Source organism: Elgaria multicarinata, chromosome 3 (genome assembly GCF_023053635.1).
Source record: "Elgaria multicarinata webbii isolate HBS135686 ecotype San Diego chromosome 3, rElgMul1.1.pri, whole genome shotgun sequence".
In the NCBI taxonomy this organism is placed as follows: Eukaryota; Metazoa; Chordata; class Lepidosauria; order Squamata; family Anguidae; genus Elgaria; species Elgaria multicarinata.
Window position 1 is genome coordinate 53,762,294 of NC_086173.1, and position 137,250 is coordinate 53,899,543.

At 42.9% G+C, this 137,250-nt stretch overlaps 2 protein-coding genes across 2 annotated transcripts; both read right to left on the reverse strand.

The window, feature by feature from the left end:
• Positions 1-7,495: 7,495 nt before the first annotated feature.
• FOXJ1 (forkhead box J1) lies at positions 7,496-17,865 on the reverse strand. The gene is made up of 2 exons (XM_063123234.1): positions 17,331-17,865; positions 7,496-8,545 (listed from the first exon to the last, which is right to left on the reverse strand). Exons 1-2 carry the CDS (start codon positions 17,850-17,852, stop codon positions 7,727-7,729), a joined length of 1,341 nt encoding a protein of 446 aa, XP_062979304.1. The 5' UTR covers positions 17,853-17,865; the 3' UTR covers positions 7,496-7,726.
• Positions 17,866-31,829: 13,964 nt separating this feature from the next.
• RNF157 (ring finger protein 157) lies at positions 31,830-117,328 on the reverse strand. Its single transcript, XM_063120332.1, has 19 exons — positions 117,179-117,328; positions 84,799-84,917; positions 65,006-65,094; positions 59,903-60,049; positions 58,235-58,352; positions 56,736-56,802; positions 56,348-56,391; positions 54,023-54,070; positions 53,482-53,553; positions 53,036-53,195; positions 52,551-52,663; positions 49,740-49,978; positions 48,862-48,970; positions 48,164-48,275; positions 47,292-47,476; positions 46,579-46,647; positions 45,386-45,434; positions 42,401-42,511; positions 31,830-32,279 (listed from the first exon to the last, which is right to left on the reverse strand). Exons 1-19 carry the CDS (start codon positions 117,264-117,266, stop codon positions 32,149-32,151), a joined length of 2,070 nt encoding a protein of 689 aa, XP_062976402.1. The 5' UTR covers positions 117,267-117,328; the 3' UTR covers positions 31,830-32,148.
• Positions 117,329-137,250: the final 19,922 nt, after the last annotated feature.

Sequence of the window (137,250 nt, forward strand, 5' to 3'; positions counted from 1 at the left end):
GCCAGTCAAGAGAAGGCCCGAATGGCCAATGGGAGGGGCTGGAGGCTGCGTTCTTGGAAGTGTGGGAACACAGCTCCCAGCTCTTCCCAGCATGGCAGTCCAGGCCTTTTCTTAGTCAGTAAGATTGTGCCAGAAGGAGCTTGGAACGTCGTGACTTTTCTGGATAATCATAAAATAATTACATTTTCCCCAGACTCTGGTTTGCCCCCACCCCCAATTTCCGGATTTGTCCGGGGAAATCCGGTCATTTGGTCACCCTACCATTGATAGCCTTCTCCTCCAGGAATTTATCCAATCCCCTTTTGAAGCCATCCAAATTGGTGGCCATCGCTACATCTTGTGGTAGTGAATTCCATAGTTTAACAATGTGCTGTGTGAAAAAGTACTTCCTTTTATCTGTCCTGAATCTCCTACCAATCAGCTTTATGGGATGACCCCGGATTCTAGTATTCATAGAATCATAGAATAGCAGAGTTGGAAGGGGCCTACAAGGCCATCGAGTCCAACCCCCTTATTATGAGAGAGGGTGTGCTACTGTCATGGTGGAGTATTCCACTGTCATCATTTGTTGATCAGTGCCTTCCATGCATGGTTAATGTGGGAGCAATCTCGTTGTGCAATGCTATGAATGATAGGTGGCAGGAGCATTTCCATGGATGGCTATTGGTGTTAGTAACATAGGAAACTGCCTTCTGCTGAGTCAGACCCTTGGTCCATCTAGTCCAGTATTGTCAACACTTACTGGTAGCAGTTCTCCAGGATTTCAGGCAGAAGTTTTTCCAGCCCTACCTGGAGATGCTGGGGATTAAACTGGGACCTTCTGCATGCAAAGGAGATGCTCTACCACAGAATCAGAGCCCTTCCCATAGATAATTTAGGTGTTGCTAAGCTATCTGTGGACAAACCTGACATAAGAGATTGTAACATTCAAAAAGCAGTGTGGGAACATTTTAACCTCCCAGGGCACTCTGATTTTATCGTGGCTATCCTTGAACAAAGGAACTTCAGATGAAGATTATGACATGAAACAAAGGAACTGCAACTTGTTATGAGGTTCAGTTCTATCATCTCTGGCTTAAACTAGGATAAAGGTGCTACATGGATCAATTAGTTTGACAATGCCAGAATGTCTGTGTCATCACTAACACTGAGAGTGTCATCAGATGAGTGTTTTATAGCACACTTATTACTGGCCACACAGATTTTCGCAGGTCCTTTTCATGACATTGTCTACCTCCCATGCGTCTCCTGCTCCTTCTACTCATTTTTCTGTCACAAAAAAAGACCCAGAAAATCCTATTCTTTTGACTGTAATGAAACTTTTCTTGCTGTGTGCAGGAGAAGCAGCGTGATAAAAACATTCACTGAATGGGCCACAGTGTGAAGAAAGAAGAAGCTATTTGTCCCTGTTGTGTGACAGAAGCAGGAGGCAAAGCAAAAGTATGGAAACACAATTTTGCCTCTGTCTGTTGATGCTCTGAATGACCACTGTTAGTAATATAATTGTTGCTATCTGTACTTTCTGCATTTGATTTCCCTCTCACCAAACCTGGGACCTGTAACTCAGGATAACACTTCATGCATCCAATGAAGTAGACTGCAGTCCATGAAAGCTTATGCTATAATAAATTTGTAAGTTAAGGTGCTGCAAGGTTCTGTTATTGTTTTTGCTGGTATGGCTTTGCATTCTACTTTGGAGCTGGGAGTGCATAGGATCACAGCTACATTATGCTGCTGTTTTACTGGCATTAGTGGCTGCTGGCATAGTGGGACCATAGGAATGCACTGTAACCTCTTGGCAGATCTAATGCCTTTGGGTTGTGTGTTCTTGAGCTGAGCTGCCTCAGGGCAGCTAATTTGACCAGGAATCCTATAACTGTTCTGGAGCTAGGAATAGCATTTGCTGAAGGTTGGATGTTGAACCAAGTTTGAAAAGTGAGCCAAGATCCAGGAAATTCTACCTAAAGCAAATGCTTGAGAGATCATTGGTTCTGGATTTGTGCAGTACATTGAACCAATCATTAATGTAAATTCTGTATATGTGGTAGACTATAACCCAATGCTCCACATGAGAACACTGTACTATACTACCAATTTTATACTTTCTGCTTTTACATATTTTCCCTTCAGAGCTTCCTACAGGGAACAGCAGAGAACAACAAAATGTTCTGAATACATTACAGAAGTGGACAAAGGCAGTCTACTTTTTTAATTGCTTTTTTAAAAATAATAATAGTGAACAGCTTTCCATAGAAATGGTTAAATTGCACACACATCTTTGCAGTTTTTCAGCATCATTAGGAAACAAGCCCTCAACCAAGTCATTCAAATGGATTAGAAATGGAAGTATTAATTTAAGAAGAAAAACAAAACTCTGGTTTGATGACCAGCAACTTCGTGATGGTCTTGAAAGCTGTGCAGGCTATAAGCCCCATCACGTCTAGATCGAAATGCGCAGCTCCCGTCGTTTCTCTGTCGTTGCTCCAACGTTGCTTCCTGAAAACAGGAAGTAATAGGCCCATTCAGTCCAGTAGGAGAGAGCAGCAACTGGACTTTTTCTGGGGGGGTGGGGTGGGTTTGCGGCGCAATGAAGGCCAGAAGGCGTAGAAGACCCACGAGAGGCAGATGACGTCATGTGAGCAATCCGTGAGTGCCCAGTAACAAGTGTGCAGTAAAACGCTAATCGGATGTAGCTTTATATCTCCAAGTCTGGAACTACAGCCAGTTCTTGGGGCACTTTCAGAAGAGAAAATTAATACACCGAAGGCACATCTATTTTGCAAAATTAAATCAATATGAAACCAGACTTGACTGCTGCCCACCTCTGCTACGTTACACCCACTATTGTGGACAGAACATAGCAGGATATCTATGACCAAATAAAAAGAAGCAAAACCTCCACTGCAGTCTGGAAGCTCAGTTGCAATCCTGTGTGTAGTTTACAGTGGGAAAGCCATAAATGGGTAGGGCTAGAAGCACTCCGTTTGGAAGCAACCCATTTTCACTGTAGTGATTTCCATTAAAGTACTTGTGGAACTGTAGTTTTGGGAGTTTGCTGAGAAATCTTTGTGACCGATTTCCTGACATTTCTTTGAACTACAACCCCCAGAGTTACTTTGGTGGGAGTTTAATAGCGTTGACCATTACAGAGGTTTGTAACTAGTTTACATTTTACTGTAGACCTATTCAGAGTGATTTCCCACCTTTGTTTCCTGTAGCAAATAAGCTTTGTAAATAGATTGTTCCATGTTGCTCCACTCATCTTCTCTAGTGTTCCGCATTTCTCGTATATTAACTTTAAAGAAGCATAATATAAATATCTGGTAAGCCAACCAGGATGATACTTGGGATGATTCCATCCTCTCACACCGTTCCCCTTTATATACAGATGAGTATTTGCTCCAACCACCTGGACATATTAGTCTTTCTTATTAGAACATCCATCTGCTGATTGTCCTGCAGATTTGGGGATGTTGTCTAGAACTGGTGTGTTCTGGAATTACACCCTGCTCCCGAAGCTGCTTGTATGGAGATTGGGACCAGAGTTTTAGCAACAGTCAACCCAGAAATTCAAACTAACTTCAGTGGAAGTAAAACTGATCTGCACCCAGTGAGAAGAGCTGCAACAAATTCAGAAATCTAAATTTATAAGACAAACATGAATTCAAAAGTTTAATTAGAAAAACACACACACATTGAAATGAGAATGTGCAGCAGCCTGGGGGCTACTGAACTAAATTGAACTGACAACACTGAATGTGAATGCCACCCACTGAAATCAATGGCAGAATTCCCATTGATTCGACTTGTAAAGATTGCAAGCAGTTTAGTTGTGAATCTGAACATATTTATTTAGAGTTTTCAGATGTATATTTGAGCTTCATATCCCTTGGCATTTCTATTCTTTTTAGACTACTAAATACAGCATTTTGAGATGCCAAAATTCAAAAATATTGGGCAAGGGCAAGCCAAAATCCAATGAGTGGTTTTCCTTTTATTTAGATCCTATCAGTTTCAATGGGAGAGAATTATAGCACATGCTTAACTCTTCCACTAAAATCAGATTTAAAACTGCTGAACTCTGTATGGCTCATGTCTATTAAAGGGTACTTTGAATGCACTGAATTATAATGTTCCCAATGTTAAATGTGGCAAATTATTCCTCAACAATTTGTTTCAAAACTGACACTGAACACCTGGTTCCTTTTGCACATGAATTCCCATTTCACTTTAGTTCTGAACTCTGTGCTCCTCCATCATTTCAAATAAGGGTGTTTCTTTTCCAGCAAGTAACCAAACTATTTTTTTAAAAAAACTTTTCAATAAATGGGCAAAACCAAAAACAACAACCTTGTACACATCTTCTGTCATGATTAAGGCTTCTAATATTGTTTCTAATAACACCAAAGCTTCTCGTTTGCTATTTTTTCATCTAAACACACTCCACCCCACCCCACCCAAAATTCCCATATTCTAACTAACTATAAATTAACTACAATTCTAGAAAGAAAGGAGTTGGTTAGAATCTCAGTTGCTCTAACTTGAAATCCAGGTCAGTTTCCCCCCACTCCTCTATTATAGTTTAGACAATCCAAATGATTCCCAGATACTCTTCCACACACCCACTGGAAATCAGAGTGCTGAACCTTGCTAAACTCCAGGGAGCTCTGTTGATTTTTAATAGCACTATTTATATCAGTTGGCCCCAGATTGTTATGAAACATGAATGCACTTTGCCTCCCATTACTGTACTTTTTCAGGTGCTCAAGTTCTACCCCTGCCTTTCAGTTGTGTGTGTGTGCGTGTGGCCTTGCGGGCCATGTGCTTTAGTGCCCAAATAATCATGGGTGGGCAGGTGGCAGCAAGATGCTGAAGCTTTAATGCTCAAGAGGGCTAAGGCATCATTCCCTTTTAGGAATTTCTTTTAGGTTCAGGTGAGGTTTATTTTATTTCCAGGAAGATTTCTAACCTCTTTGCAGATGCCTGAAGATTGTTGCTGCAGGAAGAATAAATGGTGTGTTCCCTCCCGAAATATGGGGCTAACTTAATGCTTCCCAGAACTACAGGCTAGAAAAGCCCACCAATCAGCCTTCCCCAACCTGGTTCCCTCCAGATGTGCTGGCTGAGGATGATGGGAGTTGTAGTCCAACACATCTAGGGGGTACGAGGTTGGGAAAGGCTGCCAAATGCACATAAAATAATCTCGGAGGTTGGATCCAGTCCACAGGCTGCCTGTTGTTCATGCTTTTCTAGACTGATAAAGCGTGCTCCAGGGAAAGTATTGCATTTCCATCAGACACAGTATATCACATTGGAAAACACGGCCGATTTTCATAGCAGAAGCGCAGCCTCAAGAGAAGATGTGTAGACAAGGTGCAACAAATCAGAATCAAATGCATATCTATTGCGCACACCCTACTCCAATTCATTTGGAAGGACGTTCAGTCCACGGACTGTAAAAATTACCTACTTTAGAGCAATGATGTGAAGATGATTGCAAAGCACAGTGAATACTAAAAGTGCTATGAAATAACAGTAGTTCATTTTCACCTCTTTCCTTGAACACCAATGTAAGTTCAGAGGAGCAGGAGTTGTGGCATAAGGCAAAGAACTACATTTGAATTCTCTGTTCTTGGAGAAGATAAAGAATTTATCCATGATGTGGATTATTTTTGGCATTGTGAACATGCAGAGTTTAGCACTAAAAATAGCTGTCTCTAAGTCAAATGAATGCCCCTGGAAGCCTAGCTCTTTCATTCAAATAATCTGATGGACAATTCAATTCAAATCTGCCTTTTTGACTTGACAAATAAACTTGCCAAGATGTGTTTTTATGTTGCTGTCTACACACATGGTTATAAGGATGCATGTATCACAGGCTGATCATCATATTTACCATAGAGAAAAAATAGTACCTGGGCTTTCTCACACTAGACTGATGAAGTGTATGAGAATATTACCATTTCAAGATGCATAATGTAGCAGGTGCATCTTTAGGGGGATGCAGGAGAGTAAAAAGTTACCTAAGTGTATTTTGTGAAAGTTCTAGTAGTTTCCCCATCTGCTAGATGCAGATAGTACCCTTGAAGTTCAACTGTTGTATAGATCTTTGAAAAGGTAACATATACAAAATATCATGATGTCGTTCCAGGCAAGGCTACCATCTTTCCAGACAGAATTTCCATGACTATTGTGAATTTGCACATTTTACTTTATTTGGATGCATGCAAATTGACTATTGTCTCTGGGCTAAAAAATACCTAGTCGGGTGGCAACCTTAGTTCTAGGAGAAAAAACAGAATAATAAGACAGAATGAAGGTTTAATTTCTTGTTTACCATTTTGACTGCATAAACCATCTTTGGCCTATAGTCCTCCACTTAAGTCTAGAGACACAGAATAGCATGAGCATTAGAAGTTGTTTTGTTTAAATTAAGCCAACACTAAATTGTCAGTGGCTGGGGACTCGCATGTAAGAAGGCATTAACTAAAGCAGAGAAATATTTTGTGGTCCCAACAGTTGTTTGACCAAAGGAGAGGAAAATAGCCCTTCATAATTAATCAGCTGATTTGTCAGCTGATTTGTCAGAGTCTGTCATGTGATCACACAAATTCCTTCATAGCTTCTGGTTAGAAAAGGGTACAGTGTTTTGTTAGTAGTCCATAACTTTAGAAGATCTGCCATGACTTCGTGTCGATGCTGTACAGTCAGTCAAGACTGCACAATTGTAAAGAATCTGAGATACAAAAATAAGTAAAAAGGACCATCAAGAGAACATCTGGTCCCCATTTATGGGTTATTCTTTTTTTTAAAAAAAATCCTCTACTGGCAGGAATTCCCACTTGCATATTTCATTACATTTCCCTCTGTATAACAAACACTTGATATACTTCAATCTTAATTAACATTATTACAAACAATCCTCATTCTCTCCCCCGCCCCGCCCCACAATACTCTACTGATTGTGCCCTGTAGCTAAAAAATATAGGTTTCATTATAGATATATAGATATATAATAGGCTCTATTTTAAAAGCCTGAAAGATCTTGAATTGTTGATTCATTTCTGAGTATACGGATTTCAACATCTAAACTAATCCTAGTGTAGACAGGTGGTTGCAACTCCTAGAATACAAGTGGGAATTGTATTTGCCTACTATTTAATTGTCCCATGTTTTGCCTAGACATTTTCCCTGGGTAGAAACAGTATAAACACACTCACACGAGAGAGAGAGAGAGAGAGAGAGAGAGAGAGAGAGAGAGAGAGAGAGAGAGAGAGAGAATGAACAAATGGACCAAAGAAGAGAAAATTTCAGATGATCTAGCGTGTTCCTAGTCACCAGAAAGGGCTCCCTCTTCCATCCTATTCAAATATCCTCCCCTTCCTTATAAGAAAGATATGCCCTTCTCAATCCCCTCCACCCATGAAGTAGAAAAATCTATATTTCTTTAAAAGAACACAAAAATAAGTACTGTATTATTATTATTTGTTGTCTTTTGGGGGTACAGAGTTCCCCATATGTGTTGTGTTCAGATACATCCAGCCAAACTCTCCAGATCTCCCCTCCCTCGCCACTTCTGTGATTCACTTGGTCCCAATTCTAAAGACGTCTCATTTGTTAGAGGATTCTTCTGTTGTAAAGTCCTGCAGCACTGGGGAATATCTTGTTCATACAGCCAGTCAATCTAGGATGATCTTGAGCCTTCCAGCCAGGGATCTATCTCTCATTAAAGACAGCCAGCATTGCTCCAGTCATTCATTTCTGTCTGCAAAGAAGGGTCGTTAAGTTCAAAGAGTGGATCCATGTTGACAGAACTTGAGAGGTAATCATTTCTCCCTTCATCCCAGGGATGCTGAAGAAAAGAAGTGGCAATAAAGGTTTCATCAAAGTCCAAGCTGTTCTGGTTGGATTCTGTTAGGATATAATCCTGCCCAGCTGGGCACCACTCCTGTGGGCAGTCAATATGTCTTCCATGCACAGTCAAGTCTACATCCCTGGTTATGGGGCTAATAGGAGGAGTGATCTCCAGATCCTCAAAGGTGGAGAAGTCACCATTCAAGGTGGTGTCGAAGATAGCCTCCCAATCAAAATCACCTTTCAGAGACCCAAGCTCTGTCTGTTCTTCCTGAGTGAGCATAGGGGAGCTGGCGAGGCGGGCTGTCTTGTACATCCGCTTTGGCAGCGGCTGCTTGCGCTTATGGCTCATTTTCCCATCCACTGGGTTCCAGTTTTGGTCGCTGGTGACTTCTTCAAATTCTTTGAGCAGCTGCTGAGACTCCATGTTGATTTTCAGGATGCTGTTGTTCTTCCAAGATGCCGCTGCCTGGTGAGCAGAAGAACTAGAACTGGCATCCTGTTGGATTCTTCCGGTGAAGGCTGGATGGATCTGGACTGGGGGCATCCTGCGTTTCTTGAAGGCTCCGTTCATCAGCCTGTCTGCATACTGAGGATCGATCTTCCAGAAGCCACCTTTTCCCGGCTCATCCTTCTCTCGTGGCACCTTGATAAAGCACTTATTCAAGGACAGGTTGTGCCTAATGGAATTCTGAAATCAATTAAAAAACAAAACAGAGCGTAATGTAAGTAAGAAATAACTTCACTGTGTAGTACAGCGGTTCTCAACCTGTGGGTCGGGACCCCTTCGGGGGTCGAATGACCCTTTCACAGGGGTCGCCTAAGACCATCGGAAAACACATATTTCCGATGGTCTTAGGAAACTGTATTGACTGAACTATGTCATGTATCATCTTTTGTATTATTAAAGCTATTGTTATGTATTATTTTCATTAGCAAACCATCCCATGACAATGGATCGTGTAGAGAAGAATGAAAATAATTTTATGGTTGGGGGTCACCACAACATGAGGAACTGTATTAAAGGGTCGCGGCATTAGGAAGGTTGAGAACTACTAGTGTAGTACATATAGCATGAATGCAACTGAACCAACCATATGGAATTATGAAGGTCTTTCTAGAAAGAAAGAAGGCTGAAGGGGTTTGAAACAGTGAAATTAAAATACATAAAATCTGGAATATCTCAGGAGTATGATGGCTACAGTCAAATGGATGGCCATCCTCATTCTGATATGGCAACCTTCCCCAGTCTGGTGTTCTCCAGATGTCTTGGACTACAATTCCCATCACCCTTGGTTGGGGATGATAGGCACCATAGGTCAACATCCCCAGGTTAGAGAAGGCTGCTGCGTACCTAGAAAAACAGGGACTCCCATCTCCCATCATAGCCTTTAAGATCAAAGAAGAGCACTTTTCTGATAATTATCATGAGTGTGTTCAATTTATTCAAGAGTGACATTCTTGCATGGACTTCTTTGAACTAGAGTATTTTCTGGAAGTATTAGCAAGACCTTTCATTTGTGGTGGGTTTTAGATGCTACAATGGCAAGTGGGAAGGTGTGCAGGTGGGGAGGGTATGGTGGTACCCCGTTTTTTATCTGCTTTGTGTGGGATATTATTACATAGAGTTGTTTTCATGGTTTGGTTCTCTTAAAAAGTTAGAATTTGTCCTCAGCTCTCTGAAAGAGAAGGATAGAAATCTTAGGCCATACCTGCCAATACTACAAGTTTATACCAGTTTCAAACCTATTTATGTGTCTTTCCTGATTTTGAGGATGTGGGATGGTTGTGGGCTGTGTAGGGTGACCATATGGAAAGGAGGACAGGGCTCCTGTATCTTTAAGAGTTGTCTGGTAAGGGAATTTCAGAAGATTTGTATGCATGCAGCACCTGGTGAAATTCCCTCTTCATCACAATAATTAAAGCTGCAGGAGCCCTGCCCTCTTTTGTATATGGTCAAGAGGGCAGGGTTTGTACAGCTTTAACTGTTGGGATGAAGAGGAAACTTCACCAGGTTCTGTATGCATACAAATGACACCTGCTGAAATTCCCTTTTATATGCAACTGTTACAGGAGCCTTGTCCTCCTTTCCATATGGTCACCCTACACAGCAACACTCACAATGTGGAATGGAGAAGACAACCATCCCACATCCTCAAAATCAGGAAAGATTTTAAAATCCACCCTCCCAATACCTCAGAGACCAAAAAGGTCAACCAAGCATCATATAACAATCCTGTTTTTTAAGATAAAAGTCTATGCAGGCCTGAGAGCTGACATTGTGACTACAGATCAAGAGCTTTCCCAGAAGCCACAGCTACCATGGTATGCGGTGGTACTAAGTACAACAGAAATACTCTGTGAAATAACCACTTAATCTAAGACAGATGGGGAGGGAACACCACACAAACACCACTCACACGGCACACTTGCCGGTCTGTTTGGTTATATTTGCATGCATACATGCACCTTTGGGTGCCCATGGATCATCCTATGGTTGAATTGGGCTTTGTATGAAATCATCCTCTGAATCGTCATTAAAAAAAGAAAAAGAAAAATCATGGTAGCTCTGAGAACAGCGACAAAGAGCGAGACCAAAAGAAGGGACATTTTCTGTTCCCATAGAGCTATTCTAAAAAAAGAATGCATGTGCGTGTCTAGAGTGATGTGCACAATCAGAAAGCAAACTCCGTTATTGGGTAAATAACACCCTCGTATAGAGCACAAAGCCAGGAGGGTGTTAAGAGATTGGATATGGTGGAGGATTGTGTGTGAGGGTTCCTTTTCTTTCCTTTTTTTAAATGTTGCCTAGATATCTTTATGCTTATTCATCCATAATCCGTATTGCCAAAGAGCAAAAGCAAGGCTTGAATGCCTGGAGGGCTAAATAAAAAACCCATTCCTCTAGGCTGAAACTCCCTGGGCATCTTGGCTCCTTTCCAAAGCACACAGCTCCCACAGGAATCTCTCCCCTTCTCCTCCCTGATTATGGGTGGCATGACATTTTGACTCTGTGTCTGCACTTACAGGAACTGGGGTTGGTGAGGCGGGTGAGAACATGGACATGGCTGGAGAAGAGGGGAAAAGAAAGAAAAAGAGGAATTCCTGCAAATGTGCCGGTCTCTGATGAGTCAGAATTTACTGCTTAATGAAATTTTACAAGGGTCAGAGAATTCTCCCCTCCCCTGTCTTAGAGTCAGTTTAAATCCGCTGGGCTTGTCTACGGTTCATTATTGCCCAGCTAGTTAGCATATTTATCATTTTCCCCCTACAACAATCAATTGAACCACCTGCATCTTTGCAAAGAGAAACTGAATTCTGTTAAAAAAAAGAAAAAGAAAAGAAAGGGAAAAAAAGAAGAGGGAAAGTGTTTTCTAACCTAAGAGTTAAGAGTTTGTATACACACACACACACACACACACACACACACACACACACACACACACACACACAAGCCCATCTTTTTCCTTTCTGCCTACTTCTTTGCTAATTCTAGGAAATATAAGTGCTCGGAACTAGATTTACACTGAATCAACTCTGCTCTCAAAAATGGATTTCTTTACCCTCCTCCCCACAGTAGCCCCTCCCACCTGAAAATGTCACACAATAGACCCTTCTGAATGGGTTGAGCTGTGGTGTGGAGGGATCCCCAAAAATCAGGTGGAGGGGCCATCCTCTCACAGGTTCCTTTCTCTTATGGAAAGCAAATATTGGATCCAACCCATTGCATCTCAGCTCTAGAACAATCTTGTGGGAAACCTAATGAATGTTAAAATTTGATGATGAGCTCAGAAACTTGGTATCAGATAACGTTCACTAATTCCAATTACCTTTACTTCTTATAAGCTGTCTGCAGTTGCCTATGTGTGAAAGTGAAATCTAAAGTCCTGGATGTGGATTCTGAAGCCCTGGTCCTCTAGCCATGAAATAGTGTGCTATCATCAATGCATCTACAGAATATCTCCATCTATAGATTAAGGTTAATAAACATCATGTGGTTGCTTCAAGGATATGCAAGACAATATATGTGAAATACTTTCTCTGTTTGTTTATTTAAGCTGCAGTCCTATTCACTCTTGCCGGGAGTAAGCACCATTGATTTACTTCTGAGTAAAAACATGCAGAGGATTGCTTTAGAGGAGGAATTACAGTATGATCATTATTTTTTAAAATGCCTTGTTGTCTGGCATTCTTAGCCAGAGTGAGATATTGTAGCATCCTGTCATTCTCCAAACCAGTTTGACATTGGTGTGACCTCAGCTGTTCTTCCAGTTGGAACATTCACTATAATTGGCTCAGGAGTAGCTTCTTCCAGTTGAGCCACCCACAGTTACACACACTTGATCTGGAGATACTTCCACTAATGTTCATTGGTATCATCCATCATGGGTCCTTCACATGGCCTACACAGGTTGACTTCCTTCCCCTTTTGATACCATTATTTTGATTTTAAATCCAGTTGATGCCATCATTGAAATGGTTTTGGAATGGCCTGGTTACCCCTTCTCTTTTTGCAGGTGCATTAATGGTGATTCTTGTGCTGAAACTTATCATATTTGATTAGGAGCTCATAACATGACACAGCAAAATGGAGCATCCAAAAGAAGGGCCTTGTTTTAAATTAAACATTTTGGTTTTATTTTGGAGTTTTTGTTACTTATGCTTTTTAAGGGTAGAATTATCTCGTGAGTAGTCTTGCTGGATAAGGGGAAGATGGGCTAATTCCTGTAATTAATAAATTGGAGTGTGGTGGAAAATGCCTTCCTTGGAAGATCATCTCAGCCTCTCTCTCTCTCTCTCTCTCTCTCTCTCTCTCTCTCTCTCTCTTTCTCTCTGTGTGTGTGTGTGTGTGTCCTCTTTCTTTTCTACCCTTCTTTCTCTTTTTGTTAGAAGATTTCAATAGAAGTAATGTTATTTCAAAACAATATCCTAATGTCATTAGCAAAATAGCAATAAAAAAGTAAACAAGTCACAAAAGCTTGGAAGTGTGAACAAGAATACAAATGGGGCAGAAAAATAGAAATGCACTGATTGTATGTTAAATGCAAATGTTACTTAGACAATTGAAAGTTGTAACTTTATAAAATGGCCACAGGGAATATATTCCAGATTTCCAACCATAAATATCAATGATTCCCTGGGATACATTGTGATTGCTTGCTAACAAGCTTTTGAAAAACCAAGTCATGTGACTCCAGTGACCTAATGCAGAGGCTTCCTCAGATGATAATTTTTACCCAGCTGAGGGAGTCTTGAGCATTCAGATGAATGTAGCACTTGCCCAATAGGTTCAACAGGGCTGGGTAACCTGTTGCCCTCCAGATTTTGTTAGACTACAACTCCCATAATCCCTGACCATTGGCCATGCTGAAGGGAGTCACCAATGATATCTGGAGGGCCACAGGTTCCCCAGCCCTGACATAGGACAAAGAAACACACACATACCAAGAGACTCTGGTTCCTTTGGTATGCTGAAGATTGAGCATATACCTACAAAAGTATCCCTTGGTGAGTTGATCTTGGTGGGCATTTGGGGACAAGAATACAACTTGGTGAACATCACTTAGACCTATTTAAGTGAGAAATTACTGTGGCGGGCAGAAGAAGGAGATAGGGGAAAGGTGCTCCTGAATGTATGAGGATGGCGAAGAGCACAGAAGTGAATGAGGAAAAGGAAGAAGGTTCTTTTCTATGTTAACTTTTCTAAAGAAAGAAAGATTCTCCCAGTGGGCCTAGAATAATGGCAGCCAGCCTTCACAGAGCATGAGGTACTGGCTAAGTAGACAGATAAAGGCCAGAACACACACTACAGTCATCGGTATGCCTTCAAAAAACGACCTCGCTGTATCACTGAGGATTACTTACCATCTAGAGCTCTCATTATGTTATGAATGTCCATCCTTCTACCAGTAACCAGCAGGAGTATGAAGTAGAGATTCACAGTGTGGTGGCAGAGTAAAGCAGTTCTCTGTGTTATGACGCTATACACCGAGACCAGTTTCAGCAGCATTCTCATGGCAATTGTAACATGAGCACCAACCTTAAGTGGTCTTATCCCATGTCTCTCTCCTGGGCAGGAGCACCTTGCCTCAGCAAGCATGTCAGAGACCTGGTTGAGGACTAGGTCCATCAGGAGGGTTGGGCTCCAGCTCAAGGGATTGTGCTGGCAGCTGCTTGACGGGCAATGAAATGACAAGTATCCTCTTTGATGCTATTGCCATTACCAGCCATGCAGAACATAACTGACTGAACCACCACTAATCACTTATGAGAGAGGAAAATGTCTTCAAATGCAGCATCTCCATACTCTCTTGAAGATCCTCCCTCAGAGATTCAACACTACAATTCTATTTTCACCTCTGGATAAAATCATGGAAACAGCAAGGATGTCAGTTACAAAGATGTCTGTATGACACCTGGACATAGTTTTCCTTTGACTAAGGTGAATTTCTGGACAAGGCAGTGCTTGTTGCTTGGGAGTAAAGGCCCAATGTATAGGATGGGTTGGACAACTTGTGGTCCTCCAGATGTTTTGGCTTTCCACTCCCATAATCCATTGACTATGCTGGCTAGGGCTGATGGAAGTTGTAGGCCAAAACATCTGGAGGGCTACAAATTGCCTATCTCTGGGCTATAGTGTGCCACCAGCCCAAGTCTATAAACTTTCTGGACTGAGTAATGCAACTGAGTAATGAAGTTTTATTTTGTATTAGCCCAAACTGTATTTTCACATGTGCATTTTAGGCCAAAACATTTGGAGGACCACAAGTTGTCCAGCCCTGTCATAGGATTACAGTGGGTGCTTAGAATATGTTGATTTTCATGTCTACCATATCCATGCTATATGGATATGGAGCACATAATAATGGCAATGGAGATGGGAAAACAGAAATTCACTGGGGCTGTTCACATGACACAACAGCCTACCATGGGTTATTTAACCCATGATGAAGCTGTGGCGCATGCAGGAAACCTGCGGCTGACATTCCAAATATGCAACCCCAACTTGGGGGTTATCATGCTGTTTGAACTCAGTGAGCATGGGTTATATTAGGATTAAATAGCCCTCACATAACCAATGAACCTGGTTGCATAATCAGAACAGCCCACCATGGGTTGTTTAAGCCATGGTGAGCTGCAGCACATGCGTGTGCATACCGGCTGCCATTTTGCATATTCAACCCCCAACCCGGGATTGACACTGCATCCAAACCCAGTCATCATGGGTTATTCAAGAGTTAAACAACCCTCCGATAACCCATGCTCCTCAAGTTCCCACGACAATCCTGAGCCGGGGTTGAATATATTATTTGGTGCCCATGGGCACTGTGGCTTATGCCAACTGAGTCACTGTCTCAGCAGAGCTATTTGAATTACAAATGAAATTAATGAGGCACATGAGGCTGCTACAGTAATAGAGCCAGAGTCCAATGTTCACCTTATAAAAACCTGGTGAACAACTCTGACTTGGATTTCCCCAAAGTCAGGCTTACCTCTTTCTTTCTTTCTTTCCTGATCTAGACTCCTACTTGTTCAGTTTTACAAACTAACTGTGGGTTTCTTCTCATGGCAGTTGAACTTCACTAAAGTCTTATGGGCTGACTAAGCCTCTTCAAGAGGAAAGTTGAAATATTTCTCTGTGTTACCCTTTTAGCTCCTGAGTTCCATCAATTCTACTCTTATTCACACCTCTTTCCTTCCTAGTATTGCTTCTCCACCTTCAATCTTGTCAAGTATCCAGTTGGATGGATAAGGCAATCCACTTCTTTGGCTCCTGTGGCAGGTATTAACTAATCCAGCCAGCACCCTCAATTTCCATTCCCCAATGGATCAAAAGAAGGAGTTTTGGGGAAAGGATTCTTCCCCCTTAGGTATATTACCTTTTTATATCCCTAAAGGTGTTCACTCTCATTTTCTCTCTCTCTCTCTCCCCTCCCCCTGCCCAGTAGTGTGTAAAGCAGATGCTTGTTTTAAGAACTTAAGAACATAAGAATGCTCTCCTGATGTGGATGTGATGCACATTGGCCTAATGCAGCCTTCCCTAAGCAGGTGCCCTTCAGATGTATTGGACTATCATCCCAATGTATCCCCTACTTGTGAGAAACCAAAGTCTGGATAATAGGAATTCATCTGCTAGGGTCCAGGTACTGAACATGAAAGCTAGTTCCATATCCAAGGGACTGGTTTTCAAAGCCCTCCTTACAACTGCTTTTTTCCAGATTTCAGTGGGAACAAAGGTGGCGCACAAGATTCATGGCAAAGCTCGACGGCCTACACTTGGGGTACATTCAAGATTAAATTTCCAAAAATCAAGCATCCCAAGAGCAGTTGTTGTGGTTATGTTTTTCTACCTCATAATAACCAGCGAGATATTAGTGGTACTTCTGAGGAATAAGCACATCTTCTCCAAAATATAGGATGGGAGAGTCAGTTGCCCCCCTAACTCTCTCCATGGCTCCCCACCCCCACCTCGCCTCGCAGCCTTGTACTTCTTTGATTCCAAATCCTCATATGTGACTGACTAGATTAGCAGCCTTAGCCGTCCCGAGAAAGACTGGCCAAGGTTTTAAATATATATTCAGTCTCTGTCTTGGTCATTCTGCTTCATCTTCCCATCTTTATTTCTCCTTATCCCTCCACCTGTTTCCTTTTCTCTTACTCCTCACTTTCCCCCTGCTGTCATTTCCACACTCACTCTGACACGTCCTTTACTCTGGAATATCTTTGTCACACTATAGTTACTGTGGTTGTTGGAGTCACAGAAAAGGTACAATAATTTCCTCAATGATCCACATTCATTTGTCCCGCAACAGAGACTGAACAGATAATTGCTAGCTTTAAAAGGAGAAAATGCCTGTTTACACTGTTCTACCTTCTCATTTACAGCCACCTCTTGTGTACTACTAAGTGCTTTACTCCAGGCAAAACAGTTTGGTAGGAAACGTACCAAGCAATAATAATTGCGCCCAGGGGAAAGGGAAGACAAAAACGAAGCGACAGCATGAATACTAGGAACACTTGGTTGCTTTCTAATGTCATTGGAGAGTTACCAAGAGATCTGCTCCTCTTCTTTTGCCAGAGAGAGTCTTACAACCTGAGGGAGGATGATCCAGGAAGTAGGGTGCTAGCATCTCAGTTAAGAATGTAGGAAAGGGTTTGTTGCTCTTTCACAGCTGTTTAGGGACTTTGGACAAGTAGCCTAGACTTCCTCCTTCAACACCTTAGGTATAACCCTACTTTAGATAGAGCTTCCCTCACAGAAGAACTATGAGGTATAAAAAACATTGTGAACTTGTCATATACAGCCATAATAAGCCGCAACGGCACCTAGGAGGGTAATCTTGAGCCTCAGAGGAGAATCAACAGAACACTGGGACAACAACAAGTGCACTAGAACTTCACCTACATGATTGGGTGGCCCCACTCCAAAGGCAGAGGCACAAATGAGAGGGACCCAGGCCGTTCTAGCCACCTACCTGCCATGTGGGGTCAGCATGCCGAAAATAGCAGAAATTATCCGTAATCCATTTATAGATGTCTGAGAGGGTGATTTTGGTTTTCTTGCTCGCTTCCATGGCCATGCAGATGAGTGTGGCATAGGAATAAGGGGGCTTCACATGGGGATTGGTCTTGTAATCTATGTCTTCCAGGGGTTGGCCTTGCAGATGTGCAGTCCTGGATGTGGAGGAGGAAATTGGCTTGCCAGGAGTGTGGGGCATCCCCATGCAAGCTGGATCACCAGCCAGGGGGGAACACGGCGCAGCGGAGCCAGGGATTTTATGATACCCATGAGGATCTGTGCTGCACGGGGAAGAAGATGACTTGCCCATGTTGGCGTTGATGATGGAGAATTCTTGAAGCCACTGGAGGCTGGTCAAGCTGTCATCGAGGTTTCCCGAGTCCACCATGCTGCTTTCCTGGCTTTTCTCTTCCTCTGACTGCACGTTCAGCCAGTTGTCAGTCATGTCAGTGGAAGCCAAAATAGGCAAGTCCAACATTCAGGAATTGTAGAAGAGCAGGACGTGGGGTGGGGTTGGGGATAGAAGGGCAAGGGCAAAGGGTGACAATCCTGCAACAATAACATGAAAAAGTTCAAGGCCCCTCACAACTGGGCACCTCTCAAACAAACAACTGAGCAGGTTGTTTTCCAGCCCAACACTGAAAGTACAGGAGCCAAATATATCTTGGAGGCAACCCCAGAGAACTGAGTCACACCTGAGGGCAGGAGCCCCTTCTCAAATCTTCCTCCTTGATTACCGGGCTTTAGGTAGACTATAGTAGTAAGATGGGTGGAATCCACCCAATTTCCCCCCCTTTGAGGCAATTTTTTTTGTTCCTATTGAAACACCATTAAAATCCAGAGAGAAACATGCAGCTGAAATGAACAGTGGTACCTTCTTCTGGGAAATAAGTTTCTTCAGTTTATACCACTTACAAAGCTGGCACCTTTCAAACTGTACTAGATCAATCTGAGCGACATGGAGCAGTCTGTATTTTATCTAGTTCTCATTTGATTTCCCATTTAATGTGGAACACTGCCATCTTTTTAAAAATCACAAGAAATATGAATATGGCTAAGTAAGGCTACAATCCTATACACTCTAACCTGGGAGTAAGCCCCATTAAACTCAATGGTACTTACACTTGATAGTATAGAATTGTGCTGTAAAGAAGATTAGACATGTTAAATATTCACCCAATTTTTGCCCTCAGAATTCATAGAGAAGGGATGATTAATGTCCTTCCAGAATGCTAGGAATTTTTAAACCTACCCGCGGGATATACAATCAGTAAAAATGGAAAATCTATCTCCAGCAACACAACCCATAAACTGAAGGACTTTCATTTAAGGCAGTTGGCACCCCAATGCTAAATACATTACCTGATGCATATTCCATAAATTTAAATGGAATTTACCATTATATATTGTGCTTAGGGGTTGAGTGCTGCTTCCATTGACTTGATATGAAGCTAGATTAGTTTAAACTTGAGCTAGGTAAGCTTGTAGATCAGGTTGTAAAATTATATTTAGAAGTCTTATTGAGCTGGTTTGCAATATATATGACAAGAAGTTACTCAGGTTGGGGATTTGGTAAACAATAGCGACCAAGAACTTGTATTGAAGCCTTAAGTACCCCAAAATGGAAAATGAAGATCCATGCCGACCATCCTAAATACAAAACCCCAAATAACATTACACAGAAATAACCGATTACCATGGCTAATTTCCCCCATCCCTCTTAACTGAAAGCTTTATTATTATATACATTGATTGATTCCTGGGACAGTCCTACATTAAGGTCCGGGACCATAGAAGAATCGTGTGTGTTAGAAGGGGAAAAACCAAACTCCCTTCTCTTCGCTGAACTACGAAATCCGTAATTCCGTTCATCTTACCTGATCCTACGAAGAAATCTCACTGCTGCCAAATGTTTACCCCTAAACGGGGACTGTGCTGTGGGGCGAAGAAAAAGAAGGGGGGGAAAGGAGGGGAAGGAAGGGGGGGTCAATTTCTACTGTTCTCCCGTTGGATAAATTATGACGGCCCTCGCTGCCAGAGCCCCTTTATCCCAGAGCCGCTGTGATTTGTAAGCAACAGAATGACTGTCAATAAGTAGCTGCTCCAAAAGGCTTCTGTGGATGCTATGGAGACGCTCCGCCTCCATAAACAGCTTCGGCCTCTCCCATTGGTCCTCGGATCTCCATGGAGAGCGCAATCACTTGACAGTTCCCCTCCCTCCCACTCTTTTTCTTTCTTTCTCTCCCTGCACAGTTCGGCTACTTTGCGCAAACTTTGCTTTATTCCCCCATCAATCTCATGTTCCCCACCACCACCACCTTCTTCTTTTGCCACCAGTTATTTTTTAGTTACGGATCCGAGGTGGGGGCAACCCAGGAAAACGCGCGTTCTCCCAATAGTTAATTTTACACAACTGCTGGTGTGTGTGTGTGTGTGTGTGTGTACGGAGAAGAGCTCCTCCACCTTACACTGCCTTGCTCAGGGAGGCCGATTGGTATGTGGCAGCTGCGCCGAGGGGGGCGCCTGGGCAGTATTGCTGTGAGTTTCATTAAGACAAATTAAAGTCCACTTGAAACAGCTCCCAGATGCCCTTTATTCTTCGGGATGCTAAGGGGGTGGGCGGTGGGGACTCCTCTGCCAGGAACAAACAGCCCAGCAACCAGAAAGATCCATGCCTTGGAAAGAAAGGGTGTGTGTGGAGAAGAACGATTTCAACCGCCGCCTCCTTCCTTTCACGAGGGTAAATCGTTTCACCCGCGCCCTTTTCACTGGCCGTTGCTTGGCCCAAAGCACAGCGACGGTGAGCTAATGCTTCGCTTTCCTTTGCGTGTTTTGTGTGTGTGTGTGTCCACACCAGATATCTACCAGGCATATGACCTCTGCTTTGAAGTTGAATTTGCGAGAAAAAACGGAAGAGCCATCGGAGGAGGAGAAGAGGGCATTCACGTGCAAAGGTCTTGGCTCTTCTTGAACCTTCGCCATAGCTCATTAATTCAAAAGTTAATGAGAATTTGGGGCCAAATGGAGCCCACGCGGAGCTGCGGGGCAGTGAAGTGGCGTTTGCACCCCGGATGGGGTTGGGTGGACACGCAGCATCCCCCCCCTCCTCCTCACCTGCCTCACTTCTGTCTGAAGCTGCCTTCATCTGACCTTTGGGTAACCCGATGTAATTTGATCGAGGGGTGGAAGAAAAAAGAGGTGAGGGGGGAGGGTTGACCCTCAATCAGAAAGATTGCTGGGTCTTCCCCCCTTTTAATTAAGAGGCTACAGTCACAGATCTCCCTTTCTCTCACTCACCCCCCTTCCCCCTGATTGAAAAGGATATTAGGCAATTATCACATCTTTAACCTACCTTTCCTTCAAAGAGCTCAGGCCAGCTTATACAGCCACTTTAGCCCCACAAAAATAGATATATATGGTCAAAAGAGAGATAACTGACCCAAGAGTGTTTTATGGCTGAGCAGTGCTCCCAACATTGCACCCTCTTTCATCCCTTCTCTCTCTCTCTCTCTCTCTCTCTCACACACACACACACACACACACACACACCCCTACCTACCCCTACCTTTCATACCAAGTATACTTCCACATGAGACAATGAAAGTTTGAGCCTACCTCTTCCAGGTTAGCTGATGCTCTGAGGTGCATTTTATTATGGAAAACCCTTGCGCACTGCTTTGCTGTGCAGAGTTGGACTGTGGTGACATCATGACACCTGGCTAGTGGTGTCCAAACATCTCTGTTAATCAGTCACCTCTTCTACAGTCTTTAAAAACCGTCTGGACTGGGAGAGGGGAAAGAATAATGTGAAAGAATAATGGAAATGTGGAACAACTCTCTCTCAAACTCTTATTTTGTTTTTGAACGTCGCCAAAGGCATCTTCATGACTAAAGAAGGAGAGTCAGTGTATGGCAGTGGTTAGAGTGTTGGACTGGGACATGGGAGACCTGGGTTCAAGTCCCCACTCGATCATGAAGCACACTGGGTGATTTTGGGCTTGATATGACACTTTGAAAATGGTTTGAAAACTGTATATGGAGTGGGCTCCATCAGTTGTCACTACTGTTATTATAAGCTGCTTTAAAGCAGTAGTGTAGATCGTGCCATACTCTCAACATAACCTATCTCGCAGGGTTGTTGTCAAAATAAAATGAAGAGGAGGACCATGTGAGCAGCCTTGCATCCTTGGGAAGAAAAGGGTGAGTATTAGAGCGTCATCAGATGAGTGTTTCATCGCACGCTCGCTATTGACCACTCACTTTTTTTGCTGTTCCTTTTGACGACACCGTCTGCCTCCTGTGCATCTTCCAGTCTTCCTGGTCTTCTTTCCACAACAAAATGGTAAATCCAATTAAAATTTTTTGGAAGTGATTTATTTTGCTGTGTTCAGGAAAAGGAGTGTGATGAAAACTCCCACTGAATGGGCCATGTGGCCATTGTTTACTTCCTCTTTCTTCCCCATGTGAAGAAAGAGGAAGTATTGTAGGACAGAAGCAGAGGGGGAAGCAATGGTAGGGAAACGTGATCCCCCCCCCCCTATCTGATGATGCTCTCAATGTGTGTGTTTGTATCTGCTTTGGATTGGGAAGACTCAGTTTCAAATCCCCGCCCATCCATGAAGCTCACTGAGGTGACCTTGAGCAGGCTATGCTACCTCATAGGGCTGTAATGAGGATAATACAAGGGTGGGAAGAATCATGTACACTAACCTGAGGTCCTTGGAGGAAAGGCAGAATATAAATGCAAGAAGTAAACATAAATGTAAGAAATAAATGCAGGGAGAGTTTCTTGCTAGTATTGCTTTGCGCGCATCCATATAAACACCCACATACACGAATAGAGCCAGCCTCCAGCACTCAGATAACTTTTCCCTAGTACATCTGACATTTACATACAATTGGCCTTACAAAAGCATCTGACAATGCCTCTCTAAGGCAGTTTACGTGCTTTGGAGCCAGGCCCAGCATGAACAGTAGAGGTTGCAACACAACCAGCTCCTCACTCACAAAAAAACTACGTGGAACGTGAATTAAAGGGATGATTTCTACAGTTCACAGTTCTGCTCTGCCAATCTCAAAATGGAAATTATGTTGGCACAGTTCTTTCTCTAATAATGTCAAAGCCCATTGTCTCCATCCCAACATGTTATCTACCGTCTCTAGTCCCATAGTTGTAAACTGACTTGTTCCATGGCTGGTGCTACAGATTTTGCTGCCTAAGGAGAAAGGACAAAATGGCGCCTTCCCCACACTCCATGTACAAAAACCAACCAGACTGGCAGCTGAATCTTACTCCAACATCAGTGAGCATCCTTCATTGCACTTGAGAGCAGCAGGCTACCTTAGAGGGGAGCAGAGCCAGCTGCATGGCAGACACAGGTCTGCCCTTACCGCTGCTTCAGGTTCCCTTCACTTGGCCTAATGGTAAGGTCGGCCCTGCCCTGCTCCCTAATAGATGTCAAAATGCTCAGTACTACTGCCACAAACCTTCTTTACTTCTTCACTAGCCCACAGTTAAACTATGGAATTCACTACCCCAAGATGCAGTGATAGCCTCCATGGCTACTAGTCCCAGTGGTGATATATTACCTCCTCCACCGTCAGAGGCAGGCAGCAGGCCTCTGGGTACCAGTTGGAAGAATACAAGCAGGAGGACGCTGTTGCACTCATGTCATAATTGTGGGCTTCCTGCTAGCAGCTGGTTGGCTGCCATATCAAGCTAGATGGGCTTTTGGTCAGATTCTGCAATTTTCTTCCTCGCAAAGAGTTAATCAGGCATAGTTTTCAGGGCCAGCCCTACCATTAGGCAGAGTGAGGCGGCTGCCTCAGATACCACATGCTGGTGAGCAACATGCAATAGCAAGGGGGTTGGAAGGCAGAGCTTTTTGTGTAACATGGCCTTCCCTGTGCCCTCTAAGATAGCCTGCTGCCCTCAGGTGCAGCAGAAGACACTGAGCTTTTCTACACGAGGCAGTTAATAATCTGTTAATCTGCTGTATCTACTTTCGGTTTCATTGCAGAATCAACAGAATTGAGCACTACATGAAGAGTGTTTCCTTTCCTGCTTTTCTGCTACATAACTTCTAGCTGGCACTGTGGTATAGCGGAATAGCGCAAATACGCAAAAGGAAACCACACTTCCTTTCACTTTCACAATCAAATGCTGCATTTCCCCTGCTCTAAAAAAAACATGCTGAAAGTGCTAGGGGGAATCTGCACGTCGCTCCCAGAGCGCTTCTATGCGATCCCAGTGCACCCCGAAAACGATAGTCTGACTTCCCTGTAAAAGAAATGAGGAAGAGCCGTCCATGTCGCCGCCGCCGCTGCCACCAACAAGGAGAGCTCTCCCCCAGTAAGGAGAGCTCGGCAAAAGAAGGAGGGGTGGAGAGCTTCTTCCGCTCTTCACCCCTCCTTCTTTTGCCGAGCTCTCCTCGCCAGCGGAGAGCTCTCCTTGTCGTCGTCGTCGGTGGCGGCATGGACGGCTCTTCCTCGTTTCTTTTACAGGGAAGTCAGACTATCGTTTTCGGAGTGCACTGGGATCGCATAGAAGCGCTCTGGGAGCGACGTGCGGATCCCCCCCCCCCCCCAGTTAGACACAGAGAGGAAACTGGAGGGTCACAAGATTATCTAAAAAAAAAATGTAAACAACTGTAAGTAGTTGATGGGTTCACCAAATGCCTCGTGTAGAAAAGCACAATCTTCTCACCCGTGTTGAAGGAAGATTCAACTGCCAGTCCGATTTGCTGCCACTGCAAATCTGCATGTTTTAAAAGTCAGGGCCTTCCCCTGACGTTTTACACTGGAGTGAGGTCACCATGGATCTTCCACTGTCTGACCTTGCTCCGGGCATCGAGCTGGGGACATTCCCAAGTGCAAGGCAACCTCTGATTGGTTGCTGGAAGCTGGGCAGAGGGCAGGTGCAGGGCAGGGCAGGCCTGGCAAGCCAAATAGCCACTGGAAAGCCTGCAGTGCCTCCTGCCACTGGAAATACCCACGGCCACCCCGCAGCAATAAAAGTGCGGGTTTCTCTCCAAAGTAGCAGCAATGCGGCACCATGAGGGCAGCCCCAGGATGATGCTTCAATTGTATTTGATTATGTGATGACAATAAAAGTTAAGGATTATGAGAGTGTTTTGGGTTTCTTTTTAACAGTACTCCTCAAATTTGAATATTGGAAGTGCTAGTTTTTGAGTTCTTTGAGTGATCCAATAAATACGTGGATAGGGGTGATACGTAGACTTTGTTTATTTGGATTTTCAAAAGGCTTTTGACAAAACCCTTCACCAAAGTCTCTTGAGCAAACATAGCAGTCATGGAATAGAGGTGGCTCTCTTATTGATCAGTAATTGAAACAGAACAGAAAGCAGACAGTAGGAATAAATGGACAGTTCTTGGAGTGGAGAGATGTACAGTGAGGTCCGCCAAGGATCTGTACTAAGAGTGGTGCTTCACAAATAATCTGGACCTAGGGGTACGTGGTAAGATAGCCACACATTTGCTGACAACACCAAATTATTTAGGGTGGTTAAAACAAAATGGAACAGTGAAGAGATCTAAAAAGATCTCTTCAAACTGGAAGGATGGAGTTTAAAATGGCAAATGCGACTGAACGTAACCACGTGTAAAGGAGTGCATATTTGAATCCAACTTTACACACACACTTCTGGGGTCTGAGTTGGCAGTGACTGAACAGGTAAGGGATCTTGAGTTGTAGCACCTAGCTCAATGAAAACAATTCATGTGTGCGGCTGCTGTAAAAAAAAAAGAAGATAAATGCCCTATTGTTGGACATTAGGAAAGGAACTGAAAGTAAAACACAAAAAAGGAAACACTTTACACAGCACACAGTAAACTATGGAATTTGCTGCCAGAAGTTGTAGAGATGGCCACTTTTCTCGGCGGCTTTAAAAGGGGATTAGACAAATTTATGGAAGATGAGCCTGTCAATGGCTACTAGTTAGGATGGCTATGTATTTCCTCCACTATCAGAGGGAGTTTGCCTCTCAATTCCAGTAGCTGGAGCACATGAGCAGGACGGTCCTGTATGCTCATGCCTGCTTGTGGGCTTCCAATAGGCATTTGGTTGCCCACTGTGCCCTTTGGTCTGATCCAGTACAGCTCTTTATGTTCTTATATATATCATAACAAAATCACTTATAGATATTACTATTTTGTAAGATGTTGCTAAGAGCAGTTGGGCAGATGGAATTGGGTGGGGTATTATTTCATATTGTTAAAAGTGCCTGCGCTGAATTCTATTTCTAGGGAGGCCTCAACTAGGAGCAGAGCCTTAAGAACCTAAGAAGAGCCCTGCTGGATCAGACCAAGGGTCCATCTAGTCCAGCACTCTGTTCACACAGTGGCCAACCAGCTGTTGACCAGGAACCCACTGGCAGGACACAAGTGCAACAGCACTCTCCCACCCTTGTCCCCCAGCAACTGGTATACACAGGCTTACTGCCTCTGCTACTGGAGATCGCACATAGACATCAGGACTAGTAGCCATTGATAGCCTCCTCCAGGCCTTTGTTGCAGTCCCAGTGCTATGGAACTCTTTTCCCAAGAAGTTTTTTTTTTAGTACACTCACTGCCTCTTCCATTTCTGTAGAAAGGTGTTTTTCTTCCCCTTTTCAAAAAAGCTCTATTCCAGTGGCCTTTAAAAAGTTTGTAGCTCAAGCCTATATTTTATCGCTCTTTTGTTGTACTGATATTTAGGGGTGAGGTGGGGTTAAGTTTTGAAAGAAGTTTTATTGTCGTATTTTAGATGTGTAAACCTGTGTGATGTATTTTATGAAGAGCCATGTAAAGGTCACTACAATGAGCATTTGACTCAGAAATATTCTTTTAAGCTGACAATTTAAGCCAGGTTTCTTTTGCAGTTATCATTGTATGTCTCAGAGTCAGTAACAACGTTTCTAGTAACAATGAAATGAAAGAAACATGCTTGGAATTCTCAACCGTCAACTCCAGTCTAATCCCAACCTTAACGAAAATGTGCAACGTGTGTGAAGTGCTGTTTCAAGGGGCTGTAGCCTAGATAGGGGCACAGAGGAAGGCGGGGTGGGGTGGGGAGAAAGGGTTGGATGCACTCCTGGCATGGATCCAGTGGCCAAACTTTGCCAACAATGGGATGCCATTAATTTTGGAAGCATTGGAAGAGTGGAGGTATTTTGCATGAACAGGGCTTTTGAATCAAACTGGGAAAGAGCCAATGACCAGTAATTAAATGTGTACAGTTTGAATTGGAAATAAAAGCATTAATGCTTTGCTAATGGGGAGTCGGGAGGAGGCGTGGAGAAGGGACAAAGTAATTCCCTGCTCTTATTTTTACACTATGCTTTATTGCCCTGCAATAATTCTATCCTAAACATCATGGCCCTGAAAGGACATGGCCAGGGCAGCAGTTCCACTTTAAAACTGTAATGAATTAGTGCTGTGAAATTCAATTTGCAGAATCTCAAGGCTGACATTCTGGATTTTACAACTGTTGATGAAAATGAGCTCACGCAAGGTCAAATTCTGGGGGTGAAATTCAAATCCAGGTGGTAAATTTTGGATTTCTGCAGAGATGTTCAACTGCCCCAACTTTGTGACCAGCCTAGAATTTAGCATTGACAGATTCCACCCCTGCACCCACCCACCCACTTGCACCTCTTCTCTTCAAAAGGCTTCTCCTTCATGCAATTGCTACTTGTTGTGGAAACTGCAGATCTCTTTCTCTGGGGTAATAAGACACTGTTTGGCTCTTGCTTGCCATCTTCTGACTTTAAAGCCTCATTACAGCTCCCAAATAATTCACCAGTGCCCACGGCTGTTGTCATAATACAAAGAACAGTTCTGGATTTCCCCACAGTAGTTATTCAATTCCAGAAGACACATTGATCAAAATGTACTTTTGTCATTATTATTTTTAGAAATCACTTTTCTTTTACCTTGCCTGAACTAGCCCCTGCACAAGGGTGTTGTACATACCACTTCTACCACTTCCATGATGGCAACCCTACTTTTAGGAGCTACTGCTGTCACCAAAACCATGCCTGACACACTGGGCAATCCAAAAAGAATTAGGAAGGGCCTACTATGGCATGAAAATCTGTTCTAAATAACAATATAAAAACATGGGTGGAGAGAAATCCAACTTGAGCTCAAGGATTTGGCCATCACATTTATTGGCTGAGTGGAGGCAATCTGTTCTTATGCTCTTTTACACTGTTCTTATCAGTGTGCCTGTTGCCTTTGCCCATAGCTATTGCTGACATGCTTTATTTTCCACTTTTGCAGTTGATACAATTGCATAAAAATAGTCACAAGTTCATCACCACTATGGAGAAGAGAAGGCTGAGGGGAGACATGATAGCACTCTTCAAATACTTGAAAGGTTGTCACACAGAAGAGGGCCAGGATCTCTTCTCGATCATCTCAGAGTGCAGGACATGGAACAATGGGCTCAAGTTACAGGAAGCCAGTTTCTGGCTGGACATCAGGAAAAACTTCCTGACTGTTAGAGTAGTACAACAATGGAACCAATTACCTCGGGAGGTCATGGGCTCTCCACACTAGGGGCCTTCAAGATGCAGCTGCCAAGGATGCTTTAAAGTAGATTCCTGCATTGAGCAGGGGGTTGGACTCGATGGCCTTATAGGCCCCTTCCAATGCTACTATTCTATGATTCTATGGTGCTTCAGTATTTAGGCACTGGTAGTATGCAGTTGCATATTTCTAAGTGGGTTTTATTTATTTTTACTTCTGAAGAATAGCAGACAGATACATGTTGCTACTACCTGTCCATATTATTTCAAGAAGGTCCCCAACCTGTTCAACTGGGGTAAGAATAGTCAGGTACTCCTATAGCATATAAAACATTTTAAAAGATCAACAGGATTAAAAAAACATTTAAATCAGATTTAAAATAGAACTACCACTTTTGTACACTTGGGGGTTTATCAGATGTGTCATATAGACTTTTCTTTGACCTTCACTGCTGCCCTTCTTAGAGTCGTCTTTCCTGGTGTGATCTAGTAGTTAGTAGTTTCTCATGGAGTCCTCCCTACTTAGGACAATTTGAAATGTAGTTGTTATAAAAGGAAAGAGATAAGCAATATACCAGATGTGCCCTAAGGAACATTAGAACACACACACACACCCCAGAATCTAAGATGCTCATCAAAATTCATCTTTAAACCCAGGGGTGGGCAACATGCAATCCCCCAGGGGTGGGTGAGTTGTGGCCCGTGCTAGGTTCCCTATTGCCTTCACCATGGTTGCCACTTCTGTGCCACCAGATTTCCAGGGATTTTGCTGGGGCACAAGGCACACGGGCTGCACAAACCTTACTTCCCAGGAGGATCACTGGAAATCCAGCTACCCAGCCACTGATGATGGCAGGTGAGGGGTGTGGCCCATGTTGGGTTAGGGAGGGATGACAACAATACAACCTGTGGTGGGTTTCAGGTGGCAATGCATTCCCCCACCCCCCAACCCACTGAAGTTGCTCACCCATTTAAACCAACAAGCCTCTTTCCATTAATATAGCAATGAGAGGTTAATAACACCCCCCACCCCAAAAAAGAATTAAATACAGTGTGAAGTGTGAAGGTAACACATCTTTCCAACCAGGCAACCAACCATACACAGAGACAATTCAGCCAGCAACTGTTTGTCCCTTGTAAACAGCTTTATTCACTCTTTTAAAGAGTCATGCAGTCATAAATACATATTGCATCATTGCCATTGAGGTGTAGACAAGTGTGTCTAGAGGGTTCCATACCCTCCCTCCCCTGTTGTGGCATATGCCTGTCAGAACAGAGTCTGACTGCAGTCCTGAGTGGGGCTCAAGCTGCTTTCCTGGTCCAAGGGCCTGCTTGGCGATGATATATTCTAGATGGGCACCATTTTGCATCTGGTAATTTTTGTTTATGTAAAAAAAAAAAAGCGCTCAGAAGCCTGAAAGTTGGCCTTTGCTTCAGAGTGGGGAAAAGGGTAACAGAGGAAATATTTGGAAGTACTTTGTTTGGAAGTACTTCCTAACTCCTCAGGAAGAATCCCTAAAATTCCAGTCTACATTACCAGTTTCACAAACTTTTGCAGAATCCCTGGAACATTAAGAAACATCTCTCTTCAAAGGGGGCATTTATGAGTAAAACACACACAAGCTGCCTAGGCCAGTCCCATTATTCTCCCACTCCCAGGTCTCTTCTCAATGTTCTATGTGGATAAGCTACTGACATGCCACTTACTACAAATGGTGAGGTAAACTTGAGAAAATGCACTTTATCCTAGAATAGGCTTTTTCACAGAGGTGTGCAAGGAGAGCTTGAGTAACTAAAACTCATGGTATAACGTGTGTGTTTTTTAGGGCTCGCCAACCTCACCAAACCTTGTGAAGTGTCCTGAGACCACACAGCCATTTCAAGAGACTCCATACTGAAGTCTCCTCAGTGTGATCATTGGCAAATTGGGGGTTGTATCCAAGATCTCGTTGTTTTTCAGTTTACCACAATGACCAGAGTTAGTTATAATAAGGCCAAAGCCACATGAAAGTTATCTCATAGTAGAAGGTATGTACATTTATTCCTTTGTCTTTTGTAAACAGTTTGTGCAGAAAAACCTGCTGGACCGGCCCAGATGGTGGGACAAAATAAATACACATGGGAAGTGAAGCTTCTATTGAATCGCTTTTCAGTTTTTAAACACTACTGATGTTCTCCAACCCAACTTAAGAGTCCAGCATTCTCATTCATCCTTCCTTCTGTTCCCCTCTTCAAGGAAAGAAAGGGAAATGGTAGTCTGAAGGCTGTGTAGTTATGTGATGAGACAATACACAGAATTGTTCTTGTTTGACCACACAAAGTAAGGTGTGATAGGAAGACCTGAGAGGATTTGAGTCTTTGCCCATGAAGATAGGGGCCAGTTTATGCAGTGCAAGGCAAGTTGTAAGCTACCCTCTTTCTTTGGAGGGTTGAGAGAGATCACGCAGAACAATCTGGGAAGTTAACTTTGTGTTCTTAGTGAAGACTTCTCTTGCAGGGTCTGGTTACTAATATTACAGCCCCTAATCTTATTAAGGATGAAGTAGAAGCAAGGGTTCAAGCTAATATGAAGCTCCCCTCCACCATTATGTGATTTTTGAGTGAATCATTCTCCTGAATTAGCACTTAGTAGCACGGATATATATTATTGCTCAGCTATAGCGCTACATTTGTTTTATAGTAGGATAGGACTAAAGGACTAGAAATGCATGGAACCGATAGGAGAAAATAGTCAGCTCTAGCTTTAAAAAGAAGGCAATCTAACCTTATAGGACCAGCTAGCTCCCACATCTCCAATAGAAGAAATTGCTCAAATGCTATTTATGTCCATGGTTCATATCAAATGTCAGGAATGGCAAAACGTACGCCTACTTTAGTCCAAGAAGACCATGTGTGTAATTCACCAGATTTCCAGTAACCAGCTAGCGATGGGGTTTAACAATGCAGCACAAGAGAAGGTTAGTCAGATGCAACAGGTGGGTTCCAATCAAAGACCAAACAATGATACTGGAACGGCAGGGAACCAGTTTCAGAATGATTTCCATACACTCATTACCAAGGAAACCAACTTAGCATGACAGTTAACCAAATGCATAACTCATGATCCCCTTGAGGGGGTTTTATCCATGAGGTGGAATTTGTACTTTAAGTAATGCCAGGCATGAAGTTCAAGGGACAGTGCCTTACTTAAAAACAAAGACAAAAAACTTTGCAAAGACTGCCCTTAGCAACCAACGCTCCTGCAACTTGCCACTTTGTGCTGATTCTTTTCCCAGCTATCCCCTTATGCATAGTTAACTTCAGGTCTTCTTCCATTGATGGTATCACAAATTCATAGGAACAGAGAGGGGGTATCTGTGAGTGAATTTTCACACAAACCATTCCTTTGTAATTTTTCTGTTGACTGGGTGGCTAGAATCCTACCCCACATTCCAAGATAGAGATGTTAGATGCCCCTTATTTTAAAGGGAATTTTCTTTGAACAATAAACGAGTGTTACACCCTATAATTCAGAACAACCAGGTCTTGAAGAAGTCTATAGAATGGACACTATATCTCCCACAGTGATCCCCTAGTGGCAGTCCAGGCAGGTTTGAAAGACATCTCAAAGACTACAGGGTGGAGATGAAACAATAATCTCATTTCATCTACCAGATTTTCTGCAGACATTAGGTGGTGTCAAATGCATGTTGTGTGGTTGGGAGAGGGACCGGTGTCAATGCATAGGTTTGCATATGTGGACTTCTCTCCTACCTAGATTACAGTTTTACAGGTACACATTCTACATGCGCCTGCTAAGAATTATGACACAGCATTAATTTCATAGCTAATAAAAGGAGACTGGTGTTAGCGCGATCACCAAACAAGTCTTTGGTTACACCATAAAGACAAAAGTCAGTAAAGGAAAGGGAATGCTGAGCAGACAAGATGATAATAAGGAGACAAAGAATGAACATTTATGGAGGCGTCATCAAATCCAACTCAAGTCATTCATCCACTCCTACTGTGAGTTCAGTCTAACACTGAATGCTACATGGGGAATTTGGATCACGCGTTAAGAATGCCAGGGGTGTGTGTTTGTGTGTGTGTGTGCGCGTGCACGCGCGTGTTTTCCAAAATCAATATCACATCATCTGCAGTATTTGACAGGGTTAATGCCTGCAGCTTTCCTATTCTTTGCTTCTTATAGTGTTTTAAGGGAAAACATGTTCAGTGTCGTGATTTTCCCCTCCAAACAATGTGACATCATCGAGGACACAGAGGTCCCAACATGCACTGCAGATCTTCATCATACTCCAGGTCGATGTTGTTGGCAGAGAAGTGGTGCCTCAGTGTCTGGCTGTGATTCAGAGAATTGTCAGCTGATGCCTGGATACCTATGAGAAGAAAAGCAATGGATAATACTGTTGGTGAGAGTTCAGTGGGCTACAGGAACTAGTATACCAGTGCCAAAGGATGGAAAAGCAAGGTTTGTTCTTTAAATCTCTGCAGATAATAGATCTAGTACACGACATAGGCAATAGTACCATAAAACCCATACTTAATAATGACTAACAACTAGGTTTCAGTTTTTAGGGAACTCATTTTATGTCTCCAGTGAACCGTAAGTTAATTCTGTGATGTTGGCATTTATTACAAAGTACACCTGAGGTTCAATAAAACTATTTTTAAAATATACCTTTACATTTCACTACCTATATTAAAATATACTGTACCTATGGAACATGCCAGATGTTTTCTTCTACCACTTATCATTAACATAAAAAAAGAAAAGAAAGCTCATCATGTTTTCAGGTCCTCTAGCTGGTCATGAAACATCAGATAGTCTTGCCAACATAAAATAGCTGTTACTAGCATTTTTGCTGTAGTTTTTGCATAGATTACTTAGTTTATATGAGCTGGTGGTGATTCATATGGTGTGAATGTGGAAGCTGATAATATTATGAACAAAAATTGTCATGTCTGTAAGTGCACAAGATGTTTGTGCACAAGTATTTCCCATACTAGACCCTTCCTGGTTAAATTTGGGGGTTCCAAAGCTGCCATAACCAAGTTTGTTTGGTCAGATCTCCAAATGGTTGCTGGTTTTGCTGTTTTGGCAATAGAAATGCCTTGAGGCTCCTCATTATAGGAACATTTTTGAGCTCCATCACACCTACTTTTTCTCCCTGGTATACATCCATGATTTCCACCTCTGTTTCATTAGAGCATCATGCACTAGTCACCTTCGCATGCGTTGCTGCACTATTTTGCCTTGTTTACCTTTTCACCTGCACTCTTGTGCTTCCAGGTATCCCCGCCCCTTCTCCTTCCCCCTCCAGTTCATTGGTTCTTGTGGTTGATGGACATTCTGATGGAAGCGGGCACCTCCCTCCCCTTGCTCTGGTCTTGTTGTCTAAAGTTTAGCAATTTAGTGTTCATCAGCTGGGCACCTCGTACAGGGTTAAAAAGAGGGAAGTTGAAAAAAGAGCAAAAAAAGAGGGAAGTTGAAACAGGTAGATGATAAAGCAAGCAATGACAGTGGGGTTGGAGCAGCGAAATTCCGTTCGACCGACTCAGCACGCTGGAAGAGAACTGCCCCCATCCCACCCCCTCTTTTGTCAGCAAGACCACCCTTCAATGCACACGCCCCCAAGAAGGGATGTTCTGTGACGTAATGCAAGGATGGCAATACACGGGGACAGAAGGACAGTTTTATCCCACGTGGAGAAAAAATACTGCAGTTTCCCCACCCTAGGAAAACATGGGAAATGCAGGAGAAGAGGTGAGATGACTGCAGGACAGGGACAACATTGTGTGAGGGTCATGGGGCAAAATGGTAAACAAGGCAGGACGGCAATGCGATAAAATGCTGGTGTGATGGAGCTTTTTATTTCCTCCCTGTTGCTGAACAGCTCAGGAGCAAGAGCAGACAAGACTTAGGAAGTTGTTAACAGAACAGGTACACCATTCCCTATAATCCAACTACAACTTGTTTCTTAGGGTCAAGCTACAGAATACATTAAATAAGTAGCATACAGCTGACCCTCTTTCTTTCTTAGTCTAAAGCAAACATATGAGCCTCATGATCTGGATCAGGTCCACCCCATACGGGTAGAGGAGTTTTAAATCTACCCCATACCACTTATTTTCTGAAATTTATCTCTTCTCCATGCAGGAAATAAAAAAATGGGGAAAAGGCTTCCATTAGCACTAAAGGAGACTCTTTTCCTTTTCGTTTTTATATATCCACATTTTTGGAGGGGGGGGAGTGTTGCATTTCAAAAAACAAATGGCTGGTGAGGGAGGTTTAACCCACTCCAACCTGGGGGCAGTGATCCCAGTTGACATTGGAGCCCCAAATGCTTACTTTAGAGTATTAAAGAAGAGAGAGTCAGCTGCATGGTATGCATTTAATCTACTATGTAGCTTGCCTAGAATTTAGTAATACCTGAAGCATGAAGATGGCTCCTCTTAGTACTGTGATAGCTATTTGTGTTCTCATCCTTTTTACTCAATGTAGGTCTCTTATTTGGCTTGAATAGAACCCCCCACCCACCCCGGTCATTAAAATCCACAGAATATAAGTTGGGATTCTCATTTAATACAGGAAGCTACTAAGTATTATCTTCCATGTGTGTTAATTTAGCCCTGAGGCATTATATTATATTTTGGCCCCAGAGGCATTACATTCTTGAGTAGGTAGAAAGCTAAAAATCACTTGCAGGCCCGCAGCATAGTTATATGCTAAATGAGGCAATTAGCTCCTTTAGAAAGAGCTCTTGGACTCATACACTTTGCAGGTATTTCATTAGGAAATCACCGCAGTGTAGAGAGGCTGTGCCCATTCTATATCAAGCAAATACTTAACCACAGATTTGCCCCTCCCGCTCTAGTCTTGATCTTTAAAGTATGTGGACGCCCCTTTCATTTAGAAATGGGTCTTCGCCGAAACACAAAATTGTGATACAATTATCACAACTGGGAAGAGCACGTTCTTGAAAGGCGGTTAAGAAATGCATTAAATAAAACAATAAAATACATACAACAGCACAAGGAGTGAGAGCCGACTGTTTGCAGCAAACATTTTAGTAGTCAGAAAGATTAGATCCAGATACAAAATCTCTTCCACTTTTGCAAAGAAAAAGGTATATGGACATCTAGTGATCAAAATTTTATTTATTTATTTTTTATTTATTTAAGGATTTTTATGCCGCCATTCAGTCAAAAAAGGCTCTCATGGCGGCTTACAAAAGTATTTCTTGACAGTCCCTGCCCACAGGCTTACAATCTAAAATGGCAGAATGCCCAAGTCAAAAACAGCACAAACCATTTCCACCAAATGGTTGGGGGCTGAGAAAGGAGAAAATCAGAAAATATAATGAAATATTAAAATTTTAATTTGCTTGGACCTATCTCCAGAGGAGATTTGAAGGGTATGTGTGGGACTGCAGTGAGGAGGAGAGAATGTGGAAGTAATAATTTGATGGGCACAACAGCAACACCGGATCCAACCCTATATGTTTTGTCTAGTATAAGCAAAATAATACTGTAAACCAGAGCAAGCCCCTTAACATCAAGTTCTCAGAGACCACTATTCTACCATCATTTTGCATGTCACCTCACAAGCAGCTTGGCTCAAAAGGCTACATTTTGCCTGCAAAGATGAGTTAGTAAAGATCTAGCACAACTTGGACAAAGTGTACTTCAAAGTTCCTGCTGAAACACTTGGTCATCTTTAGCGAGCTCTAAGATTTGGAGTGTCCTTTATAAGATCTACTTTAAACTCCACCTAAAGCCTATTTTCCTCTCTTTCGTTAAGCAGGAACAAGATGATAGCTAGGTTTTGTTGTTGTTGTTGTTTGTGAACCTGGAAATTGGAGGTCTGGGACTACTCTACTCTTTTGTGAGTCTTTGTAATCATAGGCTATTTTGCTGCTGCAGAACCTCTGAACTGAGCTGAGTATCGTTGAATATCAGAAAAGGTCCTGTTTGTAAGCCTAGGTTTTTGAAGCTCCTGGCTGACTGCCCATCTTTGGATCTCCGAACCCCTAAATTTCAGGTGATTCTGGTACAGATCTTGCTGGGCTAAACTTAGCCTGACTGATCCACTTTGAGCCCTCTTTTCCTGCACTCTCACTTCCAGGGGACGGACTTCAACTGTAAAGCCTTTGAGCAAACAAGGGAAATTTCTTCTCTTCCTCCTTCTCCTCCTCTTCCTCCTTTGGATTTACCCTGACATTCCCTCGCACCTCCCTGTGTTTCAGACAGAGCATCAGGAAGTAAAGATACAAGCCTCTCACACCACTCTCTCTTTCCCCCAAAGCGTTTGATTTTTATTACAATTTCCCTCCTTTCCTTCTCAACCCAGAACTCAAAACAAACCGTTGTCAGCCAGGAAGGTCGCTTCTCACCCAACTTCCCCTCGTCTCTGGGTCAGCCTTAAATAGTTAACTATTAATTGGCCATGTTGTGATACTTTCTCAATAAAACTCCATTCCTGGAAAAGCTCTTGTCTCATCTCCATTGCTCCCCAAGTGAGCAGTCTGCAACCTTGGCTAAAACAATCCCATGTGACTTACACGGTGCTCCTTCGTCTTTGGGAATCATGCTGTTTTCTGGGCCAGTTGTACTGAACAGACAGTAACCTGTACTTTGGCAGAATACAGCCAGGGTTGCAATGGGAAATTGTTCCCCTGGCACATTTGAGCTAAATCCCAGCTACTCCCATTTCTCAGTAATTTGTACTCTGAAAGGGCTTAATTCCCTGATCATAGCTAAGTAGTCTGCAGAGAGTAGACATGTTGTGTCCCAAATAAGCATGGTAACAAGTAAGTGGTTAGAAAATCACAACCATCACTACAGTCCAGATGAGCAAGAGTCCTTAGAGCAGCCTTCCTGAACCTGGTGCCCTCCAGATCTGTTGGACCATGCAAGCTCGGAATTATGGGAGTTGCAGCCAACACATCTGCAGAATATGCTACAAAATTAAAGCTACATTTTTAAAAAGAAGTGAGCAACAGAGGACTTCACGTATCTCATACCTATTCCTCAATGCTTATGGGGCAGGACTCCGGAACTGCAGCTGTTTAGTAGAAAAGACCAGAGACAAATGGTGAACAAGAGAAAAGACAGACAACACAAATGCATATGCATGCAATGTAGAGAGAAAGGAAAACAACAACAGAAGACAAAACAAGGCACGTTTTCTACACTGTACCTCAGTGCTATCCTAGAAGATTTTGTGTTGCAACCCTTTGGAATAATGTTCCAAGTCATCAATCCCATGAAAAGATTCTGAAGAGGGCAGTGAGGCCTTATCTCTTGCATGGATACTGACATTACCATATAACATCACCATACGCTCTAAAGCAAGAAACTGGTAGCAGTTTGTAATAGAATCCACATGACAGGGCCCTCCAAAGCAGGAATGAAGGGCTCTCCCACCCTAGTGGCATTCAAGAGGCAGCTGGACAGCCATCTGTCAGGGATGCTTTGAGGTGGATTCCTGCATTGAGCAGGAGGATGGACTCAATGGCCTTATAGGCCCCATCCAATTCTACTATTCTATGATTCTATGTTCTGAATGGGCTGGACTAGCTTTTCTCTGGTTTTAGTTAGGCTGTAAAGTTGATACATAGAAGATCTGGATGCAAAACATCTTCCACAACCTCAGATTTATTAAAATGCATACACCAAATTCCATAGGGATTTGGAAAGTGGCTTACATCAATGCTGACAACAACACAAAATCAAAATGTCAACGTTCAAAATTGAAAATTACTAAGTGTAAAACAAATGAAACTGGAAGCTAACTTGTGCCATATTCCTGAGTTATTTTTAGCTCAGCCACCACATTTAATCACATTGGACAATTAAGCAATGTCTTCTGGAACACAACAGAAATTAATATACCTTGATAGCTATGTCTGAGTGATTTCCATGCCAGAGATCAATGCAAAGTCCCTCAGAGTATTCTGCTTACAACTTAGAGATGATGTCTCAGCAAAGCAAAATGCATAGCTGGAAACCGCCTTCACATTTCTGTACTACCAGATGCAAAGGGAACACTATTTGTCCCCTGTGATATTACAATTGCCTGCCAACAGAAATACAACCCCTTGAGATGGACCAAGATGGACAATACTAGTTATTTGTGGCCATCAAGCCATTACAGTTTCAATGGATCATCGCTTTGCAAATTTCTGCTTAACTTGGAGTCCCTGCTCATGTTATTTTTTTCTACCCGGGCACACAAAATATGCATGGATCATTGCAAACGCGAATGATACATGCATGCACACTTGCACTAGTTTGCTACTTTCTCACCTCCCAAATACACAAGTGGGAATGATTGTGCCCCAGGTCATATTTGGAAGGGAACCCTGGCAAATAATACTTGCTTTAAGATTTGATACCATCTCTTTATATTTTGTTCTCTAGCATGTACACCTGAGACAGAAATGACCCTTATTCTACTACCCATTTTCTTTATTTATTTGATTTGTATGCTGCATTTCTAGCAAAAAGGACACTCAAGATGGAAAATGCATAGCTGGAAACCACCCTCACATTTCCTTCCAAGTAAACCAGCTCATCTCCAGAATTAATACTTGGCATTTTCACTGGGTGTACTTACCTTTGTACCTATTCACATGTTAAAAAGAGGAGAGAATCCAGAGACTAAAAGACCCCCAAAACAAAAGAGGCTGAGATGGGGTGGGATTACCCCCCTCAGACAATATAAAATGGTGCACCTAGAGGAAGTTAATTAAAATTGGAGTTCAAACTTTGGAGGGAAGAAAATGGAGTGTAAGGGAAACTAGAGGACAACTTCAGAAATGCACCTCTGCCATTAAATCAGCCATACGTAGCATTACTCCAGCCATATGTCAAAGGGCTCAAGACCTCATGCATCCATGGATGGGCAGCTCAAGAAGTCACCCCCTTCCCCATTCTGCTCTAGGTACAGCTTCTGTGCCAGGCAAATGCATGCTATGCCCTGACAAATGTATGGATTTGCACAAGAATGCACTGCAGACAGAGTGTAAGCATTTCACCCTGCTTTCCACATATACAGTGTGAGGAGTGGGGGAATCTGCCAAAGCATCAAAGCCATCCAAAAGGGAACGTAAGCCAGAGAAAGTAAAGCCACATCTTGTGACTGCATGTGCACTGTCCAATTTATTCCACAGGGCTCCTAATGTCCAAGTTCCACCCAATAAGTATTGCAAGAAACATGAGGGAGACACTGGCGATCCAGCTGGAACAATGGAGGTAAGGATGTGATCATTCATACAACGCAATTCCTGAGTTTAGCACAGCCCCGTTTTCAACCCCCCTAAACCAAGTACACAAAAAAATGTGTTTCCCTTCCTGTAATACTTCCAGGGAAATATGCTCCACTTCTACAGTTTAGTGAAGAAATAGGAGGCAGGAGATAGTTGTGTAAACATGCACATAACCTATTTAGTTTGTCAGTAGCAAGGTTATCATTAACAACTGCCAGTTCTCTCTTGTCTATGCGCTATACTATGAGTAATTAAATAAAAAGTTGGTGCTATTGATTAATTTCTTCTTACATTCCCCACTGGCAGAGAGAACAGACAGGCCCACATAAGTCCTTATTGTTTTTTGTGGATATTTTGGCTTTCCTGAAAAAAACATGACAACCAGTGTTAGGGATACTTATTCGCAATGATGGATAGTTAATTTCCCCCCCCCCCAAGGGTTGGATTTTCTAAAGTACTATTTTGAATATTAGTTCCCATAGTAGTAATCATGCACATTGTTTTCCAATTTAAAGGACAGAGATGCATTACGCACACATCGTAATCCTTGTTGAAAAGGGGCATGTTGGGGTTTTTTTATCAGCTTTCTATGGTGCAGAGTATCAAGCTATCATTTACCAATACCACCCTTCCTTTTTCGAAATACTGACTAGCTTCCTATTGCACTGGTGCTAGGCTATTCGAAATAGGCTAGTCACTGTTTTTCACATTTCTTTCAGTAGATCCATAATAAACTGTTTTGGAACCTGTTGCTGTATTTGGAACACAGATCTGCTACTCTAAGTATGCAATGCTGGTTTAGGAAATGATCATCAAGGATATTCATTACATCCATATGGATTTTATTACATAAAAAGAAGGATAGCGTGAGACAGTTCCGTTTTGCTGGCTTCTAGGCTTCTTATAGCCACTTAAAGATCTCTGGGAAAATTGTTCCAAGAATTTATTCTATTTCCCTCCAATTAATTCAGTTTGTAGCCAACCTATCTCTGGGGATGTGTGGTAAATAATACTAATGACTAATAATTCATCCTTATCCTCTAGAATGAAGCAGAATGATAAACATTTCCCAGTTTGAAAGTTCACAATTGGACAGGTCGTGGATACACCATAAATTGTATTAATGAGGCACTTGGTTAGGATTTTGTCCAGCTCTTGGCTTTTACACAGACACATATCACTTGGAGGTACCAATGTTACACGGACAGAAATTGGTGCACTATTTTCACCTCGTAGCTTCAAAGGACCTTGCATGTGGCTGTGTTTAAATGATTCCTGCCCCAGAAGAAAGATGGCATTTGTTATCATTGTTATGAGGTCTCTTATCTCCTGGCACATATGCTGTTGCACAGCAAAGCCTGGATTAACTGTAGCATTTCCCAAGTGGAATAAATTATAAAGAGGGACAGGTTGACAGCAGAGAAAGAGGGTTAAGCTTGCTAGTAGCTATGTAAGAAAGGGGGAAGAGATTAAGAAAGCTCTCCTGTTGAATAGCAGTGAATTAGATCAATCAAGAAAAATTCTTATAGGTATTTCACATTTACAGCCTTGAAGCTTTGGGGAAGGTGAAATAAGCAAGGGATGGGTTGCTATGGTTTTACAAAATGACAACAAATTTACTGACATGGAAGGGAGGGTCTGGTGCATCTTCATTTTGAAGGTTTGGGGCATAATTCATAGACAGTCAGGCACACTTAAGTCCCACTGAAATCAATGGAAGTTAAACGCACACAAGGCATGCCAGATCCCCTCTAGACGGCACCCATGAATGTAATTCGCCGAGGACAGTTACTGCACTAGTCTTATACGTTTCAATGGGACTTGCACAGAATTGTGTGCACAGTTTCTAGTGTTAGAAATGAAAACCAACATTTGTTTAATTATCATTAATCCTAAAACAGTAATGCCAATTTGCACATCTATAAATAACGATTCTATTCCACCCACACTTTCATTTCATCCAGACCCATAAAAGGACAGTCAGTAAAATTTTCAACCATTCAGCAACCTGGAGAAATGGAAGGGATGGAAGCATGGGTTAAGAAAAAACAAAAAACAAGAACTGTGTTGGCGTAGAGTGAACATGAACTTTCACACTGATGAAATCCAGTGGGGCAAAAAGATCAATGAAAGAGCAAAGACACAAATGAGACATACCCACGGTTAGTAACAAAGTAAGGTGGGATCATGGCTCCAACAAGAATATGTTCATGTTCGCTCATTAACTAACTTTGTCACTGCTAGGCTATCTACGTGTAAAAAAGGATGAAATCTGAAGGGCTTTGTACATTAAAAATGCAATGGGATTAGGGGCAATAAATGGGTCTTATTTTGGTGCAAAATTCAAGGATTGGGTGAAATGGATGCTGTAAACTAGATCTTTCTATAGGGATTGTCAGTTTATCCCACTGCTTTTAATCCTGTTGGGAAGAACCATGTGCTCTGTGAATCTTGGGCTCAGATCTAAAAGTTAGTCATGTTTCTCATGCCATGTGTATGTGAACATATCTAAACTGTATCCTTAAGTTGCTTTCCCTATCATGGCTTTCCTCCAAGGAAACCTGGGAACTGTAGTTTTGTGAAGGGGTGAGGGCCCTGGTTTTAATTAGTAGGTGGGGACTCCCAAGTTAGTTACAGGCCAACCTAAGGTTAGCAGCAGCATTTTTTTTTTCTTGGAATCAAAAGAGTTTTAAGATGAGAAAGATTGTGGAGGGGAAGAGAGCAAAACACTGGGGAGAAAGAACAGGGTAGGGGAAATAAATGAGATTAATGAAAATATATACAGTCAACATTAAAAGTGGATACCAGGTTACAGGGTGGATATGGTTCCCGGATCTGGAAAGATTAAAGGCTGATAGGCAAGGCACTCTTAATAGAGAAGTTTCAGCACCCTCCAGAAACTACAGTTCACAGAGTTCACTGGAGAAAGCCATTTCAAAAACATGCCTTCAAGTTAGGAATCCTGAGATGCATTTCCACACTGTGGTGTGATGCAAGGCTAGGCAGGGAAGCCAAGCGCACAGGGAATTTTAAATATTAGGAAGATGCCCCAGATGTGCACTATCCTTTCTACCTATTTCCTCATGTTGTACGGCTGCATGAATATGCAAGTATTAATGCTATGACAGCTGTCAGACGGGTGACAGGTATTTTAGGGTGGGCGGGGTATGGAAGAGATTCCCCTCCCACCTCCCCACAAAGTTCATGTTCAGCAGACTGCCACTCACCAGGTAAGCAGGCCTCAGAGCACAGCTTATTGTCCAGTGCTTTCACGCTTGCGTTGCCAATGTCATTGTTATTGTCACACTCCATACCTAGGTATGCGCCTGTCCTTTGGCCTGTAAGGGAGTTAATGTAGTTAGAGAGGGGATGGGGCTTGGGTTTAATTTTTTCCCTCCATCTTAAAATAATGGAAAAGAACAACATTTTATTATCAGAAATTGGAAGAAAAAGAGAAAACCTTAACAATTATAGCCAATGGGGTAGAGAGTGGACAATAAGGCATTAGTTGTGATGCATCTGCATTAGCCATCCTAACTGGTTTCCTTAACCGCCTCCATTTTCATTCTCATTTCAAGACAATTGTTGCTAATGAGGATATGGGATATGGGAGGACATTGAATCTTGTCTTAAAAGGCACAGAGAGGCAGGTTATAGATCAGCATGGGAAAGCTAAAGAAAACAGCTTTATAAGACTGTCACCAGTTCTTGCTTTTGCAGGTCTCTGGCCAGTGTCTGAACCCCTTGGAAGAAATCATATGAATGATTAAAAAAAACCCAAACATTAATTAATTTAAAGGCCCAATAAATTATTACCTTCCCAGCAGCTGCAACATCACAAAACCTCTCTCTTTTAAAACAGAAGCATTCTTACTGTCATTGGAAGGAGGGGCTGTAGCTCAGTGTGATAGAGCACATGCTTTGCATGCAGAAGATTCCCGGTTTGATTCCCGGCTTCTCTGTGTAGGGCAAGGAAACAATCCTGCCTGAAACCCTGAAGAAATGCTGCCAGAGTGTCAGCAATACTGGGCAAGATGGACCAATGGTCTGACTCAGTATAAGGCAGTTTCCTATGTTCCTAGGTACTGCCCTGGGCACAACCATCTCCCTAGGCAGTCCTAAGAATGGTAGTTTTATGAGCAGGGACTATGGAGAGAATTCTCACTGCACCTTCACAAAAACGACAGTTTCCAGGATTCCTTGAGGGATGCCATGAGAGTTACGCTACTAGGAAACCGATACAACACACCTGCCTGCTTTGAGAGGCTTTGGATGTGAACAGCTTCTTGTCGCAAGCAGAAGGTTTGATTGCCTTGCGCTCCCTCAGTAACATCCAAAGCAGATCTTTTCCTCATAGGTTTGTCATTGCACTGCATTTTCACTTCTAATAATAATAGCTCCAGTTGCCAGTACGTGCAAATTGCTAACTACAGTTCTTGAACTTCTCACCTTTCTAAATTGAATGAGAAAACTAATTGAGCCAAATGCATATTTAAAACGGCTGCTTCCCACATTTCTGTAGTGGCCAACAGACATTCAGGAGTCATGCATTTCAGACCGTACCACTTGTGAAGATGCTTTGACCTAACCAACAGCTGCATTAATTTTAACAAGCTGTACACAAAGGAAGCCCGTTAACGATTATTTTACATTAAATTTAGAGACTGCCATTTAAAAAAACACACACAGCCAAACATACACACATACATACATACATATACAGGACTTATAGATACCCTCAAGAAAATGAATAGGAATTTTACCGTTAGACTCAAAAAGAGCAAAGACCCTGCAACAGCAAATCTTCATACTGCTCATTGTAAAAGAAAAACTGAAAGTTGTGAGCATCTCTCTCTCTCTCTCTCTAACAACTCCTCACCAAATTTAATAGCATTGCCAAGAAGGGAAGTTTTCAATTCAAAATCATGTGGTCACTGTCTAAAGAAGCACGTAGTGAACGCAGAAAGACTCCAGAAAAAGAAACCCAGGTAAGGACATGGGTTTTTCCCTTAATGTAGAGACACCCACAATCTCTCTGAACTATTTGGTTGACTGCTAAGAAGCAAAACTGATGTACAGTCAAGTTCTCCAACTGAACTAGTTCATGGAGTGGTCTGCTGAATATGTGTTGGAAGTATTTCACTGCATGATTGCTGTAGGAGGTAAGCATGCAAACCCATTGAAATCTCAGAAGCACAGATGGCACTAAAGCAGAGGCTCCAGCCATGGGAGGCAGAGGTGCAGAGAGAGAGGGGGGAGAGAGAGAGAGAGGAAGGAAGGAGGTGGCATATGCCAACTCATGGAAAAAAGCATCACAAAGTCTTGAGCACTGCCATTCCACCCTTATCTAAAAATGGGTCCACTACCTGTTATCAGCTCCCGAGGGTATAAAGCGAGAAAAAGAGAAGGACCGCAGCCTCTCCATCAACAGGTAGGCATGCCACAGAGTTCCATGAAATTATAGTTCACTCAAGCTATAGGTTAATTTGGTCCAACTCCTGCTGAAGGGTTTAACCCCAATGTATACAACAACAACAACGGAGCAGCAGCATGCAGGATTAAGTATCCTGATCAACACCTAAGGGCCATTCTGCAAGCATATCAGGAGGCAGAAACCTTCAGCTAATGGGCATGCTTTACTTGCCACCGATTTGCATTGGTTTTGCGGATGACAACTTCTACAATCATAATACATGTGGGCCCAAAGACTCTAACAATGAGTCAAGAGCACTAGACTGTTGTTGGAAACAGTAACCATGTTTACATCATCCAAATGATTTTAGAGTGTTCACCATCTCAGTTTCTGGACCCTGACCTGACCTATTCCCTAAATTTTAATCTTGGAATGAAGCTGATGATAGGAGGAGAAAGGGAGAAGAGAGGGTACCCATTCTTAAAATGTCACATACGTTAAAAACTGCCTTTTTACTTGCTCTTTCTGAGCTGAAGGCGGATGTAGAGAGAACAACACCCCATATTTTGATAGTGAAACACATATACTGAAAATATACTGGAAAAGCCATCAAATCCTTTTAGATTACACACACATGCCTCCAATTCTACTACATGCACAGTCAACAAATAAAGCTGAACTTCTCCGGAAGTCCACCCTCCTCAGCCTTGCTCTTCCCTCTGCTCCACAGTGAACAGTGCCAGCAGGATGGGAAACAGAACCAAAAGGGAACAAAAAATAAGGGTCTGGTCTTTGTTACCATCTTCCTGTGTGGGAGAATCATCCTCTTCCTCCATGACGTCATTGCCCTGCCACAAAAGAGGGCAAATCATGAATATGAAAAAAGAAAGGGCTTCTCATGCATTGAGGAAGACAGAAACTGAGATATCAGAGCTGGGTTCCCACCTTCAAGCGGACAGTGGAGAAGCTATCTTCTATGTCAGGGGTGAGCAACTTATGATATTTGGCCTTCAACTCCTATCAGCCCTAGTTTGCATAGCCAATGGCAAGCAATAATGGGAGTCAAAAGCCAAAACATCTCAAGAGCCGCAAGTTGCCCACCCCTGTTCTATGTCATTTCTCTGCAAGAAATTTCCATAAATATAGCATACAGGCCTGAAACCCATGGGAGTTTTGCTGAGCTGTGCCATTACAGATTATAGGTGGGGGAATGCAGGTTTGAATGTTCTTCTATAGTCAAAACCCTTTGGTCAATGTGCCATTCTGTCTCAGTATTAAGTTGTGGTCATTTAGGCCACAAACTCTAGTTAGCTCCCACACACTTCTAGCAGTTATCCAGGAGAAAGGGTGGTTAACATAGAAGGGCCAAGCACAAGACGTTCTCATCCAGGCTTGATTAATGGAACGCAAGCTGAGACACTCTGCGAAACTCAGTAGGATGTGACTTTGATCATTAGAAAGCCATCACTGATGCCCATGGGCCTTGAGGTTCGGACTGTTTGTTCCTAGTTCCCAAGCAAAGAACTGTTCTGCTACATCAAAAAGCAATAGGACCCTAAAGAATATGCTCAGCTAACAACTCTGCTCACAAAGATCCAGATTAGTCCAGCCAAACTGTTCACTCATTGGGCCAGAATATTTCGTGCATCCCATTGTTTTGAGTTACAAATTGCTTCACTGAGTGGTTCCCAGTTCCTTCATCAACTCCTCCGTCATCACATGACCCACGTGGGATCCTGCTCATCACCTGATTACTGCTCCTTAGAATAACCTTAGCTACCCAATCCACAGCATTTTCTGACTACAACATTTTATTTTATCCCTTGGTCCCAACCTGCTTTATTTTTCTCTCTCTCTTTTGGATGCCTTAGTATTTGGGTCCTCAAAACAAGAGTTTGTACAGAAAGAGTACCTCTGTCGACTTTTACCTCAAAGTCACCCATTCCCTTCAGGCCCCATATGTTAAACAGACTTTTAGAGATGGAGATTTACCTCTGCATCTCGCTCCTCTGCTGAGATACTGACAAAGTTTGCATCTGGAGATTCAACAGGGGTTGTTGACTAAGAGAAGGAAAGAGAAGAGACTCGGACTTACTGGTGAGTTTCCTGTAGGGACATGCTATGATCATCTGGCAAATTGCACCAGTGGTATCAACCCCAACAGCCCCCATACTTCCTAATTTTTTAATCTCTCACTTGCTTTTTACCTCTTCCCTCAAATCGGTATGTGAAGAAGTCAGCCTGGCTGTCACTTACTCAGTTTCTGTCACTCCTAGGCAATGCATGCTTGGTCACATCCAACAGCCACAAACACCTTTACTGCCATCTTGAATGTCAGATGTGTCTCAGCTGCACTGGATTCAACCCGAGCACAAAAATGGCTTGAATTACTTTTTAAAAAACCCATGCGTGCAGGAATTTTAGAAAATGTCAAGAACTATATGAAGTGCTTTGACTGCCCTGAACATATGCTTATATCAGCCTTCAACATCTGGTGTCCTCCAGATGTGTTGGTTTGCAACTCCCATCATTGCCAGCATGGCCACTGGGAACGATGGGAGTTGCAGCCCAACACATCTGGGGGGGGGGGGCTGCCTTAGACAATGCTGACTTTCATCGATGACATGAACTACTACCCTCATCCCCAAATCCAACAGTTCCTGCACTTGCACCTTGATCACCTTTATAGGGCTTGCCGTACTTACGTCTCCTTCTGAAGGTATCCCGCTGGCAACAGCAGGGGATGGGATCATGTCTCCCTCTTCCTCCGTGCCGGGAGCTACATAGGAGCCTGACATGGAAGACATGGTGTCAGTGCTGATTTCAGAATGCTGGCTTTGGGAGGAGGCCATGGACATGACTGACTGTGCCAGGCTGCTGCTAACGGGATCTAAGGAAAGAGGGGAGGGTGCAGGCAACACATGGTCAAGGAGGCTGGTTATAAGGAGACGTGTTTGCTGATTGTTGTTGCGGTTTGTGTTTTACGTTTGGCTGCCTCAAGCATCGTTTGCTGGAAAGATGGTGTAAACTTTAAGAAACCAAACCTTAACGAGCTCCCAAGATCCAGGCCAACCTTTTCTCCTGAATAATCCAGTTCCTCATTCTGTTGTGTGCTGAAACGAGCTATTAGGTTATATGACTTTTTTTTCCCCTTCCTGCTGCTTTAATAACGCATCTGGCTCCCACGCATGTGTCCTTGGACAGTTTATGAATGCTCCCTGTAGCTCGAACCCTCCTGATAAATCCACTTATCCATCTATTTGTGCTGCTGCCCAAGCTAATAGCAACAGTATGGTTCGCTATTAGTTGATTAGCACAATTTCCAGGAAAACAGGAGACCAATGCGACGCATCTGCAAAACCATTTTTTAAAGAGCTGGTATACATGTTGGATGTGCATCTGACCCTTGTCATCGACCCTGAACACAGCCTATGTAGACTTTCCCCTCTGCCAAGAAAGACAGCAAGATGGTGGAGAACAAGACCAGGGGTTTGTGGAAAGCCCTCAAAATGCTTGGCAAGGAGGCTCTTGGTGACATGCCTCAAGAATCAGGGCAAGTGACCCTTTCCTATAGTACCTTCTGGGGAAGAGATAGTAGAGGAGAGAGGAGTTCCTGTACATGAAGACTGGTCTATTGCTCCTGAGGAGGATAATGTAAGGTTTTCACTCTCTGGCGTCACACCACATTCCTGAAAAACATGAAAAATATTGTCATTTACAATGAAGCAACTATTAGCGTGAGCTGGGCGTTAAGTCTTGCTGTTAGAGATAGGCAAACTCTCCCAAGCTTGTCTCAGATTAATCTAGGAAAGATCAGACATTTTCTGAAAATAAAACCAAAAGATCTCGAATCATTCCCTCAAGGCAGCCCAAAGTTAGCCATTTAAAATGGCCCTAAGCAATGTAACTAAATGGCCTACATCCATCACATTGCATAGGGGCAATTTTAAGAGGCACGTGGGAGCTTTTGGCAGTGAAGCAAGCTGAACCTGAGAAGAATTCCAGGCTTGTAAAACTTCGCTCTTCTTCAGCTTTTATGAGCCCTTGAAGTTCTTTTCCAAGCCTGACTTGGAAGAACTTCATCAGTATTCCCCTCTACTTTCCATGAGTGGCTACCAAAGCCATTTGGTTTAACTCCTAGGATCTCTGAAGTGCAAAGTGTACAATCTGTTCCTCCTAATCTGTGTTCTACACAACTAATCTGCAAGGGACGGGGGAACTGAGGAAGAAGCAGAGGTGGTGTCTGAACAAAGACCTTTCAAAACAAACAATCACCTCCTCATGAGGACGAGGAGACTTCTTCCTGGAAATCCTTATTTCAGATTCACTGCAGGTCTTCTCGTCCTCCTCTTCATGTAGTACTGAGGAATTCTGGGAGATTGACCTGGTGAAAAAAAGCAGCCTAATAGAGACTTGTTCTAGTATAAATCAAATGGGAGGAGGGAAAAAGGGCTCTGGAAGAGCTACAAGTCACCATACAAAACACAAGTGCCTATTCACAGCTGGCTAGGTACATCAGAAAGGCAGTTTCACCGGGGCAGGAGACATAGACGCCAGTGCAGAATGCAGCAGCTCAATTACTGACTGGGGTGCCTTACTGCATACATATCAGACCTGCGCTAAAGAGGTACACTGGCTGCCAATCTGCTACAGAGCTAGGTTTAAGGTATTGGTATTAACATTCAAAGCCCTACCCAACCAGAACCAGGGCACCTTATGGAACATCTCCCCCTATACCAACCTCCCAGGCCACTATGATCTTCACGGGAGGCTCTGTTGTCCATGACGCAGCCTACACTTTTACTTTTGGCTGTCATCTAAAGATGGGCCTGTGGTGGCGCCTGCCCTGTGAAATGATCCCTCCTCTGAGGTACATCAGGCCTTGTGACTGGCATGTTTTAGACATTTACTGGAAACGTATCTGTTTACCTTTGCCTTTTCTCAAGCCCTGAGCTATCTTTGAACTAATCTCTAATATAATACTTTTATTTATTTATTTTTGTATTGTTTATTGTTTACTTATTGTTGTAAACTGCTATGGGATTTGTTCAATGAGAAGCAGTGTATAAAATTACCATCCTCCTCCTCAACGGACAAGGATACCAGCCACCAGACTTTGCAGTGTGGCAAGGAGACTTCAGCAGGCCACTTACTTGGACAGGCTCTTCTTCAACTTGAGTCCTTGGCTACCACAATCCGACAAGCGGTCAAGGGGAGACAGTGTCCGGACAGGAGGCAGATGGCTGTCACTGCCATACGAAGGCAGTATTCCTGTCACGTGGCTATCCCCAAGCACATGGAGCGGAAGGGCTGCTGGAGATGGAGTGAGAGGCCCATTAAGGGCTTCCAGGAGGGAGACCACCTCATAGCCAGGAGGGATGTTCTCTGAAGACTAGAAGAACCAGAGGTGGAGGTGAGAAGGGCGCTCTGCTTAGTATCAAACATAGCTTTCACAAGGGAGCTCAAGACAGAACAGAAAGCTCCAGACTCTTCCAAAGCGAATCTGACTTGTAGGAAAAATTGAGACTGAGAACACTGATGGAAGAGGTGCTTATTTCACATAAAGTTGCTTAATGTGCATTCTTTATTCAGGACTGGATAATTTGGATTTCTTAACTTGGGAAGTTTTGGCAAGAAGAAGATATTATTATTATTATTATTATTATTATTATTATTATTATTTCTATACCATCCCATAGTTAAAGCTGTCCGGGCGGTTTACAACAATTCATCAAAATACAAAATTCAACGTAATAAAAATAGTCTAAAAAATTTAACATAGAAAAATTAAAACAACGTAAACACCTAAAAACAATTTGAGATTGAGGTTGTATGGCTATAAGACGAGTACAGAGCTATGGAGAACATAGAAGCCACATGCACACATGCAATTATTCAAATAAACCTCCATTGTCATGAGGATACAATGCATGCTGTTATCCTAAACATAAAAAATCTGGCCTAGCTCACTCAGGGTGCTTAGAGAGCCACCACCGTGCCCCATTCACAGAATTTTACAGGGGATCCAGACGTTGGGTTCTTCTACTCATAAACCTCCTTTGTTTTCTTACCGCTTCTTCTGTCTATTTCATTATTGCAGAAAATCCATTAAGAGGAAGAGAGAGAAAAAGGAATAGCTGCACAATGTTATGCAGTTCGTAGTGCTAGAAGCCCTCCGTCTGGAAGCACCCTCATACTGCAGAGGCAGCAGTAAATTTGTTCTTGGATCATATTCCTTCGGACTGTGTATTTGGGAGATTCACACTGTCGAATTATTTCCCCATGGGGGAAAACTGCATGCACACACAACAAGGGATATGTTGGAGAAGCGTGCGCTTGAATTCTTCTCCCCAACATAGAGCTTTCTAAGTGGAAAGCTCTTTAAAAATAAAATCAATAATTGAGGAGCATTTAATGATGCTATATTCCATCTGGAGGCTGAACCAATATTCCAAAAAACAAACAAAAAAACAACAACCCTCATCTACTCTCGATGTGAAGTAGGCCCTAGATGCCAAGGAATCCCAGTTCTCTGCTACATTGATACAAGATCTGCACTAAATTCTGGGCATGCAGAAGAATGGCAGGAGACAAACATCCCAATCTATGAAGGTGCATCTGGGACAGAATAGACTGCAAGATAGAGCCTTAAATGCCTCCATCACCAAGAGGTCTTCCAGACCACCAGTTCCTCTGTTCTCACCCATGGCTTCTGGCTCAAGGCCTTTATTTGCTTTATTTTCACCAGGATACCAAAGTCATCTGAAGGAAAGATGGCCAACTGCTCTTTACTTCTTTCTCACTTGGAGTCCATAGGTGTAAGTTAAATTTTTAATAAACGAAGATAGAAATGATGTGTTCATATTCTTTTCAAACTACAGTGCTTGTTATAAATTTATTGAGTAAATTGAATTGCTATAACAAATTGAAAATAACCCATATTTGTAGATGTACATGCCTTATTTTGCTAATAATTGTGGGGGGGGGAATCATTCTTGAAAAGCATCACTACATTGTCTCTCTTTCATCCTAATACAATTTGTTCGGTCAGATGGTATATTCATGTCATTAGTTTTCCATTCATTAGGCAACAGAAGGTACCAGAAACACTCCTCCTTCCCTACCACGGTGAGCATATATTGTAAGCATGTGGTGGACGTGCACTGGAGAACATGGTAAATCATTGCCCCCTCCCACAATGGCCACCTCCACTTGCAAATGCAGTCCTTCACACTTCGCAGACACCAATATACACACTGTAAACGTGCTTTCTGCAAAAAATGAGGTTGGGCTCTGACTTGCCTTATACATTTTCCAGTGTCTTTGGACACACCTGGACTTCCTGCTCCTGACTATGATTTGGTGGCCACATAACTGCCAGTGGCACATTTCCCTGGGTTCCCCAACAGTTGCTAGTTCAGAGGTGCAGAATCTCAGGTGTGGTGGCTAAATCCAGCCCACTTGGGATCCCAATCAGGCCCTCAGGGGTTTTCCAGATGGCCACACCTCCTTCCCCTGGCTCCACCCCCTTCCCCTAAACCATCAACTGTTGGGTGGTTTCCCAGCTTTTGTGCAGTGTTTTCTCCATTCTAACGGGTTGAAATGTCTCTCCTAAGGCTTACTTACTGGGAGTAAGAGCTTTATGCTAAATACACTGGTATTTTTAGGTATTTTTAGTGGTAACCTCCCCTTTTGTCTTTGGTCGAATCAGCCACTGGAATGTGGCCGAGAGCTTCTCCGAAATGGAATTCAGTCCTTGAGCTGAAATAGGTTAAACACCCTGCACTAGTTGAATTGGCCCATAATAGCCTCTGTGCAGCTATGCCACGGGGAAGGCTTTTAATCCTGAAAGTTAAAAGAAAGCCACTGTGCCTGACTCTTCTGCAAGAAACCATTTCGCAGCCCAAAAGACCAGTTGAGCAAAGACAGGACAGTCTTGGAACTGTCGGCACACCAATACTAACCGAGTGCTCCTCCGAGTCTGATGTCTGGGAGGCGATGATAGGGTTGAAGCCGGTTGGGGAAAGAGGTCCAAGTTTTTTTCTCATGGCTCTGATCTGCAGCAAGGCCCGAAACGCTGCATGAGAAGAGATTGGGGTGGGGGTGGGGGGATGTTAGCAGCTTCCAAAAACATCCAATTTACAAGGACAGAGCTTGTTCTTAATGGTTTCTTTTGATGAAACGTTGGGCTATAATGGGCAATGACCACCAAAACTACTGAAATAAGATATGAAGCAAGGATTGGCTGCAGTTCTTTATGCTCTAATGATAGTACACTCCAACAAATAAAGCTTTACCACAAATGAAATAAATTTAGCACGCTGAATGGCACAATGTTAAATTTACCAAAGTTAGAGGATCGAACAGGATAAGCTATTGATTTTCTAGAGAGAGTGAAGACTACCCACTTTGGCCCCACATCAAGATGTAAGTGAGCTCGGGGACTTACGTAACCTGCAGATGGGGCAATTGTTGGCTTGGTAACGCAGGGTATCAGCACAGGTGTTGCAGAGGCAAAGATGGCGGCAAGGTAAGATCAAGGTATCCCGGACATCCGAGAGGCAGACCACACATTCTGCACTATTGTCGCTCACCTCATCTTCTGCCACCTGGATGGGGAAGCAAAGCACCTGCAATCTTACTTGACCATAATGGGTGGGTATCGACATTCAAACATTTCCATGATGAACTTTAATATAGGGAGAGGGCTGTTTAGGCAGGTTTACAACAACATGGGAGAAAACAGCAAAATCTGGACACCGTAGCCAAGTTGATGCTAAAAATTAATTAACTGAAAATTTTGCGATAGCAGCACTCCAAGACTGGTTTTCATTTACAAAAACAAAAGTCTGGTTGTGTCCAACATGGGAATTGCCCTGCAGCTCCAGAACTCACCTTGGAATCTTGAGTATTGTATTTGTTTTCTATTCCATAGATCTCCTGAAGCAGGTAACTCACTCCATCCACCTAAAACACACACACACATACACATACACCTAATGCCAAAGACTCTATGGGAGAACACAGGAGTTGAGAAGCTCCAGAAACACAGGCCACAGAGAGCCCACAGAGAAATGACTTCCTTCTATCTATTCTATTGTTCCCCATTTAAAAGATTACTGTCTGCTTCAGCACACCTGAATACACCTTGCGAGGATGCCATCATCAATGCTTTTAGCCCACCCCAACCTTCTTTGGTTAGAAGATCAAACCATCCCGGTTTCCCTTTCTCTTTCATAAAAGCTTTCTGGAATAGGCACTGTTAGGAGATAGGATTCAGTTGGATGGCCCATGCTTCTCTAATGCTCCCCAAGATACCTGTCCGGGGGGTGGGGGGCTTCAATGGTTCTTCTAACCAGCACCCCAGACAGCTTCCCCTGGAAAGGTACAGCTGAACTAAGCAGCCGCTGCCACCATATGTCAGCCGCACACTCACCACTTGCTTCTGTTTGAGGGGCTTCACACAAAAGCTGCCATCAGCATGCTGAGAGAAAGACACAAATTATCAGATAGAACTCCGGCATCGCTGTGTGTCAAAAGAGGCTTTATAGAATACATTTGGAATGAAACAGCATTCACCCACTGAAGTGGAACTGTTGAAAAGAACATGTTCGCCATGTAATAGAATGCAAAAGGAATGTATTCTATTCATGTTGTGCTTCAGAAAACCAAGTTTCAAAAATCCATGCGCTTCAGAAATCCAAGTATCACTGCCCTTTTAACTCGAGTCCCTTTTACTCTCCCAGCATAATTTGTCACTGTTCTGGCTCTCACAAAGGATAATTATAGTTCAAAGCAGCCAACAATTCATTATATTTATTTCACTTTGTAGTTAAATAAATATTAATTTACATTTGCTTGACCATGAATAGCTACTTGGGGTATACATGCAGGCTAGTCAATTAATTGAAGGGATTCTTGAGCGTTATAAACTAGTTTAGGATGTTTCCACCTGGGTTCTAACAGGATGTTTTCAGATTATGCACCACTTTGAACATTAATGACCTTTTCGTTGGGATTTGGACATACTGCATGCACACAAACCAGAGGTAACATTATCACTGTGTAGCTGAGGGTCAAACGAGCATTCAAAAATGCCACGTCCCCTATAAAATGCCAAGCTTGCAATGTCTTCAGCTGCCAAATACATCCACCATTTCTGGGTCACCTCCAATTTGTTGGAGACGCTCTGCTTTTGTGTGTGTGTGTGTGGGCAGGTTCCACCCCTTCTCTCTTTCTGCCATCGAGGTCAACGTTGTCCAGGGAACAGGGCCACCTTTCAAACATTGTTCAAATGAGGTGGGAATTCGTGTGGCTCCCTAAGGCATTCTTTATGATACTGGAATTGTATTCTTGGATGTGGTAGCAAGTAAGAGATGGAAAAGACAATGCATCTGCTGACTTGACAGTGAGCTTCTAAGGCAGAGGTGGGCAACATGTGGCATGTGAGTTGTAGGCGGCACCCTCTGGCCATTTTTGTTCACCCCCTTCTAAATTTGCCACCACGATTCTGCTTGTAAACAAGGTGCAAACTTCCCATGGGCCTTGGTTCCCATCATAATCACCACTGTCATGGCAAATTTGGAGGTGGCAGGGGTGGAGTGTGGACCTAAGTGGGTTCTGGGGAAAAGCAATGTTCCCTCCCACTCCTGTTCTAAGATGCAGACCTTTGCGATGGGGCAGCCTTGTCATACTCACTGGCCTTGGAAAGTCATCCCAGGCCAAGTGAGCCTTTCCTGCCAGTTCCCCAAATAACTCAACAGTCTCCCTATGCTGTCACCATGGGATGCTCTCAGAGTGATCTCTTTAACTGCATTTGCAAACTTAGCCCCCGTCTTGATGGTGGCGCTTTGGCGCCGCGAGGCGCCTGACTCCCGCACTTGCGTTCCTTTCCCGGCATCTTCACGGGAAGGAATGCAAGTGCGAACTTTCCCCACAGCGGATTACAACAGGCCCATTTTCATGGTTGTGTAGAGACAGCTGGTTCCCTTTTGCAGGCCGGTAGAATCTTTCATGGATGGGACAAATACATAGGAAAGTGTCAAAAGACGTCAGGGAACATGCACGTTTACTTGGAAGTAATTCGCATCGTGTCCAATGAGGCTTACTGCCTATTATGAACGATCTTGATGGATGGGGCTTATTTTTGAGTACACACAAATAGGATCATGCTGCTGGCAGAGGCTCCCTTTCATTGCAGTGCTTTGAAATAATCATGCCATTATTATGGGGCAGGACAAGGCAGCCACAGGAGGACGAGGAGAGGGATGCTGGGCGCCCGAACCACCTCTCCTCCCTCTGACCTCCCTCTGGCTGGCTGTTCCTTCCCCACCCCATTTTTTATTTTTATTATCTGTATCTGTGCAGCTGCGCAGATACAGATAATATTTTTTTTTAAAGGGGAGAGGAATGGGCCTCGTTCCTCTCCCCTCCGTTTTTTAATTATTTAGCACGGGGGTGGGGGGGAGGAGGGGAATGGGTCTGCCCCCTTTCCTGTCCAGCCCATGGCGACCAATCAGGGGGCGCCATGGGCCGTGACAAGCCTCCGCTGCCAAAAAAGCTGGGGTAAGTGCCCGACTTTTTTTCAGTGGAGTTTCATGGGTTTGCCCCCGGATGGCTTCGCAATGGCGGCTGCATCATGTAAATGACCTGCCGCTACTGCAAATCCACCCCAGGGCAAACCCTTTGTGTAGACATGCCCTTGAACCCATGTACTATGCATAAAAGCTAGCTTGGACAAGAGATCAACAGTAAAACTCACCTTCTCAAAAGTCGCCAGGAGTACATGGCAATGACCCATATGCTCTGCAAGACACAAAAACCGACAAGGGTGTGTGTGATTCACACATGCGCATAAAAACCTGTATGCAGATAGCAATTCCCAACCCCCACCACTACCTGATTCTTTGACAGGGGTGGTTGAACTTGGCAAAAAATAAAATATCAATTAAATATGAAGAAATAGTTTGTTACAGACAGTTTTCAGGGTGTATTTCTTTGCTAATGCTTGTCAATAGGGCATCCAATATATATGTAGAATGTGGTTACTTAATCAGAAGCGGTGTTATAAAAGTATGGTGACAATCTGCAAGGTAAGCAATTTGGGCATCCATGTTAAATATGCATTCTTAATTTTAAACGTCCCTTACCATCTCCTTCATCTACCACTGCAAGAACCACCATGGGATAGACTTCCCGGTCCAGATCAAAGCCCAGCTGTAAAAAACAAGAAGAAGCGAAACCGACGTAGTATTAGGCTAAAAAACCAGTTAGATCAGTAGAATTATTACACTGATCCACATTTGCCAGATAAGTGGCCTACTGCGCCAACAAGATATATCTAAAGGCTCGAGATCAAAGAGCTTGCCATTTTGCAACTGCAAGCCCTCACAGAATTCAGCATTTAGAGGAAAATGTCTGGAGAAAATGCATGTTGGCCACAGAAGTTCAAGCTTTAAAGACCAATAGTTTATTCTGTCCAATAAAACTGAGTAGAGGTTCAAGTGCTTTTTTTCACATAGGCCATTAAAAGCACTTTTGGAGTCTCTTTTGCAGTGTTTATTTCCCTGTGCGAAAGTTGCCAAGCTGGCATAAAAATGCAGGAGAGAGAGAGAGAGTTTATGAATTGAATGTACAACTTAAGAACGAGTGGCTATGAGACTAAGTACAGGTCACATTAAATACATAATGCACAGCTACCTTTGTTTTGTTTTTACCCAAAAGTAAGCACCAAACTCAATTTAAATTGGGATTACAGTACATAGGGAGAGGGGAGTTTAATCCTTCCCTTCCCAGCTGTGACCCTCTCCTTGCTAAATCTTTGCTGTACAGCAGTTACCAATAGTAAAAAGGCACCAATGTTTTTGTTGTGTGTGTTTTTGAACTTAATGGAGGGTCCAGGGCCGGGGAGGGAAGAATGATATTCCCCCTCCCCAATTGCTCATCTGTATTCGATTTACCGTTGAGTAAAAATAAAGACAGGAAGGGGAGCTGCATGCTATGCATTTCACGTAACATGTTGTAGTCATTTTGCCGAAGTCCACCGCAATCCTCTTGGAGGGCCCAAGCAATCTCCTTTGAGGCCGTAAGTTGGGGGTGTGAACCTTGCTTCCCCTTCCCTCCTTCCGTGCTCTGCCTTTCCAATACACTTAAAAGAAACTGAGGCTGTTTCTACACCTGCCTTTTTTTTCCAGGGATCATCCCTGTGCATGCAAATGACACACAAGGGATCCCGGGAGAAGGCAGAGACGATCCCTCCATTTTCCTGGGATAATCCTTAGGTGTAGAAAGGGCCTGAGCTTCCACCTTTTTGTCCCTGCTCATCTTTTCCACGCTGCCCAACCCAGCTACCCTTGAATAAAGCTGTACTGTGTGTCACAAAAACACTCCCAAAGCCAGGATTGTACCTTGAAACCACAACCTTCTCTTTATAGACCATCTAAAGTTATTAGGTCCTGTGCTAAAATAACTAAAAAAGACAAATGTGCATGACTTTCCTCAACAGTATGATATATGCCGCTTTCAAAGAAGAACCAGATTCTGTGCAGAATTCCCAGACTCCCGTAGTTCATGAGTGTTAAGAGGCTGGTGGCTTACTAAGGACGATTTCCTTTAACTCCCCTCCATTTCCAAGCCCACTTCACCTTACCTCCTCTTCAGTCCATTCTGAGGGATCCACAGTATGGGAGGGGAGGCAGAACTGCTGGCAGACTCCTCGCTTGTAATGGACAGTCTCAGACTGCAAACTGTTGTCTTTGGGGATGTAACTACCACAAAAAGGAGGAGGATGCAGAGTGAATAACCACGGAACATGTGTTTATTATGCTTGTTTCCCAGCATGCGGCATTCTAAGTTGTGGATTACAACTCAAGAGGGCCCCCTCTTTAACTACCTTCCACTGGCTAGAAAGCACTTTCTTGTCCAGGCAGCCAGATGAATGTTTTTACCTGAGGTTTCATCTTCATCTTGGCAGCATCTGCATAACCCAGCTCAGAGTGGCTTTTGGAATACTACTTTGATACTGCTTTCTTGAGAATCTGCATTGACATATCAAAAGCCATTCCATGCTGAAATCAGTGCATGCTGTCAAAAGACCTTCCAGGCTCAATTTGGCCTTGTCACAGGCTGCCACGATCCTGAGACTTTTTAGTTCAAATTGCTAAAAGTATTCTTGAGGCCATCTTTCAGAATTTGACTGGCTATTAACTCGTATCTACTCAACTCCTTCTTTCTGCACGTACAGCGGCTCATCACATGGGCTTTACCACAAGCCACTTTGTTTTTCTGTTGCTGTAAAGTGATTTGTTGTAAAACCTTGTGATGAGTCACTGTATGTGCTGGGAGAAGGAATAGACTGCAGAGGTTAATAGCCCACTTGGGGACCGAATGCCTGCTTTTCCTTTTGCCTTCTATATCGCTATTTACTTGTCCTTGTTGTTCCATGTTGATGCCCTGCCTGAACTTTCCATGCTTGCAGCCTCATCTCTTCTGTACCCAACTCACTTAGCCTCACTGTAGCCTACATGAGAAGTACAAGTTCTGAAGATTAAACAAGAGATTGTATCCAGTATCAGTCTAACTTAAGTCTCATTCATTTCTAAGTAAAACTGACATTAGATACAACTCACACATTTGAACTTGGCTTTTAGAAAGGGTGTAAAGAGTAGAAAAGGTCATTTGAATATGTCTAGTTTTAATGATTTACCATTTTTAATGTTCTTGTTTTTATTGTTTTACAGTTTTAATGTTTTAAAATATAGTACACTGCCTTACTGGCTTTTTAGCAGATAAGGTGATACATAAATGCTAATAAACAAACAGGAGGATCCCACTTTCTTTAGGGGCGTTCAAATGACCCTCTCCATGCATACATCCAGCACCAACAGGGGAAGCAGGGCAGTGTACCCTCAATGCTGTGCCCTTTTCGAATGTCCACACATTCAACACGTTTGAAAAATGAGTATGTACATGTAGACTCTACACACACACACACACACACATACACACACACACACACACACAGAGGATGGAATCCTGATCATGCAGAGTTCCCAATTGTGTGGCGAGCCTACATGTGTACAGCTACAGCTGTACATTCATGTGAGTAGGCTCCCCTTTCAAATGTCACTCTGAGCACATGGATGTCAAGGCGCGGAGCCAGCAGCATCTCCCTCCTCCTCCCATTGGATATCTGTGTAGGGGGAGCTCATTTGAACACCTCTTTTGAGTATGCAGAAAGCCTTCAAACATACTAGTATTAAGCAACACACTCTCGACAGGGTTTTATGCTCCTGTCTCCAGCTTTGCTTTTATTTACCTCACTACTCCATTTTGGAATTCTTCAGTAGCTTGATAATAAATTGTTATAGCCACCCGTGCATCCGTGTCAAATGTGAACTCCACATTGTAATGGACTTTTGCTTTGCTGACTTCCTCTCCTGGAGTCTTCACTTCCTCTGTGCATCTGGTAGATCAAGACAGAGATAAATTAATCTAGCACTTGAATTTACAACAAATGAAAGGGCCCAAGATGTCCAAGTTGTGACTTGTCATCTCTCTTCTGCGTGTCGCAGATGTTTTCTTGCATTAAAAACAAAATAACAACCGTAGGCAAGAATGGGCACTGGCTTCATAAGGATTGTTGTCATCAATTACAAGAATGTCCAAAGGAAAGTATACTAGTATTTCCACAAGACAGGCAGGACAACAAGTCCCAAAGCTATTTTAGAAGGTTTGATGCATTTGAGATACCATACAGTCTTTGAATGAGCTGACAACATGCTCTGCTTTTCTTTTCTAACCTCCCTTCCTCTTGTGAATTGGTTTTGGGTCAGTTGGATTGAGCTAGGGAGGAGCAGATGATATCAGAGATAAAGGATAGATTGATAGTTCATTGTGGGACAGGAAGATAACTGTCATTATATTGTAAGTTTAAGAAACACAGTATTTAAAAATAAGAAAACAAACATTATATGAAGGTGTTCTGCTCTCATGCAATTCTCAGGATATCATGCTGATGTTCAATGTCTGATACTGTTTGTTTTCATCCTTACTTCCATGCATTTGACTGACTGATCCCCTAAGTATATTCAATTCTTGTTGGAGTCTCAGTCATAGACCAGAAAGGAACATCAAGTCCAATCCTCTGCCCTAAGACAAGATCCTCTATGTGTCCTCCCAACCCTACTGTTTGCCAGCCCCTGTTGGAGGCCCTCTAGATTTTGTCAAAACAAATGAATAGCACAATCACAATTCTGATTCAGAATTATTTACTGATTTCAATGTGACATACTTAAGTATACTTATGTAAACTGTCCAGAGAGCTTCGACTATGAGGCAGTATACAAATGCAAATAATAATAATAATAATAATAATAATAATAATAATAATAATATAGCTCTTGAACCCACTTCTTAATCTAGCATTTTTAATGGCCTTTGGTTGCTAACACATGTATTTACCCAGACTTGATAGTTAACAAGCTTTATCTCTAAGCATTCAAGGCCCTTTCCAGATTATTTTTGATCACACAAGGAATGTGCAGGGGTGACTCAAGACACTGTATATGATCCAAATGATGCTCCTTGAGGGAACAGCCATAAGTCAGTGGTAGAGCATAAGGTTTACATGCAGAAGATCCCAAGGTTCAATCCCCAGCACCTCCAGGTAGATCTGAGAAAGATCCCTAATGGATAACCTGGGGAGTTGCTGTCAGTCTGCGTAGATAAAACTGAGGTAGATGGACCAATAGTTTATCTTAATATAAGGCAGATACTAACGTTCCTATTGCTCTATCTCTGGGAATTTCATTTTTTAGAAATTACACTTTCCCCAATACTAAAACTATAATGTTGATTTGCTAGGAAAATGTGATTTTTCATTCCCACTTTCACTGCTGTTGATTGTGGTGTACCTACTGGCTAGTATCCATGACATTATGACAAAAAATCCACTCTTCTCTTTTGTACATCATTTTTTGATTTATTGTTTATTTATTTTTTCTACTTGAAAAGGCAGAGTACTCTTCAATGTACCACTATCAGGTAAATGTTTATTTAACCTTTGAAAATTTGGGGGGAAATCCTGGTGAACACCAGCAATTGCCTCTATATTGCAAGCAGTTTGCATTTTTCCCTTTCCCTCCTTTTAGGACTAAGCTATGCATTTTGTTCCTCCAATCCTGCACTACCTTGTGCCTGAAGGAAAGAGTGCAGGGAAGAGCAGTGCATACGCCATTTCTCATTTGTAAATACTGTGTTGGTATAATGCTTCAGGAAGATTGATCACACTGCTCCCATCCATTTCATGGAAATAGAATATGGCACCATGGGTGCCGAATCAGGGTGTGTGACAAGCAATTAAAAAACAAAAAACATTGTCTGCAAAAGCACTCAAGTCTCAAGTTACTATCAAGCTCTGGCTACCAACAGTCAGGATTATAGCAACAGTGTATTATGGGGTTAAAAGGAGAGGGATATCAATTGGGAGGCAACTCCATTAGTGTAATAGAATTATTCCAGAATCGTACCAAAGAAAGTGACAGAGGTCAGATTACCCACCTGACTTTTAATGAAAAATGATAAAGTGCTGAATTGTTCAAGATGGAAAGAGAAAAATATCAACTAAGGCCTCTCTTGCATACTTTGCTTCTTTGCCTATTGTCTGTATTCTTTAGAGAAAATCACAGGCTTGTAGTCTTTGCAAGAATGGAGAGATCCCAAAGGAAGAACGAGAACATGTTCACCCAACAGCACTTTAAGTGGCTTATACTACAAGGACACCTGTTGTTTTTACAATAGCAGTTTAATACATTTAACTCCAGAATACAATTGTATGCACGCAATTCACAGACCTGCTCTGACACATCTCATCTTTCCTAAGTCTAGCAAAATGTCAGCACCTATTAGGAGGGTGCATGCAAGCCATATGGCTGCTACCACATTCTAAGCAGAATTACACATGACATCATGCAAGGTCCACCTCCCCTTTCAAACAAATGCACACACATCACTGCTGCAACCTCAAGCACAATGAAACAGAATTGGGGTATGGGCAGCTCAACCCATTGCTGCACCTTTGGGAAAGAAGAGGCTGAGCTGCATCCTGAAGATGCATCTTGGAAATAAAACCAATATAAGTCTCTGTGGGGCTTTGATGCCAGTGTGAGGGAAGTCAGGGGAATGTAGGAAGAAGCTATTCTGGCCTCATATTCCTTGCCTCCGATCAGTCTTGCAAGCTAAATCAGGATTCCAGACAGTATTAGTTCATTACATTAACTAGGATGCAAAGGAAGAAGGGGAGAATATTGCTAGCTAGGCCCAGGGCATGTGGGGAGTATTTATTACTGCTGCTGTGCTGCTCACAGTCTTTACAAGGTCAGTTCCCCCCACCCCCACCCCCCACTCCAATCCGCAGCTCTAAATCGTTGGATTTTATTTGGCCCCAGGTCCAGCCCAGCAACAGGAGTGAATTTAGCTCCATCTAAATCCTGTTGTCACCTGCAGTGACCCTGAAAGCCAGGCAGGGAAGATGTAGATATAAAGGAGGCAAGCAGCCTTACAGTCCATAAGCATAACTCCTCCCCAAAACAGTCACTCTTAATCTCTGCCCTAATCTTGAGGAGCTACACACGGATATCCCCTGCTGTACAGCAGCTGATGGACTGCTTCCAACAGGCTATTTCAAAACACAGCCACCCAGAACTGGAAGCTAATTCACTCTTCACTTTTTGAAGTCAAATTCAACAACTACCAGAGTTCTAAAGAGCCAAATAGCACATGTCATTGTCAATTGTGGGATGACCTATGTGTTTGAATAGCTGACTTTCCCAAGGGTAAATACAGAAGTGGGGAGCCCCCCCCCCCCCACATTCTTTCCTGCTTTCATGTTTAATTGCAGGGAGGGGGAGAAATGGGACGTGGGCATTTAAACACAAACTACAATCAGAAAAGGATCAGATCTCCACTTCAATAGGTAAGCGTCCTTCACAACTGCACTCCCACACAGGCCTTCTGTTATCTAAACACAAATTCTTTTTTTTTTTTTGACCCCAGGTTCAAAAAGTAAAGTAAGAATTAGCTCTGGCACATCTAACTAGAGGGCACCTTTTATCTGTATAAATAACCAAGCACTGAAAGGAGGGTACAACACTAGCCTACTAGTCAAGTGCTCTTAACCTAAGTATATATTTTTAAGAATTGCAAGGATTTATATTTCCAGTTTGTAAGATGAAGATATCTTTGGCACCTGAAGAATCAAGGCTTCTCTATATCCAGCAAAACCCTCACAGCCTTCACGGGTTTAACAATCAGCACAATACGCACGCTCTTACCCCCACCCCCCCCGCCCTTGTTCTTGCCATTTCCTTCCCATATGTTTCAATTCTACTACCAGCAGATGACACTGTTTTATAGCGCATTTGCCATATAATACTGCATTTTCAGGGTTTTATAAAATGATGGGAGAGGCATCGGAGGTTGACGACATCATGAAAAGGATCCGCAAACATCCGTGAGTGACCAATCACAAGCGTACAATAAATCGCTTGTGTGGAGAAGTTCTCTGGTATGCTGGCAGAAGGTTTGATATAGGGAGGGGCCAAGGAAGATATGCTTTACATTTTGAAAGTCCCTGCTTCAATTCCTTGCACATCTACCCAAAAGGTTCTCAGGTAGCAGGATTGGAAATAACCAAGGCCTTGCAGAAGCAGTGCCAAATCATAGAAGACAACATTGGGATAGGTGGAGACAAAAAACTGGCTTATACCAACTCAGATGACTGGTCCATCTAGCTCAGCACTCTCTACACTAAGTGACAGCAGCTCTTCAGGGTTCCAGGCAGGGTTCTTTACCAGTGCGACTTGGATGCTGGGGGTTGAATCTGGAAAAATTTGCATGCAAAGTATGTGCTCTACCACTGAGCTACAGTCCCATGATCTGAGTCAGCATAAGGGGAATTTGAGTGTGTTCTATGTGTTTTGATCTGCTGAGTCCAAATCTGCCTGTACCTAAGCAAAACACTTCAGTGTTGACCCTAAAACCAGGGATGGCACCCAAGATGGCTAGTCAACTCCTTAACAACATATACTTGCCCTTAAAGCCATGCTGTTTAACCAATTTTGATGAAAATTTGAGGACAAGCTAATATTAGACCTAACAAGCTAATATTAGACTATTTAATCAACTGTTGACTATTGTGTCGTCCGAACTCAGTCTTAGTTTTAGGGTCAACAGCAAAGTGTTTTGCTGTGGTACAGACAGATTTGGATTCAGCAGGTCGAAACAAAGTCCCCTCAAAAAGTCTCAGAACTAGGGAAATCTCCCTGACTAAAACTGACTCTTATACTTATTCATCCATCTTCTTACTTCCATTGAGACCGAGGGGGCAGGGTACCCTAAACCTCTGTTTGTACAAACTTACTTGACCAGGCGCAATGTGTCCTTACGGACGTTGATCAGGCTTCTCAAAGTCTTCACTGGCTCTTGGGGTGGTGGGGCAGCATATGGAAACTAGACAAAAAGGAGAAAGAAAGGGGATTGGACATTGGAGGTGTCATTCAGTCTATAAGGCTCTATCTACAGTGACTGGCACACAAGTTCATTCCAACTTGCACAGGCAATAGCAACCCTTGCAAACATTCCTTCATTCTTAAGACCAAACACAGATGAGACCTCAGAAGGATCACCCGAGACAGTGTGTTAAGGCCTAACATGTTTTGAGTCATGGGATCTTTTCTTCATCAGGACAACAGAAAGAGTTCTGCAATTTGAAATGCATTTGACCTTAAATTGTTTGGGTCTCCCCTCTCCATTGTTCCCATACTGGTGGTCTTCCCTTCCACACATCTGTTTTGATTCAGAACTGCTGTCTTGAAAGGTGGCTTAGAAATATTTTAAGTAAATAACAATAAAAAATTAAAAAATCAGATTTGGGGTTATATGGTTGCAGTCAGAAAAGCCATCCTGGTTTAGTGAAGGCCTGCATCCTCCTGATCTGAAATCAGACCTATATTTGAGCATAGAAATATACATATGTATACGCATGTGTGTGTGTGTGTAGGTGCTCACAGTGGTTGAAGGAGGCAGTATCAAATATATGTGCGCTTTTACGATGCTACTGCAGAGAATCCAGAAACATTAGGGGGCAGGAAAGACAGACATACAGGGAAAATTGGGAATTACTCTTAAGATGACTGTTATTCCAGGGAATTGATGGGGGGGGGGATATGGGGACAGGTATTAAGGCAAATGTCTTCTAGGGGCACAATGCACAAGGGGAGATTCTGCACCTTCCTGCCACATTGAGATTAACGAAGACTCAGGAAAAAGTGGAAGTGATAGACAAATGAGGACAAAGGTTACAATTCTAAGGATAGGGCCCCCTCTTTAGGCTCCAGCAACAAGCAAGCATACCCAGGAGATAAGTTATGGGGCATTTATTTCCTGTGAAGGACTGGGCTGGGCCAGGCTTCTGAAAAGATAAGATTTTTCAAATGGGCCTGAGACACAGCTCCGTGTGACACTCAAACAGGTACAGCTGTGGTCTCTCCCTCCCTTACTGGAAGAGTGCTTCTTTTTAAAAGATCCAATTACATTTTTCTCCATGCCTGCTGTGACAGCGAAACCTCCCAAGCAGCAGCAGAATATATTCCATGCATGCATTGTGGGCACATTACAGCTGCCTTGGGAACCTTTGTCCTAAGATATTTGTATTGGGGGAAGAAAGAGAGTGCACGAGCGCACACACAGGATGTTTCCACTACAGCCCTGAGCAGATAGTAACACAAGCCAGATCTGTACCACGATTCAACAGATTCAGGTGAAAAGGTGGGAGCTGCTGACAGTACCTTTGCAGCCCCTTATCCCTGCTCGCCTCCTCCTCTTTTCCAATTGCTCTTATAATAGTCTGATGTGCCCAGTGCAGTAAGAGAGAGTATTTTTAGCCTGCTGATACAGCAGAACGTTGATTTAGATCAGTATCTGGTGGCAAGTATAGTGATTATCCTTGGCCTGCCTGTCGCGGAATGAATACAGATTTGCCTATTTAACCAGCTATGCTCCAGAGGCAAAAAAAGGGGGGATTATGCCTACTTGATATTGGTCACCAGCAGTGACGTGTGACAAAAAGCAAGTGGTGGGGGGTGGGGGAGAAGAGAACTCGCTCAGGAAGACAATTTGCCTGGAAGGAAAGGAAATGAGTGGGCCAGACAGTGAGCATGGCATGGCCCCAACCCATGCAGAATCAATGCTGTGGAAAAAAACAGGGCTATGCAGAAGTGCCCTGCAATGACCTTGAGTAATTAGGAGTTGCTTGGTTGAAGCTCTCCCAATAATGCACATTTCAGCTTTAGTTTAAGAACAGATGCCAACCAAGTGGGAGTCTACACTGGTGTTATTCTAACGTTTTGAATGGGTTACTGTGACGCACAGCGTCACGTGACCCTGGGTCTCCAACGTTGTAAATGAGTTGTACTTACAGGTTCTATTTCTTATTTCCAGCGTGGCTACAGATTCATGTGCCTCGTTCTACCTGTAATTTTCCTCTCCCAACCCAAAGCTGCTGGGTTTGCTCTGCCCACTTCCTGTTCTCCTTCCTTCCCCCCCCCTTTGCTATCTTATCTGCTACAGCACATAAATCACACCAGCTTTATACTGTGCAATCACTGACAATTGCATACAAAGGACTCAGAAGTTTTCCACCTTAGAATCTGCTTTTATTGTGAAGTACTCCCATGCATCCTGCCTTAAAATTTGAATCAAATTGGGTCATCGGTTGATTTTTATGATTTTTTTTAACATTTCCCCCCTCTTTGCAAAGCAGCTGAGGAGCGTTCAAAGGATCGCTGTAGCTCCGTGCAGGAAAATTAACAAGGGTCTCTTGGTCCCAGTCCAAAACTCATGACCAGTGGGGCTTAAATGCAGCAGCTGCTAAAACTTTTCAATTTGGTCTCCCCTCCAAACCCTGACCAGACCCAACCCTGCTTAGCTTCAGCAAAGTGGCTGGCTCCTGTGCACTCAGGCTATTCCCTGGGACCTGCATTAAGATGTTTTGGGAGGGGGTTTGTGTGTGTGCTTATGACTATTGCCCTGCACTGCTGGCTAGGAATGAGGCAGGCAGTGGGCGGAAGAAACCCAGCAACTCTGCTATGCTCAGAGGGAGGGAGAACAACGAAAGGATTTAACAATGTGCCCTGCAGTAACGTTACAGCTAAACGTAAGTAACGCTAGTGTGCCCCGTGATACAGAGAACCACGTTAGAAAGGGACACTAGCAACGGTATAAGACTAGTGTAGATCCGGCCCAAGGTAGAATTAAGTCTTCTCATGATTATTTCAAAAGGGGTTGTTGTTGTTTTTCAGAGAATATCTATCTTTTAATCATAGTCTCTCTACAACTTTGTTTCTGGTTTGCTGTAGTGTCTTGCTTCTAGCTGTAAAACCAAGACAAAGGCCTCATCTACACCATGCAGGATAGTGGTATGAAAGTGGTTTATGGTATGTGTCAATGGACCCCAACAGTTGTCAGTTCACTTCAATACCACTATAAAGCAGTAGTGTGGCTCCTGCCTTTTATATACCGCTTTCATAGTGCAATATCTTGCCTGGTGTAGATGAGGCCAAAGTCTGTTCACATGATTCATGTACGGTTTGCAATGCGTTTCCCCCTTCCCCTAGTCGTGCAAAAAGGAAGAGGAATCCATGCCACCAACACACAAACCCTGCTCCAATGTTGCATTATCCTCTCTGTATTCTTGCACAGGGATGGAATTTAGCCAAGGTCAGGTGTTCAGTCTGTCCTGGATTAGACTGCACTCCCCCTAAAAGCTTGGGTTGCAAAGCTTGGGAGTGCTCCTAGACCCAACACTGTTCCTAAAGGCTCAGGTGGTGGAGATGACCAAAAGTGTTTTAAAGCAGCCCTTTCCTGATCTGATCTGGCTATAGTCATGCATGCCTTGGCTAGATTACTGTAATGAGCTCTATTTGGAGCTGCCTTTGGTTTGTGGTTTGGAAGCTTCTATTGGTACAAACTGGAACTCAACACAGAGAGCGTAACACCTATATAATTACACCAATTTCACTAGCTCTTCATTTTTTAGCAGTAAAGTGTGGTGATTTTTTTAGAATAAAATAAAATTTTAAAATTGCATTCATTTCATTATTCCGCTCTCACTAACAATGTCACTGGAAGCAGCTAAGCAGGTACTTCGTGAAACACACATGATACAGTCGTTAACATAGCTGCAGGATCTGCTGTTTCACTGACTAGAATAAAAGTTTTACATTGAACATTACACTTTCGCTTTGGTAAATAAAAACAAACAATTAGCCTACTTTGCCAAATGTTTATAAAGGCCCTGGACAATTGTATTATGCACTGTGTACAGCAGCAGCAACAACAACAAATAGATCCTGAAACACTTCCAAGTTGTTAACACACATTGCAAGTCCAAATAGTATATTGCCAAGATGAGATCCTTGAGAAGCAACGAAGGGCAAGAGAACACTAAACCCAAGCTGAAAATAGGCGAGGATGAAGCATAATGTTCATCTATCACAGGAGTGAGGGAAAGATGATGGGAATTGCAGATCACCATCACCCGGAGGAAGACCACCCACAGCCAGGGTTCATCTATCATAAGCATTTCAACATAGTAAGGTTTAAACCTTCATCTGTATTTTCCCAGCACTGCAGCCATACATCAGACGAAAAGGCCTGAACTTGCACATCTAGCCTTCTTTCATTTTCTATTATTTTTATTTTAATAGTAAATCATAAACTATTACAATAATTTATCAAAATCATTTCACAAATCCAGTCAAGCTATAACACATTCAAAATATAAGTGGATAAAAATCAATATTGTGAGAATATAACTATAATAGTACTACTATACAAATAAATCAAATTTAAAACTTATAACTTATAAATATATTTACACATTAAATCGTAACCAGCAACAAATATGGATTAATATTATCCTGGATCTTGTTATTCTGAAAGGAAATAAACAGAATCCATTTTTCATAGAATCATAGAATCATAGAATAGCAGAGTTGGAAGGGGCCTACAAGGCCATCGAGTCCAACCCCCTGCTCAATGCAGGAATCCACCCTAAAGCATCCCTGACAGATACTTGTCCAGCTGCCTCTTGAATGCCTCTATTGTGGGAGAGCCCACAACCTCCCTAGGTAACTGATTCCATTGTCGTACTGCTCTAACAGTCAGGAAGTTTTTCCTGATGTCCAGCTGGAATCTGGCTTCCTTTAACTTGAGCCCGTTATTCCGTGTCCTGCACTCTGAGAGGATTGAGAAGAGATCCTGGCCCTCCTCTGTGTGACAACCTTTTAAGTATTTGAAGAGTGCTATCATGTCTCCCCTCAATCTTCTCTTCTATGAACTTATTTTTCTTCTTGTCTTGTCCCGTATTCTAAGAACTTGCAGGCCTAACTTTCTAAGGGGTCAACCACACTGGATTTGTCCATGAACAATAAAGCCTTATTAAACTCAATTGGAATTGCTACAGTTGTAGCATACTTATTCATTGTTATCTATCCCACCTTGTCTCAAATCCTTCTATATAGCCGTAGGCTGCTATATGTAACTATGATACTTCATGAAAAACATATTGACCCTGTTCAGACGACATGCTAAGCTATGGTGGTTATAAGCACTTTGAGCTAAACATTATGGCTTAGTGTGTCATGTGACCCATTCCTAATCATGGTGGGTACTTAATCACAGTTATATAAAAGGGTTAGCACCCTAACCACGGCTTAGCGAGTTTTCTGAACACACACACAGTAAGAGTGAGTTTTTAAACAGCCATTCTACTTCTACCAGATATGGAATGTAGGCAACATAACATCCTTACACAGATTATGTGGTAACACCTCCTGTCAAGCAACAGCAGGGTTCAGTCCAAGAAGGAACATATTTCAGATTCTGGATCATGTGAAAAATTCTTTTCTGGAATCAGACGCTCCGGACTACCAACAGTAATTAGCTTGTAGCACACGCAAAACCTGCTCTATTTCTTTTTAATGGTTTTGGAATGTCAAACAAAGAATATCTTCAGTTTGTCAACATACGAGCCCTGAATCCACCAGTTCATGAGAAAGTAGCTGGCTGCTGTCCTACATACTGTGGCTGGTGGAAACAAGTACCCCACATCAAGCCTTTTGGTGCCACCAAGTGGTAACATTCTGATGTTACTATAAATCTCATCCACAAAACGGAATGAGAATAACTGCTAAACCAACTAAAATCAGGACACAGCAAGAAATCTCTCATCACTGAAGCTAATGGAAATACCAAATCCTGTAGAAATAAATTATGTATTTGTAGACAAATAGCTTTAATCTTCCTGATTTTCTTTCCTGCTGTTTCCTCTTCTGCAAATCCTTACACCAAATAGTAATTTAATATTGCATTAGTTCTGAGCCTCCTTTTCAGGGGCTCTGATACAATCTCCCCCAGCTAATTTCAGTTCTTTGCAGTTGCGCTGGGTATCTATCTCATTATTCTTTGCAACTACAGTTTTCAAATGTGGTTGGGTGACACATAGGACACTAATCTGTCCATTTCAGTTTCTCTCAGTTTCTCATTTTTCCAATCTTAAAACTGATTCATTCTGAACTTTGAGAACTTCCCCACTATTAAGTTTGGTTTGTCATTTCAAAAGTTTACATGAAAATCTGAATGTTTTTTTTGCCCATTTCTCCAAAAACAGTGTGTGTGTGTGTGTGTGTGTGTGTGTGTGTGTAATTCTGAGCTAACACACATTTATTTTGCAAGCAATTTCCCTAATTTATGCATTTTAAATGTTGCATTTTCACAATGCAACATTAATTTCACAAATATGTGCATTTTTGTATGCACTTTCCCCTAATCTACATATTTTTTATAAGCATTATTTGATCAGAGGACTCAGATGCAAAATTCAGAGAAGTACGATTTTTGATAGATAACTGGTTTGCATATTGGTTTGAAATTAGGTAGGTTCACATGAAAATGTGAAGTGAATAAATTTCTCCACAAACTCTAGTTAACTTGGGTTTTGTAAGAGAGGGCCCTTCCCCTTCTACCACCTCATTTTAAGTTAGGACTGCACATAACACCAAAGGGAACATGCACGCTGGTTCCACACTATGGTTCTTTAGTGTCTCTAAAGCATTGCATTTTTGCTACTAGCTGGAAACTTATGCTCATGTTATCCAGCAATGCCCACCCAAAAACAATATTCTTTTATAATGTTTTCACAGAAGTCCTGCTTTGCAAAGGTCCTCTGCAAGTTTAATTAAAAACTTCTTCCTTGGAGTTTCCACCTCTAACTGCTTCCTGTTCGCTATGGCACTGTAGATGTATTGCCCCTTAGCTAGTCAGTTCCTGTTCCCCACAAAAGGGAGGGGAGTAATTTCAAGTTTCCCTATTATGAATTACTACTACTACTACTACAAAAGCACTGTGTCAGGAATGCAAGACATTGGCAATGATGCTGTTACGAGGCTTCCCCCCAAGAAATGAGTAAACAAAGGATGGCAATCCCAAGCTAAAAGTTTCATGTGGAAACAACAAAAGAGTTAGAAAAGCATTAGGCAGCAAAAATGTGTCCTCAAGGTTAGAAAGATGTTTTATCAAACAGGATACCATACATTCAGCATTCAACGAATAATGTTAGGTGCACATTCTCTGTTGAGTCAGCAAAGGTATAAAAATTAGACAAAATAATAATAATAATAATAATAATAATAATTATTATTATTATTATTATTATTATTATTCAATGTGCAGCCTCCATATCTCATTTAGCTACTAAACATTATCAGTCAACCCAAGATTTTAATTATGTATGCCTTGTTCAGAGCTAAGAGAGGGTGCACATGCCAAACATTATGTCTCTTCTCCTGTTTCTCCCCTCAAATGAATGTATCTTCTGTGCCAATTAACTTCCCAATTTTACACAAGAAGCCACATATTACAATCTAAGTAAAAGCCAATAAGACTTCACATTTTCTCTTTCATGTTTTAGTGCTAGCATCTCAGCCCAAGACTATTTCATTATTGTCTTTGAGAGATAATCTTATCTCCATGATGGTGCTTCTTACATCAAGGTATAACACAGGCAAAAAACACACATCCTACAAGCTGTCTTGGACCAGAGTTTCCCTAAAGAAATATACATCTGATGAACTGGAGTTGCACATACAGAATGGCTGGCCGGCTTAACAAGCAAATCAGATCCCAAATTTCAAATCCTTGACACTGCCAAGAGCTACATCCAATATGATGTGAGGCAACTTCTGCTCATGCAAAAGACTTCCTCTTCTCCCTACTACAGCTCCCTGCAAACCTCCAAAATCTTCTCTGGAGGGAGGGAGAATCAGTTCCACCAGTGTTGTTCATTCTGCTGGGGGACAGAAACCATTGGATATAGCCCTTTATTTAGAACCAACATCATACATGGGTTTCAAGTAACGTTATCACAGTGGCCTTAAGCATCATGGCTTGTACCAGATATTAGCAATGATGGAGAGTTGCCAGGGACCCAACCCGTTAAGAGACCCAGGGACCGATGTCAGTTTGGTTCTCACTTGACATGGACTAAGCCATGTTGGAGGTAGATATGTTGCCTTTGAACTGGTTAGCCTCCAAGGGAAGTGGAAGCACACACAAAAAGTACCTTGTGACAACACAAGGAATCATACTGCAATGCCCTCTACATGGGGCTGCCTTTGAAGACGGTCCGGAAGCTGCAGCTTGTGCAAAATGCGGCGGCCAGATTGATAGCTGGAACAGGGAGGTTTGAGCATGTAACACCGATTCTGGCCCGCTTGCATTGGCTGCCTATATGTTTCCGAGCCCAATTCAAGGTGCTGGTCTTAACCTATAAAGCCCTACATGGCTTGGGACCACAATACCTGATGGAACGCCTCTCCCGACATGAACCTACCCATACACTGTGCTCAACATCTAAGGTCCTCCTCCGAGTGCCTACTCCAAGGGAAGCTCGGAGGATGGCAACAAGGGAGAGGGCCTTTTCAGTGATGGCCCCCCGACTGTGGAATGATCTCCCCGATGAGGCTCGCCTGGCGCCAACATTGTTATCTTTTCGGCGCCAGGTCAAGACTTTTCTCTTCTCCCAGGCATTTTTAACAGCATTTTAACAGCATTTAACAATGTTAAGTTTGTTTTTAATGGACCCCACAATTGTTGTTTTTAAATGGATACTGTTGTTTTTATACTGTTTTTATGTGTGTGTGTGTGTGTGTGTGTGTGTGTGTGTGGTTTTAAATTGTATACTTTTAATGTTTACTATTTTTAAATGTTGTAAACTGCCCAGAGAGCTTCAGCTGTGGGGCGGTATATAAATGTAATTAAATAAATAAATAAATAAATAAATCATAAGCTGTGCTTTCAGTTTATTTATTTATTATTTATTTAGACATTTGTATCCCACCCTATATCACAAGGATCTCAGGGCGGTGTACAGATAAAATCATACAACCAATATAAAACAATAAATATGCACAGGTAAAAACAAATTAAACCATTAATAAGCTAAAACCAATACAGAATTTAAAAACAGTAAAACCAATTAAAACAATGTACAGGCTTGGTGAATTTAACCATCAAAGTCTTTGTTAAAAAGCCATGTCTTAACTTGGCGCCGGAATAAAACCAATGCCGGTGCCAGTCGGGCCTCCAAGGGGAGGGCATTCTACAGCCAGGATGCCACAACAGAGAAAGCCCTCTCCCATGTCCCACCATAGCGTATGTCTTGTGTTGGTGGGCCGCAGAGGAGGGCTCTTCCAAAAGACCTCAGCTGAGGGAGGCAGCATTTCTTATTCTTATCATCATGGGCTGTGTCTCTGTTGGCCCTCCTAGACATATTGCCCAAAGCTGGAACCAGTTCTATTAAGGTTAGGTTTGCTCCATTGCTAACTTCAGCTGAAAGACAGTTTTAGATGAGTCGTGACAAATAAAAGCGGGAACCCTCTGGAACCACTAATTTTATCTTAAGCTCAATTGTACATAACTATGTGAGAGCTATTGGTAACTTGCTGTTGGTAAAACTAAAAGCATCTCCCAGCTCTCCTGATGGAGAAGCCCTTTTGCAGTGCATTTAACAATGACTTCTAGATACCTCTTAGTTTTAATTCAGGCTCCCCCGAACCTGATGCCCTCTGGATGAGTTGGACTGCAACTTCCATCATTCTCAGCCAACATGACCAATGGCCATGAGACTGAGTTCTCAAAGGCACAGTGGGTGAGTGAAATTAATGAAGAGCACTTTTAAATTTTGGATTATTGAGAACACTGTTTAAAGAAATTAAAACCATGAACATGGGCAAGATCACAAGTTCTCAGTTCTGCTGCCGCCACTGCAACAAATAAATAATAGTTTTAATAGACTGGCAAAACTACATCAAAATATATTGCAGCGCCTCTAAGCTAGCCACAAAGCGAGCTCTGCCATCCTTTGAAAACATTTCCTATTCCCTGTGCCGCAGTGTGCTGCTCTTCCCTACAGTATTCCACCATAGGTGAAACAATTGTCCAGAATAATGCTTCATGCCTGCATTTGTGTGGGGGCTCATGTGCATCAGACTGATGTTGAAGCCTATCTGGTCTTGTGTCTACACAACTGAATCAAACCATTTCGTATCATTCCTAGAAGTACACAGATAAAGTCTAGCCCAGCTAGTCCTGGATAACATATCCATTATTTTCATCATAATCTACCTGGAAGTCTAGGTCATTTGCACATCAACTATAAAGCCTAGAATGGTCATCAGACAACTATTCCATCAGGCTTCAGCAGAAAGGCTTCAACTATTCCATCAGGCTTCCTACTTTGCCTCAGTCTTCTCCCAAAAGCGGGTCTATGACCCCCCTGGAAAAAGTGAAGCAGAAGTTGAGGGGGCAGGATTACAGTTTGAAATTGATAAACAAATGGTCAAAGAACACCTAATTTCCTTGAATGAGTTCAAATCTCCAGGGCCCGATGAACTGCATCCTAGAGTAATGAAGGAGCTAGCGGAAGAACTCTCAGAACCTTTGTCTATTACCTTTGCAAAATCATGGAAGACGGGTGAGGTGCCGGACGACTGGAGGAGAGCTAACGTTGTCCCTATCTTCAAAAAGGGCAAAAAGGAGGAACCTGGGAACTACAGACCAGTCAGTCTGACATCCATCCCTAGGAAAATTCTGGAGCAGATTATAAAGAAGTCAATCTGTAAACACTTTGAAATCAATGCAGTGATCACTAGAAGCCAACATGGATTTGTCAAGAACAAGTCCTGTCAGACAAATTTGATCTCATTTTTTGATAAGGTAACCTCCCTTGTGGACCGTGGGACCACTGTGGACGTCATATATCTTGACTTCAGCAAAGCTTTTGGCAAAGTACCACATGACATTCTGATTAACAAACTAGCTAAAAGTGGGCTAGATGGAACAACTATTAGGTGGATTCACAGTTGGCTACAGAATCGGACTCAAAGAGTACTTATCAATGGAACCTTCTCAAACTGGGGAGAGGCAACGAGTGGGGTACCGCAGGGCTCAGTCCTGGGCCCAGTGCTCTTCAACATTTTTATTAATGATTTGGACGAGGAGGTGCAGGGAACGCTGATCAAATTTGCAGATGACACAAAATTGGGTGGGATAGCTAATACCCTGGAAGACAGAAACAAACTTCAAAGTGATCTTGATAGGCTGGAGTGCTGGGCTGAAAACAACAGGATGAAATTTAATAGGGATAAATGCCAAGTTCTACATTTAGGAAATAGAAACCAAAGGCACAGTTACAAGATGGGGGATACTTGGCTCAGCAATACTACAAACGAGAAGGATCTTGGAATTGTTGTAGATTGCAAGCCAACAGTGCGATATGGCTGCAAGAAAGGCAAATGCTATTTTGGGCTGCATTAATAGAAGTATAGCTTCCAAATCACGTGAGGTACTGGTTCCTCTCTATTCGGCCCTGGTTAGGCCTCATCTAGAGTATTGCGTCCAGTTCTGGGCTCCACAATTCAAGAAGGACGCAGACAAGCTGGAGCGTGTTCAGAGAAGGAGGATCAGGAGTCCGGAAACAAAGCCCTATGAAGAGAGACTGAAAGAACTGGGCATGTTTAGCCTGGAGAAGAGAAGATTGAGGGGAGACATGATAGCACTCTTCAAATACTTAAAAGGTTGTCACACAGAGGAGGGCCAGGATCTCTTCTCGATCCTCCCAGAGTGCAGGACACGGAATAACGGGCTCAAGTTAAAGGAAGCCAGATTCCAGCTGGACATCAGGAAAAACTTCCTGACTGTTAGAGCAGTGCGACAATGGAATCAGTTACCTAGGGAGGTTGTGGGCTCTCCCACACTAGAGACCTTCAAGAGGCAGCTGGACAAGCATGTGTCGGGGATGCTTTATGGTGGATTCCTGCATTGAGCAGGAGGTTGGACTCGATGGCCTTGTAGGCCCCTTCCAACTCTGCTATTCTATGATTCTATGAGAGGGAGAAATGGGAAGCAAGGCTATTCTATCAGCTCTGCTGAAGAACTAGCTCTATTAGGCAACAATCATTCCATCAGGCTGCAACAGAGGGAGATGGGGAGTAATGACATTTTCCTCCTCTCCCTAACTGTTTTCCATTCCTACTGGTCTTTATAAGAACGACTAGTATTACTCACCAAGTGCTTTCATTGTACACAAGAGACCTTTATTCCTGGATTCCATGCCAGCTGACTACCTGAGTACAGTTTGTTTACCAAACTTTCTGGCATAGGCGTTTTGACACTGGCTTTGGGCTGCTTGGTTTTTCTTGCTATGCTGATCCCTAGAAGTGTAGCCTGTATGGAATGGGCTAACCTTCTAGGGCTATTCAAAATAGAGGATCTTACCTCACTGCAGGGAGTTTTCCAGTCCTACAGTTCTCCATGGCATTCCTTGTCTTATGCCAACCAAGCCTTTAAAAATCCAGAAATCAAGTTGTCTGAAATTCTGGATTTTATATATAAAAATTAATTGTGCAAAATAGGTAAATTAATGCATATTTCTTTGATCCCCATTGTTTTATACAACAGTTATTTTCTGGATCTAGAATGGCCTATTTTTAGGTTGGGGATCTAGGATATACAAGGCAGGAAATGCATTGTTGCCACAGTTGTCCCCCACCCAACTCCAATATCCGGAAGATTTTAGGCATTATTCTAATTCAGACGAATGGCACCAAGCACAGTCAGACAACTGCTCGTCCCTGCTTAGATGGATCACAGTGGAACTTTCAACCCTTTGTTATGCTGGGTCAGCAGAACACTGGAAAATTGCATTGATCATCAAGTACTGCCAAAGATAATTCAATAGGAAGGGCGAAAGCAGGGATCCATTTCAGTCTCACAAGAGGGAAAGCTATCAAAGCCAAAAGGTTTTTACACAAGAACAAGATTTTAATGCTGTTCCCACAGATACGCACTTGGATGAGCACAGATTGGGGAAAGCGGCCTCAAATTGCTTTATTAAAATCAGAAAGTCAAACCATTGGGGGTGGGGGTTCAGGTTCAGCTGCAACTGAACTTATTTTGGTCTTGTTTCAGTTCAGGCCAATCAGTGTTCAGCAACTGGCTCAGCATACATAACCAACCAGTTCCATTCAGGTTCGCATGAGAAGATGTAAGCTTTTCCCCACCCTGGGTCCTACCTGACATTTTGGATCATTACTCCCATCAGCTCCAGCTAATGATAAGGCATATGGAAATTATAGTCTGAAACAACTGGAGTGATCCATGCTGGGGAAGGCTGATTTATAATAATCATTTGTACAATGGGATTGACAGGGACAGCAAACTAAAAGCTCTAAAACTATTACAGCGAAGTGATAGCAGTCAGTACTACGAAGCATACACGAAACAAAAAATAAATTCTAAATACTTAAATATTTAACAAATGCTTCCTTTCTTTGCATCCTTTAATATTAATTGTACTATCAGAGACACATGTAATAGGTGAAGAAAAACCACAATCAATTTTAAAGAGGAAGGAAAGGATTTAGTAAATAATCACAGAATTGTTACTGTGGTCAAATAACTTCAAGATTATTTGTAAGCCAACTAATTTAATAGTTGACCAAACCCCTGTCACAACAGAGAAACAGACTTCTAGTCCAATTCCTGTCTAACGCCTCTCAGGTTCAGCCCTTAAGAACAGTGCTAAATATAGAATCATGTGAACTGGCAGACACTGCATGTATCCTACAGGCCATGCATTGCACACCCTTGATCTATATCTTCTCCCCCAATATATTTTTTATTTTATGTGTTCATTCTGATTCTGTTATTGGTAAAGCCAGTAAGTGTACCACCACATCAGGTGTTGTTGGTTTTTTTGCTTGAACCCTCATTTTGAACCAATATTCTGAGTCTCTCTTTCTGTTTCTGTTCTGGTTCAGGTTCAACAGAGGCTTTCAGATAATGACACAGGTTTTGTTTCAATTCAGGAAAAAATAAATAAAGGTTTGTTCTGGTTTGTGGTTCAGGTTTGGTTTGACTCATTGATTAAAACAGTACCGTGCTGCTTATAAGCTGCAATGCTATGCTGCTTTTAAGCAGGGTTCTAGGGATTTTTTAAAGGTTTACATATGAGTAGTGGCAAGAAACTCTAGATATTACTGGGATGCCTGGAGCTTCCAGCCTAGTGGAAAGGAGGACAAAATTTGTGTATGCCTTAAAGCTCCCAGGGAGCCCACTATGTCCTTTAGAAACCTCTGCATTAGATCTAGTACTCATGAAAAGAGATGAATTAGTAGGTTTCTTGTCCACCTCAGCAAATAAAAGGGATTAGCCCATATTCCCTTAGGGAAGTGGAAATTGGATAAAGATATGATACCCCCTCCACTTGAGAGAAAGCATAGGCCAAGAGTGTTTTACTAGCAGAGTGTCATGTAAAGATAAAATTAAGCTGTATTACAGATAGGCTACTCTGCCTTTATATTTCTCTTGCCTAAAAGAGACTCCCTATGCCTCTGTACAGCTAGTTTAGAGACATCTTGGCTTCCTGTAACATGGGGTGCTTCCAGATGAGGCTTTTATCATGCCATCACCCTGCTTGCGGGGAGGGGGGGGGGGCAGATGACATCTTCCATTTGTAACTGTCCCATATTTTCCCAATGCATCTTCTATCTTTTTTCTTACCACGGAAAAACTATTAAGGAGAAAAAGGAATACATGCACAAAGCCAAAGACTGGCAATGCTAGGAGAATCCTCCATTTGCAACGCTAAAGTTGTATATTGTAGATAGTAAACAAGTCAACAGAGTAGTTTCCTGAGAACTGAGGACTTTGTTCCTACCACAAATAATGTGCAAAACATTTTGATCTGTACCTTTCAAAATGCCAACCAAAGTTTATTAGGTCAACCAGCATATCACGGAAAAGTGTGAGCTTTCAAGACTTCCTGATCTCTTCATCAGGCAAGATGCTATAAAAAGCATGTTTGGGGTGGGGGATGGGTGGAGCGGAAAAAAAGATTGACTTGAAGTCATGGTACTTTGCATGATTGCAGTCTTGAGATGGAATGGGGGAGGAAGGGTTGCCAGACCTTCAAATAAAACTCTAGCAGGTGATGTGACGGTTTCATGTTTCACTTGAAGCTGCTGGAGCTGCCCCTGGGGCTGCTGGGATCAAGAAAGGCAGAAAAGTTTAATCCCCCATTTTTTAAAATATAAAATCCAGCTGTTATTCAGAAATGTCTCCATCTTGAGAGAAGCACACAGCAGAAAACAGACAGAAACTAGGCATGAAACTAGGCATGTTAAGGAGGATTTTCACAACTGACCTACAAAAATAAAACTGCTTGCTTCTTAAATCACAGAAACCCATTTCTAACAGACCAAATGACCAATTCTCAATTATGGTTTTACAAGAACCATGAGGATGCATAAAATGGGTTAATATTAATACACTCAGGGGAGTATTGACTGAATCAGGCCTTAGATGCAAGACAATGTATGCTAATTATAGCAACCAGTTAGTATGCTTTTCAGGAAACATGGGTTACTAAATGGAAAAAGTGACTCAAGTCAATCTGCTGTTTTGGACAACTTAAAATTACCAATTTTAAATCAATCCACCCAGGTTAATGCAGCTACTTACAAACCTAAAGCTATTCTTCAAAACGTTACATGAGGAGTTCATTTCGGCAAAACTTCCATAACTTTAGAGAAGTTGATTACATTAGCAATATGAAAACCTTTGTTATCTAGCACGTATAAAACACTGATGGAAGTCGATGAAAGGAGTAACTCCATAAAGGAAAAATGGGAAAGAGAATTCAGTGAGTTGTATTCCAGCATCTTTGTCCCACCAGCAGAAGGATATTGCTGGCAGAATGGGACTTCCATGTCCTCTCCTCCATCGTGCAAACCCCCCATCCCACCCAATGTGCCCTTCAAATCTGCTCCAGAGTGTGTGTGTGTGGAGATACTCCAGAGGAGATTTGGAGGACACTCGGTGGGGGGGGGGCTGCAGTGGAGGAGAGGAGAAGCTGCAGAATGAAATTACTGGATACAAGCCAATATTATTAATCAATTTGCACAGGAGAGATACATTTGCAAAGATTCGGCAAGACGTCGTTTGGATGCAGCTTCCGAAGATATTATATAGATGGTTTCAAATTTGTGTTGGAGATATGGAAGACGTAGGGGTGCAGCAGCTATATAAGGAAGTGCGAGCAGGTCTTCTGTTCTTACAGTTCAGTCCTTTTTTTACTTTTCTAACATTTTTATCAGTTGACAGAGGTCAACACCAATCCGCTCACAGCATGAAGCATTTGCATGAATGGGTTAAAAGAAAGCACACTTGTAACTTTAGCACCATTGATGCTGGCCATTTAGAGCTACAGAAAATCATTTAAAATCCTGCCCTGGGCTGTGACGAGATGAATCACAACAATGTGCTCAGCAAGCAATGCACTGGGGAACAAGGAAGTGGTGCCAGACAGAGGTCCAGGAGTGGTATCTCTCTGCTTCTTTTTCCATCTCAGCAGACCCTGGCGGAGTCCCAGGTATAGTCTGACACCATCTCAGCACCTGGAAGCCTCGTTGAATGACGGCAGTCTCCTTCCGCTTTCTATCTTAAGACCATGGGATTTCCTAAACAAGGATTTACTGTGCCCTCATTCTTCACTCATGGCAGATTTGTTTATTTATTATGTTTATATACCGCCCCATAGCCGAAGTTTACAAAACTTCGGTTTACAAAAGTTAAAAACAGTGAACATTAAAAAGTATACAAAAATGTAAAACCATCTGGTGCTTTACGTGATGCCTTCATCCTGCAGGGCCCCTCCTGTTCTTTGCAACCATTTTACATGGGGGGTGGGTGCTGGGGTGGGTGGGTGGAGGTCTGGTATATCTTGGAATGAGGGCATGAAACCCAGGTGTATTTGCGCAATTCCACTATATCACAGCACCATGTAGGGGTTATGGAACATATATAAAAGCAGAGAAGGAAAGCCCTGGGGTGGGGTGGGGGGGAAATCCCACAAAGAATCCAGAAGCAGAGGTCTCAGTAAATTGGCCGGTTGAAAGCCTCATGTTAGAAAAGCCCTGTAAACTAATCCAAGGGGCCCTAGCACTAACCATCAGAAGGAATTGTGCAGTTATTTGGTCTTTTCTATGTTAACGGATTTTCTGCAGCAAGAAAAAAGACAGAAAGTGGTGAGAAAACGTTGGGAGGCTTATGAGTGGATACCCACCCCACCCCCACACATAAAATTCTGTGAATGAGGCAGGGCAACGATGTGATAAAAACTTTGTCTGGAAGCACCACAATGGCTTGAATATTAGACTCTCCCCCTGCGCCCACCCACCCGCCTTTTTCTTTGCTTATCATTTTGCCTGATGAAGTGATCTGGAGAAACCTTGCACACTATTTGGCCTAAGAAAGGTATTGCTCAAGTACAGATAGAGAATAAGTTGTAGCCTTTTGACTGAGAATAGTCTCCAGTGGCAATTTCTCTGCTACAAAAAGAAGCCATCTGTATTCCACTGGGTCAGAGAAATCAAGGGGCCAGCATCATGAAAAGGAAGAGGAGAGCATAAATAGAAATGTACACAGTAGGGTCATGGAACAAGAGGACAAATAATGCCAGAAGGTGGAGATGAACAACAATGAAAATACTCCATTGCCATCTCTCTAGTATCCTGATACCAATCATGAGCAGAGACATGAAAGTGGCCTGATAGACCCTTTTTCTGACTGCATGATGCCATTGTCATGTCTCCCTCCCTCAACCTCCCCACCCTGCCAGGCATTGAATTATTATTATTTGTTCTTATTCCTATTATTCAATTTGAAAAGATGTTCCGCTCCTTCCCTCCACCTCGCACAGAATACTTCAGGGCACTGCAGAAGCCCACCTTCCATCCAAAGTACAATGTTGCGAATGTGGCAGGAAAGGAGGAGAAAAGGCCCTCTGTCCATAATTAACATCTTGCACGTCTCGGAGGTCTGCGAACGTGTCTGACATTTAACGCTTTGTTGAGCTAACAGGCAATAAAGCAAGCTCTGGCTTGAGAGATGGGATCATGGACAATTCATGGCCGCTCTTTAAATAAACAAATCCAGACACACAGACCCAATGGAAGCGGGGGTGGGGGTGGAAGAGCGAAAGCTTGTCCAGAATACTCTGCATCAAAATGTCAGGCTTCTCTTGCAGACAGTGGAAAGGAGGCTCAGAACTATCTACTTAGACACAGCAGGCATAGCCAAACTGCATGGCTATGCCTGCTGAACAGGCATAGCCAAACTGCATGGCACCTCATACTCAGAGTAGTATGCTCTGTCCCCAGATTCCTTTTTAAATCAAGCTGCAAAGTGAGGACTGAACCATGGAGCGTCATCAGAAAGGGGGGAAATCGCATTTCCCTACCGTCGCTTTGCCTCATGCTGCTGTCCCACAATAGGGACAAACAGCTTCCTCTTTCTTCACCAGGGGGAAAAAGAGGAAGCAAGCAATGACCACGTGGCCTATTCAGTGGGCGTTTTTATTGCGATGCTTATCCTGCACACAGCAGGAAAAGGCAGCAAGTTCCGTTACAGAAAAAAAATATTGGATTTTCCGGGTCTTATGACGGAAAAACTGTGAGTGGCCAGTAACAAGCGTGCAATAAAACGCTCATCTGATGAGCCCATTGATGATAACATATAGGTAGATTATTCCGGCGGAAACCACAACAACCCAGTTACCAAAGGGACATTGCAAATGAAGATGGTACATGCTAGATAACCAGTTTCATGAATCAACAGAGTATTTGAATGTTGACAGTCTGCAGTCGACCCATGAATTTACAAAAGTGAAGATAACCAAACAATGGCACTTCCTGAGCGTCAGCATCAAGTATTTGTAAAAGCATCTATGGCTGTATATATAAATAAATCAAACACTGATCCCTGGGTACAAATATACACATAGGATTCATGCAAATTCCAACATGGAAGGGTTGTTTTAAGAGTAGTTTATTTTTTTAAGTATGAGCATTCTCCCTCTATGGTACTGACGTACACATCTCCTTATTTTAGAAAACAATCAAACAAATATATACAATTCTGCCCACCTCCAAGTACAACGACTAGGCAATCCTTCCTGCAGGACTGTTTTCCCTCCTGTACTGCAGGAGTAAAGGATAAATGCGGCTGAGTGATGCTTCAACCAAATATGCAGTCCTTGCTCCTTCCTCTAAAATCCCCTAATACTGCCCCCTGCTGTACCCTCAGAGAAATGCTGGGTTAAATGAGTCATAGCAATACATACATTTCTGAGTAGCTGCCAATTCATACCTGGCAACTGCACATGTCACCAACTGGACAGCACCTCAGCACTTTTGAAACCATTGCTTCCGGCGGGAGAGCAATGAGCACTCTCAGCTAGATTTAAGAGTAGTGGCGGGCTACTTAGATGCTTTACAACCCTTATTGTGCCATTACATTCTTGGAGTGTATTCAGAAATAGGCCCAATATAAACATCTATTCCCATCAGGCTAAATATTAGTTACATCTGGAAACCTAGCTGTAAACTGGGCATCAAGCAAGAAGAAGAGTGCATGCAAAACACACCCAAAACAAAACCCAAGCTTCTAAAAAGGAACATTTGTGTTTTCATTGCTGCATCTCCACCCCTACCCTTCACAGCTACAAACCCAATGTTATTATATTTCTCCCCCTACCGCTACAGGTCTGTTCCCAAGGAAGTTGAGGTCGCTGTTCTCTCCAAAGAGGTAACCCTCAGGATGTGTAGAATCAAACTTCTCACCTCCCATGATGAAGTGGCTGGCAAAGTAGCTTCCTGAAAGGGAAAGGAAAGCACAGCGGGTGTCAGGACTAGGAATCAAGAATGGAGCTGAATGTGCTCCTGGCCAAGGAGAGCATCTCAGAGCGTCTTATAATCTACATGGCCACAAGCAGTACAATGGAGTACGGAACAACAAATGAAAATGAAGCCTTTAATTTTAAAAGCAGCAAACTTCCAGCCTTCAAGGTTTTGGAAAATATTTTAGAAATGTTTTCTCAGGACTCTGAAACCAGAAGGGGTGAGGAAAACGCACATATGTTTCACTTCCCTCCTTGCAGTTAGAGAGGAAGGGAGGGGATGAGAGAGAGAACATATTTTAGATAAGGAGCAGTATCTAAATATTATTAATAAATAAATAATAAAGAGAGAATTAAGGAGAAAGGAAGGGTTGGCATAAAAATATTACCTTTTCCAATGAGAGAGGGGCAGAAGAGGACTCTCTGTTAAGGGGTTGCTGTGCTGAAACCAGGAGTTGTGATTGGAATTCCTTACAAATTTTGGATTACTAAATATTCTAGACCTCAAACTACAATCTGTCTAGGGCACACAGAGAGGATGATGTCTGGTCTCCTTGAGCCATAACTTTCTTAGTACAAAAACTGGAGTTGGAAGAGGGACAGAGGTGGGGAAAAGAAGGGAGACTGGATACAGGTAGGAGATTGAGCAGCCTAGGAATGAACAGAACTTTTGAGCCCTAAAACGTGGGTTTGGGGGGAGAGTTTTAACCCCCTCCACAAATTTCCTGCCTTAAGAGTTTAGCACAAAAATGCAGAGCGCACCCAAATTCTGAGTGTAAATCTCTAACCTTGCCTTGGCATGGATCTTTCCTTATTGAATAAGACTGTTTGGGTTATATTAGACAGGGCAGGAGGAAGGCCTCTGCATATTCCAGAGGTCCCATATCCATTGCAGAGGAGCGGAAACCCCACCTCTTCATGTACACCAAAAGAAGTCAGCCCTTGTGCCCCAGTGCCCTGTGTAACCAAAATTTTACATGGCTTAACTTCCCTGGGCAGTGTAGAAGTTCCTAGAGTCAAAGTGTTCAGACAAGAGTATTCTTAAAATGGCAGCTTTGCCAAGCTAATTGGTAACACTGTCCTGATCTGTTCTGGTAATGTCGGAAGGCTCAGGTCACATGGGAGGAGGTCATGACATGGCTCTTGCCCACATCAGTGTTGCCCATTCTGGAAACATTATTTACTAACTTATGATGCCTGTTACAATTTTTAGTTTATGGCCTACTGTTGTAATTGTACTTTGTGTTATATATTTTTTAAATTGTGCTGCTCTATTTGTTTGTAGGATTGTTTTAACTAAGTTCATTTTAGTCTTGTTTTTTATTACTGTTAGCCACCTTGACCATCATTTTGTTTGATGTAAAGGCTGAATGCTCATCAAATAAATGAATATTTATATTGTAATTTTATTGCTGTACGTCGCCTGGATATGTTGTATAGAACAATTTTAAATTATTTTAAATAAACACGGGAAACACTGATATTAGGAAGGGCTGCTTCAGTATGATCATGGACATCTGATGTTACTGGAGGTGGCACTACAGGGACACCAGCTGTGATGCACTGTCAGATGGGGGCCCCAATGTATCACCTGAGCGCTGTCTCACATTTTGGCTGCTGGCTATTACCTATCAAACTCTATCAGAAAACAAGCTCCCATCTTTTGCTTTCTTGAAAACTAGAGGACTGTCTATTGTCCCTGGCCTGTCAGTGATTAAGACTAGGTTGTTAAAAATTCATATGACCTCTTTGCTGTAAAATCCCTTAGTCAGGTTAAAAGTGCACTAGAGGATGAGAAGAGACAGATGTCAGAAGTATGGGTAGTGTATGTCATGCCTTAAACAACTTGTATGTATGTGTTTGGATGGGTTCATTCTCTGGGGAGGTGTTCACACACATATTGACTGTTCATTTGAAGGGAGGATAAACCTTGTATGTGAGCTTTAGAGAGAGAACTTTATTACCCTTTATATATATATACATTTTTGATTAAATTCCCTTTATTTATTTATTTATTTATTTATTTATATCCCGCCCTATATCATAAAGATCTCAGAGTGGCGTACAGATAAAAACATACAATATAAAACAATAAATATGCACAGTTAAAAACAAATTAAACCATGAACCAAGTTAAAACAATATATAATTTAAAAGCAATAAAAACAATGTGCCATCTTAGTGGATTTAACCATCAAAGGCTTTGTTAAAAAGCCATGTTTTTACTTGGCGTCAAAATAAAATCAGTGTTGGTGCCAGTTGGGCCTCCAAGGGGAGGGCATTCCACAGTCTGGATGTCACAACAGAGAAAGCCCTCTCCCTTGTCCCATCATAGCATATATGTTGCGTTGATGGGATGCGGAGAAGGGCTCCTCCAACAGATCTCAAGTCTCGGGCAGGCATATATAAGGAGAGGCGCTCCCTCAAGTATCGAGGTCCCAAGCCATTTAGGGCTTTAAACGTAATTACCAACACCTTGAATTCCGACCTGAAGTGTATAGGCAGCCAGTGCAGTTCCTTTAAGACCGGTGTTATGTGGTCTCTGTAAGATGTACCCGCCAGCAGTCTAGCTGCTGCATTTTGCACTAGCTGCAACTTCTGCATCGTCTTCAAGGGCAGCCCCACATAAAGTGCATTGCAGTAGTCTAATTGGGAAGTTACCAGTGCATGCACTACTGTGGCTAGGTTGTCCCTGTCCAGGAAAGGCTGTAGCTGGTGGATCAGCCGTAGCTGACCCCAAGTACTCCGTGTCACAGAGTCCACCTGGGCCTCCAGTGACAATGATGGATCTAGGAGTACTTCCAAGCTACGTACCTGCTCCTTCAGAGGGAGCGCCACCTCATCCAGAACAGGTCACTTTCCCAATTCCTGGACTCGAGAACTACCAATCCACAGAGCTACCGTCTTATCAGGATTCAGTTTATTGGCCCTCAACCAGCCCATTACAGCCTCCAGGCACTGGTCCAGCACCTTCACAGCCCCAGCTGAGTATCATCAGCATACTGATGGCACCCAACCCCAAAACCCCTAATGACCTCACCCAACGGCTTCATATAGATGTTGAACAGCATGGGGGATAGAATAGAACCCTGTGGCACCCCACAGCTTAATTGCCATGGGGTGGAACAGGAATCCCCCAATACCACTCTCTGGGATCAGTCCTGCAAGTAGGAGCGGAACCACTGTAACACAGTACCTCCCACTCCCATCTCGCAGAGCCGATCCAGTAAGATACCATGATCAATGGTATCAAAAGCCACCGAGAGATCCAGGAAGATCAACAGGGTAGCACTCCCCCTGTCTTTCACCCGGAGTAGGTCGTCAATCAGAGCCACCAAGGCCGTTTCAGTGCCATGCCCTGGCCTGAAACCAGACTGAAATGGTTCCAGATAATCCATTTCTTCCAAGAACGTCTGAAGTTGCCCGGCCACCACACAAAAATAATTTTTGCCAAGTGTTGAAGAATCCTTGGTCTCATCTACACCAAGAAGGATATTGCACTATGAAAGCAGTACATAAAAGGCAAGAGCCAAGCAGGATGTAGCAGTATGAAAGCGGTATGTAGTATGTGTCAATGGGCCTCAACAGTTGTCAGTGCACATCAGTTCCACTATAAAGCAATAGTGTGGCTCCAGCCTTTTATATACCACTTTCATACCATTTTCATAGTGGAATATCCTGCTTGGTGTAGATGAGGCCCTTGTTTATATTGCAAGTCTTGTCATATCTGGGGGTCTCATGCACAAGAAGATCAAAATCTGAAGATGCCTTCAGAGTAGCACAATCCTGAATGCTTGCAAGATTCACATTTTGCTTCAAAAGCTGTAATTTCTTTTTAGGTGGTATCTCAAATTCTGGCTCAGTTCACACAACACTTTTCTCTACTCAGTGGGAAAACTCCACTCATAGTAAAACAATAAATTGCATATACATCTTTAAAATGCATCCCCTCTCCCTCCCCCCACACACTGTAATTCCTAAATGGGCAGCCTTTTGTCCTACAAGGCTTGATGGGGGTACAAGGAAATGAATCTGGAGAAGGCTGAACCTGACACCAAAGAAGAGTAGCTTTTGTCTTGCAAAGAGTTCTGCTGGGCAGCTGAGGAGGCAGCGGTGTTTGCTTGGAGGCCATTTAGTCTGACCCCCAAACACATAACAATACAGACAACTGGAGACTGACTGAGGAATCTGCCAGCCAGGCTGTGAGCTTACTAATGTTACTTGGTTGGGCATTGCCCCTCCCCGGGAAACCCTGGTGGGGGCTTGAGGCCCCCTCCCACCCCCCGTAGTTTATGCCCCTGGAAGTAACCAATTAGCTGCCAGTCCTATCCAAATTTTGTGCATGTAAGCTCAAATAAACATGGGTTGTATTATTCTAATCTTCAGTTCTCGTCTCATTACAAACTCCCCAATTCCAAGGCAATAGTCTAGGCTCAAGATCTAGTGTGAGGGTATGTTGCCCTTCAGATGTTTTAAATTATAATTTCCCTAATCCCTAATCACTGGCCATGCTGGCTGGGGCTTTTGGGACTTGTATTCCAAAACATCTGAAGGGCAACAATTTGGTCTAGTGCAGTGGTTCCCAAAGTGGGCAGTACCACCCCCTTGGGGGCAGTGTGATTGCATTGGGGGGCATTAAGAGGCAATGGGGCGGCGGGGAGGGGGCGCTAAGAGGCAAAGGGGCGGCGGGGGGCGCTCGAGGTGGTCTTTTCCGTACCAGGAGAAGGAAATTACAGAAGGAAATTTCTGATTGCTATCCTGCACTATGGAGAGTGGTTCAGAAGCTCCTGGTTGCATTTCCAACATCATATTTGGTGGAATGTGGTTTTAGTGTGGTCTGCCTACTTCTCTCCAAGCAAAGAAATCGACTCCAGATTACTAAACCTGGCATTGGGAAACTGGTATCATTTCATCAAGCCCATCCATCACATTAAGAATTTACAGAATAGTGAAGTACTCTACCCTAGTTACTAAATGTGATATCTAATATTCTTGCTAAATGACTATCAGACTTTGAAAAGATGATATCACTGGATCAAGTTCATCAATTATGTTTAATTGAATAAACTAAAAAAATGTAATTGGATTTTGAATAAATATTCAATTAATTGTTACTGTTTTAAATTTTATTGTTATCTTCCTTAGTGGGTCATTGAAAACCACTATTCTGAATAATTTTTATAGTGTAGGGGGCACTGGGCATGAGTTTGTGGAACCAAGGGGGTAGTTACCTGAAAAAGTTTGGGAACCACTGGTCTAGTGCTTGTTTTCTCCATCAGGGCATATCAATTCATGCTGCTGTGCACCGTGACTCTAGGCTCAAGACAGGTATCACTTGGGCACTATTACACACTGTAGACTACGATATGTGGTAAGAGAGGGTGTGAAAAGGTAATGCCCTACAGGGACATTACTAGCATTACTGAAGTCATGTATGTGATGAATGTTTTAAAAAACAACCAGCCATCTCCACCTCCCTCTTGAGGAAGGAACCACAGCTCAGTATTAGAGCATGTGTTTTGCACACTGAAGGGTCCACATTCAATCGCTGGCATCTTCAATTAAAAGAATCAGGTAGCAGGCAATGTGAAAGGCTAATACTAATAGTAGTACACAATGCTAGATGGACCAATAGTTTGAAGCAACGTAAGTAGTTTTCTATGCGCCTCAGCTAAACAAAAGTGGCATGGGTTTAGAATCAAACCTGTGTAAATAGTTTTCCTCATCACTTGAAACTATGCTGGATTGCAATCTTCACTAGCCATGTCACAATACTTGTGTTAGCCTTGAAGGTACTGCATGACACAACTTTCGTTATAATAAATATTTACAAGGCTACTCTCCTGCAACTGGGCGGATTATTCAAGCTTTGCCTACCCTCTGCTCCAAATGAGCAAAATAGGAGGCAAAGCCTTATCACCATCTCTGCCATAGTGACATTTTCATAGACCAAGCAATTCAGGAGTAAAAGTTACACACTCCTCTTTAAAGGGGGAATATATATACATTCCTGTATCCCAAGCTATTTTCCAGTTGGATGGGCTTGAAGGCTGTTATTAAAAGCCACACACTCCAACAGTTAATTCAAAATGCGCTTGCTCAACTTTGCTGCAGTCCTCAACTCAAAGAGAAGATTAGTAGGAATATGAAAGTCAGGTGAATCATCACTTCATAGGTTATCAAAATGTGTAATGACAATTACTATAATAATCGCTGCTGTGGCACATTTTAATCTATAAAGAAATGTATTTCATAGAATCATAGAGTAGAGTTGGAAGGGGCCTATAAGGCCATTGAGTCCAACCCCCTGCTCAATGCAGGATTCAACCTTAAAGCATCCTTGACAGGTGGTTGTCCAGCTGCCTCTTGAAGGCCTCTAGTGTGGAAGAGCCCATGACCTCCCTAGGTAATTGGTTCCATTGTCCCTAGGTAATTGGTTCCATTGTCATACTGTTCTAACAGTCAGGAAGTTTTTCCTGATGTCCAGCTGGAATCTGGCTTCCTGTAGCTTGAGCCCATTATTTTGTGTCCTGCACTCTAAGATGATTGAGAAGAGATCCAGACAGGGCCGGCGCTGCCATAGAGGCCAGTCAGGTGGCCGCCTAGAACGCCAAGGTAAGGGAGCGCCGAACACTGCGCCCGGAAGTCGCCCTCCCACTCCCAGAGCCACTCTGACCGAGTGAGGGCAGCTTCCGGGCATACCGTTCTGAAGCTGCCCTTCTGCCCCCCACCCCAGCGTCCCTGGCTTGGCTTCGGCTGGGCACCCGCCCAGCCAAAGCCAAGCCGGGACGCTGGGGTGGTGGTGGTGGGGCAGGCGGATGGCTCCACGTTCTGACTTCTGGCGCGCGCCGGACGTCAGAATGTGGAGCCGTCTGACCGCCCCTCCCACAGCTTCCCAGCTTGGCTTCGGCTGGGCCCGCCCGGCCAAAGCCAAGCCGGGCTGCTGGGGGGGAGGGGAGGCTGAACAGACGGCTCCATGTTCTGACGTCCGGTGCGCACCGGACGTCAGAACATGGAGCCACCCCACCGCAGCGTCCCGCCCAGCCGAAGCCAACGCGGCCTCCATCCCCGCCTGTCTCCATCTACCCGGGGTGGTGGGGGTACGGTGGGGTGGGGGATACGCTGGGGGGTGGGGGAGTGAAAGCAGCTCACCTTGCCTAGGGCACAAAAAAGCCTGGCACCGGCTCTGGATCCAGACCCTCCTTTGTATGACAACCTTTTAAGTATTTGAAGAGTGCTATCATGTCTCCCCTCAGCCTTCTCTTCTCCAGGCTAAACATGCCCAGTTCTTTCAGTCTCCCCTCACAGGGCTTTGTTTCCAGACCCCTGATCATCCTCGTTACCCTCCTCTGAACACATTCCAGCTTGCCTGCATCCTTCTTGAAGTGTGCTGCCCAGACCTGGACTCAATACTCAAGATGAGGCCTAACCAGTGCCGAATAGAGGGGAACCAGTACCTCACCACACAACTTTCAACATGCATTTTGCATGTTTTTGCGATTTTAAATTTTTGTATATTGTTTTTAAGTGTTTTTATCTTATATGAACTGCCCAGAGAGCTTCAGCTATGGGGCAATATACAAATGCAATAAATAAATAAATAAAATAAAAACTTTCAAGGTAGTTTGAGGGTGGAAACGTATGGCCCTCCAGATATTGTTGGACTGTAACTCACATCAGCACTAGCCAGCATAGCCAATGGTGAGAGATTAAGGGAGTTGAAGTCCAACAATATTTGGGGAGTCACATGTTTCCCACTCCTCCTTTACAGTCTGTTATGTTTGGCCTCACAACCTCACTTCAGCAGGTTACTGTTGGTCCCAAATGAATAAAAGGGGAACCGAAGTTGAGATACAGTGATGCAAGCTTGCCCAAGCCCACACAATGAATCCAGATGGCAAAGGTGAATCTCAAACCAGGTCTGAACTCTCTATTACAGGGGTGATCAACTTGTGGTCCTTTTCAATTCTCACAAAAACATCATTTTAATGGGATTTGCATATATTGAACCCATCTAGCAAATGCTCCGGCTGTGTGTTTCACCCCAGTCTGCCTGTATTTTCTGGACAGCTATTGGAACGTTCACAAATGTTATTTTATTCTTTGAGGTAAACTGCTTCAGGTATTATCCACTGAAGAAAGATGATATATACATTTTAAAAATAAACAAAGCCATAAGTTTGGTTTGGTATATACAAAATCACAGAAAAGCCAACCAGTATTTACTTCAACAGATTACCAAATTGTTTTGTTGTCGTTGTAATGGTTTGTTTTATAACAAGCTCAGTGGCTTGGATTACTTTTTCCACCTGGGGAAGGAAAGCAACATTTAAACAGAAAAGTTAACTTATGGGGGGGGGGGGAACCTTTTGAAAAACCACCAGCATCCCCTTGCAAATATCAGTAAGGCCAACGCATTGCTAAGCAAAAACAAAAACAAAATACCAGGCTCCTCAGACACAAAGATGTAGCTCATCGTTTAGGAAGATCCTACAATCAATTATTGATGCCTGCTGCTTTCTGGCCCCATTTTTTTTCCATGTGCATAATTTATAGGGAAACAGAGTTACGCTCATGCACACACACACACACACACACACACAGATGTTACCATCTGACAGAACCCAACAAATACAGAAGCAATACTGCACATAACTGAGGGCCATGAGGAAGGGAATGAAGTTTGGCCAGAGAGTTACTATGCTTCCAGACAGATGGCTCCTAGTTGTGCCAGGCCAAAGACATTGTGCTACTATGTTGTCTCTTCCTCATTAACCGATTTTCAGGGGAAATAATAATAAAAAAGCCAGTAGAAATTATGGGGAAAACATGGGAGGTTCACAAATGGAAGAGGACATCTGGACACCCCCAGTACAATTCTATGACTGAGGCAGGGCAATTGCACAATAAAATCCTCATCTGGAAGGACCCTGGCCACAGTATCTGAACAATACCTCTTTGTACATATGTTCCTACCCATTCCTAATCGGAGTGCGGCTGTGTAGAGATTCAGTGAGTGGCTACTCATGAGTGGGGTTTTTCAGTGGTAGACCTCCCCCACCTGCCAAAATTGTGGAATGCCTTCACTAAAAGAAGTCCACCTGGCACCAACTCAGTTGATTTTTTCGCCACCAGGCAAAGACCTTTTTATTCTCTCAGGCCTTTTAACTTACTGGCTTCACACAACACGCTAACCCACCATGGATTATTGTATTCTCCGAACACAGCACATTTTCTGCAGGATGGGTTATCGTGTTGTCTGAATGCAGTGTGTTTTCTTTAGGGCGGCTTGTTAACTAAGCAGTGTGGTTTATTTTGCTTGATCAAGCTGCCTTGAGAACCCATGGCTTGTTGTTGGGTTGTTCAGGGTGGTTAACAAACCACACTGCATGGTTAATGAGCAACCCTGTGAAAAATACATTGCATTCAGACAAGATTAAGGGGAAAGTACTGTGTTCAGACAACACAATAACCCATGATTCAACGACAATGCATACTGGGTGGGTTACTGTGTTGTATGAACGGTGTCTTTCTGCCAATTGTGTTTTAGTATTGTTTTTTCTCAGTTTATATTTTTAGATCTTTGGAAATCATTGCTGCTATTTGTCCTCTGCTTTGTAAATTATGCCATGTGGCTGCTTTTAGTCTTGTTTGTGTTTAATTGGATTTTATTGATTTCATGGTGTTTTATGTTTTATTTTTGTTGTGTGTATCACCCGGAGAGTTTTGGTGACTCTTTGTTTAAATGAATGAAATAATAAGAAGGCTCAGCTTAAAGATGGATACAGAACTCCTGCAAGAGGCACCTGGGGGGGATCTACACTATTGCTTTTAAAGTGCTTTAAAGCACTTTGAAAACAGTTTGAAAACTGTATATGCAGTGTGTCTTGGGCCCCAACAGTTGTCAAAACTGTTATAAAGCGCTTTAAAGTGCTTTAAAGCAGTAGTGTAGATCCCCCCTTGGTAATCTGACTAGATGCAGTGGCGGACAAGAGCTACCTTTAACTGCCATGCAGCCAGAAGTGATTTTGGCAGCTACTGCATGGTGCTTCCAGGGGGTGGGGGTGGTCATGTGCAGAATTGTTCTTATACAAAAATCCCTCTCCTATCTATTCAGTGGAAGCCATATGTGTAGGGCAAGAGTGGAGAACCAGCAGTCCTCCATAACTCCCATCAGCCCTAAACCATATGGCCAATGGTGTGAGCTGTAGCTCCAAAATATCTGGAGGACCACAAGTTACCCACACCTGCTCTACACATATGGCCTCAATTATGGTCTTTAAAAAGGGGGGAGGGACCAGTTTGCACATAAACCCTTCGAGCAAAAGGTCTGTGAAAGGGAGCATTTGATGGCTGGAAAGAAGCCGCACAAAGAACCACTGTAATTCTGCAGACTGGTACAATGACTTTGATCTCAAATGTGCTTTTCCATGCTAACTCAACATGGAAGTGAAGCTGTTGGTCTGTGAACTCTATAGCCCCTGGTTCAACTCTTGCCTCTGCTTTCAATTCATTATGTGAACTGTTTCAGAGAAGCTCAGCCATGATGGCTTTATATACATGTATAGTAGGGTGACCATATGGAAAGGAGGACAGGGCTCCTGTATCTTTAAGAGTTGTAGAGAAAAGGGATTTTCAGCAGGTGTCATTTGTATATATGGAGAACCTGGTGAAATTTCCTCTTCATCACAACAGTTAAAGCTGCAGGTGTCCTGCCTTCTTTTAAAATGGTCACTCTAGTAAAGCTCCTGCACTTTAACTGTTGTGATGAAGAGGGAATTTCACCAGGTTCTCCATATATACAAATAACACCTTCTAAAAATCCCTTTTCTTTACAACTGTTAAAGATACAGGAGCCCTGTCCTCCTTTTCATATGGTCACCCTAATGCATAGTACATTTATAGCTCATGTTCTGTATTTTTGTCAGCATCACCCTAAGACAGATGTTTCCAATGTGGTTTGTCCTCCAAATGTTTCTAAGAATAATTCCTATTATCTCTGATCATTGGTCATGTGGGCTATGGCTGTAGTCCAAAACAGCTGGAGGGTACCAGGTTGGGGAAGACTGGTACCCTCCAGCTGCTAAAGCATCCATTTTGATCTGAGAAAGGCTGTAAAAGCAAGAGGGTTGAAGGCTGCAAGAAACAAGAAGAGTTTCCTGGTCAGTAGCAAGGGAGCTACCACTTACCTATGTGAGTGCCCCCTTCTGATCAAATTAAAAGCTGCCCAGTGGGAATTCCAGATACATGCAAATGCCTTCCTAAGTACAAATTTATTTATTTTATTTATTTATTAATTACATTTCTATACCGCCCAATAGCCAGAGCTCTCTGGGCGGTTCACAAAAATTAAAACCATTCAAAGTATAAAACAACAGTATAAAACCATAATATAAAAGCTCAACCAGATAAAAACAGCAGCAATGCAAAATTACAAATTTAAAACACCAAGTTAAAATTTATTTATAGACTGTTAAATGCTGGGAGAATAAAAAGGTATTCACCTGGCATCTAAAGGCATATAATATAGGTGCCAAGCAAACCTCCTTAGGGCTGCAAAGGGCTTCTCTCAATGAGCAATTAATTGAATGCTCATGACTGGCCACTCACGGAAATTTGCAGGTCCATTACATGACATTGTCAACCTCCAAGACATCTCCCACTCTATCACCCTGTAATCTCACTTTAAAAAAGATTGGAGATAATGCAGTATTTAAAGTTAGCACTGGGATATAGTGGGATCTCCCCAGTGTGTAAAGTCAGTCTTGTGCTATAATTCTGCAACTAAATGGCATTGTTTCATTAAACACAATGGAGCCTTGCCAAGAAGAGAAGTTTTCCATTCAAAATCACATGGTCACATGTAAAGAAGCGCATCGTGAATGCAGAAAGACTGCAGAAGATGAAAGCCCCAGTAAGGCTAAGGGGTTTTTCTTATCTGTAGAGAAGCTCAAAGTCACCACACCACCCAGACAACATACACGGGTATCTTCAGTTTTGGCAAAGAACATGGTCAGTCCTGAAGTAAAGCACCACCTGAGCATCACTCACGGTATTCTTTTTGTTCTGTCTCCCTCTACTTCTCCTCTCAGACACATGGCTTTTGTAATGTTCAGTCAGCTCACCGTAATTCATTCAAGTAGACAGGAACCTCCTAGAGGTTCCCTTTCATTACCCAGAGTCAAGCTATTGATCCCTTTGTTCTATCCCATTGTGAGTCTGGCCCACAGCTATTGATCCTTGGTATTCTTTGCTCTGAAGTCCATACCTGCCCTTGAGTTCAGGCACCCATGCATTATTCAAACACACAGCTCAGCATGGACAGACTTTCTGCACAGCTCCATGTTCAGCCTGGAGTTGGCTCTGCTCTCAAGCCCATTCCTCTAAATATTTCCTAGCTTTGTCCCTCTTCTTCTCTGGTTAGCTTAGCCCACATTTCCAGTGTGAGAACTCCTCTGTCCTTCTTCATCTTGTGTGCTCAGATAGATCCACTGACTTGTATATCCAGATTGAGCTTCCCTGGTGAAGCACCCATTGCAGTTCTCTAGTGGCTTCCATCCATGGCATACCCTCGCTACAATTTGAGCTGGAAAAGTGCCCCTGTGGGAAGCTGTGCTCAGCAGGAGGCTGTGCTACTTCTTACAAGTTGCTTACCCAGTGGCTTATCCATTCAGTGGACAGCTGGGAGTTCAGGGTGTTGTACCAAGATTGCCTCAGAGGCCTTAGCTAGACCTAGCGGTCTAGCAGGATGGAGGGGTGAAGACCTTGCGATATTTTTATCGTGAGATCTCCCCCTCTGTTCACACATAGTGCATGACGACCTCAGAGGGAGAGACGTTGCACCCACCATTTTGGGTTTTTTTCTTAAAGAAGAAGATGCATATGAGTGCTTGTGCGCAAAAGTTAAGGTGTTGTTTTTTTTAAAAAAATATCCCACTCCCCCACCCAACCCCCAGTGGGCGCAGTGCTCCTGAGGAGCTTTGCACCCTATGTGCAGATCCCGGCTCCTCGCGAGGAGACTGCAGAAAAAGCAGGCCTAAAGTGTAGGGTGAGATCCTGGGGCAAGGGAGGGATCATCCCTCCCTGATCCTAGGATCCCTGTGTGTCATGTGGATGCACAGGGATGATCCCAGCGATCGCCCTGGTATTTCGCCTCATCTAGCTAAGGCCAGAGTCTTGAGTCAAGCACAACCATCTACATGCCCACAGTCTTAACTAGTTTCCCACCCTTGCCTCATTCCCTAAGTTTCCTTGCACCTAACCATGTTTTCATTTTTCCTCAGAGTGGTCATAGTCCAAAGAAACATCTTGGTGGTTAACAACCACAACATTTTAGGTTCTCAATTCCAAATTCTGTTTTTGCAACCAAATTGTTTTGGCTCCAAGGTCCCCGAAAACAGTTTAGCCAGCTGTTCAGTCTTCCCATCATTCCCTTGGGGCCAAGGATCCAGCTATTTGGTTATTTCCACATAACTCTGTAATCAAGAGTGTCTAGGCAACATGGGTGATTACCCATTTTGAATTTGTGACCCACAACTTGCTGACCAGAGCGTAACCTGAACTCTCTCTGAGTTTCTAGTTTTCCAGGACCAACCAGGAAAATGGGTCCTTTGGGTTCCCCTTACTGTGAAATCAGGTAAATATACCCATGTTCATTTCTCCCTATTTTTCCTGATATATCTCTGGATCTATCTTTGGGTGGCCCACATTGTGTCATCCAAGTTTGGATTTTACTCACATATCAAATTTCCGTTTCCTACACCACCATTCCCCTTGCATCCTTTCAAACACCAATTCTCTGCTTCCGTTTTTCTCTCCCCATTATTGCTATTACGAATATAGTGCCAATCCAAGCACTAAAGGGCTGGTATACTAACCAAGCATTTTCCCCTGCTGTAAAATACTTTGTGCTAAAATAAAAACTTGTATTGATTAACCCTGATGATTGTTAGAGCTAATTTTCCCCATGCTTTAAGGATACAGCTCATGATCTCTGCACATGTACCACCCTTCTGGGAAAGATCCCTATATTTCTGGGTTCAGGCCCACATCTACATGTGAGTTTGTGCACATGTGAATAAGGACATGCAGTAGCAGAACACAATTGCTAGGAGGGATAAAATCCGTTAATATGCTCTCTGACAACCAGACAGCCTAACAAGCTGCTCACTGGACTCCAGGAGCAAAATACATAGCACCAAACAACTCTGTGGGAAGTTTTTTAAAAATACGTTTTTTGAAAAGCAGCTAGTCAGCCAGCACACGTCATGTCTTACAATTAGCAAGCTGGTGAACATTAGCTTTATATTTGTCATCTTCTTCCAAAAGGAGCTAATCTCAGGTGTTACCAGGCTGCCTTAATTATCAAGGCATCTCCCCAGAGCCCTGGTCTCCATTGCCCTGTTGTACAGCAGGGGGTTATTAGAAAGACTTATCCCTCAAACATTTACATCACCCAAGCAGCAAGGCGGGCAAGGCTGGAGGGTACAGGAGCAAGCAGAGAAACACTGGGCTTTTGCTTGAATAAATAATGCCACTACATTAAATGGAAATATACAATGAATGAACCCTGGCCAGCCTTTGGTGACCAAATACTCCCCACTACACTTCAGTCTTAGAGGAAGCTGCCTACTATGAAACAGTGCAAGTTAAACTACATCCTAGCTCAGTGAAAGAGAGCGTTCTTTGCAGATTCAATCCCCACTTAAAGAAGCCTTCCCCCAATCCAGATGTGTTGGCCAATAGGTATGCTGGCTGGGGATGATGGGGGGTTGTAGTCTGACACATCTGGAGGGTTGGGGAAGGCTGACCTAAAGATTCTCATGTAGCAGGGCTGGGAAATACGTTGACCTGAGTGCTTGGAGAGCTCTTGCCAGAGTATACAATACTGTGCTAGGTAGAGTATCGGCCCAACTCAAGGCCGCACTGTATTTTATTTATTGAATTTTATGTTCTGTCTTTCTGCCAGAAATGGTGCTCGAAGCAGCTATCATACAGATTAACACAAATGAATGAAAACCCTAATTAAAAACACAACAATAAAAGATATATACAGCACCCAACCAGTTAAAACAGCCTTCAGTAACGACTATGCTTTTTCAGCAGTGCTGGATCTCACCCAGGTCATGTCTCCTGTGGCCACTTTCCAAGTAGAAGGAAAATCACACTCTGCAACAGCGAGCACAAAAGGCCTAACTGTGTTGGGCCCTGGGGCCTTCAGGGACAGTGCTCAACCCCATCCTGATCATTGCTAGTCTGCATGGCAGACCAGGGTCTAGGATAGATTGCCACAATCCAAAACAGGGGCTTTAAAGCAATTCCTGTCCTCAGCACACACAGGTATTTCTTCCTTGCAATACTGACCCACGGATGCAAAATACTTCCATGTGGTCAAGGGAATTTAGCTTCAGGACTCTGGATAGCACTTTGCATCTCCCAATGACTGGCAAAAGTAGAACCAATCATGCAAAATAAGCAAATGTATGTAGATTTGTTTGATGTGATTAATTTATAGAATCCAGCATATGTTGGCACCAGCCCTAAGGCGCAAATAAAACTGTGTTAAATAATTGTCAAAGATGCTCACAGACAAGGGTTTTTATCATACCTTCCACACAACATTGACTTTTATTTGTATTTCTATTGCTTCTTCAGTCTTTATTCTTACTGCAAAGAATCTGTTAAGGGGGAAAAGACAGTATAGCTGCACGCCTTTTAATTGGTAGCACTAGGAGGCCTTTGTCTGGAAGCACCCTTGGACACAGACCTACTTACTAGTCCACCAAAAAGCATGGGATTTGCAAATTAAAGCTCCCCACCTTAACCTCAGCTCTATGTAAGCAGTAAAGACATTCTACAGTCTTGCATATTGTGCTTGGTTGCTCCTTAGGTTCTATGCATCCACACTTTCCCTTAATCTTTCAACCTCAATCTCCTTCCTTGGGGCAGGGGAGGCAGCTAGATGCATAAGAGGACAATGTCCCTGTACCTTTCATAGTTGTGCAAAAGAGGGAATTTCAGCACATAACCGTTGCATGACAAGCTAGGGCTTTTTCATCTTTTTGGAAGATTTAAGACATAAGTTCACTGGAAAAAAATGTTGAAAGGTACAAAACACGCCCCTCAAGCCACAATTCTTAAGCTACTGTAACTCTGCCATTTTTCAACTGATATTTTGGGGGGTGGGGGTGGAGGGATCATCTGCTTGTACACCGAGATCCTCTGTATCAGTATTCTGATGCGTTGGTAGTCCTCTAACATTTTTATAAAGAATAGAATGTTCATGTTTTGTAACATTAGAACACTAACGTGTTCACTCTACCTTTCTCTACGCAAGAAGTGATTGTAGATCTATAATAAGCCCAGTTCTCTCTCAAAGATTGCTTTGAAACAGGAACAGCAAAGCTGCTAAGCTGGAAAGAAAGTCATCTTAAAAATAAAAAAGGCATTGCTGAGACTTGTTTCTTTGTTGTAGTCAGTGAAGGATCTATCGAACAAATATTCACTTGAAGGGAAATCTCTCTGAGGCAGGTAGTACCTTCTACTTCAGTTACTGCATAAACATTCAGACAGCAGCAATTTAACAGACATGAAGCTCTCTGGATCGGAGAGCTTTCAAGATTCCCCTCCCCTCTTCAGGGTTACATAAAATATAGAGAAGAACTGTTTGCACCCTAGTAGCTATAATCTGAATGAAGCCAACATCACCCACCATTGTCCATCTGTGAAAGTCTTAATACGTTAATCACTGATTAAAAACAGAGATTTTACTCTAATCAGATTTTGATCTGACCAGTGAGAGAGAGTTAACATAGGCCCTTTCTACACCTAAGGATTATCCCAGGAAAATGGAGGGATCATCCCTGCTTGCTTCCAGGATCCCCTGTGTGTCATTTGGATGCACAGGGATGATCCCGGGACGATCCTGGGGAAAAGGCAGGTGTAGAAACGGCCATGGATGACAAGGTTTAACAATGGGCTAACCATAAACAACCCAGGAAGCTGGTTTGTTGTTGGGTTGTGAACTCTGGGTTGTTCATGGTTAATGACCCATAGTTAAACCATAGTGCAGGGTTTGCACATAATGGCAACCCACAATTCAACAACAACCCACATTCAACCCATGTTCTGGGTTGTCATTACATGCAAACCAGGTCAATGGCCACATGCAATGAACTGTGGAGCATTCCAGCCAGCCAGTCCTTCTTACAGAATACTCACATCATCCCCACCGCCTGTGTTTTCTATTCCCTCCCCAAAGTCAATCAGCATTGTGCCCATTGAGTTCACTCAGTACTCACTGAGCTAGGATCCCCCCCACTCCACCCAAGGCTTTGCCACTCTTGTGCGCAAATGACGGCACTGTTTTGTCTACATAAGGATCCATTCTTGGAGAATGAATTCACTATTTGTATACGGGATGTAACATTTTCCAGAGGGATAGCCATGTTTACTGTTTTTATGCAACACAGACCAAGGGTGTTGTTAAAACCTACAGACTACGTTTTTATTTGACTGTTTTCCTTTCTGAGGGTTTTTTTTTTTTTTTTTTTTGTAAACTGCCTTGGTTGGTTTCAGAAAGGTGGTAGAGAAAATGATAAATAAATAAATAAATAAATAAATAAATAATATAAAATATAGACTGATGCATTTATTATAGTATAAGTTTTTATGGACACTAGTAGTGGACAAAAGCTTATTTATTTTATTTATTACATTTTTATACCGCCCAACAGCCAAAGCTCTCTGGGTGGTTCACAAAAATTAACCTGTAATCTGTTAGACATCTACACCACATATTTAAATTGGCTTGACTTTCCCTCTCCCTAGTGATAACTCTAGTTCTACATGAGGTGCTAGAGATCTCTAACTGAGAACCTCAGCACTCTCGCGAAACTAGAATTCCCAAGATTTTGAGGGGTGGGGGAGACAGACAGGCATGGTAATCAAACAAATATAAAATATACATCTGCTATGTGTAGATGGCATTATTAAGAGGAAACTCATGATCATGATTGATCTTTGGATATGTCCACATGGGAGCATTCTACACTGCCAGTTTGGTGCTTTAGTGCAAAATCAATGTAAGAAGCTGTTCTAAAAGAGGTTGCTCTGCTGTGCAAGATTTACTCATCCTTCCCTTGTATGAACTGTGTAGCCCACGCTAACCTCATGATTCCTTCAATCTGCTATGTGGAAGGGAGGGGCAGAGAATCAAAGCAGGTTGTGTGCAGATACTGTGTGCCTTGTAGGGAACTGAATGCACTGCAGAAGCATAGAGTGCTTAAAAAGCCCCAGACACATTTAGGGCCAAACTAGACAAGATATGAATTTCATGAAAGCAATTAACATGCACAGGTTTTCCTTATGTAAATAGCTACCACTAGCAACGGGAATGAGCAGGATCAGGACTGCAGCACTTGGGGATCATGGTGCCAACAAATATCCTGCCTACCCACCCCCTACCCCACCCCACCCAGAAGCTATTACATTGGCTTAGAAGCAGTGATGGAACAGCCGAAAGAACTGCTGTCTAGGATAAGTAGGAGCCTAGTTGTATTGCAAACCAATGTTAATATCTGGACTAAAGCCATTCATTTTGGATGATTTTCCGGAAGCATTACTTGTCTGCATTATTAGTTATCCTGTCATCTTCAAATATTTGCAAAACATCATACCTATTATTGAGATACTGCAATATTTGTTTGAAATTACTTAATTTATCTGATAACCAGACAGAGCACTCATCTACTAAAACCAAAATCAATCCTTCGTTCAGATAATATTGACAACAGTATTTATTTCCATTTGTAGCTGGTCCAAGGCCAACCCAAGACATTTTGCTGCCTGAATCTTTCAATACTGGTAACGGGACAACATTCTCCTGAGGACAACAGGCTGGCTTAGGGGGTGCAAGACAGTTTGCTTGGCCTAAAAACCTCTGTCCTCTAACACCCTGCCACCCAGCATCCACCTCCTGACTCTGCCTAATGATGCAGTCAGCCCTGAGCTGGTCATCCTGTTACCTTCAACAAAATAAAATAAATAGTGTGGTTCCTGTCCCATATGCTGAATACGTTGGGTGCAGTATACAAAAAATCAGCAATGTTTTTAAGCCTTTCTAATAAGTTTCAAAGTGGGGGATCTATGAAATGGCACAGGTGAGGGAAAACATGCATCAGGGGAACCAATAACAGAACTTCCTAAAACTTTCCTAAAAAATAGAAAAGCTGGGACAGAGAAATTAAATGGAAGACCATATTTATTCTATGTAGGACCAGCAGAAAGCCTCTTAGATCTATGATAGAATAGATCAAAGAGGCAAGTGGTAGCTTGACAATATGAAAGAGAAATTAAATGTGCTGTGTTCATCCAAGCATCTTTTCCAATCAGGAGCACAGAAAGAGAGAAAGGGAACGTAATCCAAGTGTTTACAGCCCACACAGGACTGCCAAATATTGGCTGCATTAAGACCACACAATTCTCAATGGTGGGCTAGGAGTCAACTCCACAGTTGATTATCGAGGGGGTACTCCCCACACGACATGATTATAATCAACTGTGGTGTGGATTAAGGCCAGCGTTGAGTTGACTATTAGTCAATGGTATGTTTGACTGACACATCCCCCACCCTCACTCTCTCCCTCAGTCCTCCCACTAGTATCCCATCAGCTATTGCGATTTCTGCTGGCTGGACGAGAGCAGCAGCAGCTGCTTTGGTCACTCTTGCCAGGGGACTCTGTAGTCACTGAAAATAATCAACTGTGTGCGACGAAACAGTCAACGGTGCCTGACATACAACATGGTAACCAACAGTTGTTCAAATAATCAAATCTGCACAGGGTTGGTTATTTGCATTGATTATTTCGGCCGAATAGCCAACCATGGTGTGAAAAAGCCCTGACAGACGAGACCTAACCAACTGTTGACTATTTAACCCACCGTTGGTTATCGTGTCATCCAAACCCAGTCAAAGTGTTCCACATAATGGTCCTGAGCAGGATCACAGCTTAGAAACACATATAAATGCCACTTTTTTTAAAAAACAAACAAACCTGATTCTATGAACATATGAACAACCACTCTCTTGGGCTGTTGCCTCCATTTACAATTTGCAGTTTAGCCTGCCTTACAGGGTTATTAAGACAATGTAAAAAAAATGGGATAGCACCATGTATGCTATCCTGACACTTTAAATAAAAAGGACAGGATGCAAGTGTGATAAGCACTTAGATTCTTTTCTGTCTTCACTGAAGAGAAAATGTAGGACCTCTTCACAGGTTATAAAATGTCTACATAAATAATAAAACACATAAAAAGTCACTTCTTGGCAGGAAATTATGCAACTCCTGTGTGCCCTACATAACCATTCTACATACATGCCAACTGCTTTATGTGGTGTGCATGCATCACACACATGCACTGCAAAGCCACCACTTCCCAAAGTATGTACCCACAGCTCTTTATACAAACATAGGATTAGTCAGCACTTGTAGATAGTCATGTGTGATATTTCCATAATTTCCAGCACAGGAAAGTCTTCTACATAAAGTGGTTACAACTGGAGAAGGAACCTAAAAAATGTATCAACCATTCTTGCTACCCTTGAAATCACAAATTGTAGTCAGCAATTTTTGGCCCTTTCATATCATCATACCTGCTCCTTCTTTGCTACCAACATTTTGTTTCCAAATCTCTACAACTCTGCCTGCCCTGCTTCTAAATTTCCATCTTACCCATCTAGAGCCAGTGTCACGTCTATGGCCTGCACAGGTCAGTACCTGGTAATGTACCTGGTAATATATCGGTTAGCAACACTTCTATGGTCTGATACTAGGGTCCCCAATGTGGTGCCTGTGGGCACTAATATGCCCACAGACACCTCCCTTGGTGCCTACCAGGTTCCCTGACCTTCCTGTTTTTTTTAAAAAAAATCATCCTTTTAATTTAAAGATGTTTGCCTTCTGTGAAATGGGTATTTTATTGTGCTTTGCAAGGGACAAATATGTGGTTTGGCATTTGGGCACAGACTACACTTCTGCCTTGTATTCAGGTTACATCTCTGAGCCTCATCAGTTTGCTTTTTGTGAAATAGGTGTTGAAGGAGAAAGCTGTGGGCTCAAAGGTGTGGTTTTATGCTTGAGAGCTCAGATCACTTCTCATCCTTGTACTTAGATTCTGGGGTAAGTTACTTTTATTTTAACCTCGTCACTTTGCCTTCTGAGAAATGGATGTTTTGTAACTGGCCACTCCCACCATGACAACCATTTTGTGAAGCACACCCATGACATTCAACATTCCAGATGTACCCACTGGCCCAATAAGGTTGGGGCCCCCTGGTCTGGTATAATGATGGAGTTGGGAAGCCCAGGCCCTGCCCAAGAAGATCATATCATGATCTATAGCATGTCACAGCAATGACATCACCTATATATATATATATATATATAAAAAAAAAACAAAAGACAACAGGTGGGTGAGCAGAAATAAAGGAGGGCAGGCCTTCTCTCCTTTCAATGGTGGTGTCAAAAACAGAATTTCAAAATGTGGAGTTACAGAACAAGGTGCCTTTAGTAAAAGCCAACTGCTCTGCAATTATTAAAGGTAGAGAAGCCCTGCCTCACATTACATGTGGTTGCCCTAGAGAGAGAAAGCAGGAAAATGGATGGATATGTTTTAAAAAATATAGAAGTGGGATCCCATGTTACAGTTTGTAGCTAAAGGTTGGTTGTAGATCTGAAAAGTAAATGACCTTAGGGCAGCCAACACTCATCTGCACAATGAGAGTAACACTCGTCTATGCTATGGCTCGTTGTTACAATTACTTTTCATCATAGTGCCCTCAAGATGTGCTGGACTATGACTCCTAGTATCCCCAGGCAGCTGTTGGTTGGGGATGCTAGGCACTGCAGCCTAACACATCTGGAAGGCATCAGGTTGGGGAAGGCTGGCTTTATTTAGTCTCAAAAGGCACCATATAAATGATAATTTATTATTGGTGCAGAAATAGCATTAAGAAGAGGGACAGTAACAGCATTTACTGTGGTTTTAATTTTTGTGAACCGCCCAGAGAGCTTCGGCTATTGGGCGGTATAAAAATGTAATAAATAAATAAATAAATAAATAAAAATTTCCCCCTGCTTCCAAAAATCTTTGTCCCAGATATCATATTATTAGAAAGGAAAGGTAGACATCTAGCTCAAAAATAATAAGCCAATTACAAGTGGCTTGACAGACAACTGCCCCAAGAGGCCTAAAACCTAATTAAAGATGGTTAAACTACTGCAGGACAGATGGTCCCTGAAGAAATCTACAATTTCTGACATCACAAGGAATGCATAGTAGGGTGGGGTGCGGAGAAAGAAAGATCTGGTTTTCACATAACAACTCAGAGTACTGGCTGAATTTGAGTTGTTGTTGAATCGTGGGTTGTCATTACATGTGAACCCTGCACTATGGTTTAACCATAAATTGTTAACCATGAATAACCCAGGAAGTTGGTTTTTTGTTAGGTTGCGAACTCTGTGGTGTTCATAGTTATGTGCAGGGTTCAACAACAAGCCATATTCAACTGATTCAACAACAACCCATAGTCAGGGTTATGTGTGCACCAGGCCAATATGACCAAAGTGAAAAAAATAATCAAATATTTAGGACGATAACACTTACACATGAAAAGGAGAAATCTTGCATGCCAACAGTCATGTTACTGTCAAAGTGTGAGAGAAGCCACACTTTGTGCACTTGGACAGCTTGCATAGTTCATTTCTCATTTGATCCCAATGATGCTTTCGTGATTTCAGCATTGTGCTGAAGGCTCAGCAGGTGGAATGTCTAGAAAGGAACCTTGGTGGTGCCCTGTAGAGAGGAGCAGCCTCATTAACTGCCTACAGTTGCCTTCCTTTAAAAGTGTAGAGATACGAAATTCTGATACTGATAGTACAGAAAGTAAAGGGCTTACGGGCTGACAAGCAGCAGGCTATTATTATCCAGGAGCCATTTGTGCATCAACTGGGAAACAGACAAGAGAAATGCTACTAGTAGTTCTAATAATCCACTTGTGCAGAAAACTTTTCCCCAAGGGACCCCATATTGCTGTAGAGCTATCACACTGCACAGAGTCTGGAGCAACCTTTCCCAACCTGGTGCCCTCCAGATGTGCTGGACTACAACTCCCAGAATCGTCAGCCAGCCTCATATTTCCTCCCCTGCCAGGACACGCAAAAGTGGATACAACAGCATTCGTACTGAAGGTTATCCTGTCTTTTTTCTCACTGTATCTTGCCATTCTTCCAAAGTGTTCCTTCTCCTGGCTGGGTAATCTATATTTTCAATTTTCCTGTATGTAGAGGAGAAAAAGACCCCTGCATTTGATAAAGGAACCACCACGACACTGGAGTAATTCTAGAACAAGCCCAAGGCAGGTAGTGAGATTAGCACATTTTTGACATTGGGGGGAGGCTCCATGTGTCTGGAGGCTTATTCTAAGAAGTACTTCGCAAAATGGTCAATAAATCCTGACTGTACTTCTTTTTCTCCATAGTAAGCAGCGCATCTACTCCGACAGAATAAGCATGCAAGTTTACGAGAAAGAGCAGCCTCCTTCCACAGGCACTGGTGCAAAATGGATTAGGGAAAATGCGTCTCTCGAGAATTCTCTTGCATTCCTATGAATTCAAGCCACTTTGGCAGGTGCAGACAGCATACAGTCAATAGGCATTTTATGGTTTTAATTGTTGTGACCTGCCCAGAGAGCTTCGGCTATTGGGTGATATAGAAATGTAATAAATAAATAAATAGATGCTGCACACACTACGAAGACATTATCAGCCCTACACTGATGCTTAATTGCAGCGCTGAGCCCACCCATACACCACTTCTCTTCGCACACATAATACATTTTGTCATCTGTCTGGATCATATTTTTACCCAATCCTACTTGACTAATAAAACAACCCTATTTCATTTTTTAAAGAATTTATTTTAAATGAGGCACTCCAGGGCACCATCTGCTAAGCACTGCTCATCTGCAGACCTCATTCAATGAACTGAGGCTGTGCAAGAGCAGCACAATTGTGATCAATAGGTATTGCGGCACAGCCTTTCATATTCTGCCTCAATAGGTTTTCCATGGTGCTATTAGCAGAAGTTTTTGCATCCTTCTTAAAAACCTTGAGAAAGACCCTGCCTACTACCTTATTACACAGGGCCAAATTCAACTCACCAAGAGCACTCCTCTCCCCCATCCATGGGAAAACTTAGCTGCCAAAAAATCTGCATTATGCCAATGCAGCACAACCATGGCAAGAAAACACCCACTATATCCAGGCCAGCGGTGCTATGGTTCACTAGTCTCCTGCCAGCAGCAGCTATCAGGAAAATAAGAACGTAAGAGGAGCCCTGCCAGATCAGACCAAGGGTCCATCCAGTCCAGCATTTTGTTCACACAGTGGCCAACCACTCTTGACCAGGAACTGACAAGCAGGACACGAGTGCTATAGCACCCTCCCATCTATATTTCCACGCAAGATAGGACTACAACTGAGAATTGTGCTGTGATGATGCAGATTGACACAGTATGAAGACCTATGCATTACAGCCAGTCAGCACTTGCCAAAAGGTGATATTTCCTGCTAAAAAAAAAAAAACCACCCATAAAAAAGTGCATTCCACTGAGATCAGTCCTCCTGAATCATGCAGGTAGAGCTAGAAGGGAGATCTCTCTTTTTCTGCCTTGCTATGTAATTTGCTTGATCTCCTCCTAATTCCTTGCACTGAGGAAGTAATATATCTAAAATGTCACAAACAGAGTAACTCATACAAGAGAAGACAAGAGGCACAGTAAAACTGAGAACACAGAAAGACTTCTCCCAGCACTGCTTCCAACTCTACACACTACTAGACCAAGAGGGTTGTGGAAACCTTGAACATGGATCATGAAGCTGCTGATACTTGGGACAATACAGAACTCATTGGTTTCATTTTTTGATTCATCAATGAAAACAGTTGTGTTCCAGATAAAGGCTGTTTCCAGTTAAGACAGTCTTTAAAAAAACATGAAACCATAATGATAGAACATGGAACCATTCTAATTTGAACTAAAGACTAATTTGGGGTGAGGGGAAGACAGAATAAATGTTCCATGTGCAGTGCAGAAACCCTTTCCAACTATAATAATAATGCCACCCATCATATTTATTTAACTGTATAGCCAGCCCCATTCTGAAGGCTCAGGGCAGTTAACAAATGCAAGGATCAGCAAAATAGAATAAGATTTATTTAAGTCATTTAGATTTTCCCCAGCTTAACTCTGAGCCCTATAAAACACCATAACAGCAACGCCAAAAGTAACACTCTCTGATTAGGGTTACAGTCCATCCTAGTCTAGCCCTTATGCCCCTCCCTTCCCTTATGTCCTCTTAACATGTCATAACGCCAGTCAAATCTCCCAGACAATACTTCAGCATAAGGCTGGTCCCTCAAAACACTTGCACCCAATCTATTTATGGACATTCTGGATGCTTCAAAAGCTGCAGGATTTAGAATCCAGAAACCTACCAGGTTTCAAAGGATATCAGTGTGGATCACAGCAAGCAACTACTGAAGCATCAAATTAAAAAATCAACTCATCACATGCTGGTTCTTACCTATAAAGCCATAAACGGCGTAGGGCCAGGATATCTGCAATATGACCACGCCCTTCATCCAAGGCCCTGTTGTATGCTCTGCCACCATAAGAAAGCTAGGTTGGTGGGCTTGCTAAACAGGACCTTTTCAGTGACAGCACCCCAATTATGGAACTCTCTCTCCCAGAAAAGTCAGTCAACTCTTTCTTTGCTCAGTTTCTGGTGGGCACTAACAACATTATTCTTCCGCTTAGCATTTGATGATTTGCAATTAGGTCTTAAGCTGGTTTTACTCTTTTAAAGAGTTTTTGTTGTTTAAAATTATTTTAATGTTTATGTTGTACGCCAACTTGAGAGCCTTATAGCTGAACATCAAACCAGCATTTTATCGCACTCTTGTCATGCCTGGTTTGCGATTTTACAGCACGGCGCTCAGATGATGTTGTGCCTGTCCTGCAGACAACCTGCCTCTTCCCCTCCCTTTTTCATGTTTTCCTAGAGTGGGGAAAGTCTGGGTTATTTCCCCAAAATGGAATTAAAGTGCCCTTCAACCCCTGTGTAGTGCTGTCCTCTCACTATTTCCTTTGTTGGGGGGTGCTTTGAAGGGAGAGCATGCTGAGGAAAGAGGAGGGTGGGGTGGTTCTCCTCCTCCAGCACTGTGTCGAACCAACAGACTTGTGCTGAGTCAGTTGAATGGACTTTTACTGCTCCAACCCCATTCTCATTGCCCACAGAAACCGAGCCCAGCCAATGAAATGTTTAATCGGTAAATCACTAGTTAACAAAGCCAGAGCGAGGGGAGAAGGAGCCCATGCCCATCACAATCTTACAACCAATGAACTGGAGGCGGAAAGGGAAGGGGCGGGGCAGGGTGGAGAGGAGTGGAAGAACAAACAAGTGAAAGGGAGGTTTCATTGGTATAGTGCGATACCACAAACCCACGTGAAAGGGGCCATTAGCTTGACGTGCTAATGAAATGGAGATAGAAATTGCAGAGACAAACCAGGAGGGAAAAGTAGGTGTGATGGAGCCCTAAATATTTTAATAAACAAAAATGTTCTTAAGACCACCATTCTGGTCACCTGGAAGAAAGGTATTTGTTTTATTAATACAACTTCCTGCATCTAAAGACTTGCTGATTGTGTAAGACACCCCCTGCTCCCATCCTTCCCAGGTTAGCAGAACAGTAACTCTGGCAGAAATGGCGCTGCCGCATTCCATCAGCTTTATGGCATAAGGAAATACTCTGTGTAAGACCTCCATAGAAAAATGATTCCATCTGCAAAGGACCAGCACCAGGCCACTGATAGACCAGAGATGCTCAACGCTTTGACAAAAAGAAGCTGGAGCCTGCACAAACTCAATGCTAGTAGGTCAGAGCTGCCCCATAAATTTCAGAACTAACTAGATGCCCCCTACTCTGATGCCATCCTGCTTGCCCCTAAGAAAAAGCCACCAATTAACTGCACATCCATTTCTTACTTCTTCTTCTTTTTATCATTTTCCCACTTAGCAATGGCTGCTTAAATACACTAGCTTCCACTGCATAGGCGGTGTGCTTCCAGATGAGACTTTTAATTGCGTTGCCTCATTCACAGACATTTATGGGAGGTCCAGGCAACAACATTGTCAACCCTCCCTTGTTTCCCCACTGTTTCTTCCATCTTTGTTCTTATCGCAGAACATCTGTTAAGGAGGAAAAGATGGAATAGATGCACAGTGCCTTTTAAATGGTAATACGAGGAGCTCTCCTTCTGGAAGCACCCATAAATACTATCAGCCATGTGAGAACTAATAAATGATGGAATCTCTCCATGCTCAGAGTCAGTGTGACTGCAATGGTTGGTAATCCAATGGCCCCTTTAAGTGGAGAAAATATATTTCTGGTGGGAGAAGAAAAATGGCAGGGGGAAGGGGACAAAATCTTTCTCAAGATGGGGGGGACACCTTAGCTGATTTGGAGCAGGAAAAAGGGTTAAGCACCCCTCCCTCCTATCATTTTTTTGCTCTCCAACACTCCCAGCAGAAGTGCCTTTTTGGTAGGGTGACCATATGAAAAGGAGGACAGGGCTCCTGTATTTTTAACAGTTGCATAGAAAAGGGAATTTCAGCAGGTGTCATTTGTATATATGAAGAACCTGATGAAATTCTCTCTTCATCACAACCTGGGGAGCCCCTGGATGTTGCCATGCTTTTCACCCCTGCACTAAGGACTGATGGTTCTTGAGTTGTCTCTCATCCTTCTTGTTGCTTGGGCCAACTATACACCTTTAGAACTTTGTGGGGTGGGAGGGAGGACATTTGGAGGTATGGTTTTCAGCAGGAAAATGACAAGCACATAATGGCCCTGTTCAGAAGACTCTTTAAGGAGACATGGTTTAAGGTGTCTTCTGAACAGGGCCAGTGTGTGTGTGTGTGTGTGTTTAAAATAATATTACATTTATATCCCACCTTTCTTTTCCTCCAGGGAACCCAAGGTGGGTTACATGATTCTCTTCTTCTCCATTTTATCCTTACAAGAACTCTCTGAGATAGGTTCCCAGTGAGCTTTATCATGACTGGGGACTAGAATCCAGTTCTCCAGAGTCCCAGTCCAACATTCTAACCACTATACCACATTGGTTTAAGTATCTTATCCCTTTCCTATCACATCTCTACTCTGAATTTGCCCTTTTAAAACACTTTTCTTTTCATGTTGCAGGGTGGGGTGTTACACATTTTTGGTGCAATGCCTAGTTACCTAGCCCCAGAAATGGCCCTTGGGCAGGAACTGTATTAGGTGGTGTACAGCACACAGACATAACACATGGTATTATTGTTCTTTAGCATGTTTATGGGGTGTATAACTAATGCTCTCCTATACTAAAGCTTCTTGCTTTCAAGCAGCAGCTTCTGATGAAAAGCTTTTTGTTATAAAATAAGCAAGCCAAAAATTAAAAGGCAATAGCAGTTAAAGAGATTAGTAGCCCAAACAGAAAGGCCATTACCGCTATCGAACCCATCAAGGACACTGCATAATTGCATAGAATGGGAAGGCATCATTCCAATGTTTGAGCAAAGAAAGGTGTGGGTTTTTTAATTTAAGAAAGACAGGCATCATCTGCTTAAGACTGTAGATGCCTCAGAAGACACCTTTTATCCCAATTGGTGGAAGAGAAGTTGCTAAATGCCAGCAGCCAGGCAGATGTTAGCAAACCAATTCCAGCTGCTTTGCCTGCTGAAAAAAGCCAGGCACGTATTTTTAATATAGAAACTGAGTTTTTGTTAGCAATGACTCTGCAAAGCTTTTTGCTGGTAATGAGCAAGAAATTTGGGGAATGGAGATATCATTAAGGGCCTTTTCCCTTTTAACTCAACTTGCTAACAGCTTAACAAAATCATCACCCATCATTGACAATCTCCAGTGCCTTAGAAACACAAATGTTTTCATCTTCAAAATATTCTATTTTTTTTAAATACATAAAAATATAGCTTAGGACTTCAATGTTACTCTAATGGTAGAGAAATGTTCCTCATGAACATTAACGTGAACAGTGTTTCACTATTAGTTACTAAGTAAGCAGACAGAAAATTGTAACTGCATAGCCCAATTCTATGCATGTTTACTTGGAAACAACTCTTATTGTGTTCAGTGCAGCTTACTCACAGGCAAGTGTGCACAAGAAAGCAGCCTTCATGTTGCAATCAGAAGATGAAATGGAACTAGGATACCATTACACAAATGAATTCATGTTAAGCCTGCAATTTTATACATGCTTATCTTAGAGTAAGCCCGCACTGAATACCGTAGGAATTATTTCTGAGTAAATATTCATAAGGTTGGCCCGTACGTTAAGCATGTGTTTGAAGCACCAGGAGAAACATTTATAAGAGTAGAAGTCCCAACTTCTCCAAATGTTCTCTCAAACAGAGTATCTCATATTACAAGGTATAAATTAGATTGACAAATGATAATGGGGAGAGGGGAGTTAGGGTGAAATCACTCAAATTCAGGCAATATGGGCTTAAGGAATCCTCCCCAAACCTGGTGCCCTCCAGATGTTTGCAACTTAGGGTGACCATATGGAAAGGAAGACAAAGCTCCTGTAACTTGAACTGTTGCATAGAAAAGGGAATTTCAGCAGGTGTCATTTGTATGCATGCAGCACCAGGTGAAATTCCCTCTTCATCACAACAGTCAAAGATGTAAGAGCTCTGCCCTCTTGACCAGATATGAAGAGGGCAGGGCTCCTGAACTGTTGTGATGAAGAGAGAATTTCACCAGGTGCTTCATGCATACAAATAACACCTGCTGAAATTCCCTTTTCTCTACAACTGTTAAAGATACAGGAGCCCTACCCTCTTTTTCATATGGTCACCCTACTTCAACTCCCATCAGCACTGGCCAGCTTAGCCAGTGGTCAGGAACTCTGGGAATTGAACTTCAAAACATGTGGAGGGCTCCAAGTGGCTTAAGAAATAGCCACAATGAGGGCTCAGGATTGCCAGCCCTTCAGCCCTGTGCTACATCAGCCTAAGCCTCCCTGACCCCTCTGCTCGACCATGCATGTAACACAGCTATCACCCATTCCTAGCAACCCACCATATAACAGAGGAGAGCTTAAACAAGAATGCTGAAAAAAAAATTGCCTTGACGCCAAAGGATGCCCTCTGGTGATTAGAAACAAAAGGTGATGTGCCCTTCTGAGTACCTTAAGCCACAAGACCCATTTGTTTTTAATTAGGCTATTCCAATGAGAATTTGCCTTCAAAACATGTGATTAAACATAATTAATAGAAACATGAACTTTCTGCACAGCTCCCTTTCTAAAATCCCACAGTATCCCTTGAGAATTAAATATGCAAAGTAGCTTAGAAACAAATTATTTGTAATTATCAGTAGTAAGGTATTGTTTGTTTTCCTGCACCCCATTCTAAAATGTATTTACTCTGAAGTAGGTCCCAGTGAAACTGTCGTTACTCCAAAGTAATCAGGCAAAGGATATCAGACATGCAGTACTATCCCAAGCACATTTTACTGAAAATTGAGTCCCACTGAATTCAATGAGGGCTTAGTTCTAAGTAAGTGTGCCCAGGATTGCAGCCATAAATGATGTTAGTAGCAGCAGAAGAAATGAAACAGGGATATAGAGCTTCACAAATTAGCCATGGGAATGTTACAAGTTGAGGTTAGTATACAGAGGACAGTATTACCACTGCTTTTACAAGCATTGCCCCTCTGCATTTATGTAGGATGACTAGATACAAAGGAAGATGGCAAAGAATATTCACATTTGCAGGTTTCTACCTGCTCAAATACCCTTTTCTATACAATAACTCATCATTCCTTTGAACCTGGTCCCCCTATCCTATTTTTACAATTTGAAAAAAATTAGCAGGAGACACTTTTTCAGGCATGTTAGTCAAGTGGGCCAGTTACACTCCATTTACCCTAATTGCTGCACACTGGGCTATTGTTAAACGCATAGGAGCAGAGACAATAAAAAGCTGGCAGCCCAACACAAAAAATAGAATTCAATGTTAGTTCTACAAAGAGTGGACCCATTGAAATGAATGAGACCTTAGTCACAACTAACTTAAGTCCCATTCATTTCAATGGGTCTACTTTAAGTAGGACTAATACTAGCTACTACACATATTAAGTTAAATTTTATCCTATTTTAACCTGTATCTCTTAGCTACCATTATCCTAAGCGACACCCCCCCCTCCAAAAAAAAAGGGGGGGAAGGTAGGAGATGAGAAGGGACAGAACCAAAAGGCTGCCTATAAAGCTATACATCTAGACGTGCGCGGTGTGTGTGCTTTTAAGGATACATTGATCTTGTCCCAGCCAATGCAAAATTTGTTGCTTCAGCAATCTAGTCTTTTTCCATCAATACTAGAGCACATCCAACTAGCCATGGGGAAAAGTGTTACACAGCAGGACTGATGGAACATTTTAAGGCTGCAATTAGCACATGAACAAAAGTATGGGAATGTACATGCAGGTACCCAAAATATCCCATTTCAAGAGGTAACACTCAGCTACTGACAGTGGGAATTATTTACATCTACAGGGCAACTAGTTTCAGGACCACACAGTGGGAGCTTTAGTCAAGTAAAGGGCAGGGTGAGGGTTGGGAGGGGGAGAGAACACAAGGACTCTAGCCAAAAGGAACCGCAAACGTTTGAATGAAAAGACTCTTTACCAACAAGCATGATGCCATGAATGTTGCTCTTTCAATTCAGATGCCACCATAACCCCTTAAAGAAGGAGGACCCTGGCGGAAGAAAGACGCATTCTGAGCAGCCAGACCTTTTGATCCACTTGCAGGGAGGTTCATCTTCCTGACACCCAAACTCTCCGAAAACTCATCAGACGAAATACCACCAATGAAGCAGCTTGGCACCAAAAAAAAAAACCCACCTCGGGGCGGGTGTGACAAGGAGAGGTAGAAAAGCAGGAAGACAGCAGCAGCAGAAGAGTCCTGCTTTCTCTACCCACCCCTGTGCAAAGCAGAATCGGAGCGAGGATGATGACTCGCTCCGGGTAGAGTTGAACTGTCCAGCCCTCGCTAGCTTGGTCACATTGCTTCCCACGTCCCCCTCCTCCTGCTGCTCTTTAAGCCTTACCGGATTTAGGAGGATATCTGTAGATGGAATTAGACGGGATGTCCACCTCTTCCACTCCGGCGTTCTGCCTGCTGGTGAGCGCTCCCATGCTTCAAGCGTAGCAGAGGCAGAGAGGGCATCCGGGGGGAGATTCCGAGCTCGCACCTTTTCAATGCCAGGGAGGAGGAGGAGGAGGAGGAGGAGGAGGAGGCGGCGGCGGCAGCAGCGGCAGCGAGCGGCGGGGCACGGGTCAGCAGCTCGCTCGTCCTCCTCCTCCTGCAACTGCGCGGCTCCCTCACTGGAGAAGCTGCCGCATTGACTTGCCTGCTGCTGCCCCCAGGGGGGTGGCGGCGGTGCCTGCTGTTCGCGAGCAGGGGACGGAGGCAGCCATTCCCCCTCCTCTCCCCATTTCTCCCTCCTCCGCTAGAGCGGAGAGACTGAAACTGGGGACAGTTTAGGCGAGCTGGGCCACTGGGAGTCCCTCACGGAGCAGGATAGCCGCGGTGGCCGAGGGAAGAGTGGGGTTGCCCGCACAGCCAGCTCTGGGTTAGCGGCGGCGGCGACGATCTGTCGCTGCTACAAGTGCAGGAGGCAAGCCCGGCGGCATCTCCTCTCACTGCAGCAGCCTGGCAAGGAGCTGGGCGCCGCCTTGACGTTAGCGGCCGCTCTGTTCGCCAGCCAATGGAGGCAGCCAGGAAAGGAGGCTGCCAGCGGCGCCTCCTGCCTGCTGCTCTCGCGGCCCCAGCGACTCCCTGGCACAGGGCGGGAGCCACCGACGCCGCCTTCGGCCGGCTACCCAAGTTCACCTTGGGGCTTGAGAGCCGGCTTGGGAGAGGAGGAGGAGGCGCCGCCGCGTCGAAATGCCTTTCCATGAGGAAGCGCCTGGATCTTCCCGGCTCCAGGAAGCAGAAGCAGCCGGGAAAGTTTTGCGACGAGGATCCTACTGACGCCCTATGCCTGCGCTTTAGACTCTCCTCGTGAGCCGCTCTTTCACTTTAATTCCTTTTATTTTTTTTAATGCGCCAGTATTTATTTATTTATTACATTTTTATACCGCCCAATAGCCGAAGCTCTCTGGGCGGTTCACAAAAATTAAAACCATAATAAAACAACCAACATGTTAAAAGCACAATTACAAAATACAGTATAAAAAGCACAACCAGGATAAAACCACGCAGCAAAATTGATATAAGATTAAAATACAGAGTTATAACAGTAAAATTTAAATTTAAGTTAAAATTAAGTGATAAAATACAGAGAATAAAAAGGGATGTTTTATTTTATTTATTTATTTATTACATTTCTATACCGCCGGAGCTCTCTGGCCCGTTCACAGAAATTAAAACCATTCAAAGTGTAAAACAACAGTATAAAACCATAATATAAAATCCAATATAAAAGCTCAACCAGATAAAAACAGCAGCAATGCAAAATTACAAATTTAAAACACCAAGTTAAAATTTATTTATAGACTGTTAAAATGCTGGGAGAATAAAAGGTCTTCACCTAGAGTCTAAAAGCATGTAATGTAGGTGCCAAGCGCCTATAATGTAGATGCAAGCCTGCCTGACTGAAAAGAAGTGATAGGCCTGCTAGCCTGGAGACCCCGACCTCCAATCCTACAGCCTGGGTATGTCTATGCTGGTTTCCCTCAGAAGTGGGAACCACTTTGTCCAAGGGGACGTCAGTAAACCTGCTTAGGATTTGCCGCCAAAGGGCAAATCATGTTGTTGGACTCCAATACTTTCAACCCCACCCAGCATGGCCAGCAGTCAAATATGAAGGGATTTGTAGTCCAACAACATCTGGAGAGCCACAGGTCCACTACCCCTGAGGTACAGCCTTCATATATTCCAGAGTTGGTCTGACATTAAAAATAAGGGCCCACATACAAGTTCAACTCTTGGTTCAAACAGAACAGAAAAAAATAGAAAGGGAGACAGAGTTGCGCTAAAGGAACTCCCCACAAGATCATTAAGTCCAGGATCTAAAGGGTAAAATCCAATTTAAATCCTACTTGGAGTAGACCTATTGAAATGAGTGGGATGTACTTAGTCATGACTAGGCTGACCATATGAAAAGGAGGATAGGGCTCCTGTATCTTTAACAGTTGCATAGAAAAAGGAATTTCAGCAGGTGTCAGTTGTATATATGGGGAACCTGGTGAAATTCCCTGTTCATCACAATAGTTAAAGGTGCAGGAGCTATACTAGAGTGACCAGATTTAAAAGAGGGCAGGGCACCTGCAGCTTTAACTAGTGTGATGAAGAGCAAATTTCACCAGGTTCTCCATATATACAAATGACACCTGCTGAAATTTCCTTTTCAGTGCAACTGTTAAAGATACAGGAGCCCTGTCCTCCTTTTCATATGGTCACCCTAGTCATGACTAGCTTAAGTCTCATTCATTTCAATGGGACTACTTTAAGTAGGACATAGGTTGGATTTCCCCAAAATTAGGTGCACCGCTTAATGAATAACAATGAGACTTAGTCCCTAGTAAGTAGGATACAATGCTAGCCAAAGGCTGCGACCCTGCACTGACCTACCTGGGAAGTCCCATTGAGACTTACTTCTAAGTAAACACAGGACTGGGGAGCATGGCTGCCAAGTAAGGCACACATGCTCAGAGAGAATAAAGATTTATTTATGAATAAACGAAAGTCAGCACATCCTAGCATGGTTGGAAGATACAGTTCTCAAGTCAGACATAGGAAAGAACAACCATTGATTCATCTAGCTCAATATTGTCACACTGACGGAAGCTCTATTTTGGGGGGGGGGGGTTCAGAAAGGAGTTTTCTTTCTCAGCCCTACCTGGAGATGCTGGCGATTGAACCTGGAACTTTTTGAATGCAAAGCACGTGTTCAACCACTGAGCTATGGCCTTTCTCATCTTGTGGCTACTGAACTATGGAATTTAATATATTTATGCACTATCTTTTTTATGCAACTCAATGTGCTTTACAAAAATATTATTGCAATAAAAACACACACAACAGAAGCCAAACAATAGGAAAGATTGATACATAAAGTTGACTATTGACCGCCTAATCCTTGGCAGAGTTAGGCATGCATAACCACATTGGGTGGGGCTGTAAGTATATATCCAGTGTGCCACAAAACTCTGTATACGCAATGGAAAAATAGATGCTTCTCCCAGGTAGTAAACAGAGAAGGAGACTATTTATTGCATTTATTTTTCTGCTCGCTCCATGTTTTTTAGGCAGGTGTGGACTTCCATCATTTAAAAGTCAAGACATGCTAAATGTCCAGCCATGAACTGGGGTACCACTGGAAATGCTCCAATTGTCAACTAAAGCCTACAGAAAACCAGGTGGTCCTAATTAGCATGCAGGGAATGTGTGATCCCCTCCATCACTTCAAATCTAGATTGGCATAAGAACTTGTTGGCAGTGAATAGAAATCAGCACTCGATTGTTGCCTTAGAGCTTCTCTAGACACAGGAAAAATCCCCGTGCCTTACTGTTGATTTTCTCCTCACAATAATCCCACCATCACGATGCGCTCCTTCACACGCCGCCACATGCTTTGTTCCCTTCTCAGACAGGCCCCATTGTTTTTTAATGAGACATCGCCATCTAGTGGTGGAGATATCCCATCTTTTCCTGATATTATCACATTATCTGTGTTTTTTCCAGCTGCGCCATTTTCAGAGGATAGTGGGGGAGATGTCCTGATTGTTAATGACGTCATGTAATGGAGCCACAAATGCCATGAGTGGCTAATCACGAGCATGCTATAAATCACTCATTTAGAGAAGCTCTTAGAATTGTTACCTTCTTTTGAACAAAGGCTACTGTGTCTAACACAGGAGTGGGCAGCTTCATTCGACCTAGGGACAAATTCCATTTCAGAGAAGCATTCGGGCTGCATTCAAGTGGTGGATGAAACTGAAGGCAAAGGGGTGGGGCCAATATACAAAAAAATACCAGCATATTTCAGTTTAAAGTTCTTGATACCAGTAAATAAGCCTTAGGAGAGACATAACCTTTTAGAATGGAGAAGAAATGGCACAAAAGCCGAGAAACCACAGAACATTTTTTGGGGGGAGGAAGTGGGCATAGACACCTGAAGAACCCTGGAGGGCCAGATTTGGAGCCCCCAGGAGGACTGGATTTGGTCCCCAGGCCTGGGGTTCCCCACCCCTGCCTTAATGGCTGCATGACAATTATAAAGCAACAGAAGTTTTTCTCTCTCTCTCACATGACTACATCTAAAGCCAGGGAAACATACACCAGTTGAATTTCTGCCTGTCCTGCACTCATTAGGAAAAAAAGGAGCATCTTTTTAAAAACTTGCTTTACAAATAAAGTATTACATGAACACAAAAGACTGCAAACTTTGTGTCATAATGCAGATTCCAACATAAATGAATAATCTTTTCTGGACAAAATTAGACTGGGGAAGTTGTCTATTTTGCTTCTCAAAGCTATATCTGTTAATGTGTTCATTTGTGCCACTCCAATCACTTTTAGTGGCTGTCCTTTTATGGCCTGACAGCTTCGTGCCATTGTGCTTTTTTGTTGCTGTTAGATTAACAAGTAACATTTTATTCATTTTGGACTGCAAATCAATCCTTTATGGTTATTAACGCATCAGATTTCAATGTCACCCCTATCATTTAATAGAAAACTTGGGACTATCCAGCAGCCATGAAGTTGAGTCTTAGGACAGCTACACCAGGCAAACATGATCAAAATCTGCTTTTGGGTGGAGTGAGAGGCGAAACAGTACTGGTGATGGGAAAAGGGTGTCAGTTTTCATTGTGGTCCTTCTACCAATACCTTCCCCCGGCCTCCAGCTATGTCTTACAGTTACTACCTTTGCAAGCTCCTGCTAAAGGTACAACAAGACATGCTGGATTGGTGTGTGTTTTTCTTGGCTGATTAGCAGGCCTCGTAGACAGGCTAGAGTAGCATGATGCCAGGAAGGTAGGATCTGCTTGTTACAGCAAGTGCACTGTTCTCAAGGGTAAGATAATCAGGTATTTATAATTTATTTTACTTCGGTCGTGCTGCTCTTTGTTCCTGGAAGTTCAGAGCAGCTTACAGCAGAGACTATTAGGTGGCAGCAGTAGTCCCATCCCCAGCCACACACGCTCCATGCTGAGACTTGGGCCCTTTCTACACCTAAGGATTATCCCCGGAAAATGGAGGGATCATCACTGCCTGCTCCCAGGATCCCCTGTGTGTCATTTGGATGCACAGGGACGATGGGGGGGGGGGAGGGCAGGAGTAGAAACAGCTTTGCTTAGCTTTAATAATGAAACAGGATCATTTCTCTCTGACCATGCTCATTCTCGAAACTGGAAGTAAAGCTATTCTTTAAAGCAAATGTATGACAGTACAGATTTGCTTTGCAGCTGAATGTATGTATGTTTACTCAGAAGGAAATACAAATGAATTGGGTTGGACTTAGTCTCATCGTGTATGCAGCCTTTAGACGATAACTGGACTGTGTAGACATATTTAAGAAAGGAAAGGAACCTCTTGTGCAAGCACTGAGTCATTACTGACTCTTGGAGGGACGCCAGCTTTCGCTGACATTTTCTTGGCAGGCCTTATAGCGGGGTGGTTTGCCATTGCCTTCCCCGGCCATTATTACCTTTCCCCCAGCTAACTGGGTACTCATTTTACCGACCTCGGGAGGATGGAAGGCTGAGTCGACCCAAGTCAGCTGCCTGCTTCCGCTGGGATCGAACTCAGGCCATGGGGAGAGTTTCAGCTGCAGAAACTGCTGCTTTACCGCTCTGTGCCACACGAGGCTCTTAGACATATTTAACCAGAGACAACAATCAGTCAAATAGCTGACATATGCTTCTTTGACATATTTTGAAGAAAATATATTCTATTATTATTATTATGGTAATATCATTTCATTCTGAACTTTTTCTAAAAATTCCATTTTTCATTTCTTCAGATTAGCATTCCCTCAACCTAATGCCCCCAGATGTGCTGGATGGCACCTCCCATGTTCCCAGGTGCAGTCCAACCCATCTGGACGGCACCAGGTTGAGGGAAGGCTACTTTAAGTTCTTCATGTGATGTTGCCGGTTGCTAAGGTCTAATTGACAACACTGCAATATCCCACACCCTGCCCTTAAAGTGCCAGCATAAGAACATAAGAAAAGTTGTGCTGGAGCAGACCAAGGGTTCATTCTGTTCACATAGTGGCCAACCAGCTGTCTATAATTATGTCTACAACTATGTCTATAATTCCAAAAGGTAGACTCAGGCTGCAATCCTATACATGGGAGTAAGATACAAATTTAGAAATGTATTATAATAGAAATAGAAATACAGGACATCTCACCACATAGTGACCACTGTTGTGACCAGACAACCTGCATGCCTGCTTGCTCAGGCTGCTGTCCAGGTGCTTTTAATGGGCAAGTTCTTCCTTCTGAAAGTTCTTTATATTTAAATCGGACAGGGACTGGACAATCCTTCAAATAGAAGATGCCTTCATAATTGATGGCAGTCCTCTGGCTGCTCTTCAAATAGAGGATTGCCCTCTGAAAAAGAGCAAACCTGTCCACTATTGACCTATTGAACTCAATAGGGTCCTCTGGGGGATTCCTGGGCAGGAGTGGCACTCCACACAGCATGGGTGATTGAGAGCTGCCGTATTAATTTCCCACAATGCCCCAGGGTGATGCTGCATTGTGGGAAATTAAACTGGCAACTGTACCCAGCTGCCTGGAGCACTGAGCAGGACAAAAAGTAAAGGGGCCACAGGACAGGCATTATTTGTAGGCCCTGCCAAAGCATTGGGGCTCTGGCAGCTGCCTATGTATACCAGATGCTAACACCAAACTTAAAACCCAATATTGCCACATTAGACAACTAGTATTTCAAATTAGTGGTGAATGTTTAGGACTATCACATACTGAGATTAATGGGGAAGTATGCATTTGAAGAAACCAAATATATATCACTGGCAACCTTCAAGGATTGACGTTCAGCCTCCACAAATGACTTGCTTCCCCAAAGAATCTTATTATCCAGACATCATCATCAGAAGTTAACACATGACAAGGAAAAAGTGGTCCATCCCATTTGCAAAAACAGGTTTTGTTGTGGCAGAGAAAGATGTAATAATATACATTTAGTTTACTCCCAAAGATTCAAATCAGAAAGCAAAGAAGAAAAGTCCACATGGCAGTCCACCTCTGCTTTTGGATTCTTAAGAAGCTGTCTCTAACAAAATGTCCCCATAATTGTATATCCATACTAGAAAAAGTTTAACCAGTTGAATTTCTGTCTTTCACAAAACTGTTCAAGACACAGGAGCTCTACCTACACCAATGAGAACCATAAACCATGCAAAGAACTCAAGTCTCATAGGCTAGCCATTTATGAATTGCCAAAGGAGAGGAAATAACATTAGCATAGCATTTTATATGCTGATTAATATATAGAGATACAAGTTCAGAAATAATTATAATTTAAATAGAAATACCAAGCATCCCACCCTAGTGTGGAAGTCTCCAACCAGGTGATCTGTGTGGTCACCTGGTCACAGTGAGGGGAGGTGTTATTTCAGATAGGTGGGTCGAAAGAGATTTCAGATTTACAGCAAGATTCAAAGGGCCCTGCTTTGATAAATTCAAGATCAATTTGTTAAGAAGACATGTTTTCTAAGAACTATTTCTTGTTGTTATTTCTACTTCCATAATAATTATAGCAATGTTATCCACACAGGTAAAATGGTCACTATTTTCTTTTTTGAGCAAAAAGATTTGAACTGTAAACATTTATAGCAACGGTCTGCATACAGAATTGTTGAGTTGACCACAGAAAGGTGCACCTAAGGAATCGCCCCATGGGGTCTGAAATCCTAAATTGTACTGAATCTCCCTAAATTGAACTCTGAATGAATCAGTACAGCACCTTACATGTGACATGCTAAATAAGTGGTGACTATTGCAGCTTTAGCCAACTGCAAACTGACTGCTCCGTAAGGGTTTTCTAAACCAGTACTCAAAAGTTGTAAAGGTTTTCTAAACCAGACTGTCCACATAAACATGAGTGAATGCACAAGAAAGATGTGCAAACAGCTTTGGAACAAATTGGGATTCAGATGTTTGAAATATCTCAAATCTTTAACCAAGGGGCTTCTCTCATTTTTCTTACTGTGAGTGCTCAGCAAGCAACAGCTGCTGCCTAAAAGGACCAGGAATTACATATTAGAAACATTTAACAATTGTGTCTGCTGGTTCCTATGCTGCCAAGCTACGAACAGATGCCCAGGGCCTTGCAGAGTGAGCTTCAAGCAGAGAATAGTGGCAATGTAATTTGGGTATAGCTAAAAGTGCAATTTGATTATCTCAGCTATATTAGTTTAAAGCTGAAATCCTAAGCACATCTGCCTGGGGAGTAAGTCTTGTTAAACGCTTTGGTATTTACTTCCTGGTGGATATGCATAAGATTGTGCTGTACACTGGCAAAACTCCCAAGAACATAATATAGTCAATATGACACATTTTATTAGCCCAACATTTACTGATGTAAGATAGGTAGGCAAGATTTTGAGTTACCGTATTTCTTCAATTGTAAGACGCCATCGATTGTAAGACACACACTAATTTCAGTACCACCAAGAGGGAAAAAAAACCTAAGACGCACCCCGTTTTTAGAGATGTTTATATGGGGAAAAAAGTGTGTCTTAGAATCAAAGAAATAGGGTATATAGAATTCTTCACCAAACAGTTCAAAATTGTCCCCACCCCATCCTGTCCCATTCCCCCCCACCCACCCATCTGATTAATTCTATACAACTCAAAAGCTTGCATATAAGAAAGGGGAGAGCGGAAGCACTGCTTCCTTACAGGAGGAAGAAAATCTGAATTCTTTTTCTTTTGGGATTTAAGGGCAGATCAATGCCAAAAAGCCCCCATGACTGCCACCTACTGGAATCCAGGAAAAGACACAACTAATTCCTACAAACGAATCTCCATGGTGTATTGACGACTGTGCTTCTAAGATTCATACATTGGAGAACAGACTCCAAAGAAAAGCCTTCAGCCCCAAGCTCTAGAGCTCATTAAGAAGAAAATCCCAATTTATCCTGTTTTATGTATTAAATTGCTGTTTAAGAGGTGGCAGCTGTATTTACTGCCCAGAGGTATTACATCCTGTCATTCAGGCTAGATGTGATTGGTCATTCAACTGTCTTTTATAGAGAAGATATTGGTGCTGTTGCTTTTAGGCTAATTCCCCAAAGAGCCTTTAGCAAAATAATAATAATAGAAGAATAAAAATAAATAAATAAATAAATAAATATTAGTGTAATATCTTTATTTGGCCAACCAAACTACCACAAAAATGTGCAAGCTTTTGAGATCTCCAGATCTGTTCATCAGGCAAAATGATGCAATTAGCAGTTTGGTAGCAGGGGAAGTGGGGGAATAGGGAGGAAGAGAATGTGGCTTGAAGTCACAGTACCTTCGGAGTCCCAAGATGAAGTGGGAGAGGAGAGATCTGCAGACAATCAAATTTGGCTCTATTAGGTCATGTGATGGTTACAGCCTGGACCTGCTGGTAGGGTTGCTGGAAACCAGAAAGGGAGAAATGTTGGATCCCCACTTCTGAAAATATAAAAACCAGCTGTTAATCAGAACTGTTTCCATCCTGCTTCTTTTATCAGTGGACCACAGAGAAAAACTAGGGAGTTTTTATTTTAACCAATATAGGATTGGTTAATAGGATTGCTGGTCTGCTTTTGTTCAAGTTCATAGAATCATAGAATAGCAGAGTTGGAAGGGGCCTACAAGGCCATCGAGTCCAACCCCCTGCTCAATGCAGGAATCCACCCTAAAGATTCCCTGACAGATGCTTGTCCAGCTGCCTCTTGAAGGCCTCTAGTGTGGGAGAGCCCACAACCTCCCTAGGTAACTGATTCCATCGTCGTACTGCTCTGTCAGGAAGTTTTTCCTGATGTCCAGCTGGAATCTGGCTTCCTTTAACTTGAGCCCGTTATTCCGTGTCCTGCACTCTGGGAGGATCGAGAAGAGATCCTGGCCCTCCTCTGTGTGACAACCTTTTAAGTATTTGAAGAGTGCTATTATCTCTCCCCTCAATCTTCTCTTCTCCAGGCTAAACATGCCCAGTTCTTTCAGTCTCTCTTCATAGGGCTTTGTTTCCAGACCCCTGATCATCCTGGTTTTTATATATTCTTAGAAAGCTGTATTTTCACACACACGCACACACACACACTTCATATGTATGCACTGAAATAGATATATTCGAAGCTATGTAGCTACATTTTTTTTATTTTCCTCGGTTTTGTTTGGTCAACATTTCACACAAAAAATAATTTTTTAAAAAAACTAATCATGAGATAATTTTAGGTGCTGTAGTGGGTTTAAAAAGAAGAAGAAATTGAAGCCAAATTGGGTTGCTTTACCTAGTAGTTGGAGAGGATGAATCCTCAGAGAATAAAATACCAGCTTCAGGTGGTATAACATTCTCTTCCTCTGGTTTCTAGAAAAAGAGACTAAAGTCAGAAAACTAGAAACTGGGAAGGAGGTCAGTGCAGGTGGAACGTAGTTATGTTCCATAAAATAAGCATTCTGACTCCACTACTGCTTCCTGGCCTAAAGGAAAATCCTATATTATTTATTTCATAAATAATAAAATATCCTTTCAGCTGAGGGTAGAGAGAAATGATACTATAAAGGACATGGCTATTGCACACTGAATAGCAGAAGAAGACATTTCAATGTACACTCAGTCTCTCTCACCTTACAGCATGACACTATGTCATGACAATCAGCCAAAATCCCTCTTCTATGCAACTACTGAAAGTACAAGAGTTCTGTTCTCTGTGCCGGCATCCAATCATCCCAGCCCATGCTGGGCTTCAGCCATGACAGTGAGGACTGCTGTGTATGCAATGCTAAGCTAGTTTAGCATTACAAGAATGAGCCTCAGGCTCATCCACTCTCCCCTCCCTTTTCCTCCAGGGTGGCTGCAAGCAGTGATGCAGCTAAGTAATTCTAGACCCTGGACTTAATGGTCGTATGGGGGCCGGCATGGGCGGGGAGCTTTAGACAACCATATTTATTGCTTCAGTTGTGAAGCACACAGCTAACAGTGCTCCTCTCACTGCTGGAGGCTGGTGACTCTAATTTTGGTGGGGCTGCGCATCCATCCTGGGTTTCAGTCAGAACCAGCCAGAACTTTAAAACAGCTATCCAAAGTGCTGAACCCTAGCCCCAATAGGCTCAGCACCTTGGATAGCTCCTTTAGAGTTCTGGCTCATTCTGATTTAAACCCAGAATGGATTCACTGCCCCACCAAAATCAGAGACAGCAGACCCCACTGCTTCCCACCTTGCCGTCATTCAGTGTTTCACAACTGGTTCTACACTCCTGATATGTTAAATTAGAACAGCAAAATTATTTGCCAACCCTGATTTAAAACAACAGCAACAACAGTTTTGCATTTTAAACTCAGTTAAATCATAGGCCCATCATGGCTACTGGTAAAAATGGTGTTTGCTTTTGATGCCTTCATCACTTATTGCTCGCTAGGTGGTCATTGGGTCGGTGGGGGGAGGGGGGGAGATGAACTTTGGCTCACTAGCTGCACTGCGGCTGCAAGGAGTAGATTGGAACCTTCCACTTCCATTTTAGATTAACTACACTTCTGCATGTTGTCTGAATCATAAACTGTGGTTAATCCTAATTACAGTTAGTGGAAACACACTGGCTTTGTAAATCATGGTTTAAAGTTGGCTGGTTTCCACTAACCATAGTAAAGGCTAACCACAGTTTGTCAAGTTGAGATGCTATGGCAAACTAGTTAATGTACAACAGAACCAAACACTTCTAAACTCCTCACAGATGTGTTAGAGGAGTAGAGTGTGTGAATCTGGGGCTCACTGCAGTTCAGTCATGTAATGCAGAACCATAGTTATGACTGAACTAGTTGTTGGCATTCATCTTTTCAAAAATCACGTTATCTAGTTCATATAGGTTTTAGCTTAAAGAAACTAAAAGTGTGCGTAGGCAGAAAGTCTAGTAGTTAGATGTCTTGTGTAGTTGAATCCTATGCAGACTTATAGAGCAATCCAATATGTGTCTCCTCAGATGTAACCCACAGTGGGTTCAATGGGACTTACTCCCAAGTAAGTGCATATAGGACTGCAGCCCTAGGGCTTGATCAGACGTATACTATCACCTTGCACCCGTTGCGTAGTTTTGCAAACTGTCCACGCAAAGTTGTCATTGTCCTGCAGCCGTCTCATGATTCCTCCGTTTTGCTCATATGTTTTCACAATGCGGAAAATCTGTTAATGTTTTCTGGCACACCATAGTACCGCAAAGAACTACTTGTGTAACCCGTATTTTGGGGACTTTGCAGCATATCTGTGGGGACATGGTTGTGATGTTTACTGTAATGTTTCTGAAGGAGCATGTCTGCATAGCACAATTTCACTCCCCTTTGTATCATTTCATTTCCGATTGGCCTATTAGAAACACGTCTATTTTTCTCTTCTGTATTTTTTTTATTTTGATGACGCAGTATTTCCACACTTCTGGAGCTACCTTCTTTCAAAAATACACATCACCATATCAGTCTTGTGCAATTCCTCCTTCTCATTAAAAAAGAAAAGAAAAATGTGTGTGAACAGGTGAATTGATTCACCTGGGTGCATGCCCACAAAGGAGACAGAACTGGGAGGACAGAAATGATGGTGGAGGAGTGGGGAAAATGTGGCAGTGGGCGGGCGGGGCGGGTGGGGTGGGGTGGGGTGGGGAGGAACGAAATGTAGTTATGTGTATGGGAGATTGCAGTATGTACTGGGAGGCAGGACGAATACTTCATAGATACCTTGAAATTCTGCATTTAAAGGGGGAAAAAACCCAGAACACAATGAGCTGTGCCCACAAGAATGCTACTCTGTGATCAAACCCTTAGTGTATCTGTCTGAGACCACTTAAAACTGCATAGGATTAGTGCCTTAATTCTCCTTATAAATCGTAGTTTCTTTGCCTCAGTCTATGCCTCCTATTTCTATACCCTCTCCTGCTTGTGCTTGGCATCCCACATCTGCATACACAAAAGATTGTGCAATCAGAATAAATTATGCAAATTGAATTTAACATTTTGCATAGTTTATTCTGAAATATTGAGGTAGGCAGAATATACCGAGCTGTATCATCTGGTAACATAGTAAGAAGATGAAATTCCCAACCAAATAGAAAACGTTGAATTAAGGGAGAAACAAAGCCAGCCTGTTTGGATAGAGTCGTTTATAAAATCAGGAAACCGGCTGCAGGATTCTGGAGCAGGCAATAATTCTTTGTTATGTCTACAAATGTCCATAAAGCACAGGCCATTATGTGCAACGCAAGTGTTTTACAGTGCACTTGCTGCTGCTGCTGCTGCTGCTGCAGTAGCAGAGAATTTTATATTGCCATACCGCAGTGGAGTGATGCAGCATAACAAAAATGCTATAAAAGAAGAACTGGATCCTACCAGTATTTTCAACACGCAAAATGGAGACTCTAGATCTTGTCATTCTCTTTCAGAATTGCAATACAGTGTAATCTTCACAAGTCCCCAATTCTGGACAAAATCAACCCATGAGTGGGAGTTTTGTGTGCCAGATAGTTAATGTTCAAAGGAGTAAAGAATGCTGGCAATGCAGCCACATGATCTATCAGGGGCAGCTGGTGTCTCCAAAATGAGGGGATGTTGCAAAGCACATCCACTATGCTAAGCCACTTCTGCCACATCTTCCTCATCTCCACCTACCCAAAAGTTCTTCCTAACTGCCTGTGGAAGCCCTTCCTATCAGCCGTCACTCTGAATACCAGATGTTGGTGATAATAGAAGGGAACCATTGCCCTCACTCACAGCTTCTATGTATCCCAGAAGCACTGGGCTGGCCAATTTAGAAACTGTGGCACAATGCTAGAGTTTTTTTTTCTTTTTTACTATAGGCTTTAGGCTCAAATGTGAGCACTGCAGCCAACGGACACGTGCCAGTCCCTCAGATGCAGAAATTAGGGAGCAGGGCCCCCTCCTTCATCCCCATTCCTCTACCAGTCCCAGTCAACCTCATGCTGTTGTATTTAATAAAGATTGCAACTGCAATCCTCTTCATTGCTAACAAATGGCTTGCCCAAGACCAAAGAGTGAGTACAAGGGAGAAGTAGGATCTGAATCCTGAACAACAAACCACTGCTTCCCTGTTAACCTCCCCTCTTCCACCAGCTTTGAAGAGATCCATTCTGGGCATCACAGGGACCATAGGATTGCACAGATTCCCCCCCAAAGGTCGGAGACAGTGTTCCGATGTTGGAAGGGTGTGTCAGAGTTCTGACCTCCTGACCTCTCACAGCCAGTGTGGAGAGAACCACGCCAGCTGCCTCTTTGTGGGGAAAAATCGACCTCAGAAAGGGGCTCTTCTGTTGGGCAGGAGGGAAGGAAACCGGGGTAGCCAGGATACGATTAATCCATAGGTGTGCGCAAGGGGTGTGCCCGGGCACACCCTAATGTCTCAAGCAATAATGTATCTCTGCTGGGAGCCACATTTCAAAGAGGTCAGGAGGAGGGGACACAAAGGCTAATATCGCCTCGTAAGACCCTCGTCCGGCCATTGTCACCACAAAGTACCACCAGTGCTTGAGGAGTATCTCCCCCTAACCTGCAATGGCCTTCCAGTAGTCAGGGAAGCTGAACGCGGAGCAGGGCATCAATGGAACAGTGTTCAATAAATAAATGAATAAAAACAATGAGTCTTCAATAAATGTTTGCCTTTAAAATAAATAAATTGATTAATAAAATTCCCTGGGTGCACACCTTCATGAAATGTGCTGCGTACACCTATGGATTAATCCTGAGCCTCCTCCAGCTTTCTTCCCCCTCATCCTCTGAAGTGCCCTCACTAGACAGGCTGAAAGCCCATCTAACAGGGAGGGGAAGCAATGATAGGAAGATAGGGAGGCAAAGATCACCTCTGTCACTCCTCCCACCCTGCAGGCTTCAGCATGGCAGGGCATAGGAAAGCGTGAAGCCTCCAAGGTCTTGATGCTGATCTATGGTTAAGTTTTCTTTTTCTTGGTGTATTGCTGTGAAGGCAAGGTATTAAAGTCAGGCCTTTTCTCTGTTGGGAGGAGGTATTCCTGAGAGGAGTAGTTTCATTTCTCCAGTTAAGATTCATTTCTTCAAAGTTGGAATAATAATTTTGGGGGCGGGGGAAAGAGCGTATAAAATGAGACAGCTAGCCAGAGAAGAGAAGAGCCAGGAAAGACCATAACATGAGGAAGGAGCAGAAAGAAGCAGTTTGAAGAAGTCTAGGTGCAGCTTAGGGTAAAAGAAGATGAGTTTTTGCAACTCTTATTTTCTTTTAATACTGTTGTATTACTCAGCTCTATTGACTAAATACCTTTTATTGAAATTTTCTCTTTTTAATATATTAGCAAACTGTTGTGTTAATCCTCAAGTGTCTGGTGTGCCAACACACCTTGTCTACATATTAAACCCCATGTTACTGGGAAGAAGAAGGTAAAAAGAAGGAAGGTGGGACTCTTAAGGAGGCAGGATCTTAAGGTGTTGCTCTGGGGGTCCAGGACATAGAAAGAATCCTGGCAATTGAATTAAGAAAATACTGTTTATATGGACCAACCTTTTTTGCTATTGATATTATAACAATTACATTCTATTAGATTAGAATGTTTAAGTCATAATTTCATAATGTGTGACTTTGCCATTTGTATTTGGAGAACTAGGCAGCTGTTAGCATTAATAGGACAAACACATATGGCCAGAATCACTGGCAAAACAAGCTGTCAGTGGACCCAGACCCCCAATTTCCAAGGCCTGCTGATGGCACTTTAGAACAGAGCATTAAGAAGATCCATCCCTGCATTTAAATTTATTGCCAGAAGGGGGAGTCAGCTAGCGGGGAATTTAAAAGCCAAAAGAAAGCAAAATCGGATTTATCACCCCTAGATTCTGCAGGCCATAGCAGGAAGAAGTAATTCCAACTGAGAGGAACTGTTGTGATGTACGTAGCGAAAGGCAAAGACGGTGGAACACCTACCATCATGTGGTAGGTGTTCCACAGCACAGACTTCTTGTTAGGACAGAAGCGAGACATATGCAAGGAAGAGAGTGGATAGAAAGAGAAACCAAATGCAGTTACAAGATGGGGGATACTTGGCTCAGCAATACTACAAATGAGAAGGATCTTGGAATTTTTGTAGATCACAAGCTGAATATAAGTCAACAGTGTGATGTGGCTGCAAAAAAAGCAAATGCTATTTTGGGCTGCATTAATAGAAGTATAGCTTCCAAATCACGTGAGGTACTGGTTCCCCTCTATTCAGCACTGGTTAAGCTTCATCTTGAGTATTGCATCCAGTTCTGGGCACCACACTTCAAGAAGGATGCAGACAAGCTGGAGCGTGTTCAGAGGAAGGCAACGAGGATGATCAGGGATCTGGAAACAAAGCCCTATGAGGAGAGACTGAAAGAAGAGAAGATTGAGGGAAGACATGATAGCACTCTTCAAATACTTGAAAGGTTGTCACACAGAGGAGGGCCAGGATCTCTTCTCGATCCTCCCAGAGTGCCGGACACGGAATAACGGGCTCAAGTTACAGGAAGCCAGATTCTGGCTGGACATTAGGAAAAACTTCCTGACTGTTAGAGCAGTACAATAATGGAACCAATTACCTAAGGTGGATTCCTGCATTGAGTAGGAGGGTGGACTAGATGGCCTTATAGACTCCTTCCAACTCTACTCTTCTATGATTCTATTTATTTATTAAATTTATATACTGCCCCATAGCCACTCTCTGGGCAGTTTACAAAAGTTAAAAACAATGAACATTAAAATGTATACAAAATTTGAAACCATCAAACATATAAAAACAACAGTATAAAACAGGGTGCAATTTATGATTCTAAGAATGTGAGGCAGGTTTTTCCCCTGCCCAGCCTTTCCCAGCCCACCCAAAATCTTGAAGCCAAGCCTGAATCAGAAGTTATTTTTTTTCTGGCTGCATTTCCCCAATGCTGCGGACTCCATGCTGGGAGCAATTACACCCATCAGATTTCTTCTATCATGCCATTTGTTAAAGGCACAAGAATTCTGTCAGAAATGAAAAGAAAAGCATCACTAATGGTTCAATATGGCTGGCAAACCTCCTTCAGCCTGAGGGCTGAATTCAATTTTAGAGAAGCTTTCAGGGACTGCATTCCTGTGGTGGGCGGGGTTAAAGGCAAATGGGTGGGGCCAAGATACCTAGGAGAAGCATTTCAATCTTTTAGAATGGGGGGAAAACTGGAAAAGCTGGGAAAACACCAGCTGGCAGTCAGGGGAAACGAGAAGGGCACAAGTGGCGGGGCGAGGACCCCTGGAGATTCACCACCCCTGCAATATGGGATGAATAAGTATACAGTTTATATATAGTTACAGTGACAGGGAGCTACATGGCAACTGGTGGAAGGAAAGGACAATGAATGACAGAAGCTACTATATTTATTTTGATATCAAAAGTCTGAATGAATTAGAAGGAAAAGGAAGTAACTGATATAATTGCAAAACCTTAGTTAAATGTTGACATCATGAAGACATGTCATTCAAAGAACAAATCATACAGCTTAGGACCAGAGCAGCTGAAAGGCCACCTATCACTTATGGGGGCAAGGTTGGGGACTGTTATGACATCCACAATTTCACCCCCTCCCCATTTCGGCAAAATATTGCCTCCTGTACCCTTCTAAACATAGTTGCAAAGAGGGATGTCACAAAAGGTAAGAGGGCCAGGGGCCAATATGGGCCCCTGTAATTTGAGCATTGTTTTCCATTCCCACCTAAACCTCACCATTTGTTAAGACTTTCATCAAAGTCTCTCCTCCGGAAGCCCCCACTTTGAGTGGTGATCAAAGATAGGGCCTTCTCTGTGGTGGCACACTGATGGTGGAATGCATTTCCCGTGGACACTCAGATGGCTCCAGGAAAGGTGTGAACACCTAGAATTCCTGGGTCTACTGCTGATGCAGTTTCCCCTGGGCTGGTATTTTGAGTGGTGTCAGGCAGAAGATCTAGCCATCCTTTTAATTTCCCAGAATGCCCCTGACACTGTCATTTGGGGATGTTGTGGGAAATTAAAAGGGTGGTGGAGTGCTGCCACCACATAGCCAGATAAATCACTCAATGTGACATTTTGGCCAGGCCTCCTCAATCCTGGAGCTGGCCCTGGATGGCACTGACTTCATTAGCTTTCTTTTCCCTAGGTGATAATGTGTTTTGGCTGTTTTATCATTTTATTGTTGGTTTGTGGCTGGATGGCTTTATTGTTGGCTTCCTCTTAGTACTGCCTTTAATTGTTTTTATGGATGCATTTTTTTTAAATTGATTGTTTTAATATCTGCTGTTAGCTGCCTTGGAAGGGTTTTTTCTTTTCTTTTTACTGAACACTGGCATAAAAATGCTTTAAATAACTATAGGCGCAACCCTGGCTGGCTGGGGTATGCTGAGAGTTGTAGGCCTTTTTTATTACTAAACGTGCATAGGATTGCATCCAAAAAGTATGAATTTACTCAGTGGCTGATGACCAGTGCAATCCTATATATGCTATTGAGAAGTCCATCCCATTGAGACTTACTCCCAAGTAAAGTAGAATTGCAGCACAGTTTCCTGTACATATTTGATTTAATTAATTAAGGGTGCAATCCTATGAATGTTTAGACAAAAAGAGTCCTACATCTCCCAACATTCCCTAACCAGACATACTGGTTGGGGAATGCTAGGAGTTGTGGGACTTTTTTTCTGCATAAACATGCCTAGAATTGTGCCTCAAATGGATATCCCACCTTTCCACTAAACATAGTCCTCAAGGCAGAAAGATTACAAGGTCTGCACATCTGAAGCATGACTGAGTTTGGAGTCTATAGGTGCTTCCTGATGGATGGCTCCTATCACTATCAGTGAGAAGGCAATGTGCAATAATTGTTTTTTTCCTTAATGGATTTTCTTTGGTAAAGAACAGGATGGAAGCAGCGGTGGTAAAAGATGGGAGGGTTAGAAGTGGAAGATGATGTCATCTGGACATGCACACCCACACACCCCTGTAAAATTCTGTGAATGAGGCAAGACGATGGTGGATAAAAGCCTTGTCTGGAAGCACCCTGTATCCGACAAGTCTATGAAATTAACCATATTTGAAGTTCGCTTCTGATAGGGAGTTTAAGCCACATAATAACAAAATCAGTATCTGAATCCTTTCATGGCTTTCATCTTCCTTAGTGCCTTGGGGTTCCTCTAAATCAATTATTTTTCCTCTGCTTGAAAACGCAATCAGTCTTAATATAGGTCTGGTTTGTCTTTTCATGTGGTTTTAAAAAATGTATAGCAGCCGCTGCCAAGACAGCCTACAACTATAGAATGAGAGCAAAAGATAGAGGCAAGGGAAACTGGGTCATTTCTGTTTCTTGCTGATTTAAGGACAGCGAATCAATTGTACTTTCTACATTCCCACCCCCACAAAAAAACAAAAAACAAAGTCTAACTACATGAACACAGGCAAGTGTCCTTGACAAGCAAATTCGTTTTGCGTTGTGTGTGTTTTCAAAATTGTAATATAGAATTTTTGCATCTCTTCTCTCACGGCTTTGCCAACCTGGTTTCATGGAAGGGAATCACAAATGTCACAAATTGGATTGTGACATCTCCTGGAAAATCAAGGATAAAAGCAGGCAGATTAGCTGTATATAGTCACGACACACCAGGTGGGCGCGTTGCATTTCCCCAACGAGTTACAGGGACATTCAGGATAAGAACTGTGGAGCAAAAGAACAAATTATTATTAACACCTTCAGGGTTTTTTTGAAACTTCTAATGTGATATTAAAGCCCTCCACAAGCGACGCTTAGACGCAGCAGTGCATTCTTTTTAAAGAAATTAATTTATAGAGCACTTTGGGAGCACAGAATGGCAAAAATTCCCTTAGTTTTGGCAACTTTGTAAGGTAGGTCACTGCTGTTCCTCATAATATCGATGAGAAGAGAAAAGGCAGATTCCAGATGCCAGTGGTTGAGGCATCT

Coding starts and splice junctions, on each gene's coding strand:
- RNF157 (XM_063120332.1), bottom strand. CDS start 117,266: ATGGGAGCGCTCACCAGCAGGCAGAACGCCGGAGTGGAAGAGGTGGAC. Junction 45,435..46,578: donor CAGAGGAGCGAGATGCAGAG/GTAAATCTCCAT, acceptor CTTTTGTGGCAG/GGCAATGACGTCATGGAGGA. Junction 42,512..45,385: donor TTCTCCCACACAGGAAGATG/GTAACAAAGACC, acceptor ACTCCCTTACAG/GCCAAAGGACAGGCGCATAC.
- FOXJ1 (XM_063123234.1), bottom strand. CDS start 17,852: ATGTTGGACTTGCCTATTTTGGCTTCCACTGACATGACTGACAACTGG. Junction 8,546..17,330: donor ATGCTGACCCCACATGGCAG/GTAGGTGGCTAG, acceptor AATTGATTTCAG/AATTCCATTAGGCACAACCT.